This window comes from Natrix helvetica (assembly GCF_964273705.1).
Source record: "Natrix helvetica genome assembly, chromosome: 5".
In the NCBI taxonomy this organism is placed as follows: Eukaryota; Metazoa; Chordata; class Lepidosauria; order Squamata; family Natricidae; genus Natrix; species Natrix helvetica.
In genome coordinates, this window is record NC_138551.1 from 149,024,406 (window position 1) to 149,168,584 (window position 144,179).

At 45.3% G+C, this 144,179-nt stretch overlaps 3 protein-coding genes across 4 annotated transcripts in view; 1 reads left to right on the forward strand and 2 right to left on the reverse strand.

The window, feature by feature from the left end:
- Positions 1 to 34,261: 34,261 nt before the first annotated feature.
- On the reverse strand, positions 34,262 to 75,607 carry C1QTNF12 (C1q and TNF related 12). 2 transcript variants are annotated; one of them, XM_081955046.1, is made up of 8 exons: positions 74,654 to 75,607; positions 62,672 to 62,788; positions 58,167 to 58,278; positions 57,147 to 57,328; positions 49,002 to 49,110; positions 46,667 to 46,757; positions 41,698 to 41,776; positions 34,262 to 39,326 (listed from the first exon to the last, which is right to left on the reverse strand). In XM_081955046.1, the coding sequence occupies exons 1-8, from the start codon at positions 74,855 to 74,857 to the stop codon at positions 39,228 to 39,230; spliced, it is 993 nt and encodes a 330-aa protein (XP_081811172.1). In that variant the 5' UTR covers positions 74,858 to 75,607; the 3' UTR covers positions 34,262 to 39,227. The 2 variants fall into 2 exon arrangements, with proteins under 2 accessions (XP_081811172.1, XP_081811173.1); XM_081955047.1 differs by lacking the exon at positions 62,672 to 62,788.
- Positions 75,608 to 88,337: 12,730 nt separating this feature from the next.
- On the reverse strand, positions 88,338 to 107,070 carry UBE2J2 (ubiquitin conjugating enzyme E2 J2). The gene is made up of 7 exons (XM_081955066.1): positions 106,811 to 107,070; positions 98,037 to 98,167; positions 96,838 to 96,878; positions 95,681 to 95,783; positions 94,321 to 94,459; positions 94,071 to 94,151; positions 88,338 to 91,766 (listed from the first exon to the last, which is right to left on the reverse strand). Exons 2-7 carry the CDS (start codon positions 98,165 to 98,167, stop codon positions 91,479 to 91,481), a joined length of 783 nt encoding a protein of 260 aa, XP_081811192.1. The 5' UTR covers positions 106,811 to 107,070; the 3' UTR covers positions 88,338 to 91,478.
- A 22,932-nt stretch (positions 107,071 to 130,002) lies between these two features.
- SCNN1D (sodium channel epithelial 1 subunit delta) overlaps positions 130,003 to 144,179 on the forward strand; it is a gene marked incomplete at its 5' end in the record, with an annotated part of 23,122 nt that continues 8,945 nt past the window's right edge. Inside the window, 4 exons of the mRNA XM_081956267.1 lie at positions 130,003 to 130,334; positions 132,679 to 132,892; positions 136,010 to 136,203; positions 141,294 to 141,397. Coding sequence (XP_081812393.1) covers positions 130,003 to 130,334; positions 132,679 to 132,892; positions 136,010 to 136,203; positions 141,294 to 141,397 — 844 coding nt within the window. The remainder of the gene's footprint in view (positions 130,335 to 132,678; positions 132,893 to 136,009; positions 136,204 to 141,293; positions 141,398 to 144,179) is intronic.

The window sequence follows — 144,179 nt, forward strand, 5'->3', positions numbered from 1 at the left end:
AGATGGAGAAAAAAAAGCCTATAGACAACATGAACGGAGCATTTAAAATAAGAGTACCCGATAACGAGGGATGCTTCTCTATCCAACTATTTGCATCGGATGTGGGCACTTGACTCGGAGCACCACAACCGTTTGGCAATAATAAATTTGTACTTTTGTGGAAGCTTAATTACAACCTTCCTAATTACGCCCAGAAATGTGAGGGTTTTTATGCAGGGAGCAATAGAAGAGAGATTGTGGTGCTTTGTGACAACATATTTGGTGGAATTTTATGGCTCAACATTGTCTAGACTAAGCTTTAAGGATTCCCAGCCAGCATAGGGACTTCTGGGAGTTAAAATCCACACATCTTGAGGTTGTCTTGCCTGAAAAACACTACACTAACCCTTAAATTTGTTCCAGTTTGAACTGTAGTGCCCAGAATAAGACCTAGGACTCTGAACCAGGGTAGAGAAAATGAGGACAATCTGATTTGGTGTGTCTCCCCCACTTCTTAGCTCAGTGCCTACATTTGCAAAGAAGACAAACCAGCACTCCCTCTTCAAATCTCATCAGGTTCAAGGTTGACTCAGCCTTCTGTCCTTCCGAGGTCAGTAAAATGAGGACCCAGATTGTTGAGGGCAAGAGGCTGCCTCTGTAAACTGCTTAGAGAGGGCTGTAACGCACTGTGAAGTGGTATATAAGTCTTAAGAACTATTGCTACCTTCCTTCCCAGTGGTTAGAATGCAGTATTGCAAGCTAACTCTGCCCACTGCCAGCGGTTCAATCCTGACCGACTGGCTCTAGGTTGACTCAGCCTTCCATCCTCCGGAGGTCGGTAAAATGAGGACCCCCGATGTTGGAGGAAAGAGGCTGGCTTTGTAAACCGCTTAGAGAGGGCTGCAAAAGCACTGTGGAGCGGTATATAAGTCTAAGGGCTATTGCTTTCGCTTATCTCCGTGCAGAAAGAGCCCCTCTCGATTTTTCAACCTTAGCTGGGGCATCAAATCTCCTCCATCGTTGGCTTTTGAAAAGCTTTTTGCAAAAACTCCCACGGATTCCTGAGGGCTGCCATTTGCGTGGGGGGGCGGGGGCGGTGGAAGGCCTGGGATAATTCACCGTGCAAGCCTCCCCTAAGCCGAAAGGCCACTTATGGCCTTATTAGAATAAGATTCCGAGGGAGCTCCCGTAAAGACTTCACCAAAGGCGGTTTTTTTCCCAAGCAGAGGATGAAGTTTATGAGATGTGAAGAGGAGCCGGCCGAAGAGAAGCTTTAACAACATGGATCTCATTTCGTAGAAATAACAGTCTATGTAATGGTTTTTCCTCCGATAAGATCGACTGGGGGGGGGGGGGGGGGGCAAATGCCAAGGCCAATGGCACTGAAAATAAATGCTGAAAAGCTGAGACCAATTAAGGGCAGCAGTTCACCAAAGTTTGGGGGTGGGCTCTGCTCCCCACCACCGAGCAGGGGGGAAAATCTGCCTTGCCAGGTGGAGGCATGGCAGATAATGGAAGCCGGGATGAGGCTCAACGGGGTGAGCCTGGGAAATAAGCAACTTAAGAAGCAGCTTTGGGAGAAGGAAGAAAAAGGCTTTTCTGCGAGACGAATCTTGGAGTCTTAGTGGACAACCATTTAAATAGGAGCCAGCCGTGTGCAGCAGCTGCCAACAGCATCAACAGAGGGATAGAATCAAGATCACGTGAAGTGTTAATACCACTTTATAATGCCTTGGGAAGGCCACACTTGGAATTCAGCATCCAGTTTTGGTCGCCACGATGTAGAAAAGATGTGGAGACTCTAGAAAGAGTGCAGAGAAGAGCAACGAAAAGGATTAGGGAACTGGCTAAAACATATGAAGAACGGTTGCAGGAACTGGGTTTTGTCTAGCTTAACGAAAAAAAGGACTAGGGGAGACATGATAGCAATCTTCCAATATTGACAAATAACAGCGAGCCAACCTATTCTCCAAAGGCAGGACAAGAAGCCATGGGTGGAAACTAACCAAGAAGCAACCTGGAATTAAGGGGGAAACTTCCTAATAGCGAGAACCATTAACCAGTGGAACAGCTTGCCACCAGAAGTTGCAGGCGCTCTACCACTGAAGATCTTTTAAGAAGAGAATGGACAGCCACCTTGTCTGAAGTGAGTGTAGGGTTTCCTGCCTAAGCAGGGGGTTGGACTAGAAGACCTCCAAGGTCCCTTTCCAACTCTCTTAGTCTGTTTTTCTCCAAAGCGCCTGATGGCAGGACAAGAAGCAATGGATGAAAACTAATAAGGGAGAGAAGCAACCTAGAACTAAGGAGAAACTTCCTAACCACGAGGACAATTAACCAGTGGAACAGCTTGCCACCAGAAGTTGCAGGCGCGCCATCGCTGAAGATCTTTTAAAAAGAGAATGAACAGCCACCTTGTCTGAAGTGGTGTAGGGTTTCCTGCCTAAGCAGGGGGTTGGACTAGAAGACCTCCAAGGTCCCTTCCAATTCTGTTATTCTATGGGATCCCAGGACTGAAATAGAGGGAGGTTCAAGTCCATGGGATGTCAGGTCTTCTTCTTCAGTTGATCCATAAATCGTGGGGGGCACAAGCGCTGGCCGAGCCTCTAAGAGGAGGGGGAATCATCTAGGCCCCAGTGGGGCTTTTAGCCTAGAAGGCCTCAGTTGCTGGCGGCCATTTAAAGGCCCTCGGACTAAAGTCCATCAGAAAACCTGGGACTCTATTGGCTCAAGTGACTGGAGGCGGAGCGGCTGGAAATGGCTTCATCTTTCTCTCTTCTGTTAAATCAGGTATTCCTTTCCTAAGGATGTCTCAATGGTTCTTTATAGTAAGTCTGTTGGATATGCCTCAGTCAGCTCATGACTAGGCCTCAAATCCTACATGGTTTCAGGATTGGGAACTAGGCCTCAGTTGCTTCCCTCAGCCCACTAGGTTTCAGGCCTGCAGTCTAGGCCTCAGTCGTGTCCCTCAACCCTCCAGGCTTTAAGCCTTCTGACTAGGCCTCAGTCGTGTTCCTCAGCCCTCCAGGCTTCAGGCCTTCTGACTAGGCCTCAGTCATGTCTCTCAGCCCCACCAGGCTTCAGGCCTTCTGACTAGGCCTCAGCCTCACCAGGCTTCAGGCCTTCTGACTAGGCCTCACTCCAGGGTTCAAGTCTTCTGACTAGGCCTTAGTCGTGTTCCTCAGCCCTCCAGGCTTCAGGCCTTCTGACTAGGCCTCAATCATGTCTCTTAGCCCACCAGGTTTCAGGCCTTCTGACTAGGTCTCAATCATGTCTTTCAGTCCACCAGGCTTCAGGCCTTCTGACTAGCCTCCATATTAATTTTTATTCCTTGCCAAAGATGTCCCACCAAGCACACATTTTTATTTTTTCTTTCCACAGTTCTCAACATTGCCATTGCATGAGTTAGGAAAGCAGCAGAGATGTCCAGGTAAGCCAGGTGCAATTCCAAGAAAGAAGGAAGGGATGTATCTATCTATCTATCTATCTATCTATCTATCTATCTATCTATCTATCTATCTATCTATCTATCTATCTATCTATCTATCTATCATCTATCTATCATCTATCATCAAAATGGCTGTGTATGTGTGTGTATGTTCCAGCATTTTCAACCAAATTTGGTACACAGATGACACTCTGGGAAAAAATATTGTGGAGGCAAGATACCCCTAAAACCCCTCGGGGTGTGTGTTGTTAAGATACAGCCTGTTGTGCCTTAAAGTGGCTTCTAATGTACTGCTGAAAAAATGGCTTCTACTGTACTGCTGTAAAATGGCTTCTACTGTACTGCTGTAAAATGGCTTTTACTGTACAGCACAGTGGAGTTGCCATGGTGACTACTTCACAGTACTCCACAAGGAGGCTCCCTCTGGAAAGGGGGAAAATCCAATATTAGAAATTACATTTGGCCCGGACATTTTTCCCCTATAAATAAATACCTGGGCAACGCCGGGTTATCAGCTATTTTTATATATTTTTCCATTTACTCCCAATATTTGACTTGCATGGGTTTGTACCAGATGTTCCACTGTAAATGGATGCTTGGTGGCTTAGCCTGGTTGGCAAATGCATGTATGATTGGTGAACCATGGTTAGCGGCATTACATGGTACAAACCCAGCCAAACCCTGGTGTAGTGGATACAGACAGTCCTCAACTTACGACCAAAATGTATGTTGCTCACTGAGAAATTTGTTGCGTGACTTTTGCCCCATTTGATGCCTTTTCTTGCCACATTTGTTAAGTGAATCACTGCAGTTGTTAAATTAGAAACTGTTTTGAAATAAATCTGGCTTCCCCATTGATTTTGCTTGCCAGAGGGTCGCAAAATAGGATCACGTGACACCCCCCCCCCCCCAGGATAATGCGGCCGTCATAAATACAAGTCAGTTGCCAAGCTGAATGTGTCCATGGGGATGCTGCAACGGTGTGTGAAAAGTGTGAAAAATGGTTATAAGTCACTTTTTTTCAGTACCATTGTGGCTTCGGTTACAAAATGATACAGATACAGACTAACAGAGTTGGAAGGGATCTTATAGGTCATCTAGTCCAACCCCACCCACCCACCCCGCCCAAGCAGACCCTACACCATTTCTAGATGGACTAAGTCTAGGACTACCCGTATACAGTCTGCTTCGAAAACACTGGATCCGTTAAGATCGCTGTTGCAATCCCACCAAATGTATGCTTGGCGCATGCCCCACTTTGCAGAAAACAAGAACGCCCTCAAAGAACATTGAAACCGGGCACGGTCTCTTTAATGGGAAAGACTCCAGGGTCTTCATTTATCCCAGTCCAAATCTTAATATTTAGTCATTCAGCCTTGGGCGAACTTTTGAGTGGATCAGCTTCGTGGAACTGCTTCTGGATACGCTCATTCCCTGCTGATTGAAGCCAATTTGTGATTCCTTGACCTTTCTCTCTAAGCAAATACATTATCGGTCTCCCACTTCCGTGTAATCAGAGTTTTGTTTATGCCTTCTCTTTCATCTTTGGGCCTCTGGCCTTTTTTTATTTCCTTATAGCCATCAAAGAGCAATTTTCTTGTCTTTTGTCAGCTAAATGGGCTGTAACAGAGACTTGAAAACAAAGGAAATCAGTAACATCCGGGTTGTTTTTTCGGGGCATCCGTGAGATATGTTTTCCCCCGGTCACCTCCACAAAATTTATCAGTGTGGAAATGTGATTTTTCAGATGGGTGGCTTCTTCTGCTCTGCCATTTCGCAGGGAGAGTTGCAATCTGCCCCCTTTGTTTAACCAGACAGTTAACTAACCAAACAGCGAGTTTACAGAGCGATGTATGAAAAACATTACTCCATCCAAATGTTCTGGAAAACCACCACTTGGGAAGAGCAAAACCCAATTTTATCGACGTCCGGACGTGCAGTTTGCAATTCGCTTCAAAAAACTGAATGCAGTAACAGGTATACAGAATAAAAGGTAAATGTAAAGGTTCCCCTCGCACATATGTGCTAGTCGTTCCCGACTCTAGGAGGCGGTGGTCATCTCTGTTCCAAAGCCGAAGAGCCAGTGCTGTCCGAAGACATCTCCGTGGTCATGTGGCCGGCATGACTAAATGCCAAAGGCTCACGGAACGCTGTTACCTTCCCACCAAAGGTGGTCCCTATTTTTCTACTTGCATTTTTACATGCTTTCAAACTGCTGGGTTGGCAGAAGCTGGGACAAGTCACGGGCGCTCACTCTGTTACGCGGCGCTAGGGATTCGAACCACCGAACTGCCGACCTTTCTGATCAACAAGCTCAGTGTCTTAGCCACTGAGCCACACGCTTGCACAAATTTCGGGAATTAGAGAAAAGTGTGCATAAAATATACCTTCCAGGGGAAGATATTTATGCGATTTAGAAATCCTTGGCAAACGAAATTTGAAAGATGGCTTCACCCAAGTAGCTTAATTGCTCCAAAAATACAAACCCTGGAGAGTAAATAAAACATGGATATTGTCTGTTTGCCCAAGATTAATCTCCCAGTTGATTTTACGGCTGCCTTTATTTTGCCTTCCACCAAAGAGATATTGTACTGGAGCATCTATGAATCTTTTGGGGATTCACTGCCTTGCATGGTTAGCAACGGAGACCGTAAAACAAAATGTTCCCCAGACCGCAAACAGTTTATCGTGGAATGTTTCCAGCATTTGAGTTGGCTCTGGTTTTCACCTATGCTGGGATTTTGGGTTACGAATCTATTTACTAAGCTCTGAAAAATCAGGTAGTTCTAACCTCTCCCCTCTTGTTGATCTATTTCTGGGAAAAGAACAACATGGAAACCTTTTTTTAAAAGGGTGAAGGCAGCGAGGCAAGCGAGAACTTTTCCATTTTTAGCAGTTTCCTTGGTGGCAGATTTGAACCTATCTAAGACAGTGTTGGCTTACATTTTGGCCATAGCATGCCAAAAGTGGGGGGAGCGCAGGGGGGGTCGTGCACGGGCATGCCCACACCCATAATTCCTCCCCCCACTTTTGACACACGATGGACCTGTTTTTCGCCTTCCCCAGGCTCCAGAGGCTTTCTAGGAGCCTAGGGAGGGCGAAAACGCCCTCCCTCCCCTCCCGGGAGGCTCTCCGGAGGCTTCAGTCCATTCCTGAAATGGTGCAGGGTCTCCTGCTTGGGCAGGGGGTTGGACTAGATGACCTATAAGGTCCCTTCCAACTCTGTTAATCTGTAAGCCGATAACTTGACAGCTGTTTTTAATTTTTTCCCTCCCCAAATACCTGGATGTTGGGTCATTGAGAGGCTCTGGGGTCGGTGATGGGAGTAGCGATTATCAGTGCTAGCTGCTTTTTTTAATAAAAAAAATGGAAAACAAGTTTTGAGGGGTGACGGTGCAAGGAAGAAAATGAAAAAAAAAAAGAAGAAGAAAATCCGGCAGAGTTTATGTGCCCTAATTTAGCTGACTTTTCAGAATCGTAAGCCTTTCACCCTGCCCCTTCCAACACCAAAATGAAAATTAGGCTATTTGAATTCCAGCTCCGGCTTACAATACAATACAATACAATAGTAGAGTTGGAAGGGACCGTGGAGGTCTTCTAGTCCAACCCCCTCCCTAGGCAGGAAACCTTATATCGTTTCAGACAGATGGCTATCCAACATCTTCTTAAAGACTTCCAGTGTTGGGGCATTCACAACTTCTGGAGGCAAGCTGTTCCACTGATTAATTGTTCTTAACCAGAAGTGATATATTATTCAGAAACAAAAGAGAATAAAAATATTCAAGAGGGAGGAAACGCATAAGGCAACAGTAAGGAAACGGCCCTCAGTATTTTCCTCCATCAAACTGACCTGTCTTTTGGGCAACATGCTTCTTTTCAGGTGTGGGGGAAAAAAAAGGATGCACAATGAGGAGGGAGCACCCTTTTTTAGCCACGCTTGGAAAGAAGCATGTTACACACAGACACACGAACACAATCTATTAGATAAAAGACTATTGATGCTGTACCAAGGGGAATGCCTAATGCCAACTTCTACACTCAAAAATTTAAGGACATTTACAGATAAGCCCCCCCCCATTTCCTCTTTCTGGATTTCACCCTTTGTTTTTCAAGTTTTCTTTCGTTGTCGGTGGCTATCTGGATGTCCCCTACTGTTTTGATTGCAACAGCATTCTCCCTTCCTGCAAGGGAAAAAACACATTCATTATTAGGGTTTAACAGCTTTCTTCAGCTCGATCTATCAGATTCTTCCAGCGTGGCGAGTTTTCCTTTTTTTCATATTTTTTTGCCTAATTACTTGCATAGGGATTATTCTTTATGCTGTTTGCGTTGTTTGTATTTTTTGTCGTGGATTGCACCAGTGAGGCTAAAACCAATTTTGTTGTATACACAATGTTCAATGACAATAAAGGCTAAACTTAAACAGACCTGAGCCTTCACACACAGCTTCTACTGGCCAGATGTAGAGTAGAAAAACGCTTAATGAGTTTTTATCGTTCTCCTTTTGAGGCTGTTTCATCTGTATTTTGTAACATTACGCACGCATATCCATCTATCCTCCCTGTTTATTTTAGAAACAACAGGACAAGAATTTGGCTGTGGGTGAGGTTTCTTGGGCCTTTTTTTTTTTTTAAAGAGGGGGTAATTAGGGCTTCTTCCATGGCTAATTAAGTGTTATCCGGTGAACACAAACAAAATTTCCTGGAATGACTGTCGGCTGATTTAGGGTTTGCGCAAATGCAAAGGCTCCTTTTGTGCGTCTCTCAGTGCTCTTCCCTCAGGGATCTGGCTGCCTTTCACAAGTGTTTTCTTACCCCGATGCTGCCAGAGGAAAGGGGGCAGGGAGGGGAGGGGGTCAATGACAATACACCTCTTAAAAGTTACTGCCAAACACATAGGGGATGAGACATTTCCACAGGGCAAACTCAATAGCATTGGAGAGCAGCAGAGTAGAATAGAATAGAATTGAGAATAGAATAGGATAGAATAGAAAAGAGAAATATGCAGAATAGAGAAGAGAATATAGGAATAGAATAGAATAGAATATAGAAATAGAAAAGAAAATAGGAATAGAATAGAATAGAATAGAATAGAATAGAGAAAAATGCAGAATAGTGGAGAAGAGAATGTAGGAATAGAAGATAATATAGGAATAGAAAAATAGGAATAGAAAAGAAGAGAATAGAGAAGAGAATATAGGAATAGAATAGAATAGAGAAGAGAATATAGGAATAGAATAGAAAATAGTAATAGAATAGAATAGAATAGAGAAGAGAATATAGGAATAGAATAGAAAATAGGAATAGAATAGAATAGAATAGAGAAGAGAATATAGTAATAGAATAGAAAATAGTAATAGAATAGAATAGAATAGAGAAAAGAAGAGAATATAGGAATAGAATAGAAAATAGGAATAGAAAAGAATAGAATAGAGAATATAGGAATAGAATAGAATATAGGAATAGAAAAGAATAGAATAGAGAAGAGAATATAGGAATAGAATAGAAAATAGGAATAGAATAGAATAGAGAAAAGAGAATATAGGAATAGAATAGAATAGAGAAAAATTCAGAATAGAGGAGAATAGAAAGTAGGAATAGAGTGGAATAGAGAAAAGAAGAGACTATAGGAATAGAATAGAAAATAGGAATAGGATAGAATAGAATAGAGAAAAATGCAGAAGAGAGAAGAGAATATAGGAATAGAATAGAAAATAAGGATAGGACAGAATAGGATAGGATAAGCATAGGATAAGAATTGGAAAGGAATGGAATGGCGTAGCGTAGCTTAATGTAGAGTAGCGTAAAATAGAGAAAAATGCAGAATAGAGGAGAAGAGAAGAAAACAAGAGAAGGGAATATAGGAATAGAAGAGAAAATAGGGATAGAATAGGAGAACAGAACAGAATAGAATTCATATGTGTGCATTCCTATCCATATAATTTTACCCCTTCCATTCCATCGGCCTGATTCTCGGAGACTACCTGGGCAAGTCCCTGCAGTTTTCTTGGCAAAGTTTTTCAGAAATGCCTCCTTCCTTGGGCCTAGGTCAAGGTCACCCAGCTGGCTTTGTGCCTAAGGTAGAACAAGAACTCCCACTCTCCTGCGGCCAATTCGCTCTCACAGGGAGGGGCTTCTCCAGGTGCCGTCCACTAGGCAATGCCAGCGGGCGGCGCCAAGGAGTAGGGCCTTCTCTGTGATGGGCCCAACCCTCTGGAATGACCTCCCCCCCGACATCAGAACAACCACCGACTTCCGCTCCTTCCGACAAAAATTGAAGACTCACCTGTTCCGATTAGCTGGCCTGGCATAATTATAACTGTTGCAACTGTTACCTCCTGGAAATATATTCTCAACTGGTATTTTAAGGGTATTGTTTTAAATTTAATTGATTTTAGGGGTTTTAAAGCCATATTTATATTCTTGCTGTACAGTTCTTTTAATTCTTTTACCTCCTCCATATTTATATTTATATTTATTCACTTATTCATCTGTTTATCTATTTAATGAATTTTACTGTGGATGATGTATTTGCTGCGTGGACTGTACACCGCCCCGAGTCCCTTTTGGGAGAGGGGGCGGTCTAGAAGTGCGAAGAAATAAATAAATAAATAAATAAATAATCTCCTGCTTTCTAGCCTGCTGCCTTAACCACAATACCAAACTGCCTCCCTTCCATATCATTTATACTCATCTGAACGAGCGTGTGGATTTCTGCAGAGGTGGAAAGGAAAATGCATTCCATGCTGGAAAGACATAAAGTCCATTCGCAGGGCTGAGTTAAGCCATAACATGGTTTGTTAGCTGTTGGCTCGGTGCAACAAATAAACCCAGTCCTTGTGGATTATACCTTACAGCTATTGCGCTTCAGTGAGAACCCAGGCCATCCAATCTGTGGGCGAGCCCCATTGCGTCGCTGCACCGGCGTTCTATATGGGTCAGTCAGTCCCTCATAAGTGGATGCCGTTTCCTGATCCACTTTCTCCACTGGTCCAAACAGTGCTCTGGATGGCCCTGGGAATCTGGGCTCCAGCTGGCACTTCCATCATTCCCACTCTGAGATCCATATTAGGATCAGCACCAGACTGGAAAATGATATTTCAAGTGGGGCAGGACAAAGCAAACATCCGCAGTGGGAGTTCTCGAAGTGTTGTGGCCAAGGTTCCTGCTGGTATTTGAGCTTGATGGCCTTACGAGTGCCGTTGCCACGGACCGACACGTTCGCCTTCAATGACAGAGCTGCTTTTTCAAAAACTCATAGAGGAGACAGGTTTAAAAAAAGTCTTGGCAGGGCCGTTTCTGGCGGACCAACTAGAAGATGAGTAGGTGTCTGACTGCAAACCCACCACAGTTGAAGACGGGCACAGAACAGAAGGACCGTGAATACCTCACTGGAGGAAGAGGTGATCTCACCCCTAGCAAGGCAGGGCTGCTGAATTTATCCTTGTTTGCTTAGTGTTGTGGCCCGCCGGCGGCCAACGGAGCTGGCAGCAGATTCGAACAGTGAGGAGGTTGGGGAGGAAGATATACCAGTCCTGGAGTCTGGGGAAGGCTCTGATGAGAGCTCTGTGCCGGAGGCAGAGAGGGGGTCAGAGCTGTATGCCAACTATCAGCTGCCTTTGGAGTCAGACATCAGTGAGGCAGAAGAACAGCTGGAGCCTGTTCCCAGTGTGTGCGTGCGCAGAGTTGCCAGATGAAGGGAACAGCTAAAGAACAGGGGTCGACTTGGGAGTAAGGTCACAAGTGGACGATGAATGGCCCCTCCCAGAGGGAATAAAAGAGGAGCGGAAGGGGAGTGGAGTTTGCAGGAGACCATTAGTTCGCTTAGTTCGTGACTCTCCGAAGCTCCTGGCCAAGTTTTGCAGATCTCAGCCTGGCAGCTCTCCAAGCCAGATAAGGTCCGTGACTGTAAATCCTCCCTTGAAAGACTTTGCTGGAGGTGAAGGAGTAGAATTCACAGTCAATCAATAAAAGGGGCTTTTGTCGGGACCAGGAGTTTGCTTTCTTGTTCTTGGGAAGCCTCGGTCAGAACACTTAGTAACTGGTGGGGGGAATAAAAGGACAGAGGAACCGATTTAGCATTTACAGTGCTGAAACCATAGGCAGATTTGCAGAGTAAATCATTGACTTCACACGAGGCCAAAGAGTTCGCTTATGCAGGGAATGAGATAAGACACCGGCTCCATATGACAAAGCGGATTACCTCACCTGATCTTTCTGCGCATTTCTGTTCTCTCCTTCAGCAAATGAGCTTCATTTGGCTCACAACCCAACACTGAGAAACTCTGTTTTTTAATTTCCCAAACATGTCTGCCAAAGGGAACATCAACGACTCCTTTAAATGCTGGGATGTAGCTCGCAATTCAACATGCGTGTACAAGTTTACACGCATGAAGAGAGCACTTGTGCAAAACCCCACAGATTAGAGAAGCCTGCGTATTTTTTTCCCCTTAACTAATCTGCAAACCTAGAAAGAAAGGGGGGGGGGATAAAAAAACAAGACAAGCAGCGAAGCAAAACTGGTTTTCCATCATCCTCGTGAAAGACTAACAATATCACAAAGTGTCCATCCTCTCACCCAGATATTTTTCCTTACTTGAAATCTGGCTCTCTAGCTGGTGGACTCCAGATGTTACAGATAAAGTGTTTTCTGGTGAGCCTTTCCACTAATTAGTCGTCTCGTTTGCCTAAAACAAAGGAGAAACAAAGGAGATCCAAATTGTTTAGACAGCTGAGTTTAGCTTCCTTTTTAATTTCTTGGAATCATCATCATCTTTTAACGACCCCATAATCCCTTGTGGGGTGAAGTCTGGACAACTGAATGGAGCTAGCAGAGTGTTTACTGGCCGGATGCCTTTCGTGTCACCAGAATGGAGTTTTTTTAGCAGATAGATTCTCATTGTGCTGAGAGAGAGAAATATCTGCCTCTACGTAGGATCGAACTCGCAGCCTCTTGATTGTAAGGCGAGAGCTCCACCTCTAGGCCACCGCACCACTCCCCCCTTTTAATTTCTTGGAATGATCATGCAAAATTAAATAGCGTGGCATGAGAGTGATGAGATAATGACAATACCAGATGTTGCTTTGGTCCTGCCAGTGAGTGAGGTGAGAATCAGTGGTCATGGCCTAGGAGGAGGGGGAGGAGGAGGAAGAAGAAGAGGAGGAGGAGGAGGAGGAGGAGGGAGAGGGAGTGGTGGTGGTGGTAGTAACGGTATTGTCACCCAGGAAATCTTTAAGTGGCCTTCACAACCACACAACCAAGAGTGGGCCATGAATCACCTGGGTAGAATCCAAGGCTTAGAACATCTTCCATGTCTACTGAACAACTCAAACCAAGGACTCAGCCGTTCAGGTGACGTTGAATAGTAAACCTATTGGACATGGCCAATGTCAAGGAAGGTAGATTTACAGGTCAACAATATCTAGAGAACCATCTGTACTTTCTTAGCTCTTCCATCTCTTTCGGGCGTCATGGAGTACATCTTTGTACTTCACTTGGAACCCTGATACCATCGGCTTTGTACTGTTGATGTAAACTCTAGTAGAGGGGACCGATTTTGGCAGAAGATCTTCACCATACTGGATGCCCCAAGACACTAAGGCAACTGTCTATATTTGTGTCTTGGTAGAAGCTGATGTTTTGCCCTCACTCATCCCATATTTGAGGCTCGACAGATGACTGAGATGCCCAAACACAGACAAGAAAACAGAAATCAAACTCTTCAGGTTTAAGTTTCCAGCCGATAGTAAGCCTGATCCTCTCCTTCTCCATAACTTGCTCAAATCCCTCCACGCTGGGGTGAAAACGTCAAGAGTGTTGAGTGTTGAGCTTTCTTAGCTGACTGAGACGATTAATGAGGAGGAACATTTGAGCTGCCAAGAATAATTGAATAACAGGAAAGCACAAGCCTGCTTGCAGAGGGGCAGATGTCACTTGTTTTGGTTCAAGAGGGAAGGGGAATAGCTTTACCCTTTGGGGGGTTAGTCAAAGCTGCTCTGTTGAGGAAGACCAACAAGGAGACTTCAGTTGCCTCCTCTGTCCACCTGCGTAGTACTCTGGAGGTGTTATCATCCCAAATAAAGACCTCCCCGGTTACAACCACCAACGTTTGTTGGATCAACATGTGGCCACCAGGTGTGATCCCTCGTAACACACTTCTAGTTGGCCAGAATCCTTCTAATTGGATGTGTGAGCCTTCACACAGGTGCCTCTGGTGTGAATCAATACTGTCCTTGAACTGAACAACACCTCTCTGCTCATCATCAGGTGAGTTCTTGGACAAGACAACCTCTTCTTCCTCCTCCTTCCTCCTTCCTCCTTCCTTCTTCCTTCTTCCTTCCTCCTCTTCCTCCTCCTCCTTCTTCTTCTGCCATATCCGTCATCGGACATTGGCGATCCTGTTGGCCATCCTATTTTTATCAACAGCTGCACAAAAAAGTGCTCTTGAGTTTTGTCCAAACCGGTCCCTGAGATTTTACAGCCATGATGTTCTTCTTCCTGGACTTCATTTGCCTTCACTCTTTCCCTGGAGCATTAAGTGAAGGATGCCGTATTTGTCCAGGTGTCACATCACATGTCCAAAATATTCTAACTTTTGCTTTTAGAATGGTTTTGATGATTTTCCTCGGCTTTCCCAGGCGGCTTATCACCTCCTCATTCCTGATTTTGTCCACCCAGCTAATGCATAACAGCCACCCGTAAATCTACATTTCAAATGCTTCAAAGAGAGACGTGAAGGTCCCAGTTCTGGAAACAAGGAAAATGGGTTAGAAAATGGACATACTGAGCTAGATGGCTACCCATCTATTCACACTCTGTCACAAAGATCTGTGCATGCCTGAAGAAACAATAAAGCATTTTGGGACTGTTCAAGGCCAACTGCATGCTTACTCACACATGGCCAATGCTCTGTTCTTCATATGCTCTTCAACAGTCCTTTTCCAAAGTCCTAATGATTCTGTGATTCTTACCGCAGAGAATTCCCACTGAGCATATTTGGTATGAAATGGCTGGGGAGACCTTTAGCAGCTCTTTAAGGTGCTTGGTTTCCACCAACGGTGGGAAATTGTTCTGACCGAGGCTTCCCAAGAGCAGGAAGCAAACTCCTGATCCTAACAAAAACCCCTTTTATTAATTGGCTGTGAATTCTGCTCCTTCACATCCAGCAAAGTCTTTCGAGGGAGGATTTATGGTCACAGACCTTATCTGGCTTGGAGAGCTGCCAGGCCGATCTCTGCAAAGCTTGGCCAGGAGTCTCGGAGAGTCACCAACCAATGAAGTGAACTAATGGTCTCCTGCAAACTCCACTTCCCTTTCGCTCCTCTTTTATTCCCTCTGGGAGGGGCCCTTCATCGTCCACTTGTGGCCTTACTTCCAAGTCAACCCCTGTTCTTTAGCTGTTCCCTTCCTCTGGCAACTCTGCACATATGCACACTGGGAACAGGCTCCAGCTGTTCATCTGCCTCACTGATGTCCGATTCTGAAGGCAGCTGATAACTGGCATAGGGCTCTGGCCCCCTCTCTGCTTCCAATGCAGAGCCCTCATCAGAGCCTTCCCCAGACTCCAGGACTGGCCCATGTTCCTCCCCAACCCCCTCACTCTCTGAAGCTGCTGCCAGCTCCACTGGCCACTGGCGGGCCACAACAGAAACATTGTCCTAGGTGGAAGGGTAGGAAGCTACTTATCCCGGGTTAGACAATGACTTTACAGAAGCAAGGAGGGATTGCATCCAGACCCATTCGAAAGCTGAGGCAGATCAGATTTCTCGCTTTGCCACAAGTGCTGATTTTAATTCAAAATACCCCCAAAGATTTTATTTGTAAAAGAGAGAGAGAGACAGAGAGAGAAAGAGACAGACAGACACACACTCAAACAGACAGAGCCAGACAAAGAGAGACAGAGAGACAGAAAGAGACAGAAAGAGACATGGGGAAAAACGACATGTCGTTGCATTGGAAATGCATCTTCTGATAGAAGAAATCATACGTAAGCCTTCACTGAGAGCAAGCGAAGAAGCTTTCACTCTTGTCTTCTTTTCACAAACTTTTTGAGAGACCCCCGTTATTCACTGCAGCCTTTTGCATTCCACTCTGCCCTGATGACATCTCCAGAAGCAGCAGGGGATTAAATTAATTTGTGTAAACATTACTCATCCTACACCCCCTCCCTCCCTCTCTCCCCAGCAGACAGAGAGACGGGACACCTTGATGATTGGAGCCGAGCTGGCTGAAAGAGCAATGAAGCAAGATACCTCCTGGCTCAAGCCAAGGATGGATATCTGTTGTGACACCCAATGTCTGTCCCGGAATCATCGTCTCCATCTCGTCCCCCCCAGTTCCCACCCTTGTCTCTCTTCGCCACCTGTCAAAAGAAGAGATGTTAAGCAGAGCAAAGACGTGTCAAGATTGTATCTCCAGGCAGCAGATTCACCGGGACCTCCTCAAGCTGCCATGGTCCCATCAGGCTGCGGTAGAAGGAATGAAAGCATTTAGATTTTCCTTCTCTTCACTCAAATGACAACAAGTACCCTTCTTTTCAAATTCCTGATCCCCCCTCCCCACCTTTCTGATCATAGCTTTAAGAGCCAGTACTTGCTTCAGTTCTTTTTTTAAAAAAATCCCTCTTCCTAGGGATGCTGGGAAGTGTAGTTTAACAATGTCCAGTTTTCTTCCTCTGTTATCACCCATGTGACCAAGGTTGGTGCCCAAGAACGTGTTATTGGAAGGAAGTGGCAAGACTTCAACTCAATCTCCCCCCCCCAAAAAAAGTCCATTTGTTGAAGCCATCTGAATATTGACACCAGTCTTGCTTGACCCGAGTTTTTTATTTATTTATTTATTTCATTTGTCAAACATGTACAAGATAACAGGTCTAAGAATAAACATGGACACGAACAAAGGAAATGAGCGCAAATAAATGGGGACAGTAGGACAGGAACGGTAGGCACGCTGGTGCGCTTATGCACGCCCCCTTTTACGGAATACCCTCTTAGGAATGTGGTGAGATCCAGGGTAGACAGTTGAAGGTTGAAGTTTTGTGGGTTGGAGGATGTAACAACGGAGTCAGGTAGTGCATTCCAGGCATTGACCGCTCTGTTGCAGTTAGGCTGTACACCGTCTGTAAAGAAAACCCTCCATTCTGAAAGGCTGCCTAGCCTTGGTTTAGATGGGCATGAACCACTGCTCTTCTGGCTGTCCTTGACAGGTCTGATTAATGAGCCCTCCGGTTTGCAAGTCACCCATCCAAATTTCCTCTCAAGCATGAACAAATGAGTTATCAACCGAGAAGTTGGTGGGCTCCCAGCAATCTCTCTCTCTCCTTTCGCCCTTCGTCTACAAAGAGCAGCATGGCTCCAGCAAGTCTCTGTGCATTGTTGTGATTGAAAAACGCAACATAAACTCACGGTATTATTATAGACTTTCGAGTGATCTGAATGTAAACGAAGCAAAACGCCCGCCAAGTGTAGCGCAGCCTGGACCGACCGTGCAATCCGAGTTCTCATAAATAAGAAACTGTCGAGAGCCCAAACGTCTGTCTGGAAGACTTCTGTGGAAGCAGAAAGAGATAGAGTTTCAGCCCCAACTTTCCATGCCGGAAGAAAGCACTCATTTCTGAGTAGAGTTGGGGAAAAACTCCACACACACGGAAAGTGATTCCCAAACGGAGCCATTTTCGGATTCTGTACAATGCGTTGAATCCCAACCAAACGATGCTACTTTGGTAAGACCACACTTGGAATTCCGCGTCCAGTTTTGGTCACCACAATACAAAAAAAGAGAGATGAGAACAGGGGTGGGTTTCACATTTTGTTACCCCTGGTTCGCGAGCACACACACACACACCTTCTGCACATGCGCCCAGTCTCAAAAATGTGCCTAATTAGGATGGCATAGAGCCGGGGCAGGTGGGTGGAGGCCACCCTTGATTTCGGCTACCAGTTCAGTATTGTGTACTACTAACACTCCTCGAGAGGGAGTGTTCTGTTAAGAGCTTGTTGTGCCTTAAAACCGCTTCTACCGTACTGCCTTAAAATGGCTTCTACTGTACAGTGCTGTGGAGTGGTCACAGAACTCCACAAGGGGGCTCCTTCTGTTAAGGGGGAAAATCCAACATTAGAAATTGCGGCGACATTTATGGAAGGAGGGTTGGGATAAATAAATACCTGGACAGCGCCAGGTTATCAACTAGTCCCCTATAATATAACCTGATACAGGACATTGGAAGAGAAACTTTGATTATTACTTCCTCTTTCGAATGATGCGTGTGTCCCCTGGTTCCTCACTGCTTTGAAATTGTGTGCAATTGGTGCCACCCAGGATTTCTGCTACCAGTTCGGGTGAACCGGTCCGAACCAGCTGAATACCATCTCTGGTTGAGATTCTGGAAAGTGTGCAGAGAGGAGCAACAAAGACGATTAGAGGGCTGGAGGTTAAAACACACGACAAACAGTTGCAGAAACTGGATTTGTCTAGTCAAATGAAGAGAAGGACTAGAATTATGGAGAACTTTATTCTCAGTGAGGACAATTAACCATCACTGGAGTTTTTTAAGAAGAGGACGGACAAACCTTTGTCTGAAATGGTATAGAGTGGGGATGTCAAACTTAATTTCATTGAGGGCCACATCAGGGTTGTGTTTGACCTCAGGGGGCCAGTAGAGGGAGCCGTGGCCAGCATGACGTCACTTGTGTCAGGGGGCACCTGTGGTGGCCCAAGTGTTCTGCCAGAAAAAAACGGGCTCCTGAGCTCTGTTTTTGGCTGCGACGGCCTTCTGCAACTCTTTGCCATAGAAAACACATCTCATGGGGGCTGCATGCGGCCCTCGTGAGCTCCGTTTTTACTGGCAGAGGCACCACGGGCTGGTCCTTTGCTGTTTCCAGGGCGGCCCCATGGGCCAGATCTAAGCACCCCATGGGCTGGATCCACCCCCCCCAGCCTTCTCCGAACTACTCAAAATTTCCACTACCGGTTCTCCGAACTACTCAAAATTTCCACTACCGGTTCTCCGAACTACTCAAAATTTCCACTACCGGTTCTCCGAACTACTCAAAATTTCCGCTACCGGTTCTCCGAACTACTCAAAATTTCCACTACCGGTTCTCCGAACTACTCAAAATTTCCACTACCGGTTCTCCGAACTACTCAAAATTTCCACTACCGGTTCTCCGAACTACTCAAAATTTCCACTATCGGTTCTCCGAACTACTCAAAATTTCCACTACCGGTTCTCCGAACTACTCAAAATTTCCACTACCGGTTCTCCAGAACCTGCTGGATTTCACACCTGAGAAGGTTGAACTAAAACAGCTCCAAGACCTTTTCCAAACTCTGTTATTCTGGGTTCAGCACAGAACCAGGAGCCACAAAAAGTGCGAACCAGGATGAACCTAGTATGTGGGGACAAATGTAGCCAGTAGATCTTTGCCGGAGTATCTGTGCTAGGGCGGATTTTGTGTGGTTAGAAATGCACAGGGGGGAAAAAATGACGAAGACTTGCCATGCCAGCATTTTGTCCTCTTCTCCTGGTCAAAAATGCTCCCCATTTTGAAATGTGTACCTACTACAGCACTCGGTAAACACCAGCCACGCTTGTGTTCCCGAGGGGGGGGGGGCTTGGCTGCAAGGTTAAGATGCCAAGGCAGGGGGTCTAGTCTACTTTCTTTCTGCCAACATGTCCAAGACAGTTTCTAAACAGCATCCCAACTGGGACCTCATTTGCCAAAGGAGATCACTCCCGGCTTGTCAGTCGCTGCAGCTGTTCTTGGCAACCGAATAGTGAAGGCCTTGATGAGAGGTTGGTCCATCTGTATCTCCTCCTCGTCTTCACACACTCTGTACTGTGTTCCTAATGCCAACTTTCCATGTGGCAAGCTACTGTTTGGGCCGCCGCGGTGGTGGAGAAGGGCCTTCCCGTGGGGCGCATAAAGTTACGTGGAAGGTGTTTCTTCTCAGGTTTCTTCCAGCAAATTTTCATGTCGGCCTCTCTCTTCCCCCGAAGACGACACTCTTAAGAAAAAGGTGCTTTCCCTTTCTGGAACTAAGAGTCTTCTAGAATGGCTCCTTGCAAAAACACCATGGGATGAAAGCAAATTCAGGGGTGGGATCTAGGCCGGGATGCTTAATATTTATCTGTGCACTTCAGATGCCTATAAAAAAAAAAAAATAGAACTCCGTTAATTTAAATCTTCACCTGGATTCAGAAAAGAAACCTGCGCACAGTTGGATTTTGGAATGTTTAGCTGTCCTAGATAGCAATAGCCCTTAGACTTATATACCGCTTTACAGTGCTTTACACCCCTCTCTAAGCCGTTTACAGAGTGAGCCTCTTGCCTCCAACAATCTGGGTCCTCATTTTACCCACCTTGGTAGGATGGAAGACTAAGTCAACCTTGAGCCTGGTGGGATTTGAACTGCCAAATTGCAGGCAGCCAGCAGGCAGCAGAAATAGCTTGCAGTACTGCACTCTAACCACTGCGCCACCAAGGCTCCAATGTCACAATCTTATTTAACAGGGTGGTAATTTCACAAGAAATCATGATGTGTGTCTTTGAATGAGCTTTTCCTTCCAACATGTCATGATGGCTTCAGAATTCAGATTCCTCAAACTTCTAAAAGGCAGCGCAGTGGCTCAGTGGTTAAGGCGCTGTGCTTCTCAACTGAAAAGCTGGCAGCCCAGGTTTAAGATCCGAGGGCTACAGGACATCCTTGCCCCAGCTCCTGCCCACTTAGCAGTTCGAAAGCATGGAAATGCGAGTAGATTAATAGGTACCACTTTGGTGGGAAAGTAATAGCGCTCATATGACTGCAGAAATATCTTTGGACAATGCTGGCACTATGGCCTTGAAATGGAGATGAACACTGCCCCCTACAGTCAGCAATAAACAGCATAGTAAAATTCGCAGGGACTCCTTTACCTCAAACTTCAAAAATCAGTTGAAGTTCCTCAAAACTTTTCTTCTTTTCTGGCATAACACTTGAGGTGGGCCCCCAAACCATCTTGCAGATTCTATCAGCAACTAGAGGCCACGAAGAACAGAGACAACCCTATATCTGAATAGCGGCATTCAGCAATGCCTTTTTCGTGTGTGTGTGTGTGTGTGTACCAAGCTTCTTGACAGCAAGGCAAGGCCCTTGAAAGCAATCTGGAGACATCCAGAAACTGTGTTGCCAAATAGTGAAGGAACCCTTATCTAATCTGGATTGGGTACCACACCAGGTAATCCGTTCCTCACCATCCAATCAGAGCCAGGGATGGGATGCTGCCGGTTTAACAACCAGTTTGGTGAGCACATGCTTTGCACGGGTATGCGCCTAAAGCTCATGTGCAGCGCTAAACATGGAGCATTTAGAAGCTCAGCTGCTTACCTTCCAAATCAGCAACGGTAAGTACAACAGGGATGGGAGGGGGGGAATCAGCTGTGCCGCCTGATTGAGATGAGCTAGAAAGCAGGAAATAAATGATAGGAGAGGGCAGGGGCAGGTGGGTAGGGCCAACTGATCGTTGGCACTACCAGTTCACCCACACCAGTCCAAACAGGCTGAATACCACCTGTGGTCAGAGCTGAAGAAGCTTCTTGGATGAGAAGCAAAGCATCTTCAAAAGAAAAAAAACCAGAAAGTCCAGTTGCTTCTTGAAAAAAGCACCTTTGGGACAACCATGACCTGGATGATGGAGAATCTCCACAGACACACCAGGTAGCAGAGATAAGACATTCATAAGAGCCTCAGGTGCTTCTTGGATACAGGATCCTGACAGTTGGGCAGTTTTTATTTGTAGCTCTAAAGAGCAATCAGGGTTGACTGCTCTTTAGAAGGCCGGATCCCGAAGAAGAAACTCAAATACTTTGTCCACCTAATGAGAAGGAAGAAGGACTCCCTGGAGAAGAGCCTGATGCTGGGAAAGATGGAGGGCAAAAGAAGAAGGGGACGGCAGAGAAGGAGGTGGCCGGATGGAGTCACCGAAGCAGTCGGCGTGAGCTTCAATGGACTCCAGAGAATGGTAGAGGGCAGGAAGGCCTGGAGGAACGTGGTCCATGGGGTCACGATGGGTCGGACACGACTTCGCAACTAACAACAATTTGTAGCTCAGTAGAATCGTCATTTATAACAGCTGTAAGAACAATTTAGGGCTTAGTCAAAGGAAGCCGTTGGTTGGCAGTTTTGAGAAACGGCACGCGGATTTACAGTGGCCTTTGATCTGATCCAAGGCTAGTCCGTAATGCAGCCTCTGTGGAGGTTTGGGTTTTAGAAATTAGGAAGCTCAGGCCAGGCTGCCATTTCTGTAATCCAAGCCCAAGGCTATTCCTCCAGGGTTGTAACTCACTCTCCTCCCCCTCCCCCCCGCAAACGCTTGACGTGATGATCTTGCCCAGACGAAAAGAAGGCCATGCGCACGACGACGTGTTTATTTTACAAAGAAAATATATCAAAATTCCAGGCTATCATTTTTTTTTAAAAAAGGGGGGCAGCTTGACTTCAGGACTCGGGGAGCCGAGATTCTTGGGCGGGAGCCAAGTATGACACTATCTCAACACACTCTTAATCCTGTTTAATGTGGATTTGCTGTTGGCTTTGAGGAGGGGGCTGCTCCTTTTAAAAACTCGGTTCTCCTTTCGCTCGTTGATCTCAGACAAATGGCAGTAAAAGGAGAGGGATGGGGAAAATCAAGGAGGCCTGTAGGAATGCAGACTGAGAAAAATCTGCACTCAAGAGCAAATGGAATATTTGATCTAGAAAGACGGTCTTTGCAAACTTCATTAATGGGAGAAAGGTCTTAGGATCACGCACGCTTCTCCTGCTTTGATCCAGAGCTTCCTTTCCCAGGAGATCTTCCTTTGAAGACCTTCACCAGCTGTCTTTGGCATCCTCCATTCTTCTAAGCTTCATCCCAAACCTGACACTATTCCAGATGTTGCCAGAGTACCTTTCCCAACATCCCTTGCTAGGTATGTCTTAGGGAGTTGCAACTGTTCAAGCAGTGGCGTGTCCCACCTTCAGAGGTGGTATTCAACCAGTTCGGACCAGTTCGCCCAAACTGGTAGTGAAAATCGCGGATTGGTCTTCCTACCATTGTTGAATTATCCAAGGTTGGGAGATGTTACTGAGGCTTGGCAACTCTGCAATTACAACGTCTCTCTCTTTGAGGTTCTCCAAGGTTTATCAGCCTAATCATACCATGGGCAGCTTCTCCTTGGGAGCTGCGAGCTGATGTAATGGGAGCTCACTCTCCCGACCTTTCTGATCGACAAGCTCAGCGTCTTAGCCACTGAGCCACCACATCCCTGAAGTGAGGCACTAATACCACTCTATAAAGCCTTAGTAAGACCACACCTATAATACTGCATCCAGTTTTGGCCACCACACTATAAAAAGGATGTTGGATTAGGGGGACTGGAGGCTAAAACATAGGAAGAACGGTTACAGGAACTGGGCCTGGCTAGTCTAGTGAAGAGAAGGACCAGGGGAGACACAATAGCAATCTTCCAATATTTGAGGGGCTGCCCCACAGAGGAGGGGGTCAAGTTATTCTCCAAAGCACCCGAAGGCCAGACAAGGAATACAGTAATGGATGGAAATTGATCAAGGAGAGATTCAGCCTGGAAATAAGGAGAAATTTCATGAAAGAGAGAGCAATCAATCCATGGAACAGAAGTTGCCTTCGGAAGTTGTGGGAGCTTCATCCCTGGAAGCTTTCAAGAAGAGACTGGACTGCCAGTTGTCAGAAAGGGTGAAGGATCTCCTGCTTGACCAGGGGTTGTTGGACTAGATGACCTACAAGGTCCCTTCCAACTCTTTTAATCTGTACATTTTTGTTAGATGTCAGGAGAAAACGACAGGCGGGAAATCCAACTTGCAAGCTTTCTAAAAGTAACTGGCTGGCTGTTGTGAGAAATAGGAAGCTGGATTCGACAGATCTGTTTCTTTTTCTGTTTTCGCCTTGATTTCAAAATCACATGATCTGAAACTTGGTTTGCCACAAGGGCCCACGGTATTATTTGTAACTGATTCATTGCAGAAAAAAGAAAGAAAGAAAAAAAATTGTGTTTAGCTGGAACGGTCCAGGTAGCCTCGTCCGGCCAGATATTCCCCAAAGCTGGCAAAGAGATATGTGGGTTGCTTTTGCAAAGCCTCCTGTCTCAGTTGGTTTGCTCTGTGGCTTCCGTAGAGCCTCTCGTAAAGCGGTCCAGACTGACCTAAAATGGAGACTGACGTCCAGAAATGGGGAGCTGGCTTGAATGCAGACATTGTGTGTGTGTGTATGGGGTGGGGGGGAAGCTGTATGGAGCTTCACCCCTTCCATGTTGGCAAGTGGATCCCTTCAAAAATTCCAGAAGCAGACAATTCCAAGATAGAATAGAACATAATTCTTTATTGGCCAAGTGTGATTGCACACACAAGGAATTTGTCTTTGGTGAATGGCTCTCAGTGTACATAATAAGACAAGATACATTCGTCAAGAATCATAAGGTACAACACTTAGTGATAGTCATAGGGTACAAATAAGCAATCAGGAAACAGTCAATATCAATAGAATGTAGAATAGAATGTAGAATAGAATGTAGAATAGAATAGAAGTAGAGCAGAATAGAATAGGATAGAATAAGAGTAGAGTAGAGTAGTAGAATAGAATTTGAGTAGAGTAGTGTAGAGTGGAGTAGAGTAGAGTAGAGTAGAATAAGAGTAGAGTGGAGTGGAGTAGAGTAGTGTAGAGTAGAGTAGTAGAATAGAATTAGAGTAGTGTAGTGTAGAGTGGAATAGAATAGAATAGAATTAGAGTAGAATAGAATAGAATAGAATAAGAGTAGAGTAGTAGAATAGAATTAGAGTAGAATAGAAGTAGAATAGAAGTAGAGTAGAGTAGAATAGAATAGAATAGAATAGAATAGAATCCTTTATTGGCCAAATGTGATTGGACACACAAGGAATTTGTCTTTGGTGCATAAGCTCTCAGTGTACATAAAAGACAAGATACATTTGTCAAGAATCATAAGGTACAGCAGTTAATTATAGTCATCGGATACAAATAAGCAATCAGGAAACAATCAATATCAATATAAATCGTAAGGATACAAGCCACAAAGTCGCAGTCCTGCAGTCATAAGCGGGAGGAGATGGGGGATAGGAACGATGAGAAGATGAATAGTAATAGTAATGCAGCCTTAGTGAATGGCTTGACAGTGGTGGGAGAATTATTTGTTTAGCAGAGTGATGGCATTCTGGAAAAAACTGTCCTTGTGTCTAGTTGTTTGTGTCTAGATGTTTGTTATGCGTACACAGCTCAATGTAGAATCCTGCTCAGGAGGTGCTTGCGGTTATGACAGAGTTGATACTCCACAGTGCCTCCCCCAACTTTACAGACTCACCCATCAATTAAAACAGAAGGATGAGCTTGATCCCTTGTGAACAGCTGGGGACAAATGCATGAGTCTTCCCCCTTTTGAACGAGATCTTTCCCCTATCATCCGCATGCCGTATATTGAATAGACTAACAAGAGTTGGAAGGGACCTTGGAGGTCTTCTAGTCCAACCCCCTGCTCAGGCGGGAAACCCTACACCACTTCAGACAAATGATTATCCAACATCTTCTTAAAAACTTTCAGTGTTGGAGCATTCACAACTTCTGGAGGCAAGTTGTTCCACTGGTTAATTATTCTCACTGTTGGGAAATTTCTCCTTAGTTCTAAGTTGCTTCTCTCCTTGATTAGTTTCCACCCATTGCTTCTTCTCCTGCCTTCAGGTGCTTTGGAGAATAGCTTGACTCCCTCTTTTTTGGGGCAGCCCCTGAGCTATTGGAAGACTGCTATCATGTCTCCCCTAGTCAATCCATGCATAACCCTTATTGCTGAGCTATATGCTCTGTTTGGCTTCGCAGGACACCCCAAGCCACAAATTCATGTTTTATTCTACTATCGAATAACAAAGATGTATGGTAGCTATGCTGAATCCCCTTCTTTTAATCAGACTAGACAAAACCCAGTTCCTGCAACCGTTCTTCGTATGTTTTCGCCTCCGGTCCCCTAATCCTCTTTTTTTGCTCTTCTCTGCGCTCTTTCTAGAGCCTCCATATCTTGGTCGCTACATCGTGGCGACCAAAATCGGATGCGGTATTCAAAGCGTAGCTTTTCGTGCAGTGTGCCAAGCCATGCCCTCTGTCCTGCAAATACCGGCGGCTGAGGTGCCACAGCACATGAAACCAAAACCGCATTAAGATGCTCTGGGCAACATGGGAATGGGGCGTCCAAATAAGAAGTCTTCAATTTGCCTGGCGCGGTGCCTTCACACTACATCGTGTCCCGTTTCCCTTCCCCTGATTCCAAGGCAGGCCATGGGCAGCGATCCACTTTGCAGAATATTGTGAGAGATACAACAGGGGGCTGAGAAGGACACTTAGAAAGGGCCCCGAGGCCCTTTTGACACTTGGGGGAAAGCCAGTGAAAGGCATTCTAAACCCTCCTTTCTAGGCAGCCACGCTATCGTGCTGGCCTGGTCCCCATCTTCTAAACCCCCAGTGGCCTGACCTACCGTTTCAGCTTGTTAACAGGGCTATCCATCTGCTTCGCAGAAACCCCATTCTAGGCCCGATCTCCAACCCACCCACCCCCCACCCACCCCCGAATTCACTCCCTGTTTTTCCGCAGCCCTGTTGGATCCGTTGTACGACATCCGCGGGCGAGCACAGCCCGTCTTCAAACATTTTCCAGCCCCGAGAACTGGAATGCAATCGGGGGTGGGCAGACAAACGGCTCGTCTTCGCCAAGTATGGACCAACTTTGGCTCCGGCGAGAAGTTTCCAGCCAGTGTGGAGCCAGACACATTTACATTCTTCTATTTGAAGTTTAAACCCTAATCCTTTGAAAGATTTGCAGTCTGAGCTACGGAGTCGCTCGCCATCCGCGGCATGGAAGGGTCTTGTTGGGTCTGGAAGCCTGAAGTGTACGCGGGCTTGGCAAGGGAGAGAAAGAAATTGGGGAAAGTCGAGGCAGAAGAGATCACGCCTCTTGATTGAGGGGCATTCCTTACGAGGCAAGGATGATCCCAAGGGTTAAAGTCCAAACCCAGTTCTTGTGTTTGAATTATTTAAAGCACAACCTTTTGGGCAAAAGGGACCAGTTCCATAGAGAGGGTTTTTTCCGCAGATCAGTGGACATGGTTTTGTGTGCTGCCTATATCCCCTAGATAATAGAATAGAATATAGAAAATGAACAGAATAGAATAAAATAGAAGAAGGAATAGAAGAATAGAATAGAGTCGAGTAGAATAGAATAGAATAGAATATAGAAAATGAACAGAATAGAATAAAATAGAAGAAGGAATAGAAGAATAGAGTAGAGTAGAATAGAATAGAATATAGAAAATGAACAGAATAAAATAGAAGAAGGAATAGAAGAATAGAATAGAGTCGAGTAGAATAGAATAGAATAGAATATAGAAAATGAACAGAATAGAATAAAATAGAAGAAGGAATAGAAGAACAGAATACAATAGAGTAGAGTAGAATAGAATATAGAAAATGAACATAATAGAATAAAATAGAAGAAGGAATAGAAGAATAGAATAGAGTCGAGTAGAATAGAATAGAATATAGAAAATGAACATAATAGAATAAAATAGAAGAAGGAATAGAAGAACAGAATACAATAGAGTAGAGTAGAGTAGAATAGAATATAGAAAATGAACGTAATATAATAAAATAGAAGGGATAGAAGAATAGAAGAGAGTAGAGTAGAGTAGAATAAAATAGAATAGAATAGAATATAGAAAATGAACATAATAGAATAAAATAGAAGAAGGAATAGAAGAATAGAATAGAGTCGAGTAGAATATAATAGAATATAATATAGAAAATGAACAGAATAGAATAAAATAGAAGAAGGAATAGAAGAACAGAATAGAGTAGAATAGAATAGAATATAGAAAATGAACAGAATAGTATAAAATAGAAGAAGGAATAGAAGAACAGAACAGAATAGAATAGAATATAGAAAATGAACAGAATAGAATAAAATAGAAGAAGGAATAGAAGAACAGAATAGAGTAGAACAGAATAGAATAGAATATAGAAAATGAACAGAATAGAATAAAATAGAAGAAGGAATAGAAGAACAGAACAGAATAGAATAGAATATAGAAAATGAACAGAATAGAATAAAATAGAAGAAGGAATAGAAGAACAGAATAGAGTAGAACAGAATAGAATAGAATATAGAAAATGAACAGAATAGAATAAAATAGAAGAAGGAATAGAAGAACAGAATAGAATAGAATAGAATAGAATAGAATAGAATAACAGAGTTGGAAGGGACCATGGAGGTCTTCTAGTCCAACCCCATGCTTAGGCAGGAAACCCTACAACTGACGGAATACCAGCTCTGCTCAGAGGCCAACCGTTGAAGTCCTCAGCCATGCCCGTTACAAGGCTCTGACCCCGAGTCAACTTGCCCCAGGATGGGCACTTTAGAGACAGTCTTGCCACATTGCCAGGTGTTTTGGCAGCCCCGTGGTTTGGATGCTGCCCTCGGGCTGCGTCACGCTCAGCGGCATGGAAATGACTGTGAAGCCAGACAGTGCCCCGCAAAGGAATGGAGCTTTCAGCCACATTCTCTAACAAAACAAAAACAATATTTTGCCAAGCCAGGAGGACACAGGGGAGCCTCGTGAAATCTAAGACGTTGGCCTCCGTTGTGTGGCTCTGAGCGAAGCAAAATTGGTTAGAGAACGCACTTAGGAGCTGGGCTATTGGGAGCTCATTAACTTCACCCACAAAGCCATAAATCCATCCAGCTTCTGGATTTCCAGCCAAGGGCTTGGACCCAATTATGCTGGCCTTAGTGGGTTTTTCACCCTCCCGCTTCCACGTTGGGAGCCTACGATATGAATTTAGATTGGTTTTCTCCTCTCCTTCCCCTCTCATTTTCCGATTCTCTCTCTTTTAAAAAGCACAAGCCTGCCCCTAAGATGGATTTTCCCGTCACAAAGAATATGTTTTGTTTTTTCTTTGGAAGTAATGACTTTCAGATAATTAGATCCAGCCTCGTAAACAACCATTTGGCACCAGGATATTATGGCTGTTATACCATATATTAAAAATCTGAAAGAGGCTTCCAGTGGTACACAATTCAACAAAAAAATCACCATATTTTTCGGAGTATAAGACGCTCCGGAGTATAAGACACACCTTGGCTTTGGGGAGGAAAATAAGACACTTTCTCCATCCATATTACCAAATTCCTAGAATTTTGAATCATTGGCCACATCGTCTCTAGGAAATAGGACTCCACACAGCTGGGGAGCAACAGCAAAGGGTCAGCGGTGCTAGAGAGAGTTTTGGCCAGAGGTGATATTCAGCCAGTTCAAACCGGTTCGGACAAACTGGTAGCGGAGATCATGGGTGACCCGTCCAGCCTCCGGGTGCTATGCCATCCTATTTAGCCACGTTTTTGAGGCCAGGTGTATGCACGGAAGGTGCACGCGTGAGGCAAACCGGTAGTAAACATAAGTGAAGCCCACCGCTGGTTTTGATCTACCAATAATCCACAGCCTGCTAGCTTACACAAATTAAGGTTGAAGGACTTTGGTTTTGTGTAGCTCCTTCTCTGGAAGAAAATGTTTGGGGATGATATAACTTGGATGCAGTGTTTGGTTTCACATCTTGTTACCACCGATTTGCTGCGGGCACATGCACCCCTTCTGCGCATGCGCCAGCTCTCAAAAATGTGCCTAAATAAGGCGGCATAGAGCCGGGGTGGGCGGGCAGGCGCACCCGCGATTTCCGCTACCGGTTTGGGCAAACCGATCCGATCCGGCTGAATACCACTTCTGCTTGCATGTGTCAACAAGGAAAGGCACGCTGGGCTAACTCCTCTTCCTTTTTTCCTATCTCTTTGTTCCCGCCTGCCTACGAAGCTGCTCATCCTTAACAAAGATCTGAACCGGCCAATTGCGAATAGGCTCTGAGATTTAGGATACACTATATTGCCAAAAGTATTCGCTCACCTGCCTTTACTCGCATATGAACTGACTGTAAGTGACATCCCATTCCTAATCCATAGGGTTCAATATGACCCTATAACAGCTTCAACTTTTCTGGGAAGGCTCTCCACAAGGTTGAGTGTGTTGATGGGAATTTTTGACCATTCTTCCAGAAGCGCATTTGTGAGGTTAGGGTATAAAATAAATAAAAATATGGTTTTCTGCCTGGATGGTCTTCTGTAATGAGCCGAAGGACAGAAAGGGGGAGTAGTGAGCTCCCTCCCATGATGTTGGACGAGTTTACGTGGCCTACCACTTAATGGCTGAGTTGCTGTCGTTCCCAAACACTCCCACGTTCTTATAACACAGCCGACAGTTGACTGTGGAATATTTAGGAGGGAGGGAATTTCACGACTGGGTTTGTTGCCCAGGTGGCATCCTATCACAGTCCCACGCTGGAATTCACTGAGTTCCTGAGAGCGGCCCATTCCTTCACCAATGTTTGTTCAAACAGGCTGCATGCCTAGGGACTTGGTTTTATACCCCTGTGGCCATGGAAGTGATTGGGACGCCCGATTCTGATTATTTGGATGGGGGAGCGAATACGTTTGGCAATATAGTGTACTATGCAAGCCAAAAAGTCACTGGTTGTTCCTATATGCTCCTTGAGAATTTGAGCTATGAAACTGAGTTCATGTAAAGCCATGCTTTAAACTTTGATTTGTTGAATGAGCTACTGCTGGCGGGCTTAGATTTTGAGTTGAGCCCTAATCCTGATTTGCAAGACACCGTGGCTGGATTCACACAACACAGAATGTAGAATCCAAGCAAGCCACATGATGGTCGGGTGCAGCAACTAAGCCCAGCCAACATCTCCCCCAAACTCAGTCAATGAGGGCTAACGGGGAGCTAACCAAGGTTCTGAACCAGATTTTTGCCTTTCTTGACCTACCCTGAAGGGGTTTTTCTCCTAATTGAGCTCTACTTGTACTTTGAGGAGTCTTTGAGTACCATATTTGATTCCTCTTGTGGCTAAATAGAGAACAGCAAAGCGGACAAATGGTGGCAGGTTTTTTGGGTAGGGAACAATTGACTTCTTAAGCCTTTTCCCAATTTGGTGGCCTCCAGATATGACGAGATTATAATCTTCCAAATTTTCAGCCATCGATAGATCGATAGAGATAGATTGATAGATCAATAGATCGATAGATCGATCGATAGATAGATCGATAGATAGAGTGATAGAGAGATAGAGAGAGTGATAGAGAGATAGAGACAGAGATAGACAGAGATAGATAGATAGATAGATAGATAGATAGATAGATAGATAGATAGATACATACATAGATACATACAGATAGATAGATACAGAGAGAGAGAGAGAGAGAGAGAGAGAGAGAGAGATCTAGATAGTTAGAGATAGAGATAGATACATATGCATAAGTGTGTGTGTGTGTGTGTGTGTTGAATTTGTGCTGATAAATAAATAAAGGGAGACTTTATTTATCAGCACAAATACAACACAAACATAGCAAAGGCAACATTAAAAATAAAAATATGGTTTTCTGCCTGGATGGTCTTCTGTAATGAGCCGAAGGACAGAAAGGGGGAGTAGTGAGCTCCCTCCCATATTTGGGCATACCAGGGGTTGTAACACAAATACAGATAGATAAAAAGATAGATAGATAGATAGATAGATAGATAGATAGATAGATAGATAGATAGATGATAGATAGATAGATAGATAGATAGAGATAGATGATCTAGACATAGATATAAATACAGATATAGAAATAGATAGATCTATCTATCATCTATCATCTATCTATCTATCTATCTATCTATCTATCTATCTATCTATCTATCTATCTATCTATCTATCCAGAGAAATAGAGATAGATAGATATCTAGATCTCCCCCCCTCTCTCTATGTATATATATACAGAGAGAGAGAGAGAGAGAGAGAGAGAGAGAGAGAGAGAGAGAGAGAGAGGATAGATGGGAAGACCTGGAGGAACAGATTCTCACTTGGAGAATCTACTGTGGCTAAATCCCAGGCGTCTTGTTTTGGTTGTGAGGATGTCGCCTTCCGCTTAGAATTGAGTCATCCCTGGGGGAGCATGTGTTCTGACATGCCACTGGAAGGAAGGAATGCCTTTTTAAAAAAAACACTTTTGGGAGGAACCAGAAATAAGCTCATGTATGTGTGTGTAAGTCGAATGTAAGCAAGAACCCACCAAATGCCTCAAAGCTACAGCCATGTCATAAACGTTATGGCGGGAGGCAAAGACAGGTCCTTTTAACAACATGTCAACAGTGTTGCTAATTTAGAAGGCAAATAATTCACTCAAGGCCTATTCCTCTGCCCTCCCCCCCTCATCCCCCCAAATATTTTTTCTATCTTTCCTCTCCTCCTCCTTCATCTCCTGGTTCTCCTTCCAGGCAGATTAAAAATTCTTCTTCGGAACTTTGTAAAAAAAAAAATCAGGACAGAAAAATAAATGTACCTGAGTCCCAAATGGAAAATTGCGCCTTAGGTTGGCCTGTGTTCACTTAAGGACAGGTAGTCCTCGACTTACGAACACCACGGAGCCCAAAATTTCTAAATTGCTAAGCGAGACAGTTGTGCAGTGAGTTTCCCCCACCCACCCCATTTTACGATCTTCGTTCCTGCAATGGCTAAGTGAATCATGAAGTTGTTAAGTTAGCAGCAAGTAGTTGTTAAGGGAATCCGGCTTCCCCGTTGATTTGTGTGTCAGAAGGTCGCAAAAAAAGGCGATCCCGGGCCCCAGGCTGCTGCAACCGTCATAAATACGAGTCGGCAACCCCCATCAATGCAAGCATCGGGAATTTCGATTGGGTGATTTATCAGGGTACCTCAATGGTTGTAAGTGTGTGAAAAAAGGCCACGTCGCATTGTTCAGCACCGTTGCAGCTTCGAACAGTTCACTAAATGAACTGCGATAACTCAAGGGCTACCTGTAGTGGGAACTAAGGTGGAACCAAAAGCTTGTGTGGGTGTTGAGTCCAGGTTGATGCTGGATTGCAGGCTAGAGAAAAGGCCTGACAAATTTACGGGGTAATAGGATTATTGGATGCGGTGGCTCAGTGGCTAAGACGCTGAACTGGTCGATCAGAAAGGTTGGCAGTTCGAATCCCTAGCGCCGCGTAATGGAGGGAGCTCCCGTGACTTGTCCCAGCTTCTGCCAACCTAGCAGTTCGAAAGCACGTAAAAAATGCAAGTAGAAAAATAGGCACCACCTTTGGTGGGAAGGGAACAGCGTTCCGTGCGCGTTCGGGCGTTGAGTCATGCCGGCCACATGACCCCGGAGACGTCTTCAGACAGCGCTGGCTCTTTGGCTTTGAAATAGAGATGAGCACCGCCCCCTAGAGTCGGGAACGACTAGCACGTATGTGCGAGGGGAACCTTTACCTTCACCTAATTTCTTTGGGAGGAAACTATCCAGAGATTTGGACTAAAGAAACAGCGGTGAGGAGAGCCCCTGCAAGCATCTGGCTTAAAGGATCCCCAGAATCTGGAGTGTTTCCTTAATCGTAACGATCACAACTCCAGTTTCTGCAACACCCACCACACGCACAAAAAATGTGCGAGTTGTGCGCCCTTAAATCTCGGTTCTTCAAAGGGATACGCCTGGTTTTATCTCTGGATTGTTACTTCTAACTTGCTCCCTCCTTGCAAACTATTAATAAGGCAGGGAAAGGGTTTTGTAGGAAGGGTTAAACTCCCTGCCAGTCAGAAGGAGTTTATATACCCACTGCTTTTCATCTATTTTTTTTTCCTCTCGCAAGGAAAGGCAAAAAGCCGCCCCTAATCCAACATAAATACCCATGGAGTCAGTCTGGAACGTGGCATCGTAATCATTTATGAAAAAAACCTGAAATCTGAAGAGGGCTTTAAAAACTACGTAACCTGTCGGAAACCCTGCCAGGGAAAACACGAGAGCGGAGCCAGGGAGCCATCGGAGTGCTAAACGGGTTGGTGGCATTAGCAACGATGAAGGGGAGAGGGCAGGCAGGCACGTGATGGAAAGGACACGGGGCAATTTTGGGGCAAGGCTTCCTCTTTGTGCCTGAAAACAGAGTGCCTCGATTTTTCCACAGAGCACATTTTTCTACCAACTGCTGGTCTGTGAGAAAATTTCGCTGGTCCGCAGAAAAATTGTTTGCATTTTTTATATGGCACCAAATCAGGGGTCCTCAAACTACGCCCCCCCTGGGGCGGATACGTGCAATGAAGGCTCGTTTTGCTGCAGAGAGTCTCCCCCTTTGGGGTCTTTTTGTGGGGGTCGGAGGGGGGCAGAAATCCCGACTTGGGGGTCTGCTTCAGCCTCCTGGTGCGGGGCTTTAGGCGAAGACTGGAAGGAAGCGCCACTGGTGGCGAAGAGCCGGAGGGCCTCGTTCCAGTGGGACTGCTTCATGGCCTGGAACTGGCTGACCATCTCAGCCCGCTGAGCCTCCAGGGGCCGGTACCTGGCCTTGCACTCCCGCAACCCCTTAGATATTGGAGCACTGCTTCAAATGACGGAAGAGCCATGCACAAGAGACAGCATAGAGTGGACACCATTTGAATTTCAAAACTGATCGCTCGGCTTCAGAGGTGACGTAGAAAGCTAGCCAGGATCTCGTCCTCCTAAGCAGAACGTCCAGCTTCCCTTAAAGCAGCACAATGCTATTCCTTGCCCTTGTTGATCCTTACGTTAAAAGTCAACATGCACCTTGCCAACCCAGCTTGTATCATGCCAGACCCCTTGGCAACCAATCTGGCGTCCTGTGATCTGTTTAAAACTTTCTAAACTCACCCTGGCTGGGGAGAGATGGGAATGGGAGGGGGGAGAAGACTACAGTGTATACAATGCGGCTAAATATACAGATTTATTTATGTATCTTATTAAAACATAAGACAGTAAAAGAAAAGCCAAGACATTTTGCTATAACAGTTGCGCTTGCTTTGAAATGCCCCCCCCCCTCCAATTTTTTGACATCTTCATCAAACTCGAAATAAAAATAAAATAAAAAGTATGACCCAGCCAGCAGGAAAAAGTCAAATTTTTGGTCTTTTAGGGCAGGACTAAACAGGAGAGAATTGGGACTCACATCTCTAATGGCAGTCTTCTGTCACATTTATCCTTACGGCAATTCTTTCTACAATTTTGTCTGTATCCTGACATCCTTGTGTGTTTCTCAAGATGCCCAGCCCAAAAGAAAAGCTCCCTAACTCAGATTTGAGGCTTGAAGGACTTCCCATAGTTACAACCAGTACACCGTGTTTCCCCAAAAATAAAACAGGGTCTTATAAAATGATAAAAGTGGATTTATGATAGGGAAATAAAACGTGGAAGAGGACATTTATTTTCATGTAAATATGAAGCAAGGATCGCTGGAATGCCGCCCCGGAAATCCATCAGAGAAAGAAAATAAATAAGGGCAACAACGGAAGGAGGAAAAAAGAGGAAGGAAAGAAGAAAGGGTAAAGGAGAGGAAGCAAGGGAGGGGAAATGAGAGTAGGAGAGAGGGCAAGAAGGAGAAGAAGAGAGGAGGAGTGGGGGAGAGGGAGGGGAAGAAGAAAAGAGGAAGGAGAGGAGGAAAGAAGAAGGTAGAGAAAGGAGGTTGGGAAGAAAGAAGGAAGGAGTAAGGTTGTTGCAAAATAAGATGGAGTTGCGGGGTGGCAGGAAAGCGAGCCCGGTTGTGTTTTTGATATTCCTAAACAGATTTTGAAAAATGATAGCAGTCAGCAGATAAATGTTAATAATATTTACGAGAAAGTATATTTGGGAATGTATATGGAAAGGAAAAACTAAAATAAAAATGAAACTTTTTTTTAAAAAAAACCCAGGGTCTTATTTTCTATGGACCCCCGAAATAAGCGCTTGGCCTTATTTTCAGGGAGGCCTTATTATTTTAGAGGCACAGGAGGCCCCTTAACCTCAGCCCGCAGATCAGCTGATCCAGAGAGGGTCGGAAGTTCTGTCTCTGTTTCTGGCGCACTCTTGCCAGCCCGCTCTTTTTGCGGTCGCCACTAAGAGAAGGGGCGCAGTAGCTAGAGTTGGTGGGAGCGGCTTCCGCAACGCCGCTCCGCGTGGATGACAGGGGCATGTGGGGCATGCCCCCCCTCATTTCCCCCCAGGAAATGGCAGGGACCGTCTGCACCTGCGCTTAAATATTTTCAGGGAGGGCTTATTATTTTTGAGGTGCAGGAGGCGGTGAGCGTGGTCACGTCGTGGCTGCTGCAATATTTTCGGGAAGGGCTTATTTTCGGGGAAGGGCTTATTTTAGCGCATGCGCTCAAAAACCCGATTGGGCTTCTTATCCGGGGAGGTCTTATTTTCGGGGAAAGGGTATAATTTCTCCTAGAAAGCAGCCATATTATCAAATCGGTTCCAAATGGGGCAATTATTCACATCTACAAAGGAGGCATTCCTCTAGGCCTGGGGCTTTTCTGAAGTTTTAGAAAGAAAGAGAGAAACCGGGCCTGCCCCAGCTCTTCGGCCGCCAGTGCGAATTCACTCACTGCCGAGATTCAGCTTTTCAGAGCGAGCAGTAGTCAATCCTACCATTTCACCCTTAACCTGCTGTTGGTGGTGGTGGGGGGTACAGGTGGGCACAAGGCAAAGTCACATGCTGTGACGGATAAATTGAGGTGTCACGGACGGGGAAGGGGAACATCGCCTTACTTCACACAGCGTTTTGGTTTTGCCCTTGGGAATCCCACGAATGTTCTCAATGGGGTCGCTTCCACCTTCTTCAGCACCGTCCCGAGTCGGATCATTGTCGCTTTCCAACAACCCTTGATTAGATTAAATTGACAGAGTTGGAAAGGACCTTATAGTTCATCAAATCCAACCCCTCCTCCCAAGCAGGAGACCCCCACACCATTTCCCAAAAAATGGCAACCCAGTCTCTTCTTGAAAGCCCCCAGGGATGAAGCTCCCATAACTTCTGATGGCAACTTCTGTTCCATGGGTGGATTGTTCTCCCTGTCAGAAAATTCCTCCTTATATCCAGGTTGAATCTCTCCTTGGTCAGTTTCCATCCGTTATTCCTTGTCTGGCCTTTGGGTGCTTTGAAGAATAGTAGATTAACCCCCTCCTCTCTGTGGCAGCCCCTCAAATATTACAAGTCTCCTATCCTATCTCCCCTGGTCCTTCTCTTCACTAGACTAGCCAGGCCAAGTTCCTGCAACCGTTCTTCATATGTTTTAGCCTCCAGTCCCCTAATCATCTTTGTTGCTCTTCTCTGCACTTTTTCTAGAGTTTCGACATCTTTTTTTATAGTGTGGTGACTAAAACTGGATGCAGTACTCCAGGTGTGGCCTTACTAGGGCTTTATAGAGGTTGTATACTTGATTTCAGACGTCTCCAAAGATGGGAACTGGATAATTCATTCCTGCAGTTCTCGTGTACACGCGTGTCCATTTCTCGATGTATGTGCGAGGCAGAGAATCATGTTAATCCTCCCCCTTCCCTTGCAATGACCTCCACAAAGCCAGCAGTCCCGTCTCAACAGGAATCAATTCAGTTCATGTTGAAGCTTCGCTCCAATCTGGCTTTGCGCCATCTTCCGACAGTAAGGCTGGGATCTTAGGGTCAAGGACGAAGAGCTTAAATGATGTACGTGGATGTGTCCTTTTTCAATTAACACGGTCTTGTCTCCTAGCCCTAACTCAAAATCTAAATTTTCAGATTACATTTAGTCAGTATAATTATTTCAATCCTTATATCCCAGACTTCCTTTAGGGAGGAATATTTCTCTCAGCCACTTCGATTGCTCTCCAGAATTTCAAGTAAGGAAAATTTGGTAGCCCTTCCCAGAGATCTGAGAATTAAAATTGGGTTTTTCTACAACCAAAGTGCACGCATTTCCTTTCCAAGCCTCCTTTCCAAGACGTTTATGGAGGGCCCTGCAAAGTTACCCCTTTAGAAATTAGGTAAAGGTTCCCCTTACACATATGTGCTAGTCGTTCCTGACTCTAGGGAGCGGTGCTCATCTCTGTTTCAAAGCTGAAGAGCCAGCGCTGTCCAAAGATGTCTCTGTGGTCATGTGGCCGGCATGGCTCAATGCAAAAGGCGCACGGAACACTGTTCCTTTCCCACCAAAGGTGGCTCCTATTTTTCTACTTGCATTTTTTACATGCTTTCAAACTGCTAGTTTGGCAGAAGCTGGGACATGTCACGGGAGCTCCCTCCGTTACGACGCGCTAGGGATTCGAACCGCTGAACTGCCGACTTTTCTGATCGACAAGCTCAGCGTCTTAGCCACCGTGTCCCTCTTTAGAAATCACTCAAGGTCAAATTAGCCACTCCTAATAAAATGACTTACCAAGAATTTTTCGCCCAGGCATAAATTGGCTCTAGGTTTGCAAGCAATTTTTTGAATATTAAGGTCAATCTAAAAGGGTCCCAAATCTTCAAACTAACGAGAAGAGGATCTAACAATGTTTCTGCTTTGAATTGGGACAGAGAAGAACTCTGGGGCCATCCTCAGCGTGTTACACAATACTCAGGATCGGAAAAGCGGGCGGGCTTGGCTGCCCTCCTGATGCGTTTCCCACAATCATCTGGTTGGCTTGTTCCGAACAGAAGACGGAGAACATAAGAAATGTTTAGTTATGTGTCAGTCCATCAACGGCAGCAGCTTTCCAAAGAGTAGACAGATCTTTTCTGATTCCATCAATCAGGGAGATACCAATCTATAAAGACCAAATCTATTTTGTGCCCCAAATCATGACTTATGGCCATCAGCATTTCCGAGACCAACACTGGGATAGTTTTCCATGGAGATTCTTTTTTGACAAGCAGGTTCCTAGAGGTCTCCCACACTGGGTCGGCAGGATTTCGCTTTCATGTCCAGAAAGGTTCCAGACTCCAGCCACGTTCTATGGTTTCTCTAATGTACGTTTGTCTTCTTCTGTAGGCAGGGAAATGAATATCATTCCAGATGAACCCTCATTGCAGGTACCTTTAAGTTAGAACCCGAGGCATTCCTCGAGACCAAAATAACACTAAAAGCACGGGGCACTTTTATTTTCTAACGTTTTGACTTCCTGAATATATGGGACACACGGGTTCTACCTATAAGCTCTGAGGCCCAGCATATTCTCAACCCCCTTAGCAGGGGTGAAATTCGGCAGGTTCTGACAGGTTCTGGAGAACTGGTAGCGGAAATTTTGAGTACTTTGGAGAATCGGTAGCGGAAATTTTGAGTAGTTCGGAGAACCGGTAGTGGGAATTTTGAGTAGTTTGGAGAACCGGTAGTGGGGATTTTTAGTAGTTTGAAGAAGCCGTAGCAGAAATTTTGAGTAGTTCGGAGAACTGGTAGTGGAAATTTTGAGTAGTTCGGAGAACCGGCAAATGTCAGAGATTTTGCAGTATCCTACCCCTGGAATGGGGTGGGAATGGAGACTTTGCAGTATCCTTCCCTTGCCATGCCCACCAAGCCACGGCCACCAAGCCACACCGTGCCCACCAAGCCACGTCCACAGAATCGGTAGTAAAAATTTTGAATTTCCTCACTGCCCCTTAGCCTTATTGGAATCCCAGAAGGAAAGATTTCCTTGGATCTCGGAACTAAGATGGAAAAATCTGAATTTGCCAATGGAAGGAAACTATGTCTGGGTTTTGGGTCCCGCGTTGAAAACTATCCTCCTCTCTCTTTTTCTCTTGGATTGTTGCTAGGCCTCCTTGGGGAGGGGGAGGGGGAGGAAGACATTTGCTTCATTCGGCTGCAGAATGCTAATGGTGAGGAGAAGGCAGGTCCTTTGGGTGGGCAGGGTTCAGAGTTCAAGCTTGTCCATCTCCGTTATAGATTGCCTTGGGAGTTAGACACCCACAAACATGCCCATGAAGTCCGATCCGTTCTGAATGGTAAGGGGGGCTCCAGCGCTGTTGTCCACAAAGATGGAGGTGTATTGTCCAACCTGCGCCACGGATGCCAAAGGAAGAGGGGAGAAAGGAAGAGGAAAAATGAATGAGACATACATGTTGGCTTGATCAACAAATCAGAATAACAGAAGAGTTGGGAGGGACCTTGGAGGTCTTCTAGTCCAACCCACTGTTCAAGCAGAAAACCCTCAACTTACACAGTTTGTTTAGTGAATGCTCACAGTTACGAAGTTACTGAAAAAAGTGGCTTTGTGACCATTTTTCACCCTTAAGGACCACGACAGCATTCCCATGGTCATTTTGCTTGGACTTGAAGACTTCCAAGGTCCCTTCTAACTCTGTTCTTCTCTTCTCTTCTCTTCTCTTCTATTCTATTCTATTCTATTCTATTCTATTCTATTCTATTCTATATTCCAATTCTAATTCTATTCTAATTCTATTCTATATTCTATTTCTATATCTATTTCTATTTCTATTTCTATTTCTATTTCTATTTCTATTCTATATTCTAATTCTATTCTATTCTATATTCTATTCTAATTCTAATTCTATTCTAATTCTATTCTATATTCTATTCTAATTCTATTTCTATTTCTATTTCTATTATTTCTATTTCTATTCTATATTCTAATTCTATTCTAATTCTAATTCTATTCTATATTCTATTCTAATTCTAATTCTAATTCTATTCTATATTATATTCTAATCTAATTCTAATTCTATTCTATATTATATTCTAATTCTATTCTATTCTAATTCTATTCTAATCTGTTCTATTCTGATTCTAATTCTAATTCTATTCTGTTCCATATTCTATTCTAATTCTATTCTAATCTGTTCTATTCTGATTCTAATTCTATTCTGTTCCATATTTTATTCTAACTCTATTCTAATCTGTTCTGTTCTATTCTCATCAAAATTTGAACACTTGGCAACTGGTTCATATTTATGACGGTTAATCAGAATAGAGCTGGAAGGGACCTTGGAGGTCTTCTACTCCAACCTCCAGCTCAGGTAGGAGACCCTTATAGGTTGCAGTGTCTTGGGATCATGTAATCATCCTTTGCAACCTTCTGACAAGCAAAGTTAATAGGGAAGCCAGATTCACTTATCCAGTGTGGCAAGGAAAGTCATAAAATGGGGCAAGTCTCACTTAAAAACTGTCTCACTTAGCAATAGAAATATTGGGCTCAGTTGTGTGGCTGTATATCGAGGACTACCTGTACCATTTCAGACAAAGAGTTGTCCAATCAAATCAAACTTTCTAGGGAGCTCAGAGCTTAGGGCTTGATGATGACGAGGCAATAGGCAGGGTTGACTTCTCCAGAAGAGGACAAATCATCTGTTGTGGCCTGCCAGTGTCCAGCGGAGCTGGCAGCTGAGTCAGACAGTGAGGAGATTGGGGAGGAGCATGGGCCAGTCCTGGAGACTAGGGAAGGCTCGGACGAGGGCTCTAAGTCGGAGGCAGAGATGGGGATAAGGCCGTCTGGCAGTGATCAGGTGCCTACAGAGCTAGATAGCAGTGAGGCAGAGGAACAGCTGGAGCCTGTTCCCAAGTGTGTGCATGCGCAGAGCTGCCAGAAGAAAAGAACAGCTCAGAAATCAGGGTCAACTTGGGAGTATAAAGTCACAGGTGGAAGGTGATTGGCCCCTCCCATAGAAAATAAAAGAGGGGCAAAAGGGGAGTGGGCTTTTGCAGGAAACAATTCGTTCGTTCAGTTGTTAGATTCGTTTCAGGAGTGTGAAGATCTGTCCATGAATCTCAGAGACTCTGTGCCCTGTTTTTCCTTTCACAGCACCTCATTTGGGAAAAGATTTACATGGCAGCTTTCCAAGATAGATAAGGTCTGTAGTCGTAACTATTCCTTTGAAAGGCTGTTTGCCAGGCCTTGGCTGAATATGAAGGAGAGGAATTCACATTCGTTTAATAAAAGGGGTTTTATCGGGACCAGGACTCTGCCTCATGATTTTGGGGGAAGACTAGGTCAGAACATCATGCATGGTTTACCAACATGAGTAAAATCTTGAGGGAGATGCAAGCAATTTGAAACTAGGAGTCTGCTGAGCAGAGCTGGGCTATCAAATGGATGAACTCCAGAAGTCCTTCGATCTCAAATGGATTCCCAGAGCAACTAACTGAATCCTGATGACACCTCAATTCAGTTGGTCGCAAAAGATCCCTGACATAACATAACATAACCATCTCCCTGGTGTCCCTTTGGACACCCAGCCTTTAGCTAGTGCAAAATTCCTAGAATTCCCTGGTTGGAACTGGACTCCCTGGACAGGACAACTGGACACACCTGGAGAGCGTATGGCTGGCAGCATTTGGACGCAGGAAAGAGACGGAGGGCAAAATTCTTGGAACTCACAATTCATCTGAGCCATTTGTTGCATAATCCTTACCTGGAGCTGGAGCAATCCGTGAACGTAAACGGTAAAAACTTTACTGTTGCTTTCCAATCCAGCGATCACCTCCAAAGATCTAGGCAGGTGCAAAAAGAAAGAGACAGTCGGGATGTAACCACTAAGATGACATCAAATAGGAAGGAGAGTCTCAGATTGACAAGCTTGACCATATTTTCACAGATTAAAAGAACCTGGTAACCTGCGGTACTTATTGGAGCACTACAAACACTGCCTGAGCCCTTGTTCTCTCCTGCCCTTCACAACACAAATTCTTTAGCCGATTCTGCCCCAGATTGCTATAAACCTAGTTGTTGTGGCCCGCCAGCGGAACTGGTAGCAGACTCAGACAGTGAGGAGGTTGGGGAGGAACATGGGCCAGTCCTGGAGTCTGGGGAAGGCTCTGATGAGGGCTCAGTGTCGGAGGCAGAGATGAGGCCAGCGCCGTTTGACAGTTATCAGCTGCCTTTGAAGTCGGAGATCAGTGGGGCAGAAGAACAGCAGGAGCCTGTTCCCAGTGTGCGTATGCACAGAGTAGCCAGACGATGGGAACGGCTAAAGAAAAGGGATCGACTCAGGAGTAAAGGCACAGGTGGATGGTGAATGGCCCCTCCCATAGGGAATAAAGAGCCAAAGGGGAGTGGAGTTTGCAGGAGACAATTAGTTCATTTAATTAGTGTGAAGACTTGTTCGTGACTTCTTGCCAAGGAATTGCTGCTACAGCATGGCGTTTGGAAGATATCGGCTTGGCAGCTCTCCATAAAGCCCCATAAAGGTCTTTAGTTGTGAAATCTCATGAAAGACTGTTGGCCGGAACTTTGCTGGAGAGGAATTACTCTGCTCTATTCTATTCTATTCTATTCTATTCTATTCTATTCTATCCCATCCCATCCCATCCCATTCTGTATTCTATTCTGTTCTGTTCTGTCTATCCTACATTCTATTCTATTCTATTCTATTCTATTCTATTCTATTCTATTTTATTCTGTCTATACTACATTCTATTCTATTCTAGAAAGTTTTCTGCCTTCCCTTTTAAGCTTAGGATTTCCCAATGGTCTCCAATCCAAATATTAATGAGGCCTGGTATTGTTTGCCTTTGAAATCAATCAAGGTGAATTAGACAGGTGGACCAACGATCAGTAGATTTAAAGATGCTGATAAGTACTATACTGTGCGTGTCACTATTAAACTGTGATTCTTAACTAGGAGGTTTTAGTTTCATTGTAAAGAGCATCTTTAACTGTCTCTGCCTCATTCTCTCATTTTCCTGTCTGTAACTTCCAGACAGTGGGACGCGGTGGCTCAGTGGCTAAGACACTGAGCGTGTCGATCAGAAAGGTCGCAGTTCAGCAGTTCGAATCCCTATCGCTGCGTAACGGAGTGAGCTCCCGTGACTTGTCTCAGCTTCTGCCAATCTAGCAGTTCGAAAGCCATTAAAAAATGCGAGTAGAAAAATAGGAGCCAACCGCTGATGAGATCACTTTAGTTATAAATCAACTTAAATTAGCTAAGGCTCCAGGGACTGTGATGGTTTGACTGCAATGTATTATAAAACTTTACAACTGGAAATGATTGAATATCTTACACAACTATTTTGTAATATACAACAAGGAGGTAAAATACCTCCCTCATGGAAAGCGGCTTTTATCTCATTGATACCTAAAGATAAAGAGGGCCCTAAGAAACCAGAGGATTACAGGCCGATATCTCTTCTGAACACAGATTATAAAATATTTGCTAAGGTACTAGCCAACAGATTGATGCCGGTTATCCAAGAGATTATTCATCATGATCAAGCAGGATTTATTGAAGGCAGACATATGAAGGAGAATGTAAGGCAACTCATAGATTTAATTGACTATCTTGATAAGAATAAGCAGATCTCTGCAGTGCTGGTTTTCTTGGATGCAGAGAAGGCCTTCGATCGAGTGAATTGGAACTTTCTAACCAAGACTTTGGAAAAGATGGATATGGGACCACGATTGCGGCAGGCGATTGGAGCAATTTATCAGCAACAAAATGCACAACTTATTATTAATGGAAATTTGTCAACAACTTTCGAGATACAAAAAGGCACAAGACAAGGTTGCCCATTATCCCTATTGTTATTTATTTTAACTTTGGAAGTCTTGTTGAACGCAATTCGGGACTCAAAATCCTTAGATGGCATAGCTATCAGGCAAAAGGAATACAGAACTAGAGCATTCGCTGATGATCTGGTTGTTACCCTTTCATATCCTTTGAAATCAATAATCCAGATGAAAAATATCATAATAGAATTTGGCATGGTGTCTGGGTTTAGACTAAATCAAAACAAAACGAAAATGATGGTTAAAAACATGACAGAGACTCAAAGAAAGAGACTTGTAAGTTTAGCAGGTTTTGAAATAGTTTCTAAAGTTAAATATTTAGGAATACAAATTTCAGAATCAAACACAAAACTTTTCTCAAATAACTATGAAGTGTTGTGGCAAAAGATACAGAAAGATCTTGAAGCGTGGAAAAAGTTACAATTGTCTTTGCTTGGAAGGATCTCAGCAATTAAAATGAACATTCTACCTAGATTTATCTTTCTATTCCAGATGATTCCGGTGCTTAAGTCAGATAAAACCTTGTTAAATTGGCAAACAACATTAAATAAATTTGTTTGGAAGGAGAAAAAACCGAGAGTAAAGATGAAGATTATGCAAGATACTCGTGAAAGAGGCGGCCTCAGACTCCCAAACCTTCGATTGTATTATGAAGCTGCGGTATTAACGCATGTAGCAGATTGGTTCGGGAAAACAAAAATGGAATTGCTCAATATAGAAGGCCATGATCTTGTTCTGGGATGGCATGCATATCTTTTTTATGAAGACAGGGTGGATAAAGTGTTCAACAACCATGTTCTCCGTAGTGCCTTGATGAGAATATGGAAGAAGCACCGGCCCAATTGGGATTATAAAATACCGCTTTGGTTGGATCTTGCAGACACCATGGGGATTATGAATATTAAGTCACTCGGGGGTTGTTTATATAAAGATGTGCTTATTGCTGATGGGGGCGAATGGAAGTTAAAAACTTTGGAACAGCTGTTGGAAGAAGGAATTACTTTAAATTGGTTACATTACATACAGCTTCAGAAGAGATGGGAAGAAGATCGCAGGGTCAGCTTTATGGATAAAGAAGTGGAACTGATTAAGCAGATAAAAGAGACTGGTCCAAAACAAGTTAAAAGAATATATAATGTACTGTTAGAAAGAGACTCAGAAAGTGAATTGGTTAAGGATTGTATGATTAAATGGGCTCAGAATTTTGGTGAAGTGGTTATGTTGGAAACGTGGGAAAAAATATAGGTTCAGAATGTTAAATTTACACAGTCACAGAATTTAAGGGAGAATTTCTATAAAATGTTTTACAGATGGTATTTAGATCCTAAAAAATTATCATGCATGTACCCAAATGTTCAACCAAAATGTTGGAGATGCGGGTGTCTAGATGCTACCTTTTTTCATGTATGGTGGACTTGTAACAAGGTTAAAGCTTTTTGGATAAAAATATGGTGGGTTATGCAGAATGTATTTAAGAAAAGAATACAATTCACTCCACAAATGTTTTTATTGGGTATAGTTAAGGATTTTACCAAAGGGGAAACAAAATTGGCCTTGTATATGGTTACAGCAGCTAGGTTGTTGATTGCGCAACATTGGAAAAAAGATTTTTTGCCGACAATTGATCAATGGATTCAGAAGGTGGCGGGGTTCGCTGAAATGGCAAAAATTTCAGCTTTCTTAAAAGCTCAGAAACAGGAGGATTACACACAGGAATGGGCAAAATGGATTGATTATATACAGAATAAATACCAGACTAGGAGTTATTATCTAGCCTTTAGGTAAGAATGTTTAGACCGATAGATGATCAGAGTAAATAGTATATGGGATGTTTGGAATTGTTAGAGTGGTATACAGCGGAAGTCAGGGGGGTGGGTTTGTGTGGGAGGTGGGGGAGGGTTAGGGTGGAGGGTGGGGCAATATATATGTATGAATAAATTAGAAGATGGGACTAATGAAACATTGTTAGGCTAGGAGAAATTTATATTAAGAGTTATAGATGTTAAATTAGCTTAGAAAATGATCAATGTGTTATTATTAATTTAAGAGAAATTTATATAGTGTTTGTTGGGAGGAGAGGGGTTATGAGTAATCTATTTTAAGATGGGGGGAGGGGAGGGGGTAAAGTGTTTGGTATAATATTTGAATGTGAATTTTTGCGGGGGGGTTGGGGGGGTATAGCATTTGTATGAGATTTATATTGTGTGGAGGGGGGGTGAAAAGGGGGAAAATTTGTTTGTACAAAACTCTTTTAATTAAAAAAAAAATGCGAGTAGAAAAATAGGAACCACCTTTGGTGGGAAGATAACAGTGTTCCGTGCGCCTTCGGCATTGAGTTATGCCGACCACATGACCACGGAGACGTCTTCAGACAGCGCTGGCTCTTCGGCTTGGAAATGGAGATGAGCACTGCCCCCTAGAGTCAGGAACGACTAGCATATGTGTACGATGGGAACCTTTAACTTTACATTTACCGCCTCCAGATAATGGCTGCTATAGTATTTACTAAAATACAGTTGTCCAAAAGAGGCTAGTGAAAACCCCCAAAATATAAAACTATTTTAAGTTTGTGATGCATTCATGCATGTATGGGCCATGGAGCCAAAAGAGGCCAATGAATTCTGCTAAGAGGCTACCGAGATTGGAAAAAGGATTGGAGGAAAGGAATAAATTGGAATGATGGGACAAGAGGAAGAGGACGCTTATCAAAATAGAAACGTATATAAAGAAACAGCTCACAGCACGTGGGGAAGACAGTTCCTGCAGAAAGACGAGGCAGGAGGGACCGAATTAAGACGCCAAAAAGTCATTTGTGGTAGATCTCCATAGTTCCTGGATTAAACAAACCCACAATTCAAGAAATTTGATGCACTCACGTATATCGGTGGCAGAGGGATTCAATGCAGATCAAGACTCGGACATTGTCTCTTGTTCGAAGCTGCAGTTTACTTTTCAATTCACTGTGGTCTTGGAGAGAAAGAAAGAAAGAAAGAAAGAAAGAAAGAAAGAAAGAAAGAAAGAAAGAAAGAAAGAAAGAAAGAAAGAAAGAAAGAAAGAAAGAAAGAAAGAAAGAAAGAAAGAAATCATTTCTGTTTTAAGCATTCAAAAACGTTCAGTGCAAAAGGAATGGATTTTCCAGCATTGGCCTTCCAATCGGTTTTACATTCTTACCACAATTCCTTGTATTGGAGCAATTTAATAAAAGCAGTAAAACTAAGTTCTGACCCCATAGGTGCAATCAGGAGCAGGCCCTCTCTTAAATTAAGACCTATCCCCCTCACTCAAACCCAAATGTTCCTTTCACTTCCCAGGGCTAATGAGCAATTTCAACCAAACTTGGTACGCAGATGACTTACTCTCTGGAAACAAGTACTGTGGGGGTAAGACACCCCAACACACTTCGGGGGGGGGGGTGTTCTGTTATGACACAGCCTGTTGTGCCTTCAAATGGCTTCTACTGTACTGCCGTAAAATGGCTTCTTCCGTACAGCGCAGTGAAATTGCCATGGTAACAGCTTCACAGTACTCCACAAGGAGGCTCCCTTTGGTGAGGGGGAATATTCAACATTAGAAATTACATTTCGTCTGGAAATGTTCCCCCTATAAATAAATACCTGGGCAATGCCAAGTTATCAGCTACAACAGTGGAGAACTCTCTGGTGGATGAGTGGCAAATGGGTCTTTTTAAGGGGCTTGAAGTGAGAGTGGGAAGTTAAATGTAATATTGAGGAACGATCTTATTTGTCTTTTTTTTTGGGGGGGGGAGATAGCAATAGTAATAGCCGTTAGACTTATATGCCACTTCGCAGTGCTTTTACAGCCCTCTCTAAGCAGTTTACAAATGTCAGCCTTTTGCCCCCAACAGTCTGGCTCCTCATTTTACCCACCTCGGAAGGACCGAAGGATGAGAATGGATGGAAGCCAATCCATAGATTGGCTTTGGAGATTGGACTCATTGTATTCAATTAATCAGAATTGATAAGAGGTTGTATTAAGAAACAAACATGAATCTTTCATCCGGGACCAATTAAGGTTAACATTTGGAATGATTTGGTGAATGTTCTATGAGTTGATTACAATAACAGTTTGCGAACAGGGATTTTTGGAATTTCAATCTTGTTCTTTCTTTTATCCATATATATAAAAATGGCACTCTGTCTCTCTCTCTCTCTGTGTGTGTGTTCCAGCATAACTCTGGAACGCCTCGAGCAATTTCAACCAAACTTGGTACACAGATGACTTACTCTCTGGAAACAAATACTGTGGGGGTAAGACATTCCTTAACACCCCTTGGGGGGGGTGTTCTATTACAATACAGCCTGTTGTGCCTTCAAACGGCTTCTACTGTACAGTGCAGTGGAGTTGCCATGGTAACAGCTTCACAGTACTGCACAAGGGGACTCCATTTGGTGAGGTGGAAAATCCAATCTTAGAAATTACGTTTGTTCCGGACATTTCCCCCTAATAAATAAATAACCCGGGCAACGCCGGGTTATCAGCTAGTTATTAATAATAACTCTTGTTTCTTTTATACTTTTATATAATATGTTTATTATTATTGTTTTTCCTGTTAAATATTTTGTTATGGAATATAGATGGCAGGGAGATGAAAGAGTCGGAGAAAGGGGAAACTGCCCAAAAAGGATCAAAACAGACTTGGCTAAAGCAATTTGGATGCTTGGAGCTGTCCAAGGTCCTGTAGCTTCAGCATCACAGCATTGTGTAACTAAGCTAGTGCGTGAAATCCTGTGTCCTTGGCCATCTCGGGCAACAATTAGGTGCTGTTGCTTTGACTTTCCCACACAAATAGCACATGCTGTGAATCAAATACACTTCCTCACTGTTGTCTCAAGAGGAAAACAGTGGACAAATGTAGCCACTCTTCCTTTTGTTGTCCACAAAACGTTTTTTGTACGACGTGGTAAACTTGGTATAAACCAATAATTATAAGCGTTTGAAAACAATGGATAAACCAACAGAAGAGCTTTGAATGTGTGTTTGAGTGCAAAATCTACACAACAAGCTCTTCCGTTGATTCTATTCTATTCTTTGAACAAAAGACATCTCATGTTTTCTGGCCATTGATCTTTGGCGGGATAGATTTTGGGGTTGCGTGGGTGACATTCATTCTCTTAAACCAGAAAATCGCCCGTGGAAAGAGAAAAAAAAAGCAGCTTTTGAACCATACCTTCAATAAATTCTATCACTCACCTACATGGACGTTGGCTGAAAACTGATAAATGCCAGATACCGAAGCTGTAAACCTCCCAGTTGTTAAGTTTAATCCGGATCCTCGGAGAAAAGCTCCTTTGGCTAAAGGCTGTGTGAGAAAGGAGGGGAAAAAAATAGAATGGAAATGTTATTCACACCTGTTCAACCAATTCTTTATTCTCATTTCTTAATATCCCATTCCATAATATGTAATCAGCTAGGTTTATATACACTATGTCTGTCCTCAGCCTTTCCAATTTTCTTTCCCCCACAAAAAAATTGCCTTTAAACTTCCTGAAAATTGTAAAGGTAAAGGATCCCCTTGCACATATGTGCTTATTCATTCCCGACTCTAGGGGGCGGTGCTCATCTCCATTTCAAAGCCGAAGACCCAGTGCTGTCCGAAGGCATCTCCATGGTCGAAACACTCAAAAAATAGCCCAATAACAGCCCCCAAAACAGCCTGAAAAACAGACCCAAAATGGCCTGAAAACACCCCCCAAAATGCCCCAAAACCAGGCATGTGCGTGTCGACCAGCTGCTCCTTGGGTTTCCGATGCTCTGGCGTACGCATCAGTAGTGGGTTCCTACCGGTTCGGCCTGCTTCGGCTGAACCGGTAGTGTATAACAGCCTGGGTCACTGGAACCTAGGCCTGCTACGACCCGAACCGGTTTTCTCGCCGCCGCCGCTATGCTGTCTTTTAGTTCCGCATTTGGACGCATCCAGCCTGTGAGTGGACCAGCATTAAAGCCGGGCAGAACCCACTCCTGGGGCACATGCAGGCATAATCCAGTTTGGGCACTCGGTACCGAAAAGGTTTGCCATCCCTGTCCTAATGTTCAGAAGTTTGCAGTTTCCATTCTCCAACATTTCAAATTTAAGAAGGATGAAGGGGGGAAAATCCCCAAAACCTTTGCAGGAAAAACAGCAGAGCTAAATGGACAAAAACCTGTTGTTGTTTTTAAGTCCGTAAAACATCTGTGGGATTTCAAAAGGAGCCCAAAAAAAAAATTCTTTTTTTTTTAAAGAAAAGATGACTAGCCCCAAAGTGCTCCAGGCAATTTCACACCTCCCTCAAGCAACCTAAATTGCTTTCTTCTGCAGCGGTTAACACTCTTGGGGTCTTTCTTTTCCTTGTTGTTTTATAAAGAGCGTCGGGGCAATTGAACAAGCCTAAAGCCGCGGCTTTAGCGGCACTCCTACAAGCGACTCGTTCCTAGACAGGCTGCGTGCAGGGAAGATTATCGGACTTAACTTAAAATAAAACAAGCGTGGCATGTTTTATTGTTAGTTTTGGTTCGTGCAATGCGGGTTTGGCTCAAATTCGGAGGGGGTGGGGTGGGAATGAGAAAATGAACTTTACTGAACTTTTTGGGGGGGAGGGGGGAGGGGAAATCTATTAATTAGGCACCTTATTATCGCCATAATAAGATGCCTAATTAATAAGCGATATAAGGCATAAGGGATGCGGGGCGGCTCAGTGGCTAAGACACTGAGCTTTTCGTTCAGAAAGGTCGGCAGTTCAGCGGTTCGAATCCCTAGCGCCGCGTAACGGAGTGAGCTCCCGTGACTTGTCCCAGTTTCTGCCAACCTAGCAGTTCGAAAGCGCATTAAAAAATGTAAGTAGAAAAATAGGAACCACCTTTGGTGGGAAGGGAACAGCGTTCCGTATTAGTCATGCCGCCACATGACCACGGAGACGTCTCCGGTCAGCACTGGCTCTTCGGCTTTGAAATGGAGATAAGCACTGCCTCCTAGAGTCGGGAATGACTAGCACATATGTGCGAGGGGAACCTTTACCACTCCCTCCCCGAGCTTCCATGTTGGCCCTGCACTTATCTTGCTCCAAAACGGGCCTCGCAGGGGTGGGATTTGGAGGTTCTCTGAACCGGCCATAACGTTAGCTACAGGTTCTCCCAAACTCGGGCGAACCTGTTGCAGCCCACCCATGGTTGCAATCCTTAAACCCCCTGTATGAATCAAACAATGTATAATGTCCGTTTGCCAAAAGATTATGACAGATGTGCATTATGGCCATGATGAAAGGCTCCTGTATTTAGCGGTGGGTTCTTACCGGTTCGGACTGGTTCGGCTGAAGCGATAGGGGTTTAACGGCCTGCCGGTTCCAGCAACCCAGGCCTGCCATGCCCCCGAACTTATTCCCTGGGTGGCGCCATAGTTTTTTCGTTTTTCGCTTCTACGCACGCGCAGAATAATTTTAATTACACTGTGTATGCACGCGCGGTGCGCACACAAGCGAATTGGCAGTAGTGCCCGGCCCTGCCTGTGCTGTTATAAATGTATAACCAATTTCACTGTATTTATTTTGTACAATGACAATAAAGACTATACTATAAAGCTCGGTTTATAGCAACTTTACAATGAGTGGACTTCATCTCCCAGAATTTCCCAACCATTATTGGAGAATTCTGGAGGGGAATGTTTGACATCCTCATATCTCAAAACTTACCAAGTTTTTTTGGGGTGTGTGTGTGTGAATACTAGCTTAGACAGTGGACGAGGAAGAAATTAGACCTAAGGTTCTCTCATCTCCATATTCTTTGATCCCTGCTAAGGTTTACTCCCCTCTTCTCTGGAAACGGCAAAGCTTTCTGACAGCTCCAATTTCTTGCCTGTTTCATTAAAACCAATTTAAAAAAAAAAAATCAGAGGCAGTGACTTAATTCCCCTCAAAACCGCTGACTTGAACATAGAAAGCAGTTTTCCGGCACCAGTAAATTGCCGCTTGAAAAAACATTCCTGTTTCTTCACGTCTCTCGCTCCCACTCTCTCAACACACGCACAAAGAGAGAGAATTAATGCGGCGCTCTGGGAAGGAATGGAATTAATCGCGATGCGCTAATAGGTTAAACTGCTCGCCAGTTAGAACAATCTGCCAGTTTCCCTGACACAGCCCTTAAGCCCCCAAGATTGCAAAATTGGCTTAATTATAGCTGGGGAAGGGGGATGCAGCCATAGAGATAGTTATGTGCGCCAGCCCTGAATATACCCACCCCACCCCCCCACTTCCAAGCGCTCATACGGTCACCTTGTGGCATTTGGAGCGCGGAATCCTTTTTGGATTGCAACGCGGAGTCGCCATCCTTTGTTTAATTCTGGGCAACGGACAAGATGAAATTCTTTTTCTTTTAGTTCCGCCTCGTTGCTGATTTCTCTTTAAAAACTCCCACGCGCTAAGGAAGAAAACCTGAGACACAGATCAGAGCCATCCTAGTTAGGCTGATTCCTCTGTCCCAGAATGCTTGGCTATTCTTTCCATGGGGCCGCTCGGCAGTAAAATCCCTGTTTGGCTCTTAATCTGATCCCAGGTTCAAACCCCCAGCATCCTCTGATCCAGTGGGGAGTTCGGACTGGTTCGACCAAACCGGTAGTGGTTTGGGGGGCCTGGGTCGTTGGGACTGGCAGCAACCCATGCCCACAAACCAGTTCTCCCAGCGGCACTATCTTGTTTTTTGCTTCTGCACATGATTAGAGCAATTTTTATTGCAGTGCGTATGCGCGTGCAGCGCAATCAAGCGCATGCATGGCACGCCCACAAGCAAACTAGCAGTAGTCCCTGCCGGAATTCACCCCTGCTCTGATCTCATGTCCGAGCTACAAGATCTGAGAGACAAAGACTTGTTGATGTTTGGAATCAGTGGCCCAGGGGAGAATACAATGATGCTGGAATAAAATATTTATTTTCCTCAATTATAAGACTGGGTGAAAATGTCCCATAAAGGTTGTATTAAAGGTAAAGGTAAAAGTTCCCTTCGCACATATGTGCTAGTCATTCCTTACTCTAGGGGGAGGTGCTCATCCCCGTTTCAAAGCCGAAGAGCCAGCGCTGTCCAAAGACGTCTCCGTGGTCATGTGGCCGGCATGACTCAACTCCCTAAGGCGCACGGAACGCTGTTCCCTTCCCACCAAAAGTGGTCCCTATTTTTCTACTTGCAATATTTTACGTGCTTTCGAACTGCTAGGTTGGCGGAAGGTGGGACAAGTCATGGGAGCTCACTCCGTTACGCGGCGCTAGGAATTCGAACCATTGAACTACCGACCTTTCTGATCGATAAGCCTTAGCCACTAAGCCACCGCATTCCTCCAAGGTTTTATTAAACCTCCCTAATCAAATTCTAATGCATTTCACTTCCAAGCCAGCTAAGATTCCTGCTCCCGTGCTGCTTTGAAGGAATGCAAAGCTGTTCACTGTTCAGAATTCTTCCCAGCTACCTTCTACTTTCTCAAATCTCGTATCTCAATTTTCCCATCCTCCTACACCTGAATATTTCGCAACCGAGCACAATCAGAAAAACACAGAATAACAGTTGGAAGGGACCTTGGAGGTCTTCTAGTCCAACCCCCTGCTCAGGCAGGAAACTTTATATCATTCCAGACAAACGGTTGTCCAATCTGTTCTTAAAAATCTCCATTGATGGAGCACCCACAAGTTCTGGAGGCAAGTTGATCCACTGATTAACTGTTCTCACTGTCAGGAAATTTCTTCTTAGTTCTAGTTCTTAGTTCTAGGTTGCTTCTATCCCACCCATTGTTTCCACCCATTGCTTCTTGTTCTGCCCTCAGGTGCTTTGGAGTATAGGTTGACCTCCTCTTTTTTATGGCAGCCCCTCAAATATTGGAACACTGCTATCACATCATCCTTACTCCTCCTTTTAATTAAACTAGATAAAACCTAATTCCAGCAACCCTCCTATGTTTTAGCCTCCAGTCCCCTAATCATCTTTGCTGCTCTTCTCTGCACTCTTTCTAGAGTCTCAGCATCTTTTTTTTTAAACCAAGGCGACCAAAGCTGCATGCAATACTCCAAATGCGATCTTACCAAGGCATTAACAAGTGGTATTAGCAGTCCATTAACATTCTAAAGTGGTATTAAATCAGTATGGCAGGGTGGCTGCTGTTTACTCTATGCTGGAAGCTGAACTATAGTTTTATTCTCCAATCCTCCTGGCAGTTATTTTAAATTTCTGGGGTAGATTTTAATGTTGTTTTAATTTTATTATTACTGTATAGATTTTTATGTATGTAATTCGTTTTTACGGGGTTTTGATGTTTTTATGTATATGGTATTTTAACTTTTGACTGTACACCGCCCCGAGTCCCTTCGGGGAGAGGGAGCGGTTTATAAATGTAATAAATTGAAATTGAATTGAATTGAAGTGATATGGAAGATTATTGTTTTGACCGAGGCTTCCCAAGAGCCTGAAGCAAACTCCTTGTCCCGACGAAAACTCCTTTTATTCATTGACTGTGAATTCTGCTCATTCCCATCCAGCAAAGCCTTTCGAGGGAGGATTTACACTCACAGACCTTATCTGGCTTGGAGAATTGCCAGGCCGATATCTGCAAAACTTGGCAAGGCGTGTCGGAGAGTCACGAACCAATTAAGCGAACTAATTGCCTCTGGCAAACTCCACTCCCCTTTCGCTCCTCTTTTATTCCCTCTGGGAGGGGACATTCACCGTCCACCTGTGGCCTTACTCCCAAGTCGACCCGTTCTTTAACTGTTCCCTTCATCTGGCAACTCTGTGCATGCACACACTGGGAACAGGCTCCAGCTGTTCTTCTGCCTCACTGATGTCTGACTCCGAAGGCAGCTGATAACTGGCATACAGCCCTGGCCCCCTCTCTGCCTCCGACACAGAGCCCTCCTCAGAGCTTTCCCCAGACTCCAGGACTGGCCCATCTTCCTCCCCAACTTGGGGGGGATTTAATCTTTTTTTAACTTTTGTGATGTGTGTTTTTGATGTTGTACGCTGCCCTGAGTCCCTTTGGAGAAGGGCGACATATAAATCCAAATAAACCTAAACCTAAACCTAAACCAACTTCCTCACTCTCCGAATCTGCTGCCAGTTCTGCTGGCCGCTGGCAGGCCACAACAATTATCTAGTCTAACTCCTTGCTCTGCATCAGGTATAAAACCCCTCCACTTTAATTTTGTTTTTAAATCCTCTTTCGACTCTTGTTGGGCTCCCGATATTCCTCTCCGCATGCTCCAGAATGGCTCTTTTTTGGCACCTTAAAAGATCAACATGCGTGAATTAAGATTGTCATCCCTCTCTTAAATTTGGGCAGCCGTCTGCTCTCCCGGCAGGGACGTTGTCCAAGTGGCTTAGGACAAAACCTACTTTAAAGCAACAATAATTGCACTTCGTAAACGCTGTTCGCTGACGGAGGATCAAATGCCCATTAGGAGACCTGTGGCAGAGATGGCGGCGGCTGTGGCTGGCGAAGAATGTTTTGAAAGCCTCTTGACAACAGGTCTCGTTTTCTTTTCATCGCCACCAGCCAAGGGCTCTGTCATCGGGCCTGGCAGGGCCCACAGACCGCCATGCCTCGGATACATCATTGTAAGGAATGCGCTCAAAACCCATCTGGCGGAGCCTCTCTGAAGATGGCACGAAGAGTGCTGGCTGGCAGGGCAGGCGCCTGAGAATCTGCCAAAGCTCAATTAGAAAAAGCACAGCCTGCCTCAATTCAGCCTTCGCCTGCGCACTGATGGCTATTAAGATGTCTTGTTCCACGTCAATTAGAGTGGCACCAACTCTTATCCTTGGAGGGAACTTTGACCCTGCCTGGACTCAAAGAGACACTTTTAATCTCCTCTCTCCCGTACATTTCTTGGTGGTTTTTTTTTAAAGACTAAGCTGCTACAAGCACAGGAACTGTGCTTTCATAAGAACTCATACAAAGAGGGTGTGTGTGTGGAAATGTAACTCCAGCACAAAAAGAGAACCAATGTTGGAACAAGCCAACACATTCAATACGTTTCCATGACTTTCCAACTAATCCTAATCTGGGCCATCACAACTGCTGATCACCACACAGATATTCAGACCGGGTAGAGGGTTTTTTTGTGTGGCAAGAGTGTGACTATGTGTCAGAATGGTCAAGCGATTGGCAACTCCAAATGTGAACCAACAAACGCTCTGCCCTACACATGGGCAACAAAAATCAGAGCACCAAATACAAGTTGGGTGGATACGACCTCGTAGACGACCCTCGCTCTGTCAAGGACCTAGGAGTACTCATCTCAAACGATCTAAAGCCCCAGAGCTCACTGTAACAGCAAAAGGCATTAAGAGTTGTTAACCTCATTTTGCGAAGCTTCTTCTCCGGTAATATTGTACCACTAACTAGGGAATACAAAACCTTTGCCAGAACAATCTTCAAATACAGCTCGTCTGCCTGGAGTCCGCACTGTATATTGGACATTAATATGATTGAGCGAGTCCAGAGGTATTTCACGAGAAGAGTCCCCCACTCCTCTGCTCACAACAGAATCCCTTATGCCCTCAGGCTTGAAATTTTGGGCTTGGACAATCTAGAACTACGCCGCCTATGGTCTGACCTAAGCGTAGTACACAAAATTGTCTGCTACAACGTCCTACTGTCAATGACTACGTCAGCTTCAACCTCAATAACACATGGGCAAACAATAGATACAAACTCAAGATAAACCGCTCCAAACTCGATTGCAGAAAATACGACTTGGGCAACAGAGTGGTCAACGCCTGGAATGCTCTATTTGACTCCATTGTTACATCCTCAAATCCCCACAGCTTCAACCTTAAACTGTCTACCGTGGACGTCACCCCATTCCTAAGAGGTCCGTAAAGCGGGCGTGCATAAGCGCCCCAGCGTGCCTACCGTCCCTGTCCTACCATCCCCATTTATTCATACCCATTTTCTGCGTTCATGTCCATCTTCATACTTATACCTGCTATCTTGTACATGTTTGACAAACTAAATAACTAAGTAAAAAAGTATAGAAATGGTTGCCACTGGCTTTTCCTTCCCTCCCTCCCTCCCTCCCTCCTTCCCAGTGGTTAGAATGCAGCATTGCAGGCTAACTACCCACTGCCAGATGTTCGATCCTGACTGGCTCAAGTTTGATTCAGCCTTCCGTCCTTCCGTGGTGGGTAAAATGAGGAGCCAGATTGTTGGGAGAAATCGGCTGACTCTGCAAACCGCTTAGAGAGGGCTGTAAAGCACTGTGAAACGGTACATACATCTAAGTGCTCTTGTTATTGCTATTTGCACTGTAATCGCACCTTGTGGTGTGTGTGTGTGTGTGTTTGTAGACATTCCCCAAACACCTAATAAGGGCTCCTGCCTGGCCTCACCATCTGGAAATTCTGGAGTTCCATCAAGGTTTTCTTGTCCACGATGATTTGCCCCTTGAGCTTGCAATGGAAGGCTTCCTCCACTCGCCGGTAGAAGGAGATCTCCTCCAGAGGCGGTAACATCACCGGCCTCTCACTGGGATGGGCTGGGAGAACTGCAGATGCCCGCCGTTCAGTAGCTTCTGGGGGGAAAAGAGGATTGCAAATGCAATTACCCTATACCAGTGATGGTGAACCCTTTTCGCCTTGGGTGCCAAAAGCGATTGCGCACACTTGCGTGCCCAACCTCATAATTTAATGCCTACGCATGCATGCGTGACCCCACCCTGCTGCCCCACGCTTGCGTGCACGGTTTTCTAGAAGCCTGGGGAGGGCGATGAATGGCACAACACGCAAACCGGAAGTTGGGGGATGGACTTCTGGGTTGCCTGTTGGGCCGTTTTTCTCCCTCCAGATGAGAAGTTTCCAAAAGAGACCTAATTAATTTACGAACCTCGAGACAAAGTTCAAAAGAAATCCATTCATTAGGATCAACATTTTGGCATGTTCTTCTGCGGAGCCGAAACTGACTTCCGCTTAATTGCGTTTGAACTTTACTCCTGTATCCCCTCCCTTCTGTCTGTGTCATAAATCACATCCACCAACAAGGTGCTGCGGCGGGCTATGAACATGCGTGTTTCACACGCCAGCTGTAGGAATATGAGACCTGACTCTGGCCAAAGGTATGCATGGAATTCCTCTCCCTTTTCCTATGTCAACGATAGTAGTCATGGAAACGCATTACAAGTTGACACCGGAGACTTCAGGAGGCTTCCCTGAAAAATGGCTGAAAATCAAGCCCAAAAATCAGCTGGCCAGCGCGCACATGCACACTGCAGCCGACAGGATAACGCCTCGCGTGCCTTCAAAAATGGCTCCGCATGCCACCTGTGGGACATATGCCATAGATTCGCCTTTGCTGCCCTCTATCAATCTTTCACTTACTAGTAAAGTCAAAGAGCTGGAAATGAACTGCTTTACCTTTTAACATGTCTTTAAATTCCTGCATTAAGACTTCATGGGTAACTTCAGCTCCAGGAAGGCCAGGGAGCCCTGGAGGACCTGGGGGCCCCGGAGGTCCAGCGAGACCACGCTAGGGGGAGAAAAAGTGGGAGAAATAGAAGAGGTTCAGAAACTTTCTTACGCCGAAGGATCAGTTGCCGTTTCATTAGCCAAGTCCCAAATTCATGGTTTGATTTGGACCCATTTGGAGAAATCAAGGGATGTTGTTCAGCTGGGCCAAAGACTTTGGAGATCACATCCTCACTGCTTCTGAGTAATTCTTCAGGAAATGGTTCAATACTGCTTGATTCCTGCAGTCTTTCCCCAGGGCGTACAGGATATCCAACTGGGGAAATGACAACATGCCAGGGATTGTTTGGGCACAGACTTGGCCAAAAATCAATCAGTCAATCAATCAGCCAGCCAGATCTATCTATCATCTATCTATCTATCTATCTATCTATCTATCTATCTATCTATCTATCTATCTATCTATCTATCTATCTATCTATCTATCAACTAATCTAATCTATCTAATCTATCTATCTATCATCTATCTATCTATCTATCTATCTATCTATCTATCTATCTATCTATCTATCTATCTAATCTATCTATCTATCTATCTATCTATCTATCTATCTATCTATCTATCTATCTATCTATCTATCTATCTATCTATCTATCTATCTATCTATCTATCTATCTATCTATCTATCTATCTACCTACCTACCTACCTACCTACCTACCTACCTACCTACCTACCTACCTACCTACCTATCCAGTGGTGGGATTCAAATAATTTAACAACCGGTTCTCTGCCCTAATGATTGGCTGGATAGCGTGGCCATAGTGGGTGTGGCCAGGGCGTGTGACTGGCAGCACTTGGCCTCCTGCACTACCCTGGGAGCAAAAACAAGCTACGCCGAGTGCATACACACCCCGCGTCCTGTTTTGGGCCTAGTAGGCCTCCCTGCACTTGCCTGGGAGTCAATACGGGGTGCGTGTGGACTTCTGAAAGGGGTGGGGCGGGGCCAGCCAGCAATTTAACAACTGGTTTGGCCGAAGTGGTGCGAACCGGTTGAATCCCATCACTCTATCTATCTATCTATCTATCTATCTATCTATCTATCTATCTATCAGAATATTTGTAGCTTAGGGTTGATCATGTTACCTAGTTAGTTACTCAGGGCACTGATGATATTGCCTAGTTAGGGTAATTAAACGTCTGCAAGAAAACAAGGAAGCTCAGAGAGCACCAAGGATTCCCATTAATATCTATCTATCATCTATCTATCATCTATCTATCTATCTATCTATCTATCTATCTATCTATCATCTATCTATCTATCTATCATCTATCTATCTATCTATCTATCTATCTATCTATCTATCTATCTATCAATCATCTATCTATCATCTATCTATCCTGGGAAAGATGAGGCCAATGGAGGGGAAAAAAAGAAAAGTGTAAACTTGACCAGCTTTGTTTAGACGTTCAGAAGAAAAATAACGGTGCATACAAAAAAAAAAAAAAACCCACCCCTTTTTCCATCAAAAAGCGTCCATTCTGAACATATTTTCCCTCGATCTGAGTAAAATCAAATTGGATCCTTGGTGACCGCATCCATGCTATTTTTGTTGATATCATCTTTAGGATGCCCCCAGTCAGTGTAAAGTGTTTTTTTAAGGAGACTGATACGTATGCAACGGTGAGAATAACACCCGTTTTAGAGAATAACGCCCATTTGGGAGAAAATGGGTTTGTCTTAAGCAAAACGGCATCCCTCGAATTGTATACGTTATTGGGAAGGAAGCACCTCTGAACGTGGGGGATTTTCTCAAAAGGAGACAGATTGAAGTCGTGGCTGAGAAAAAGGAGAGAAAAGGCAGGGAGCAAAGGAACCAACAGCTGTTTGAAGAAAAAGGAGACTTCTCAGATCTGCCACAGACCAGATTCAAACTGGAGATGTCGCTTAGGAATCAGATCAGCGTCTCCTGAGTAATGACCGCAGGAGAGGCCGAAAAACCTTCTCCCCTTGTGTGCATGCATCTCCGTGTGGGTCCGAAAGGGGCAATTCAAGAACCCATGAAAAGCAAGGAAAATTTGAGAAGGAGCACAAGCATGCAATGCAGGGTCCCATTAAGGGCAATCATTCAGCACTGCACCATTTTCTGCAGATACCGTTTCCACCAGTGGTGGGATTCAAAACTTTTTACTACTAGTTCTGTGGGTGTGGCTTGATGGGCATGGCATGGCTTGGTGGGCGTGGCTTGGTGGGCATGGCAGGGGAAGGATACTGCAAAATCCCCATTCCCTCCCCACTCCAGGAGAAGGATACTGTAAAATCCCCATTCTCTCCCTACTCCAGGGGAAGGCTTCTGCAAAATCCCCATTCCCTGCCCACTCCAGGGGAAGGATACTGCAAAATCCCCATTCCCTTCCCACCCCCAGGAGAAGGATACTGTAAAATCCCCATTCCCTTCCCACCCCCAGGGGAAGGATACTGTAAAATCCCCATTCCCTCCACATTCCAGGGGAAGGATACTGCAAAATCCCCATTCCCTGCCCACTCCAGGGGAAGGATACTGCAAAATCCCCATTCCCTTCCCACCCCCAGGGGAAGGATACTGTAAAATCCCCATTCCCTCCACATTCCAGGGGAAGGATACTGTAAAATCCCCATTCCCTCCACATTCCAGGGGAAGGATACTGCAAAATCCCCATTCCCTGCCCACTCCAGGGGAAGGATACTGTAAAATCCCCATTCCCTTCCCACCCCCAGGGGAAGGATACTGTAAAATCCCCATTTCCTCCCCACCCCCAGGGGAAGGATACTGTAAAATCCCCATTCCCTGCCCACTCCAGGGGAAGGATACTGTAAAATCCCCATTCCCTGCCCACTCCAGGGGAAGGATACTGTAAAATCCCCATTCCCTGCCCACTCCAGGGGAAGGATACTGTAAAATCCCCATTCCCTGCCCACTCCAGGGGAAGGATACTGTAAAATCCCCATTCCCTGCCCACTCCAGGGGAAGGATACTGCAAAATCCCCATTCCCTGCCCACTCCAGGGGAAGGATACTGTAAAATCCCCATTCCCTTCCCACCCCCAGGGGAAGGATACTGTAAAATCCCCATTCCCTTCCCACCTCCAGGGGAAGGATACTGTAAAATCCCCATTCCCTGCCCACTCCAGGGGAAGGATACTGTAAAATCCCCATTCCCTGCCCACTCCAGGGGAAGGATACTGTAAAATCCCCATTCCCTTCCCACCCCCAGGGGAAGGATACTGTAAAATCCCCATTTCCTCCCCACCCCCAGGGGAAGGATACTGTAAAATCCTCATTCCCTGCCCACTCCAGGCGAAAAATACTGTAAAATCCCCATTCCCTCCCCACTCCAGGGGAAGGCTTCTGCAAAATCCCCATTCCCTCCCCACTCCAGGGGAAGGCTTCTGCAAAATCCCCATTCCCTCCCCACTCCAGGAGAAGGATACTGTAAAATCCCCATTCCCTCCACATTCCAGGGGAAGGATACTGCAAAATCCCCATTCCCTGCCCACTCCAGGGGAAGGATACTGTAAAATCCCCATTCCCTTCCCACCCCCAGGGGAAGGATACTGTAAAATCCCCATTTCCTCCCCACCCCCAGGGGAAGGATACTGTAAAATCCCCATTTCCTCCTGATCAGCTGGGACTCAGGAGGCAATGGGGGCAGGGCCAGTCAGAGGTGGTATTTACCGGTTTTCTAAACTACTCAAAATTCCCGCTACCGGTTCTCCAGAACTGGTCAGAGCCTGCTGAATACCACCTCTGGTTTCCCCCTCCAAAAATAAGACCAAACCAGAAAGTAAGCCCTAGCATGAGACTGACTCTGTCAACCATTTAGAGAGGGCTGTAAAAGCACTATGAAGCAGTATGTGTAAGTCTAAGTACTATTGCTATTGCTACCCACCCCAAAAGCCCCAGTTAAGATCACCAGCTAGATGGAGGCATTTGAGTACTGTATTTCCCCGAAAATAAGACCTAACTGGAAAATAAGCCCTAATGTGTCCTTTGGAACAAAAATTAATATAAGACCCGGTATTATTTTCAAGGAAAACACGGATAGCTAACAATCGGTCATCTGGCTAATTAAAAAGTCCCAAGACCACCACCCCACCCTGCAACATTTTAACGCATCCTCATCTTTGTCAGCATTAGAGTGACGCAGTGGCCTAGAGGTGGAGCTGTTGCCTCACAATCAGGAGGCTGTGAGTTCAATCCTAGGCAGAGTCAGATATTTCTCTCTCTGGACACAATGAGAATGTATCTGCTGAACAAAACCCCGCTCTGGTGACAGGAAGGGCATCGGGCCAGTAAACACTCTGCTAGCTCCATTCAAGGGTATTATGGGGTCGTTTAAAAGAGAGTGGGGGGAAAAAATCACCTTCGTCAGCATTATCATTACCAGCTAGCAAAAGCTTCCAGAAAGAACCTACTTTTTTATCTTTCCCTTTGCATTTCTTTTTGGAGTTGCTGCCTTCAACTGGACGGTGTACAAATGAAATCCATGTCTTGCGTGGATCTGTGATGCGCGGGTCTGGGGATCCTAGCATCTAAAGGAAGGAAGAGTAAAAAGGTGACACGGAGATCCTTCAGCCCAGGGGTGTCTAGCAGGCAGGCTGGCAGAGAGAGGGTTAGGGTTAGGGTTAGGGTTAGGCTTTCTTGCCTTATGACCCTGCCAGTTCCCAATTCTGGATCTGAAATCCAAGAAACAAAATTTACACAGAGGGAGGAGGGCAGCGGTGGGTTCCGGGTAGTACGGCCCGGTACGGCAGTGCCGGTAGTAGTCAAGAGCAGCGGCCACCGTACCAGTACGGTGGCTCATTTGACCACCCACCCACCCGCGTTCCATACCTGTTTTTTAAGCAACTGGGCCAATTGCGCACAACCTCCAACGAGCAGCTGGGTGTCACAGGGACGGTGGAGTGCGCACACATGCGCAGCGCACGTCAGGCATGTGGACAACGCACAGCCCACATGTGCACGAACGTACAACGAGCAACGTACCAGTAGAAAGGATAGGAGCAATCCATCACTGGAGGAGGGGGGGTCATGAAATTTATAGCCTGCAGATTCCCCCCCCCCCAATCCTTAAAAAAAAAGATTTGCAACTCCATGGGAATTAAAAAGGATCAAAGATGAAAACGTTAAGATGGCAAATCAGGCAAATCAGAAAGAAGAATGGGAGTTAAAAGCCAGCAACGACATACAGAAGTGGCTGCATCCATTTAACAAACAGCAATTTGTACCAGTGCTCTTCAAAAAAATAAAATACCGCTAGGGAACACCAAGACTTGAGCACAATAGACAACTGGCCCACAGACCGGGAAAAGAAAGGAGCAAACGATATATGTGCTTCGTTAGGCAGTAATGCAATTCTGATTAAGCCGTCGAAAGATACAGTGCATTGAAGAATCCAACCAATGAAAAGATAAGATTCAACCATGAGACATTAAACGTAGATGAAAAGGATGCCATCGCCATCTTCATTTAATGACTCCCATAATCCCTTGCGGGGTGGAGTCTGGGTAACTGAATGGAGCTAGCAGAGTATTTTCATGGCCAGATGCCCTTCCTGTCAGCAGAGCAGAGTTTTTCTTCAGCAGATATATTCTCATGGTGCCCAGAGAGAGAAATATCTGCCTCTACCTAGGATTGAACTCACAGCTTTCTGATTGGGGAGGTGAGAGCTCCAAGACTAGGCCATCGCATCACTCCATGAAAAGGATGCTACCTGCACAGCTAAATATATTAGCCGGCCACAGCCAAACATTTTTCTCAACGTCTACCATATTTGGCTCCCAATCAATTTGCTGGAGCTCTGAAAACGCACATAATGTCTCTTGCATTTGCTAAGGTCTCTGGGTCTTTCATTGGCCCTGCTAGACAGGATTCCCCAAGATCCAGGAAATTGGTACCCATCCATCTTAAAAGATCATTATCCAGGCCGGTCGGCTGGCTTTCTATCCAAGGGGAGGGAAGGATAACTCATCTCGTGAAGAACTGTGCCGCTGTAGTCCAACAATTGATTTATTGCTACTTCATTTACTAATGGACAGGATGGGGGAGATGATATCCTTTAAGCTAACCCCAGGCTAGGCCAGGGTTCTGCTTTAAAGAAGGCTTCTCTTGTGGCCAGCCGGCAGCGAGTGGAGCTGGCAGCAGATTCGGAGAGTAAGGAGGTTGGGGAAGAACCAGGGCCAGTCCTGGAGTCTGGGGAAGGGTCTGATGAGGGCTCTATATCGGAGGCAGAGAGAGGGCCAGGGCTGTCTGACAGTTATCAGCTGCCTTCAGAGTCAGACATCAGTGAGGCAGAAGAACAGCTGGAGTCTGTTCCCAGTGTGTGCGTGCGCAAAGTGGCCAGAGGAAGGAACAGCTAAAGGACAGGGGTCAACTTGGGAGTAAGGCCACAAGTGGAAGATGAATGGCCCCTCCCAGAGGGAATAAAAGAGGAGCGACAGGGGAGTGGAGTTTGCAGGAGGCAATTAGTTCGCTTAATTGATTCATGACTCTCCGAGACTCCTTGCCAAGTTTTGCAGATATCGGCCTGGCAGCTCTCCAAATATCTCACCAAGGCTGAAGGTTGACTCAGCCTTCCATCCTTCTTAGGTGGGTAAAATGAGGACCCAAATTGTTGGGGGCCAAAGGCGACTCTGTAAACTGCTTAGAGAGGGCTGTAAAACATTGTGAAGCGGTATATAAGTCTAAGTGCTATTGCTACTCCTTCCTTCCCTCCTTCCTTCCTTCCTTCCTTCCTTCCTTCCTTCCTTCCTTCCTTCCTTCCTTCCTTCCCTCCCTCCCTCCCTCCCTCCCTCCCTCCCTCCTTCCTTTCTCATTCTCTTTCCTGGTGGCCCCAGTGCGTATTGCAGGCTGTCTCTGACCACAGCCAAGAGTTCGATCCTGACCAGCTTCCGGTTGACTCAGCCTTCCGTCCTTCTGAGGTGGGTAAAACGAGGACCCAGATTGTTGAGGGTAAGGCTGACTCTGTAAACCACTTAGAGAGGGCTGTAAAGCACTATGAAGTGGTATATAAGTCTAAGGGCTATTGCTGTTGCTATCTTGGGTGCAAATGTCATCTTAAAACCTACATTTGATTAGCCAGGAAGTTTCGTGTCCGCTACAGGAGATTGGAAAAAATCCCTGTCCCTCCTTCGCATTTTCAGGAGAGTTCCCGCCATCTTTCTCACTTGAGACATTGCTAAACATACAGTCCAGGTAACTCCTGGATTCTGATAGTCCCATGATGGCGAACCTATGGGTTGTGCGCGCATGCATGGGGGAGCAGGGGGAGAATGCAGGGGAGCAGCATCCGCCCCCCCCCTCACCGCAGCTTGTTTTTGGTCCCAGGAGGCTGTAGGGAGACCTACTAGGCCCAAAATGGGGCGTTGGGGGGGTTGCACGCGCGGCGGGAGGGGGAGTACGGTGTGTGTGCGTCACATGTGCATGCACAGGGGAGTCGGATACACAGGGCGGGGGGTCGTGCCGTGCGCTCATTGCATTTCGGCACGCGGCAACAAAAAGGTTAGCCATCACTCTTGATAGCCCCTTCAGACACCATCCCCCCCTCCCCTTTTATAAACGAAAAGGCCACCGGGGGGGGGGGGCAATTGCAAGAGATCCCCAGAAGTTCCTCTGCCTCTGTTGCCCCAGGCAGATGTTGGCGGAACCACAGCTGTCTGCGCAGTGAGCCAAGAGGGGGGGACCCGAGTCACTCCTAGCGGAGGGCTAAGCACATTCCACGGTAATTGAATAATTAGTGTCAATGTTCAGATCCATCAGGCACGCCCTGCAGCCAAGCAGATTTCGCTGGCACCGGTTCAAGACTCTACTGTTCCCCCCCCCCCCCCCGGGACCCCAAATTGCTATCCGTGAAATGAGAATTTCACGAGCGATTCTCGAGCGTCATTTGTCTGGTTCACCCACAATATGCAAATAACTAACGCCAGGGCCCCCCCTTGAATAAGACCTACTCCAGTTTCTCCTGGAGAGGGAGAGAGAGAGAGGAGAGAGAGAGAGAGAGAGAGACAGACAGACAGACAGACAGACAGAGACAGAGAGATGAGAGACAGACAGACAGACAGATATGAGAGAGAGAGAGAGAGGGAGATATGAGAAAGACAGAGAAAGAGAGAGAGAGAGAGAGGAGAGAGACAGACAGACAGACACAGAGAGAGATGAGAGACAGACAGACAGACAGAGATGAGAGAGAGAGACAGAGACAGACAAAGAGAGAGAAATATGAGAAAGACATAGAGAAAGACACAGAGAGAGAGAGAGAGGGAGAGAGAGAGGAGAGAGAGAGAAACAGACAGACAGACAGAGACAGACAGACAGACAGAGATGAGAGACAGACAGACAGAAATGAGAGAGAGACAGAGACAGAGAGAGAGAAATATGAGAAAGACAGAGAGAAAGACAGAGACAGAGAGAGAGAGAGAGAGAGAGAGAGAGGGAGAGAGAGAGAGAGAGAGATTACAAAGTTGCCTTCCCAGAAAGCTTTCAGAGACTGGAACATAAATGCCAAGAGGGCATTGAAAAGTTAAAACAATGAGGTCGAATTTGGGGTGAGTGAAGGGGTGGCTTAATAAAAGAGCCAATTTCCACCCACATAGTCCATCCCGATCTTTGGACTCTCTTTTGCCATTTTTTTTCTCCGGCAAAGCTTCCTGGAATCACCCGGAAACGTTTGGGGCCCATTCCCCCACCGGGATGTCAGTAGCAGCTAAAGTAAGGCAGGGGTGGGGGGGCCTTCAAAAATTTTAGCAAAGGATTCGCTGCCTGGTTGCTGGGTGGGCCTGGGCATGATGGGCGTGGCTGACTTGGCCTCCTGCACCACGGCGGGAGAGGCATTTTTGCAAGTTGTTCTTGTGGCAAGTTGTTCCACTGTCAGGAAATTTCTCCTTAGTTCTAGGTTGCTTCTCTCCTTGATTAGTTTCCACCCGTTGCTTCTTGTCCTGCCTTCAGGTGCTTTGGGGAATAGCTTGACTCCCTCTTCTTTGGGGCAGCCCCTGAGATATTGGAAGACTGCTGTAATGTCTCCCCTAGTCCTTCTTTTCATTAAACTAGACAGACCCAGTTCCAGCAACAAAATTTCAGACAAAAGGAGGAATTGGAAGAAGGAAGAAGTGGCAGGCAGCTCCCCCAAGTCTTTTTTTTTTTTTTCATAAAATTGTTAGAAGAACCGAACAGACAAACTTCCCCCTTAAAACGAGGAACGGGTTACGGCCTGGGAAAACAAGCAAAAAGGAGCAAATCAGCCGCTCTTCTGCTTAAAGAAAGCTGGGCTCCTGAGGCACCCCTCCCTCCCCCCGAATTGGGTCTGCCTGCCATGGGCTGGCAGTGCCCTCGGGAACTCTGGATGGCTGGCAACTGCCTGCCCCTCTTGGTGTTCCTAGCTTCCTTTGCTTGCAGCCAGCCTGCTGCCAAATGGCCCACCAGCGACATGATTGATGGTTAAAATGATCACTCTGCCCTTGTGGTAGTATTATTTAATCCTCTTGGCCCGGCATGAACAATCCGGGGGATAAATGTGCCAGACTCTCTTTATCTTGGCAATCGTTGGCTTGAGCAGCCAGAACAAGAGAGAGAGAGAGACCAGAGAGAGAGAGAGAGAGAGAGAGAGAGAGAGAGAGAGAGAGAGAAAGACACACACAGAGAGACAGAGATGAGAGAGAGAGACGGAGAGAGACAGACAGAGAGAGAGATATATGAGAAAGACAGAGAGAGAGAGAGATGAGAGAGAGAGACAGAGAAAGATGTGTGAGAGAGACAGAGAGATATGAGAAAGACAGAGAGAGAAACACACACACAGAGAGACAGAGAGATGTGAGAGAGAGACAGAGAGAGAGATATGAGAAAGACAGAGAGAGAGAGACAGAGAGAGACACACACACAGATATGAGAAGGACAGAGAGAGAGACAGAGAGATGGAGAGAGCCAGAGAGAGACACACAGAGAGAGACAGACAGACACACACACAGAGAGACAGACACACACAGAGAGAGACACAGAGAGTGAGAGACAGAGAGATATGAGAGAGCCAGAGAGAGACACACACACAGAGTGAGACACACACACACACACACAGATACAGAGAGATGAGAAACAGAGAGAGATGACAGACAGAGACAAAGAGGAGAGGAAGAGAGGGGGGAGGAAGAGAGAGAGACACACAGAGAGAGACACAGAGAGAGAGATACAGAGAGAGAGAGATACAGAGAGACGAGAAACAGAGAGAGATGACAGACAGAGAGACAGACAGGAGAGGAGAGGAAGAGAGAGGGAGGGAGGAGGAAGAGAGAGAGAGAGAAGGGAAAAATCCCACACTCTGTCAATTTAGATAAGCCCAAGAGGGATGCTCTTTTGGCCAATCGTTATAGTCTGCCAGTGTGTTTTTCTTCTTTGGATTGAGGGAAGTAGGGAAGTAAACTTTTATTTTTGATACTCGTGCCTCTCAATAACTCGTCTCCACTTAGACTAGCCTCCCAAGAACTATTCTTCCTGGACTCCAATCCCATCATCATCCTTCAATGTTGACACGCTGGCTAAAGCTTGTGGAAACTGGAATTCACCCTCATGTGGAAGGCCACAAGCCAAAACCTTGCTTTCTCCTTGCAACTGAGGATACCATACCCAAGTGCAAAGTAAATAAAATTGGGCCCTTTTCTATCGCTAAGCTTTCCTCTCCAGTCATTGGCTCACGGCGTCTTTTAAGCTGCTTCCTGAAAAGCAACCTCTTAGGTCAGGGGTCTCCAAACTTGGCAACTTTAAGACTTGTGGACTTCAACTCCCAGAATTCCCCAGCCAGGGGAATTCTGGGAGTTGAAATCCACAAGTCTTAAAGTTGCCAAGTTTGGACACCCCTGTCTTAGGTAAAATTCTGATCTAGGAAAAAATCACGCTGTTGTCATAAAACTACACTCTTCCCAATCCGTTGACCCACAACTCTTTTAAGTACAGTAGACACAATTGCCTTTCATGGCTGTCTAAAGGGGAACCTGTCCCGCCTTTCCCTCCGGGAGGTTAATTACTTCCCAATCCTATCCCAGTTAGTTAATAAACCAACCGGGGGATAATTACCCAGTTCTGTGCGCAGACAACCGCAGCTTAGCAATAAATGGCATTTTCAAGTATTTTGAAACGCTTGTCAGAACAAAGTACCTATTTTGGGGGGGGGGGGTTGAAAGACTGCTGCTATTGTAATCGCACCCCTTGGAGCTGGGGGGGATTATCTGTTTCGGTTCCATGCCGGCCAAGAGACACAGCACCTGCGAGTTGCGTGGGACGCCACATCCTTTGCAATTTTGCAATCGTCGAGTTGCAATCGTTCAACAAAACGGAGGTGGCGATTCGAACGGAGGACGGGAAATTTCTCCTTATCATTCTGGCTTTCTGACAAGAGGAAGCATCCGGTGGACAGAGCTTCTCCCCACATCTCCAGTTAAGAAGTTCAGATTGCAAACTCCCCAAAAAACAAACAGAGTGTGTGTGTGTGTGTGTGTGTGTGTGATCTTTTGTGGGCTGGGAATCTGGAACTGGGTGTGGTTTTTTTTAGCAATAGCACTTAGACGTATATGCTGCTTTACAGTTCTTCACAGCCCTCTCTAAGCAGTTTATAGTCAGCCTTTTGCCCCCCCCCCCAACAATCTGGGTCCTCACTTGACCCACCTTGGAAGGATGGAAGGCTGAGTCAACCTTGAGCCTGGTGAGATTTGAACTGCTGAACTGCAGCTAGCAGTCAGCTGAAGTAGCCTGCGGTCGTCCACTGTGCCACCTCAGCTCTTTTTTGTTTTTGAGTTGGCTCCCCCCCTCCCCATGTCATAGCCAGGATAGATTAAGGTCACAAGTGCGAGTCACAAGTGAGGTACAGGTTGTTGTGGTCTGTCAGCCACCAGCCCCTCCAACAGCCGAATCAGAGGAGGCGTGGGAGTGAGGGCCAGCATCAAGGCAACCTGAGAGCTCCGAGGGGGAAGAGGGAATGGAGCTGTCAGACAGAAGCGGAGCCTGGGCTGTCCGTCAGCACTCAGACGGAGAGTTCACAGCCCCCAGGTCTGGAGGTGGCTGATGAGGAAGAGGAGGAACAGCTGGGTCCAGTGCCTGACACGTGGATGCGCAGAAGGCAGAGGAGAGGAGAGCAGTGGAAATCAATGGGCCGGTCCTTGGGATGGAAGAAGTCTCACCCTAGCTCTGGGGATAAAAGGCAAGGAGTGGAGATGAATAGATGTGGCAGACAATTATTGATCCTCCTGCCGGTCAGCCCCTGCTGTGTGTGTGAGAGAGTGTCAGGATTCCAAATAGCATCCAAAAGTAAATCAGAGTCCGAGGCGAAGGATCCCTCAAAGTTCCAATTTATTAAAAGAGCCACATTGGCCCATCTGGGAAAACCCGAATCTGAAAGCTTCCCGGTTTTCTCCACCCAGCTGAAAGTTCAAGATCTTGCCCCCACACCCACAAGTCCATCCCATGGTCCAATCTCCCACTGCCATGCTGGCAGCTTCCACCCATCCACTTCCGGTCAGGTGCAGAGCTGCTGAGACAAAGGATGACCTTGGCTTTCTAGAAAGAATGTTGTTATGGCTACATATCATCTAACTCCATTTTTCTCTGGGGCTGCTGGCCCTTCTAATAAAGGGAACGCTTAGTTAATTACAGAGGGTTTGTCGTGTTTGGGAGCCGGGTCAAAACACAGGTGCTTCTTGTCTCAGCAATCATTTTGGCCACTCTAAATGACAGCGGCGGTGGAAAAGTGACTTCTGACCATTTTTTTCACACTTACGGCCATTGCAGCCTCCCCGGGGTCACGTGATCAAAATTTGGATGCTCGACAACTGGCTGATGACGGTTGCAAGCATCCCAGCCAGGGTTGCGTGATCCCCACTTCCAACAAGCAAAGTTGAAGGGGAAGCCTAAGCATCCGTGTTACTCACTAAACCACTGTTAGTGTTAGTACCACTGCCGAAAGCCAGGCTCAAAATCAATGAAAGACTTCTTTGGTGGAATATGAACGTGGATGGGGTTTGCAGTGGGTTCTTCCAGAGCTCCAGCAGGATAAATGGAGCACCCGTGTGGGGTGATAAACTTTTTTTAAAAAGCCTCGATGATTTATGCAAATCGTCCAGAAATCCATTTGCCTTTTATGGTCTTAACTGCAGGATTAGCGTTTGCAATTGAAGGCCAGTTCATCATTTTTCGCAATGGCAACCAAAGTCTAGAGATCCCAAACGGGGTGGGATAAACTTTCCCTCCTTGTTAGATCCTCTTTGATATTAAAAAAAAATGCTTTCATAAAACGCTCATTACTACTACCAACTTCAGGAACGGAAAACTATCTTTAGGCAAGAAAAACGTTTAGGCAAGAAAAACAAAATGCACTAGGTACAGTATAGGTGGTACCTTGCTCAATAGCAGTAACTGTGAGAAGGGATCTTGGAGTCCTAGTGGACAACCGTTTAAATATGAGCCAGCCGTGTGCAGCAGCTGCCAAAAAAGCCAACCCAGTTCTAGGCTGCATCAACAGAGGGATAGAATCAAGATCATGTGAAGTGTTGATACCACTTTATAAGGCCTTAAGAAGGCCACACTTGGAATACGGCATCCAGTTTTGGTTGCCATGACGTAAAAAAAGATGTGGAGACTCTAGAAAGAGTGCAGAGAAGAGCAACAAGGATGATTAGGGGACTGGAGGCTAAAACATACAAAAAACGGTTGCAGGAACTCTGTCTAGTTTGATGAAAAGAAGGACTAGGGGAGACATGATAGCAGTCTTCCAATATCTCAGGGGCTGCCCCAAAGAAGAGGGAGTCAAACTATTCTCCAAGGCACCTGAAGGCAGGACAAGAAGCAAAATGGGTGGAAACTAATCAAGGAGAGAAGCGACTTAGAACTGAGGAGAAATTTCCTGACAGTGAGAACAATTAATCAGTGGAACAACTTGCCTCCAGAAGTTGTAAATGCTGCAACACTGAATGTTTTTAAGAAGAGATTGGATAACAATTTGTCTGAAGTGGTGTAGGGTTTGCTGCCTGAGAAGGGGGTTGGACTGGAAGACCCCCCAAGGTCTCTTCCAACTCTGTTATTCTATTCTATTCTATTCTATTCTATTCTATTCTATTCTATTCTATTCTATTCTATTCTATTCTATTCTATGCTGCTCTACTCTACTCTACTCTACTCTACTCTACTCTACTCTACCCTACCTACCCTACTCTATTCTATTCTTCATTCTATTCTATTCTACTCTATTCTATTCCTCATTCTGTTCTGTTCTATTCTACTCTATTCTATTCAACGGGGGCAGGGGGAGAAATCCTCTCGAATCTTACCGCCTTCTCCCAAGGAGGGCGGTTTTGTCCTCACCACTTGGCGTTCAGAGATAGACTGCCTCTGACCATGGATGCCCGTCGCATTTAGCAACCCCTCACCAGACAGATCCAATTCTAAGGCTCTATTTAAACTTTGTCTACATTTCATGTAAATTTCGTTCTTAGTTAAACCCATAAGTCGCCTTGGAAAGTTGGAATAAAGGTACGGAAATAAAATAATAAGGAGTCTTCCTTTGAGGGCCTCCAGCTGCTCCGTGAAAACTTTCCTTTTTAGGAAGGATTGGAACTTTTAGAGGCACGGTTGAATCCCGCGAGTTCTTTTTGATTGATTGATTTTTTCCCCCCTCCTGCTTCCATCTCCCCCTCCACTTCATTATGGACTTATCCATGGTTCCTTTTCTGCAATTATGAAGGGGATAATTTCCCTCCTGGATGAGTATATTGGGGAAGACTCTCTTCCCAGCCAGGTTTAGACCCTGACATGCTGGCTAATTACTTCTCTATGCTTGACTGCACCCAGTTTGTCTTAGCTTCCTTTCTCTGTGGCTTCCATAGAATTGGGGGGCGGGGGGGGCGGGTAACGGACGACTGGATTACGCGAGCAAGTTGCAAGTCAAGGAAACAAGGGGTGGGCTAAAGGAAAAATAGTTCACGTAAAACTGAAGGGAGCCCCTAAACATTGGATGCAAAAAAAGCCCTTCTGTCTGCTCTGAGTGTTGTTGGGTTTTTGTTTTTTGTTTTTTTGGCCAGCTTAGTTTTTGGGAGGGGCTGCCAGAAAGAGGTGGCAAAGTTACTTCTGCCCTTTGCGCTCTTACACAAACCTTGAGGGCTTGTAATGTTATAAACTTCCCTCCCACCCCTTCACCTCTCCCACCCTGAGTTAGTCCCACTTCTTCTAAACCTCCATCCCCTTCCATTCTCAACCTGCCTTTTCGGATGGTTGAATTCCCTCTCCCATCAAACCCAAGAAGTATGGAGTTTGCAGTCCAGAGGACTGGCATTACAGCCTGGTCTGTGTGGGCTGGGACCAGTGGAATTCCCCCCCCCCCTTACACAGAGAGTTGCCCCCATGGATGTGCCAATAGAATAGGGATAGGGATAAGGATAAGGATAAGGATAGAATAGGGATAAGAATAGAGTAGAGTAGAGTAGAGCAGAGCAGAGCAGAGTAGAGCAGAGCAGAGCAGAGCAGAATAGAATAGAATAGAATAGAATAGAATAGAACAGAACAGAATAGAATGTAGTATGGACAGAATAGAATAGAGGATAGAAGAGAATAGAGAATAAAATAGAAAATAGAAGAGAGAAGAGAAAATAGAAAATAGAAGAGAAAATAGAATAGAGAAGAGATGAGAAGAGAATAAAATAGAAAATAGAATAGAAAATAGAATAGAGAATAAAAGAAAATTGAGAATAGGATAGGATAGGATAGGATAGGATAGGATAGGATAGGATAAGAATAGGAGAAGGGTAGAATTAGAATAGAATGGAGTGGAGTGGAGTGGAATGGGATGGAATAGAATAGATTGAATAGAATAGAATAGCTTTATTGGCCATCTTCCCCAACAACGCTGGCAAAAGGAGAGAGTCATAGACATTATAATTTCCCCCCTTCCTTCCTTCTTCTTTAGTTTCTGGATCATGACGAGATCTCTCCAAAGGTTATGACGAGATTGTTTGGATTGATTAGAGTCATTTCCCTTGTTCCCCATTTCCAACCCAACAGATTATCAGCGGGCGGGGGGGGGGGAGCCTACAAGCAAAGTATGATGGGCGGTCTTGCCAATGTCAGATAAGTCACCTTTGATAACAGAAGCTCGCTTTCCCATCCTCAGGGCTAACTGTTCACCCTACAATCCCAACTTAAACCAGAGGAATCCTCCGCCTATTGCCAGAGTGAATGTCATCAAACCAGCCGTCCCAATGTCATCCAAAAAACCATGACTCCATTTGGCTGGCGTGGCTATCTTTTTAGGAGGATTAGAAAAGTCTTGGGAATCCCAACTCCTTGTCTCATTAAATTAGGAGGGAGGTGGGTCGTGCAATTTGGGAAAAGCGAGCCCACCCCAATTTGCTTGGATTCCCAAACTCCCTTACCTTGGCGTGTCCATTCAATTCTTCGCTGTTGGACAGAGTGGTGTTGGGAAGGGCCTCTGTGTATTGGTTAGGCTCCTTGGGTCTCTTCCTTGGCTCTCTCTTGGCCGCCGTCACCCGTGGGAAATTTGGGGATTCCTGGCAGATCAGCATCACCACAACCAACCAGCCCCAGTAACGTCGCCTCTCTTTGGGGCATATCATCATCTTCAAGCCAGAGGAGAAGCGACCTTCTTTCAAGACGGAAATCAGAAATGGGTCAGACTTGGGATGGCTGCGTTGGTCTCTTCTTCCGTAAACTGGCTCGGCTTCTAATCACCCCGAGAGAATCCCATTCGCAAGCAACACGGAACCATCGCCAGCCGTCGTGCCGTTTTTCTGTCTTCAGGTGGCCTGCTTAAACCACCGGCCCACGTTGAGAAGGCACTCCCCCTCTGCCGGCAGCCTTCTCAAAACAAAAAAATTGAGCTCTTCCCTGCCAAACTCATCCTCGTCTTCTTCCCCTTTTGGGCCAAAAATAAAATGTCCAAAGCTTCAAAAGTTGCAAGAATCTCTTCGAAACAAGGGCAGACCCAAAGCTGAAGAGTCAGAGTTGCTTGCTTTACCGATGATTTAAAAAAAGAAAAATTGCATTTCTGCATGGGCCAGGACCCTGATCTTAAAACTCCACAATTTCCCGCTTATCAAAGAAAAGAAAAAAAGCAAAAAAAAACCCACAAACCCCTCAAATCCTTCCTGAATTTTTCTGCCCCCTAAGAAACAACCTGACAACCATTGCTTTCTCCCTCCACCAACTTTTCTCCTGAATCTTCTCTCTCTCCCTGTCCCCCCACCACCAAGAGGAATGTCCCACTGCCCCTGTCTATTAAGCGGAGCCTTTGGCAGGGCAGGTTCTCCAAATCGCCAGCTCCTTGCGTCCTTGCCTGCCAACTGCAGGCTGGCATAAACCTCCCTGGAGTAATACTGCTCCGTGAATAAATACAATTTTTTTTTGCGGGAGAGTTTTGCATCAACTTGAAAGGAAGGGGAGTGAAAAAGAGGAGAAGGAGAGGAGGGGGGAGGAAGGGAGGGTAATTCGTATGGAGAGGGAGGGACCACATTCTAAAGAGCTGTCCAGGCTGGTCTCTTCGCATTCCTATTAAGGGGAGACTGTCGGGAGAAGCAGACTCTTCCCCTCCTGTGCCAAAGCCGTTTAAATCAGAAATAAACTTCTTTCCCCTGACTGTGTCTTGTTTAGCCTTTTGCAAATCCTCTTTCTTTTCCATCTCGCAAAATCGTCTCTATTTAGCCGAGGAAGATATAGATTACGTGACTGTTGGGCTTGCAAACCATGGCTTCTTGTTTTTACAGGTGTTCCTGTTGGATCTACAGGATCATAAAATGCAAGGCAGCCTCCGGTTTTCATCCTCGGAAAGGTAGGTGGGAAACCCCGCAGTGGGTTTCCTAGCCAAGGAAGCTCTTGAACCTGGAAGTCTGCAATCTTAGCCTTTTGCCCTAAGCCCTGATTCACGCCAGCAATCCAGTGCTGTTGTCCTTCATCTTACAGCAGGTAGGTAATAATAATGAAGGCTTCCAGCAATGTATTTCTTGGGGAGGTTAGTCAATGACTGGAAAGCCCCACAATCAAGGTAAACTAGACTGGCAAAAAGCCCCACAGTGGGTTTCCCAGCCAAGGAAGCGTTTGAACCTGGATGACTGCAATCTTAGCCTTTTGCCCTAAGCCCTGATTCACGCCAGCAATCCAGTGCTGTTGTCCTTCATCTCACAGTAGGTAGGTAATAATAATGAAGGCTTCCAGCAATGTATTTCTTGGGGAGGTTAGTCAATGATTGGAAAGCCCCACTATCAAGGTAAACTAGACTGGCAAAAAGCCCCACAGTGGGTTTCCCAGCCAAGGAAGTGCTTAAACTTCTGCAATCTTAGTGTCACGTTCCGGCGTTCACGTTGAATACAAACAGAGAGTCAGTTTGTTTGGTGAAAAACTTTATCTCTATCTAATATTATGTGATAATCAGCACTAAACTTCATCAATGATTTGGATGAGGGAATAAATGGGGAACTCATCAAATTTGCAGATGACACCAAGCTGGCAGGAATAGCCAACACTCCAGAAGATAGGCTTAAGATACAGAAGGATCTTCACAAACTTGAACATTGGGCACAATCTAATAAAAAGAGTAAGGTTCTACATTTAGGCAAGAAAAACGGAATGCACAGGTACAGTTTAGGTGGTACCGTGCTCAATAGTAGTAACTGTGAGAGGGATCTTGGAGTTCTAGTGGACAATTGTTTAAATAGGAGCCAGCAGTGTGCAGCAGCTGCCAAAAAAGCCAACACAGTTCTAGGCTGCATCAACAGAGGGATAGAATCAAGATCACGTGAAGTATTGATGCTGCTTTATAATGCCTTGGTAAGGCCACACTTGGAATACTGCATTCAGTTCTGGTCGCCACGATGTAAAAAAGATGTGGAGACTCTAGAAAGAGTGCAGAGAAGAGCAACAAAGATGATTAGGGGACTGGAGACTAAAACATATGAAGAACGGTTGCAGGAACTAGGTATGTCTAGCTTAAGAGAAAGAAGGACTAGGGGAGACATGATAGCAGTGTTCCAATATCTCAGGGGTTGCCACAAAGAAGAGGGAGTCAAGCTATTCTCCAAGGCACCTGAGGACAGAACAAGAAGCAATGGGTGGAAACTAATCAAGGAGAGAAGCAACTTAGAACTGAGGAGAAACTTCCTGACAGTTAGAACAATTAATCAGTGGAACAGCTTGCCTCCAGAAGTTGTGAATGCCCCAACACTGGAAGTCTTTAAGAAGATGTTGGATAGCCATTTGTCTGGAATGGTATAGGGTTTCCTGCCTAGGCAGGGGGTTGGACTAGAAGACCTCCAAGGTCCCTTCCAACTCTACTATTGTATTGTATTGTATTGTATAAATGACAATGATACAAAGGTAAGTAAATCCAAGTCAGTTCTAACCAAGTTAACACCATCACTCATGTATATATACCATTACCCCACCCAGCTCCATCCACAACTCCACCCAGATGACACCCAACCACCATCACCAATCACCATGACCCACACCCTCAGCCACACCCCCACTCAGTGTCATCATAGCCTCCTTCCTGGTTAGCCGCATCCGAGCAGAAAAGTTACGTCAGAGTAGGCAGTTGCACCTGAGTAGAAGAGTTACGTCAGAATAGGCAGTTGCACCCAAGTAAAAGTTACTCTGCAGAGTAGGCAGTTGCACCCGAGTAGAAGAGTTACATCAGAGTAGGCATTTGCACCCGAGTAGAAGAGTTACTCTGCAGAGTAGGCAGTTGCACCCGAGTAGAAGAGTTACATCAGAGTAGGCAGTTGCACCCGAGTAGAAGAGTTACTCTGCAGAGTAGGCAGTTGCACCCGAGTAGAAGAGTTACTCTGCAGAGTAGTGAGGGAAGCCTTGCAGAGCCACATGCAGCTACAGGCTCTGCCAACATCAGAGAGTCAACATCAACGTGGCAGCGTTGGTGGTGTGTAAGCATGGCTGAGCAGGCGTGACGATGGACGGGATCCCCCCTGAATGGCAGCCTGAGGCTGACATGCCGCCCCCCTACCACTGGAGACGACTCTGGAAGAAAAAAAGCGCTATTAGCGGTATCCTCTATAGCAGTGATGGCAAACCCATGGCACGCGTGCCACAGGTGGCACGTGGAGCCATTTCTCAGGGCACGCGAGGCGCTGCCCTGTCAGCTGGCCAGCGCGTATGCGCGCGATGGCCAGCTGAGTTCACCCTTTTTTAAAGCCATATTTCACCCTCCCCAGGCTCCAGGGCCTTTATAGGAGCCTGGGGAGAGCGAAAACAGTCTCCCCCGCCCCAGCGGAAGCCCTCCGGAGGCGTCAGGGAAGCCTCCAGACAGTCCCTGAAGCCTTCGGAGCGCTCAAAATGACCCTCCGATCAAACTGAAGTGACTTCCTGTTTACTTGTAGGGTCGTTTTGAGCGCTCTGAAGGCATCAGGGAAGCCTCCGGATGGTCCCTGAAGCCTCCGGAGGGCATTCGGGGGGGGGCGGGGGAGGCTGTTTTTGCCCTCACCAGGCTCCTATAAAGCCTCTGGAGCCTGGGAAGGGCGAAAAAAGCATGTAAAAATGGGAGGGGTCACGCCTGTAGTGCGCGCATGCGCACTAGGGGTCACGCATTGCATTATGGGTGTGGCAGGACCTCCCTGCACTCTCCCCACTTATGGCACATGAGCCAAAAAAGGTTCACCATCGCTGCTCTATAGGTTTATCAGGGTATCGACGATGGAACCGGGCAATCAGGCGTGGTGTGCGCACCTCAGATGACCTCACCCACGATGCGTCTGTAAACGGGTATCCCTTCCAAACTACTAAATACTGCAAAGTACCATGACGACGACGGAAAACTACTATCTGTTCAATTTCATAATGGCGTTCACCATCAACCTGCACCGGAGACGGTGATGTTGGAAGATTACGTAGCCCAGTGGTGGTCACCGGTTTGAGTAAACTGCTGTGAAACACCGGGTGGGTTTTCCCCAACGGGGGAGGCAGCTTTAGTTCCGGATGAATTACTCTGACAATTGGGAATGGATTTGGGACCCAGCTTACGGCAGGGCACTTTAAGGCTTATATACTTGGTAGATAAAAATACCTTATCCCCGACCCGAAACGTTGGTTGTGGACTACGTTTCTTGTCAGTGTGTCTCTTGTACGTTTCTGCTGCTACCCGTAATGCTTTTTGGACATTTTCCCACACTGGATACATGTAGTCTATCCATTCCTTTATGGTTCCATGATCATCAGTGGCTTGGGGACATTCAGGTGTAGGCATGAAATCAAACCCATTCACAATAAGGTATGGGGTAAACCCAATACTACTATATACTGCATTGTTATGTGCAACTTCAGCAAATGGCAGTAGATCCGCCCAGTCAGTTTGCTGATATTGCACATAACAACGGAGATACCATTCCACTGCAGCATTAGCCCTCTCTGCTGTGCCATTGGTAGCCGGACGGAACACATAACTCAAACCCTGAGAGGACCCCCACCCTCCTCAGGAAGCTGCTCCAAAATTAAGCAGTAAACTGTACCCCTATGCAGGTACTCCTTGACTTACAACCATTCGTTCAAAGTTACGACGGTGCTAAAAAAAAGTGACTTAGGACCAGTTTCCACACTTAGGACCCCTCCAGCATCCCCATGGTCGTGTGATCAAAATCTGGGCACTTGGAAACTGGAATGTATTTGCAACGGTTGCAAGAGAGGTCATACAACGAGGCGCTGAACAACTGCCTCACTTAGCAACTGACATTTTGGGCTCAATTGTGGTAAGTCAAGGACTTACCTGTACTTTAAAACAGAGACATTACCCTGCCAACAAAAGTGTGTGTAGTCAAGGCTATGGTTTTCCCAGTTGCCATGGATGGCCGTGAAAGTTGGACCGTAAGGAAGGCTGAGCGCCAAAGAATGGAGGCCTTTGAACTCTGGTGCTGGAGAAGAAGACTCCTGCATTGAGTCCCTTGGACTGCAAGGCCATCCAACCGGTCAGTCCTAGAGGAGATCAACCCTGACTGCTCTTTAGGCGGCCAGATTCTGAAGATGAAACTCAAATCCTTTGGTCACCTAATGAGAAGGAAGAAGGACTCCCTGGAGAAGAGCCTCATGCTGGGAACGATGGAGGGTAAGAGAAGAAGTAGGGGACGGCAGAGAAGGAGGTGGCTGGATGGAGTCATCGAAGCAGTAGGCGTGAGCTTAAATGGACTCCAGAGGATGGGACAGGACCGGAAGGCCTGGAGGAACATGGTCCATGGGGTCGCGATGGGTCAGACACGACTTTGCAACTAACAACAGCCTGTACTTTAAGCTAGTATTTTTTCCCCCCAATGTGGGCAGCCCAAAAACTCTTAGTATCTTGATACTAGTAAGTTGATACTCCAAATATATCTTGAAATCCAGTGGCTTCACCATCGCTGCAGGCTGTGGTCTCCCTCTGTTTTTTTCCTCACCTTGCAGAAAACCATTCCAGCAAATGCTGTCGGATAAAAAACGAAGCTGGCCCTCGACTTACAACAATTCATTGACCATTCAGAGTTACAACGGCACTGAAAACCATGTTTCATACTTACGACCATTGCAGTAGCCCCATAATCATGTGGTCAAAATTTGGCCGTTTGGCAACCGTCTCATATGGATCACAGTTGCAATGTCAGTCACCGTTTGACTAACTTAACTGAAGCGACTCACTTAACAACGGTGCCAAGAAAGGCTCGTAAAATGAGGCAACAACTGTTTTGCTTAGCAACAGAATTTTGGGGTTCAGTTGTGATCCTAAGTCAAGGACTACCTACCATGTTTCCCCGAAAATAAGACCGGGCCTTGTATTATTTTTTTGCTCCCAAAGTTGCATTAGGGCTTATTTTCGGGTTAGGTCTCATTTGTGGGGGGGAATGTGGTACTAAATGTGTCCGTCTGGCTGATGATCTTGACTGGGTCTTATTTTTGGGGGTAGGGCTTACATTACAACACCTTGAAAAATCATGCTAGGGTTTATTTTCTGCTTGGATCTTATTTTCGGGGAAATGGGGTATATTTATCACCCATCTCTCTCTCTCCCGCAATACTCAGATTGAGTTCCCCGTTCTGCTTAAGGTTGAGGATTCCATTCATCTGACATCCAAAATAAGGGACCTGCCCTAATTTATTCTCCCCAAATTGAAACAAACTTTGGAAGTTTGTGCTGCACTTACATAGAAGGTAAAGGTTCCCCACGGACATATGTGCTAGCCATTCCCGACTCTAGGGGGCGCTGCTCATCTCTGTTTCAAAGCCAAAGAACCAGCGCTGTCCAAAGACGTCTCTGTGGTCATGTGGCCGGCATGACTCAACTCCCGAAGGCGCACGGAACGCTGTTCCCTTCCCACTAAAGGTGGTTCCTATTTTCCTACTTGCATTTTTTAATGTGCTTTCGAACTGCTAGGTTGGAAGAAGCTGGGACAAGGAATGGGAGCTCACTCCATTAGGTGGCGCTAGGGATTCGAACTGCCGAACTGCCGACTTTTTTGATCAACAAGCTCAGTGTTTTAGCTACTGAGCCACCGCGTCCCTCTTACTTAGAAAGCCAGGCCTAAATCATGATAGCTCCTTCACTGCAATTCAAGAGCAAAATCAGAGATTCGTAGACTTACATTTATTTAAGGGGCTGAGGAAAGGGAATATTAGTGTAAAAAATGTACCGAAAAATCCTCTTTTTCTTCATCTGGCAGTTTATCACCTAGGCAACGCTGAAAACTTTCATCCTTAGCCAGAGTGGTAGCATGCTGGCTTGTACGTTTTAATTGTTTATCAAGTCTTTAGTTAATTGGCTGCTTTTATCAACACGTTTTTTTTTTAAGCCTCAGGATTACAGCTAATTGCGTTTTGCTGTTAAGTGGGCTGGTTTTAATTGGCATGTTGCATTTTTAAAATAAAAATAATTGTAAAGATTTTTGTTTACTGTTGGCCTCCGATGTTATTTCCTTGCCTTTTGCATCGGTTGCTTGCAACAGCCGAGTCGAAAGTGATTCGATCTGTTTCTTCCATGCTTAGATTAACAGAGTTGGAAGGGACCTTGTAGGTCATCTAGTCCAACCCCCCGCTCAAGTAGGAGACCCTACACCATTTCTGACAAATGGCAGTCCAATCTCTTCTTGAAAGCCTCCAGTGATGAAGCTCCCACAACTTCTGAAGGCAACTTCTGTTCCACGGGTTGATTGTTCTCCCTGTCAGGAAATTCCTCCTTATTTCTAGGCTGAATCTCTCCTTGTTTAGTTTTCATCCATTATTCCTTGTCGGGCCTTCAGGTGCTTTGGAAAATAGCTTGATCTCCCTTCCCTCTATGGCAGCCCCTCAAATATTGGAAGACTGCTATCCTGTCTCCCCTGGTCTTTCCCTTCACTAGACTAGCCATGCCCGGTTCCTGCAACCGTTCATCGTATGTTTTAGCCTCCAGTCCCCTAATCCTCCTGGTTGCTCTTCTCTGCACTTTTTCTAGAGTCTCCACATCTTTTTTATAGTGCGGTTCTTACTTTTAGGTTGCCCCTCTCCTTGATTAGTTTCCATCCATTATTCCTCGTCTGGCCTTGGGTGCTTTGGAAAATAGTTTGAGCCCCTCCCCTTTGTGGCAGCCCCTCAAATATCGGAAGACTGCTATCCTGTCACCCCTAGTCCTTCTTTTCATTAAACTAGACATGCCCAGTTCCTGCAACCGTTCTTCCTGTTTTAGCCTCCCGTCCCTAAATCCTCTTTGTTGCTCTTCTCTGCACTCTTCCTAGAGTCTCTGCATCTTTTATAGTGTGATGACCAAAATTTGAGGCAGTACTCTAGGTGTGGCCTTACTAAGGCTTTATAGAGGTTGTATACTTGATTTCAGACATCTCCAAAGATTGGATTATTCACTCATGCAGTTCTCGTGTACATGTATGTTCATTTCTCGGTCTTTTCATGCATCTCCCCCATAAGTGTCCAGATTCATAGGATTTGCGCTTAGTGCACAGGACAATCTACCATAACGCCCTATGTGTTAATGACTACTTTTACTTCAACTGCAATAACACAAGGGCGATCAATAGACACAAACTAAACGTAACCCGCTCTAATCTTGATTGCAGGAAAAGCGATTTCAGCAAGAGTAGTAAATGTGTAGAACACCCTACCTGATCCTGTTGTTAGTTCCTCTAACCCCCATTACCTTTGACCTTAAGCTGTCTACCGTGGACCTTACACGTTTCTTAAGAGGTCCCTAAGGGGGCTTGCATAAGCGCACCAGCGTACCTACCGTCCCTGTCCTACTGTCCCCATTGGTGTGCACTCTTTTTATGTGTCGATGGCTACGTTTAGCTTATTTATAGCCATTTATTTGTGCCATTTTTTTTTCATGCGTTGTCATACTCGTTGACTAAAATAAATACAATCAATACATAAATAAGATTTCATCTTCCATTCTATCAAGGCCCTTCAGAAGATGGTTTGCTGCTGCTGCTTCTGCTTCTTCTTCTTCTTTTCTTCTTCTTCTTCTTCCTCCTCCTCCTCCTTCGAGGTTTTCATTTTGTGGGTTTTGTGCGCAGAATAGAGCTATCCAAAGCTGGGGGAGGAAGGGGGGGGGGTGAAATGGCAAAATACAGACATCTTTATTTTAAAAATAAAAAGTATTTTCCGATTGAAGAGGAGGGGCCTGTTTGGCACCGTCTCCCGTGTTTCGCGATGTTGTGCGCTCAATCTGAAGGGGGGGGGGAGGCGGGGAGAAGAGGATAAGTAAGGAAGGCAGGAAAAAGCAAGTGAGAAAACAAGAACGGGAGTAGAACACAACGACAAGAAAAGATTCGCCTTCCCCACGGTCTGCAAAACTGTCTGGGTTGCTGAGCTGCCATATGAGAGATTGCCCTATTAACATGTCATCAAGTCATCGTTCCTCCCCCTCCTCTATTCGCAGCCTGTCTGCAGCTCACCCCCCAAATGGGGGCTCGAGACGCCAAAGCAAGTTAAATATTATTAACAAAGAATGGTTGCCAGCATAGTTTGCGAGGAATGCAAGATAGTTTTTGTTTTTTGGGGAGGAGGAGTAAGAGAAGGGAAAAGATACAGCGTGAAGAGAGATGGGCTATTTTAACTTATTCCGTCATTCTAGGAAGATTCCGTCTCTTTTAAGTGGTTTCCCTGGAATTTTGGGTCAATGCAATCAACGTGGTTTTTAAACCGACAGCTTGATTTTAGCCCAGCAGTTTGGATCGAATGGATAACCCTGTTTCCCCAAAAATAAGACCTCCCCGGATAATAAGAGCAATCCGGCTCATTTGAAGATTTGAACGAGACGCCTGTAACAACAATGGTGGTGTTCTCAATGGTGAAAAAAAGGTTCTACATTTAGGCAAGAAAAACGAAATGCCCAAGTATAGTATATGTGGTGCTTCACTCAATAGTAGTAACTGTGAGAAGGGATCTTGGAGTCCTAGTGGACAATCCTTTAAATAGGAGCCAGCCGTGTGCAGCAGCTGCCAAAAAAGCCAACCCAGTTCTAGGCTGCATCAACAGAGGGAGAGAATCAAGATCACGGGAAGTGTTGATACCACTTTATAAGGCCTTGGTAAGGCCACACTTGGAATATTTGCATTCAGTTTTGGTCTCCACGATGTAGAAAAGATGTGGAGACTCTAGAAAGAGTGCAGAGAAGAGCAACAAAGAGGATTAGGGGACTGGAGGCTAAAACATATGAAGAACGGTTGCAGGAACTGGGTATGTTTAGTTTAATGAAAAGAAGGACGAGGGGAGACATGATAGCTGTGTTCCAATATCTCAGGGGCTGCCCCAGAGAAGAGGGAGTCAAGCTATTCTCCAAGGCCCCTGAGGGCAGGACAAGAAGCAATGGGTGGAAACTAATCAAGGAGAGAAGCGACTTAGAACTGTAAGGAGAAATTTTCTGACAGTTACAACAATTAACCAGTGGAACAACTTGCCTGAAGAAGTTGTGAAGTTCCAACACTGGAAGTTTTTAAGATATTGGATAACCATTTGTCTGAAATGGTATAGGGTTTCTTGTCTAGGCAGGGGGTTGGACTAGAAGACCTCCAAGGTCCCTTCCAACTCTGTTATTCTATTCTATTCTAACAGAAAAAGAAAGGGAGGGAGGAGAGGACGAGAAGGGAAGGAAGAAAGAGGGAAGGAGAGGAAGGTGGAAGGGAGAGAAAGAGGAGAGAGAATAGGAAGGGGAAGAGGAAGAGTAGGAGAGAAGAAAGGGAAGAAGGAAGCAGAAGAAAGGAAGTAGAGGAGGGAGGGAAAAAAGAAAGGGGAAAGAAGGTGTTGTTAAAACAGGTGGATGGGATGGTAAATAAAGCAACTCAAACTGTATATAATAACCTTTTAAAAGGAATAACAAATGTATAAGGATGACAAATGTAAAGAATAACTATGTGAATGTATACCTATAATTGTATGTAAGAGAATAAATAATTTTTCCCAAAAAAAAGCCCACCCCTGAAAATAATGCAACACAGCAGCAGCCACGAGGTGACCACGCTCGCCGCCTCCTGCACCTCAAAAATAAGGCCTCCCCGAAAATAAGGCCAAGCGCTTATTTCGGGGGTCAAAAGAAAATAAGACCCTGTCTTATTTTGGGGAAAACACTCTAGTCGGAGATGTCCTCGACTGTCTTCTCTCAGAATTATTTCTTTAAATTGATGTCTTAGTCTCGGGGCCAGAAATAGAGCAAGCATCTGGCTAGCAATTGGACAGACCACCAGGAAATTCCCCAGGTTGCATCCACACAGTCACCAATGGAGTTGGTGTATTAACTTTTCCCGAAAAAGTTTTTACTTTTCCTGAAAACGTGATTTTTAAAGACTGGTTTCCCCTCGCATTTGTCCTGTTTTTTTTTGGGGGGGGGGGGGAGTGGCAGCTTTCAAATTCTGGACCTGCAGGATTAGGGTTTCTCAAGGTGGGTCCCCCCCCCCACCCTTATTTTACAGGCCAGAAACAAGAGAGGATGTGTGACCAAGATTCGACTCAATTCATCCCCAATAAAACAACTTAAGACGAGAACCTGGTTTATCTATTTGTCTTAGCGTTGGTGACGTAGCGACACCTGCTGGTCAAACGATGACATTACAGAAGAAATTACCTGTATCCAAGGTGTATTAGCCAGGTGAAGGGTGGCACAAGTAGGGAAAGAATGAAGGGTGAAATCCTGCCGTTTTGGCAGAACTGGTAGGGACGTTTGTGCTTGGTTTGGCGAACTGGTAGGTGCTGAGCGATTGTCGGAAAATAGATTTCACCACTGCAAAGAAGTCACTAGCTTCTCTATATCTCAGGGTCATTTGTTTTATCTTTTTCTCCCCCTCTTATTTTAATCAAGTTGCAACCAGGCCTAAGAATCTAAGCTTTTTTTTTTTAATCTAAAGCAGAAGCATGTTTTTGCATCCATGAGCAGGTGCTCCAATGCAGCTCCATTTGAAAACACCTTCCGAGTCAGAGGTCCTTCGTGAAAAAGGTCCTTCGTCCCGTGTAACTTCTTAGCTTCGTTTCCTTTATTGTCATGGCACCTTGTGCAACAAAATTAAATGCGATCTTCGGTGTACGACGACAGGTTGCGGTCGTTAAGGAATCATGTGCGGTCCTTCAGCGCAACATCAGGGGGCGGCTGCATTTCCTCCTTAGCTTGACTGACCGGAAGCTGGCCGTGAAGATCGCAAGGGGTGAGGATGCGACGATGGTAAGCGGTGACCATTGGAAAGGCGTGCCGGCTGCCAAGCACCCCAATCAACATCCTGTGACTGTAGGGACAATTGCGACAGCGACAACTTCAAGGACTGGCCATCTTGTTGAGCCCTGTTGTAACTTCGAATGGTTGCTGAGCAAGAAGTCACTGAGTGAGGACTACTTCTTGGCAGCAAGAGAGAGTGAGTTGCCCCTGCCTTCTCCTGGCACCTGTTTCAACTTCCCAGTTTGGTACACTAGACTTCTAAGAGTCTACACAGATTCTTTTTCCAAGCACTGAGTTGCTTCAAGCATACTTTGTCTCAGGCCAGCAGAGATTCAAACCTGCCCTAAAGTAGTGGACCTCTGCTATTACTTGTCCCCAGAATCCAATACTTGGAAGCTTCTGGACATCAACTTTCCATATCTATATCTATCATGTCCCTGCAAAATAATACCCATCCCACCTAAATGAATCCCCCTTCTTTGGCTTGCAACGTCTTGCAAAGAGTCAGAAGTTCTGTTCGGTCCCAATTCCCCCTCTGCAATCTCTTGTCGCCTAAATAAATATTTATTCCACCCCCAATAAGCCCAACTGGTTCTCTGACTGCTGGCTGAGATCCTAAGACACTAGAGAGCAGGTATCTCCAATTTAGAGCAGAGGTATGTCCGATTTTAAGACCTGCCTGACTTCAACTCCCAGAATTCTCCAGCCAGCAGCGGTAAGCATGGCTGGCTAGGGAATTCTGGGAGTTGAAGTCAGGCAGGTCTTAAAATTTTGCCAAGGTTGGACACTCCTGCAACTAGAAGGTTCTTCTGCAATTGACCAACCAAATATTGTTGGATAAAAAAAATAATGTTTTTTACCTGGTTTAGAACCCATACAACATTCTCTTCCCCTTCACACAGACAAACACACATACCCTGAAAATTTCTGCTCTTTTGAAGCTGCTATCAAAAGGTAGAGGTTCCCCTCGCACATCTGTGCTAGCCGTTCCCAACTCTAGGGGGCGGTGCTCATCTCCGCTTCAAAGCCGAAGAGCCAGTGCTGTCTGAAGATGTCTCCGTGGTCATGTGGCCGGCATGACTCGATGCTGAAGGCGCATGGAACGCTGTTCCCTTCCCACCAAAGGTGGTCCCTATTTTTCTACTTGCATTTTTACGTGCTTTTGAACTGCTAGGTTGGCAGAAGCTGGGACAAGTCACGGGAGCTCCCTCCATTACGTAGCGCTAGGGATTCGAACCGCCGAACGTTCTGATCGACAAGTTCACCATCTTAGCCACTGAGCCACCCTTGCTACAGAAAACATCTCTCTAAAAAGTCCACTCTTGGACAGCAGGCCAATTAATTCATTAAGCCGATTTAAGCTAGCGCCTTAATATGTAAGTCAAACCCGCGTGTGAAGTCCCATGGATGCCGCTTGCAAGCCACCCCACGCAATCGAGCACAAAGTGTGAACTCAAGACAGTGATTTATTCAACAAACTATGGTTAAACAAACCCCAAGCTTCGCTCCATTGGTGAACTGAACAGGCCTCTTTTCTCTACCCCTTTTTTTAAAGGTACTAAAGAACGCAATCTATGCTTGTTTGTTTGTTTTTTCAAGTAGAAAGAAATGCCTTTGCATGAATATGTACATTTAAGATCTCGTGACAACCGCGGGCTGCAAAATATGGACAGAAGGCCAAGCTTTTGAAGAGGAAGAGGAGGAAGATGTTGATCACAGAGTTTCATCAAAAGACAGGCAGATGGGACACCATCACACAATCCCTGAAGTATTTCTAAAAATGGAAATACATATTTTAAATCGGCCTCCCCCACCGAGTACCCTTCTCCAGTTTGTCCTGGATCCCGGTGGCCCAGGGACGATGGGCCATGTAGTCCCACAACAGCGGCCTGGCACATTGAGAAGGCTTTCTTAAAATGGTTTTCCATCGTAGTCATCTCTCCCTCTCTCCCACATTCATACGCCGACGCTAAGGTTTATTTTAACAAATGTCTTCGTTTCGCGGACAGAGCTACTGGGGGAATGACAATTAAACCACACCTACTGGCAGAAGAATTGGTCAAAAGCAGATGAATTCACTCGTCGCCGAAGTTTAAACAGCTTATGGATTTAATTCATCCTTTTTCTCTGGCCTTTCCCCGGGTCAATACTCCCAGTATCATTCCGTAAAAGTCACACTTTTCCAATTTGTTTCGGGAAAAGAAGAAAAAAAAAAAAGCTAGACAAAAATTGGAATAAAACCAACAACTCAAAACTTCACGGAAAGCAGAAATCTCATCTTTAAAAATACCTCTGAACGCTTTAAAAGACGTATTTCGCAAGACCTCGGTAATACCAACGGAGTGGGGCGGATAAAACCACGCTTAATGGGTTGGGCTTATATTTTCTCTTTTTCTTGTTTTTTTTTTTTTAATCTATCGATCTTCCCATAGCCTATATATTTGACCCCAAGCCGGGCAATAAGCTGGGATGGATGGGGACCATCCTACCAATTCCAGAAACGTAACTGTGGAGTTTCTTTCCCTGTCCCAGAATGAGGAATGCTAAAGCTCCGGATATTCTGGTTGAAAATAAGTAGGGTGCCAGTCCGCGAATATTATCTGTTTAACTTCTCCCACGTAAAGCATGTTAAATCCTAGCGTTTGAGTGACCCCTGCTTTAGAGAGAGAGAGAGAGAGAGATGCTTTCAACTGGAGCAAGAGAAACCAACGCAGAGAACAGTCCCAAAGCATGCCGGTGTCAACTCTTTTTGTCGTTTCCCTTCTCTTTATAGCAGCAAAACCTGGAGATGAATGACAAAACGTAACATGATTGCAAACCCACCCCTCCCCCCAGTCATCAAACGGGGGTCCTTTTGGAAGGGGGAAAAAAAATAAGAGGAACACAGAACACCAAACTTGTAAACTTTTTGTTTTTTAAAGAAATGCTCATCAAAAGGCCAGAGAGAGCTGGTTAGACCTTGCTATTCAGTGTCACGTCTCTCTCCCTCATTCTCTTTCTCTTCCTCATTCTCTCCCTCTCTCTTTCTCCCTCCTTTCTCTCTCTCATTCTCTTTCTCTCTTTCTCCCTCATTCTCTCCTTTCTCTCCCCCTCATTTTTTCTCTCTCTCATTCTCTCTTTCCTTGTCTCTTCCTCTCCCTCATTCTTTCTTTCTCCCTTTCTCTCTCTCTATCCTTTCTCCCTCATTCTCTCCTTTCTCTCTCCCACATTCTCTCTCCCTCCTCATTCTTTCTCTCTCTCTCCCTTCTCATTCTTTCTCTCCCTCATTCTCTCTCCTTTCTCTCTCTCCTTCTCTTTCTCTCTCCTTTCTCCCTCATTCTCTCCTTTCTCTCTCCCCCATTCTCTCTCCCTCATTTTCTCTCTCTCTCTCATTCTCTCTCCTTGTCTCTTCCTCTCCCTCATTCTTTCTCTCCCTCTTTCTTTCTCCCTTTCTCTCTCCCTCATTCTTTCTCCCTCATTCTCTCTCCTTTCTCTCTCTCTCATTCTCTCCTCCTCTCCCTCATTCTCTCTCTCTCTCTCAAAGAGCATTAGGGCAAGTTACTTTTTACAGGGCCAGCATTTTTTTTAAAAGGAGAAAAAAAACCTGTACTTTTGTTGTGAGGAGTTTGGGCCAAGAAGGTGCCTGCTTTAAAACACACACCGCGTCAACTCAGAAAAGGGCCGCCGACCACTGGGGTTGGCCTGGCGCGCACGGTTAACGGTTTCTCTTTTGCGAAAACGGTCTCTGGTCTGTGAGCACCAAAACTCCTAATTTTTGTGGGATGGCTCAACGCCGATTCCAAAGAGCAAACGCTTTACGCTCGACTCCATGCTCGGCTCTGAAAAAGAACTTTTTGAACTTCGCTCTCCCACACCGCCGACTTAGGACGCGAAAGGCTTCCTCGAGGATCTAAGTGTTCACACAAACAATCTGCTGGGTTTGGGAACCTGTTTCAGCAGCAGACACCAAACATGTCAAGCGAGGCGATCTAAAAGTGCGTCTTAAGGAAACGAAGAGCGCTCCCCTTATTCTACTCCCCCCTGCCCCTTCTTCAGCTATCCACCAGTATTAAAACGGGCAAGGGCTGCCCCATCCTCTCCCAAACCCATCTATCGCCCAGACATTGCCTTAAAGAAGGGACGCTTCCGCCCAAGTTCCACAAAGCTCTGAGATGTTAGAATGGATTCAAGAGCGCACTGGGAAAAAAAAGGAAGAAAAAGAAACATGGGGGGATTTTGTAGGCCGGTAAATTTAGATCCTACAAGTTTCAGAAAGCGGTCCCGTCCCCCCTTCCCCTTTCTTCTTTTCATGGGAGACAATGTGTGTGAATCCTCTTCCTTGCTCCATCCCATCCCATCCTTTTCCAACCCAAATGGGAGGTTTCCCTCCCCTCCGACGAAACTTAATTCCATGGGCCAAAACCAGTAATTAAAACAAAACGGGGGAAGGGGAAAAAAAAACAACAACCCCTGTACACATCACAGCAGTTAGCCCAGTCGGGAGTGCGAGACCCACAGAGTCTCAAATGTTTGGTTCGGTTTCCTTCCTGCCGCTACTGTTATTTTGGTCTCAGAACCCAGACTTGGAAGGAGGAGAACTCCAGCGTCGCTCACTCCTGCGCGATGCTCCTCAGGACGTACTTCACTGTGTAGGCGAAGGCCGCAAAGCCCACAATCACGAACAAGTTCGCCAAAGCTCCACCCAGGAGTCCGTGGTGGCGGTTAGCTTGCTGGAGGCCGAGGGGGTTGTTGGCCGCCACCAAAGGTGGGTGCCCGTTGAGGATCGGCAGGCCGTTCTGACCGTGGTGGGCTTCCCCGTCGGGGATGACATCCGGAAGCGGGAGAGTCGTGGGCCGGCTGTGGAGGTCATCCCGCGCCTTCTGTTTTTGCTTGATTTCCTGGACAGCCAAGAAGGACGGGAGAGAGAGTTAGCAGGAAGAGATCAAACGTCAAAAACGGGCCAGGTTGAAAACTCTTTCAAAGAAGCAAACCGAAGTTCGGTTCGAGATGGAACTTACTGTATTTTTCAGAGTATAAGGCACACCTTTTCTTCCCCTAAAAGAGGGTGGACATTTGGTGCGTCTTATACACCAAATGTAGCCCTGCTCACCCACCGCCCCCGCCCACCCACCCCCCACCCTTTGGCCTCTGCCTTCCAGCAATTTGCCTCCTTGCAGCAAACGGAGAAAATGGGGCTTGCAGAGGCAGCGATAGGCGGTGCTGAAATTGAAAGTGAAACTTTCTGTTTGCTGCAAGGAGGCAAAATTGCTGGGAGGCAGAGGCAGATTTTTTCCCCCTTCCAATCAGGCTAAACTGAAATAGGCTGTTTGCTGTCAGTAACTATAAATGCCTATAGAATGTTCAAATTATTAGACTTATTCTTTAAAGACTGCTTTAATAGTTCTAGACAACTTAACAAAAAGAAGCAGCTTTTAAAATAAATGCTTGATCTGAAGAGGCCCAGTGCTATTGTATCTTCATTTAAATAGCAGAGAATAACGTATACTTCCAGGACCAGCATCTGCACGAGTATAGTCTGAAATGTAACACCACAAACAGTGTACTGTTTGCTGTTTGCTGCAAGGAGGAAAATTGCTGGGAGGCAGAGGCAGATTTTTTTCCTCCTCATTTTCCTCCCCAAAAGCTAGGTGTGTCTTATACTTCGGAGCGTCTTATACTCTGAAAAATACAGCACTTTCACTATTCTGGGTTTGAACTAAAACCTTTCCAGAGCTTTCAGATGGCAAAACCCCCTAGTTTTTCCCTAGTTCCGTGATGGCAAACCTAAGGCACCCTTGCCACAGGTGGCACAAGGAGCCCTCTCTACGGGCATGCGAGCCGTTGCCCAGCTCAGCTCCACCGCGCATGCGCCTCCCACCGGCCAACTGATTTTCGGGTTTCTGCCGCGCATGTGGAAGACGCATGTCCAAGTATGGGGGGTGTGCCCCATTTTTTGTCCCAGGAGGCTTCAGGGAAGCCTGCTAGGCCCAAAATGGGGCGCGGGGTGGGGTCGCACCTGCACAGGGGGACACATTGCATTATGGGTGTGGCCACGCATGCATACACTGTCGCACATGTGCACACTTCGGCATGTGAGGAGAAAAAGGTCACTGCCCTTTTTTCGTGCAGATGGAAGGATCCAACGAGCCTCCCGTTATAGTATAAATACCCAGATTGTCAGAACAATGCGTATGTGTTAATAGAAACTTTCTGGTCTGGTGTTCAGATGTCCATGGTCATCCTCTAATGCAAGGGAGTCGAACTCAAGGCCCATGGACCAGATCCGGCCTGCAGGGTGCTTAGATCTAGCCCATAGAGCCGCTCTTGGAAACAGCGAAGGACCAGTTGGTGGCGCCTTTTCCAGCAAAAATGAAGTGCTGGAGGACTGCGCGCAGACCTCCCTGGCTCCGTTTTCAGCTGTGATGGCTTCCTGAAGCCCTCTGCCCAGCGAAAACATTGTCCGGGGAGGCCGCGCACATCCTGCCCGGGCTCCCTTTTGGCCGCGGCTGCCTCCTGCAGCCCTCTGCCAGTGAAGAAAGGGCCTCGACAAGTAACATTGAGTTCGCCACGCCCCCCACAAACAGAACCTTGATGTGGCCCTCAATGGAATTGAGTTTGACACCCCTGCTCTATTGCTCACGAGCAAGCCAGAGAGATGAAGATGAGGCTGGAGTGGGCTCAGGGTGACACAATCAAGAGCCTTGCAAGCCTCTTCCCAAGGATGGTTGAATTTCTAGGTCAGGGATGGCTAACCTTTTTGTCCCCGCGTGCCGAAAGCTTGCGTGCTTGACTACTCTTGTGCGCGTGGCCCCACTCATAATTCAATCCTCGTGTAACACCCCATGTGCCCCCCCCATGCATGCGTGCACCCCCGCCACCCGTTTTGGGCCTAGCAGGGCTCCCTGAAGCCTCCGGGGACCAAAATCAGCGCCACACATATGCGGCAGAGGCCCGGAAATCTGCTGGCTGGCAGGAGGAATGCGCGCATGTGCGGTGGAGCTGAGCTGGGCAACGGCTCACATGCCCACAGAGAGGGCTCCCTGTGCCACCTGTAGCACCCGTGCCACAGTTTCGCCATCACAGTTTTAGGTGAAGTAAAAGTTGCCCTGCATTGTGGATGTCTCCAATTTTTTTAAAAAAAAATGACCGGGTGTAATTGCACAAATATCGCCCAAGGAAAAGGACTAGCCTCTGTCACTCACCTCCACCATGTCGGGAAACAATTCGCAAAAGACTTTGTCTTTTACGTTAAATTCTAAACTCTGCGAAGCCAGTTGCCTCTTCTGAGGGAGGAAGAAGAGAAAGAGGAAGAGAAAGAGAAAGAGAAAAGTCAGCCTTGGAGCCTTCCGTTTGAATGGAAAAGAGATCAAGAGTCCCATCCCTGCCTCTGGATTCCTCTGCGGCCGATGTTTAAATCGGCAGCGAGCAAATAAGCAACAGAGCCCGACTCACCGTAAATTCTGTTGTTTCTATACTGCCCAGAGTGGGCCCTTTTTCAACCATAAAACTAAGGAGGCCTGTCAAGATTGTGGAGACGGACCAAGCTGGGTTCCATGTGTCGGGGTGGAAATCAGTAATGGAAAGACACAACCTACAGGGGGGGTGGGGGGGAGGACGCAGAAACACCGAAGCTCCGTCAAAGCAGAGATACAGAAAATGTTCACCAGGACAAGATTCTGTTTTTTTTAATATAACTATTTTTTTTAATAATGTTAAACATAAAAATTCAATGTCTATATAAACAGTGTGTTGTCTGAGTACGGTTGTTTTTAAGAGATGGTAATAATAATAATAACAATCATATTCATAAAATTAATAATAATCACATAATGATAACATTTGCTTATCCATTTTAGTAAATCTTCAGTGTTATTAATCATTTCCTTATGCTTTTAAGTTTCTAACTTCTGTCTCTGCTAGGTAAAAGTAAAGACTCCCCTTGCATATATGTGCTAGTCGTTCCCGACTCTAGGGGGCGGTGCTCATCTCCGTTTCAAAGCCGAAGAGCCAGTGCATTTGGGATTTGTTTTATCAATGACTAACCAGCAGAGAAGGGAAGCAATGGTTCAGTGGTGGAGACGCTGAGCTTGTCGATCAGAAAGGTCGGCAGTTTGAATCCCTAGCGCCGCGTAATGGAGGGAGCTCCCGTGACTTCTCCCAGCTTCTGCCAACCTAGCAGTTTGAAAGCACGTAAAAAATGCAAGTAGGAAAATAGGGGCCACCTTTGGTGGGAAGGGAACAGCGTTCCGTGCGCCTTCGGCGTTGAGTCATGCCGGCCACATGACCACGGAGATGTCTTCGGACAGCGCTGGCTCTTCGGCTTTGAAACGGAGATGAGCATCGCCCCCTAGAGTCGGGAACGACTAGCACACCTGTGCGAGGGGAAACTTTACCTTTAGCCACTTCTTGGCAAGCAGAGTCAATAGGGAAGCCACACTTGCTTAACAACCGTACGATTAACAGCAGCGATTTGCTTAAGAACAGAAAAAAGGCCATAAAATGGAGCAAAACTCAACTTAGCAGCTGCCTTAGCATAGCAACGGAAGTTTGGGGGAATCAATTGTGGTCGTACGTCGAGGACTACCTTGACATCCAAGGCAACAACTGAGAATGCACAGGGTGGAAGCAATCGCGTTCAAAGTGAAGATATTTGATTTACTTCCAAACATGGTGGTACCACGAGATCAAGTCGCCTCTAGTGAGATATTTCCCAATATTAATTACAAGAGGTGAAAAGAGACGCTTTTAAATCACCGGCCAAGGGGGAAAAAAAAAAAACCCACCAGGAAATAAATTAAGCAAACTCTCTTACCTTGTATTGCATTTAAATCTTCCATTTGGTGTGATCATATAAATACTAGGAGGTTTAAAAGGGAATTCTCTGGGGAAAATTAACTTCCCATGGTAGTAGCCACCTGAAAAGAGGGATAGCGGGAAAAGGAAACCGATTCTTAAATTTCACAGCAAAGCACGTTGTCCGAAGAAATTGACGAGCAGGGTTTGAGAAAGGAAACTTCTAGAAGATTTAAGCCTGGGGCCCTTTTGGTTACAAGCGACTCGAAGAGAAGGGGAGAGTTCTCTGAAATATGCAGATGAGATTAAAAACGAGTCCTGCCTGATGAGTTACTCTGGCCATCTCCTTTATCCTCTTACGATGCTAGCGCTTCCAGATACGTTATTATTTTCTCAACAATAGCAAAAGGACTTACCGTACTTTACGGAGTGTAAGACGCACTTCCCCTCCCCTAAAAGAGGATGGAAATGTTCGTGCGTCTTATACAGCCATTTTTGGCCTGCGGACACCCTGCCTTGCGCATTCAGACACCCCGCCTTGCGCATTCCGTTTTCACAGAAAACAGACTTGTTTTTTGCAAAAACGGGGGGGGGGGGCGCAGAGGGTTTGGGAGGCCTGTAGAATGCTCCCGGGAGCCGGGGAGGGCAAAAACTTTTTTTTTTCTTGTTTACCTCTTTGAAATTTTGGTGCGTCTTATACACCGAAAAATATGGCCTATACTGCTTCGCAGTGCTTTTACAGCCCTCTCTAAGCCGTTTACAGAGTCAGCCTCTTGCCCCCAATAACCTGGGTCCTCATTTTACCCACCTCGGAAAGATGGAAGGCTGAGTCAACCTTGAGCCTGGTGAGATTTGAACTGCCAAATTGCAGGCAGCCGGCAATCAGTGAAAGTAGCCTGCAGTACTGCACTCTAACCACTGCGCCACCGAGGCTCTGACACATCTGAATCTCACCTGGCAACTCCAAACATTCCTGGCAATCAATTTTTGGAAGTTGATGCTTCTTGATATACACACATACACACGTGATTATAAAAATATTAAACGAAGAGAACAGGGTGGAAAACAAACCCTGGAACTTTGTTCTCAAGCAAGACTAAAACACACATTCTCAACTTCTCCATGAGGAGGCTTGTGTTTAGGGTGAGTTTACTCTGATGCCATGCTGCGATTTACCTTCATACGGTGTCATTTCAGGTCCTCGTACAACATAATGCCTGCAGAAAAATAAAAAGCACAATTACACAAGTCGTATTTCGAATCAGAAGTGAGGAACGAGGGGGATCCTGTCCTTTCAAAATATTCCAGATGGAAATCTGCTCTGTTGTGCCCAGGGCCCACTAATAAGATTGTTTTATAAAAGGTAAAGGCTCCCCTCGCACATACGCGCTAGTCGTTCCTGACTCTAGGGGGCGATGCTCATCTCCGTTTCCAAGCCGAAGAGCCAGCGCTGTCCGAAGACGTCTCCGTGGTCATGTGGCCGGCATGACTCAACTCCCAAAGGCGCACAGAACGCTGTTCCCTTCCCACCAAAGGTGGTCCCTATTTTTTCTACTTGCATTTTTTATGTGCTTTCAAACTGCTAGGTTGGCAGAAGCTGGGACAAGTGATGGGAGCTCACTCCGTTACGTGGTGCTGGGGATTCAAACCGCTGAACTGCCAACCTCCTGATCAACAAGCTCAGCGACTTAGCCACTGAGCCACCCCGTCCCTTTTTGTGTTATACCATAGCCTTATTTCTAAATTCCGATATCATTTCTGACTGCTGTTTTCTCTTGTCTGCCGCTACTTGGTTTCTTCTTGGTAGACCTGCACATTTCCCTGTTCGCGGACGTGGGAGTTTTATTACAGAAATTGAAGAGATGTCTTTTAAAAGGCCCAGGGAAATAATATTCCAACTTCCATTAGTGTGAAAAATACTACTACGTAGTTGGTGAGACTTGGAGAAAAACGAGCCTGATTGGGAATTTTAGCCTCTAGAGCAGGTGTGTCAAACTCAATTTCATTGAGAGCCGCATCAGGGCTCTGGTTGACCTCAGGTTGGGCGTGGCCAACTGGATGGGCGTGGCCAGCTTGACACCACTCCCCCAAGCTGCTGGCATATTATTTCTTGGATACCCTCTTGGGTACACTGGGCTGAAGCAGCACTGGCCTCATCTTTCCTCTTCGCATTGGGTGGACCAGGACAGTCCTGCGGGCCGGATGACACCACATTGTGGGCCATATTCGGCCCGCGGGCCTTGAGTTTGACACCCTTGCTCTACAGAACTTCCTACCACTGTTTTCTTCCCCCATTCTTGCTTAAAGGAGGCTCAATCTCTCGATGCCTTTTCAGGTTCAGCAGCACACACACACGCACACTTCCAAATTCTTACCACTCAAGGATATTGGATGGCAAAGGCTCAGCACAGATATAAGGCACTGGATCTTTTTTGATGCGCAGGTAGTCCTGTTTGAGTCGCTGGGTGGCCGTGGTGGGGGCACGCTTGTTGCTGGAGTTGCTCATCTGAAGGCAGGGAGGGGGGAAATACATAAGGAACAACCAAGCTGAAGGATTTATCTAATAAAATGAAATTCAATGGTGAAAAGAGTAAGGTTCTACATTTAGGCAAGAAAAATGAAATGCACAGGTATAATATATGTGGTACAACACTCAATAGTAGTAACTATGAAAGGGATTTTCATTGGGGGAAAGCCAAACATATGAGAGGGATCTTGGAGTCCTAGTGGACAATCGTTTAAATAGGAGCCAGCCGTGTGCAGCAGCTGCCACAAAAGCCAACACAGTTCTTGGCATCAACAGAGGGATAGAATCAAGATCACGTGGAGGGTTAATGCCACTTTATAAGGCCTTGGTAAGGCCACACTTGGAATACGGCATTCAGTTTTGGTCCCCACAATGTAGAAAAGATGCGGAGACTCTAGAAAGCTCTGCATCCTTTTTCCTCTACCTGTCCTAACCAAAAGCCCTCTCAATTGTGGAGCTGACTGGCGACAGGGAGCCGCAGCAGAGGGATGAAAGAGCCACATGCGGCTCCAAAGCCACACGGGTTGCTGACCTCTGGTTTAGAAGATGAACTTCCCTCTCTCCCTTTGCATTAATTTAAATCCTGAGATGGCTTCAATTGGACTTTGGACCCTTAGTTGTATGGTCTTTCAGCGGAACATAAGAAGTCTGTTCCTTGTCCCTCTTGCAAAAGTTAAAAGAAATGGATTTGATTTGGCTTGGAAACAATTTCCCGGCTGGCTTGTTTGTCTTCTTCGTCCCCGTTACAGGATTCATCTCTCCATCACTTGTTTTATTCTTTCTAGTACAGGGGTCAGCAACCCGTGTGGCTCTGGAGCCGCATGTGGCTCTTTCATCCCTCTGCTGCGGCTCCCTGTCGCTCAAAATATGCGTCACAACGGCCAATGTGTGACACCCGAACAGCACGTGATTTATTGAGCTTTTCGACCCCCCCATCGGCCAACCATGGTTAAATCCAAGACAAGAAATGTTTCGGAACAGAAACTTTAATTCAAACACATATGCTAGTTTTGCGGGTGCTCAGGAAATAGTCATGGATGGGCTTTGTAGCTCCCAATGTTTTCTTTTCTGTGAGAAACGGGTCCAAATGGCTCTTTGAGTGTTTAAGGCTACTGACCGCTGTTCTAGGAGAAAGAACCACCATAGCACAAGAGAAGCGAGCACTCCGCAAAGCCAGAGCTACAAACGCTGCAGCAATGGTGCCCACACACATCTGTCCGACATGTGGCAGAACATTTCATGCCCGTACAGGCCTCGCCAGCCACCTGCGGACACATCGTGGGCAGCCCACGGCCTGTTAGATATCAAGGTCCTCTTCGAACACGATGGACGGACATTGCATGCTTGCAAACTGGATCCAAGTATCATTTCAACTTGGCCCCAAATTGATTTTGACTGCCACTTTTGCCTTGATCGATTCCTCTGCCCAAGGAGCATCCAAATAGCGAAGCCTGCCTATATCCTCCAGGTACCTTCCAGATTTACCAGGCGAGGAAACGTCACAACCTGGTTGGCTAAGGATTGATGGAAGGGCAAAATCCGTTTCATCTCACCAGGTATCGCTGAATCATAAATACAAACAGTGAATCTGAGGAGGTCACCAGGGAGCTGGGCTAGACTCTAGGAAGCAGAGGCACGAATCCAACAATCCCAAAGGGGGGGAAAAAAGAAACACTCTATTGTCCTTAGATGCAAACACACCCTAAAGTTTTTTTTAAAAAACGTATTCATTCTCTTCCCTAGCACAAAAAGCCTACCAGTTTTATTTCCAATAACAAGATTTTTGGATTGTTAGTGTGGGGAAGCTTTCGTCAAAAAAAAAAGGCGTCCTTGTTACTTCATTCCACAAGATCCTTTTCCTTGGGAGAAATGGAGAATTCCTTATAGAAGAGGGCCTCTTGTCATTTGCAAGGAAAGACCACCCACCTCGCGCAGGGGCGTTTTTGCTCCCCTGGGCTCCGGTGGTTTCCTGAAGCCTGGAGAGGTCGGAAACAGCCTCCCCCGCACAGCCCTCCAGAGGGCCGAAAATCAGCTGGCATGCGCGTCAGAACTGCCAGCTCGTGTGCCAGCAAAGATGGCCCCACGTGCCACCTGTGGCAGGTGTGCCATGGGTTCACCATCACGGCTCTATACCACTTCAGACAAATGGCTGTCCAATTTCTTCTTTAAAAAGCACCAGTGTTGGAGCCCCTGCAACTTCTGGAGGCAATTAATTGCTCTAACTGTCAGGAAATTTCTCCTGAATTCTAAGCTTTGCTTTCCCAGAAACAGAACCGGTCTGTTCCAGCGAGCAAAGGCTCAAAAGGACAGAGGGCTGGGGACAAACAAGACGGTGCCATGCCCTACGTGCCAGTCAGGCTGGAATGGTGACCCAGATGGAGGAGGAAAGCATTTCCTTTGTTGATCATAGGTTGAACAAGGTCAGACCAGACAAAAATTTATGCGCACCTATTAACTGGGACAATCCATACATCTCAGAATCGGCCTTAAGACTCGGTTGAAGCTTTATACCAAGTCAATGTTGCCTGAAAATTGGGTATATTTTACTACATCCTAAGCCAGGGGTCAGCAAACGTAAACACTCAAAGAGCCACTTAGACCCGTTTCCCACAGAAAAGAAAACACCGGGAGCCACAAAGGTCCTAACCGGAAGCTCCCTGTTCAATTCTGGACGTTCAGTTTCCCCACTGGAAGTTCAGTTCCCCCACCATAGAGTCTTCTCCTAGCGCGGTGTACTTTTTCCTCTACTTGTCATAACCGAAAGCCCTATCAATTGTGGAGACAACTGGAAAACCCTCCCCTTGCCATAGAGTCTTCTTATGGCGCACTGTGCTTCCGCCCCCCCCCCCCAGAAGCTCATCTCAAAATTGTGGTGCCGACCAGTGACGGAGCCACAGCAGAGGGAGGAAAGAGCCACATGCAGCCCCAGAGCCGCAGTTTGCTGACCCCTGTCATAAGCAAACTAAGATTCTTTCCCGGTGGCCAAAGGCCTCTGGGGATCTGGATAGTGAGAAATAAGCTTTGGCTCAATCCAAACAATTTGCAGGTTTTTGAGTATGCTCCATTTGGGGAGTTCTCTTGTTTTCTTTCTGGATGGGGCAGAATTCCCACGATCGGAAACCGAGATGCAATTTAGGAGCTCTTCCATTTTGGGCTTCTGCTGAAGGGCTAGAGCTGTGATGGCAAACCTATGGCACACATGCCAGAAGCAGCACACAGAGCCCTCTTGTTGGGCATGTGCGCCATCGTCAGCTGCTCTTCTGGTTTCTGGCATGCCGACCACCTGGTCTTCGCGGGCACTGGAGCACCAGAAAACAGTCTGAAAAATAGTTTAAAAACAGGCCGTTTTCCAAGCCATTTTGAGGGCACTTTTGGGCTGGTTTTGTTTTTTTTGCCAAAAGTGGCCTGAAAACCTGCCAAAAAACAGACATGTGCGCACCGGCCAGCTGGTCTTTGGGTTTTCGGCACTCCAGTGTACGCTCGTTCCGGTTTGGACACTTGATGCCAAAAAGGTTTACCATCACTGGGATAAAGCAGTGGTCAACAACTGGTGGCCCGTGAGAAAAAGTTGGAGAAAATACAATTCCAGTGGAACAAATTTATACAGATGACGATGGAAGAATCTTAATGGTGGAAATTATGGACAATAATAAGAAAACACTTTTAATAGCAATTTATGCTCCTAATGACAATCAAGATGAATTCTATAGGAAATTACACATGAAAATAATTGGACTATGCTAATATTTGTATGATGGGAGATTTTAATGGAATTGTAGATCAGAACATAAGCCTATAAAACACAAAAAAACCCAAAGCTAAATAGAAAGACTCTTCCAAAATCCTTTTTTAAAATGACGATGAAATAGACTTAAAAGATGTCTGGGGAGAAAGAAATCCCACAAATAGATAATATACCTTTTGCTCAAATAGACATTTATCATGGTCCAGATTAGATATGATATGGATTTCAACGGATTTGATCTGTAACGTACAGGAAATTGACATAGAAACAAGTACTTGGGACCACAACCCAATGACAATTAAATGGAAAGGACAAAGGAGAAGATCTAGATCAGTGGTTCTCAACATTCCCAATGCTGCGACCCTTTAATACAGTTCCTCATGTTGTGGTGACCCCCAACCATAAAATTGGTGTCTCGGTTCCTAAGACCATTGAAAATATTTGTTTTCCAATGGTCTTAGGCGACCCCCAAAGGGGTCCTGACCCACAGGTTGAGGACCACTGATCTAGATGGATGCATTTTTTTAATATTGCACTACATACTATTTATCTTTTTAAAAAATGCGTATTAGTGGGTCCCCGCGGGATTTAAAATTATGAATTTAGTGGTCCCTGAGGTCCGAAAGGTTGGTGACCCCTGGGCTAGAGGACCGTTGCCCTAGTCTATTGTGTGTTGTCAGTTGGGCCTGATCCTAAGGCCTGCTTTTAAGATCACTCACGCCCCGGTCGCTTGTCATTTGAACTGCAATGTGCGTTTGCGCGGGAAGGCCCTCGAAATCCAGGAGCCAGAAGCTGCTGCAACCGCTCCAGAATGCAGCAACGCAACTAATTAGAGGTGCACCTTAGTGCGCTCGCATAACACCTGCGCACCGTGAGCTCCACAGGACTCCCCTAACAATTTCCAAGTTGAATTCAAGATTTGAGACTTAATAAAGCCTCATCATGGCACAACGCCCGTCTCCATCGTTCTCAGCTCGTCCTGGGAGCTCCAGCTTTGGGTTGAGACAAGGTCTCACCTGCCAGGACCCCAAAAAAGGATCACCTGGATCCCTCTATAACCTCTCCAGAATGAAAAGGCTATTTGTGAATGGAGTGTACAATAGGTGACCTCAGCCGTTTGGGGTTCCCCCCCCCCCTTTATGTTGTTCCTCTGCTATTCTCTTCTTTCGGTTCCAGATGCTTACTGTGCTTTGCTTTGAATTTTTGGGGGCTTTGTGGATTTCCACCACCACAGGAGTATCCTGTGCGAGTCGGGAAGTCGAATCAATCAATTAAAAAGATTGTTCAGCGAATAAGCCACAATACATTACAATAGCAGAGTTGGAAGGGACCTTGGAGGTCTTCTAGTCCAACCCCCTGCCTAGGCAGGAAACCCTATACCATTTCAGACAAATGGCTATCCAACATCTTCTTAAAGACTTCCAGTGTTGGGGCATTCACAACTTCTGGAGGCAACTTCTGTTCCACTGGTTAATTGTACTCACTGTCAGGAAATTTCCCCTCAGTTCTAAGTTGCTTCTCTCCTTGATTAATAATAATAATAATAATAATAATAATAATAATAATAATAATAATAATAATAATAATAATAATAATAATAATAATAATTTTAATTTTAATTTGTTAGCCGCTCCCTCTCCACAAAGGACTCGGGGCGGCGTACAATAAAACATATAAAAACATAAAAACATATGTGCAAACACATAAACATCCAAATACACACATATACAGAGACATACATGCACGGAGGAGGTAACAATTACATCACATTAAGAATATTAAAAAATCAACCATTAAAATACCCCTTAATAATAACACAATTTAAAATTTAAAAGGACTGTCAGGAGGAATAAGAAAAACTACGGTTGAGCCAGGCCAGATAATTGAAAAAGGTGGGTCTTAAGCTTTACAAGGAAGGAGCGGAGATCGGAAGTAATCCTGATGTCACGGGGAGGTCATTCCACAGGGCTGGGCCCATCACAGAGAAGGCTCTGCTCCTGGGTGTCGCCCCCCGACACTGTTTAGTGGTCGGCACCCGGAGAAGTCCCTCTCTGTGTGAGCGGATTAGTTTCCACCCATTGCTTCTTGTTCTGTCCTCAGGTGCCTTGGAGAATAGTTTGACTCCCTCTTCTTTGTGGCAACCCCTGAGATATTGGAAGACTGCTATCATGTCTCCCCTAGTCCTTCTTTCTATTAAACTAGACATCCCCAGTTCCTGCAACCGTTCTTCATATGTTTTAGTCTCCGGTCCCCTAATCCTCTTTGTTGCTCTTCTCTGCACTCTTTCTAGAGTCTCCACATCTTTTCTACATCGTGGAGACCAAAACTGAATGCCGTATTCCAAGTGTGGCCTTACCAAGGCCTTATAAAGTGGTATTAATGCTTCACGTGATCTTGATTCTCTCCCTCTGTTGATGCAGCCTAGAACTGGGTTGGCTTTTTTGGCAGCTGCTGCACACGGCTGGCTCCTATTTAAACGGTTGTCCACTAGGACCCCAAGATCCTTCTCATATGTTTGGCTTTCCCCCAATGAAGGGGAATAGTAACAAGGATATACTAAATAATACTATACTAGATGATGCCCTTGTATACTCGCATGTTGTGAATATTTGTTTCCTGTAACACATATGTGTCATGCCCCTTGTTATGTCCTTTTGTAATTGTAACACAAATATGCCACATTAGGCCCTTATGTTTTGTACTTCCTGCAACTAAGGGGGAAAAAAGCTGTCCTTGGGGTCTGTAAAATGCCTGGCATTTATCAAAAGATATGCCTCACTTTTGATCAGAGCCTCCCCCTTCTGCCTAAGACCCCATCTCACCTTTGATCTGTTCCCTTCACAACAGGGGCCCAAATGGCCAATCCTGAGAACAAAGGAAAGAGATAAGGCTGAAGGAGGTCATCTAGTCCAACCCTGTAGGGCTAATGAGGAATATTGTATCCTTTTCGCAGGCATACACAAATCTAATTAGGAAGCCAGGATGTTATTTTACAAGAAGTTTCTGGCTGGATAAAAAGGAGTTACACCTTCTCTGAAGTGTGGTTCCTCCTTGTATATCCTTGGGGTATGTTTGGAAAACTGACCATCACGTCTTTAAACTTTGATCAAGGATTAAATGCTGATTGTTGATTCAAGCCTCGTCTAAAGTCTCATTTTTGGACCTTGGGATGTGTTCTCAAACTTCTATGGGTCTCAATGTATTCTCACACCTCCCCCCCCCCAGCTGCATTCACAAGACCCGTTTCCTGGATTCACCCCCTTTCTATCTGACCTCTGGCCACCCACGCTCACCTTCCCTGTCCAGAGGGTAAAGATGCCCTCAGCTAAGATGCTGAACTTGTCTATCAGAAAGGTCAGCGGTTCGAATCCCTAGTATGGGTCCCTTGCTGTGAGCAGGGGGTTGGACTAGATGACCTCCAAGGTGCCTTCTGACTCTGTTACTGTTAACTGAACTCCGGGCAACCAATGAACCAACCATCCTTCCTCGCCCGGAGGGGGAAGACATCCCCTTGCCAGGGCGCCCAGGCTGTGCCCGATGGGAGTCTTTGGAGTCTAACCAACCCATCATCTTTTTTCTGTCTGCTTTTGCTAAGTCCCCCCCCCCCCCCATCAACTCTGCCACCCCAGCAAATGGCTTCATCACAGCCAGAGCCCGGTTCATTAATTAACCCTACAATACAGCTCCCAGGAGCCCCAGCTGCTCACTGCCGGGAATGATGGGCAGGGGAGTTTCTCATCAGCCTACCTCAAGCTTAAATATATATGCAGGGTGGGGTGGGCCGATTAGCATCCTGAAAGCCCATGCTACGGTTCCCATAGCAACCAGCCCAATTTGGGGGGGAGGGGGGTGTTCCTTGGCCAACTACCCAGGAGTAGTTTGGAGGACACGTGTTGGGCTTCCCTCCCCTCCTCTCCAAGGCTGCATTCATACGACCTGCTTCCTGGATTCACCCCCTTTTTCTGACTAGTGGCTAGGACGCTGAGCTTGTCGATCAGAAAGGTCAGCAGTTCGAGTCCTTAGTTCAGGGTCCCCTGCCATAAGCAGGGGGGTTGGACTAGATGACCTCCAAGGTCCCTTCCAACTCTGTTACTGTTAACCAATCTCCTGCCAACCAACCAACCAATTAACCACTCCTCCCCACCTGGAGGGTGAAGATGCCCCCTTGCCAGAGCGCCCAGGCTGTGCCCGATGGGAGTCTTTGGAGTCTAACCACCCATCATCATAATCTATCTGTCTGCTTCTCCTAAGTTGTCCCGCTCTCCCCACACCATCCCTGCCACCCTCAATTATAGCATATAGCCTTAGAGGGCTCATGGATTAACCCTAAAACACAACTCCCAGAAGTCCCACCTGCTCGCTGCCGGGAACGATGGGGAGGGGAGTTTCTCCTCCGCCTATCTCAAGCATAGATGTATCCATCCTGAAAGCCCAAGCTGCTGTTCCCATAGCAACCAACCCGGGTTTTTTTTTGGGGGGGGGGGCTGTTCCTTGGCCAACTAACCACCCAAGAGTACACGTGTTGCCCCCCCCCCCGGCTGCATTCACACGACCCACTTCCTGAATTCAGCCCCTTTTCTGACTAGCGGCTAAGACGCTGAGCTTGTCGATCAGAAAGGTCGGGGGTTCGGATCCCTAGAAGAGGGTCCCCTGCCGTGAGCAGGGGGGTTGGACTAGATGACCTCCAAGGTGCCTTCCGACTCTGTTACTCTTAACCGATCTCCGGCCAACTAACCAACCAAGTAATCACTTTTCCCCGCCCGGAGGGTGAAAATACCCCCCCCTGCCAGGGGGACCAGGCTGTGCCCGATGGGAGTCAGCCCCCTGGGGGGGCCCTCCCCATAACAAAGGGCCTCCGGCTCCCGGCTCCTCCTTACCGCTCTTCGCTGGGCTCCGATCCTCTCGCTCGGGGCGGGAGGGGGGAAAGGGGAAGGAGGGCAGCTGGGCGCCGGCTTCTCAACCTGCCGGCGGCGCCTGGTCGTCTCCCTTTCAGACGCGGCTGCCCAGCTCCGGCCACCGCGACCCTCCAAGATGGCCGCCCAGGGCAGGCCCAACTAAAGGCCGGCTTCCCTGCTTTCCTTTCGCCACTTCCGCTTCCGGCGAGAGAGGAGAACTTCCGGTTGGGATGGTGGGGGGGGAAGGGGAAAGAAGGGCGGGTTGCCATAGAGCGACACGCAGGGCGGGCTACAGCGACGCCCGAGCGCGTGACGTATTCGTCCTCGTTGTCGTCATCGGCTTTTTTCTAGGGTGGAGCGTTCTATCCTCGCCCCCCTCCCCACATCTCATTAGTTGGAAATGCTTAGTGTGTGCGCGTGCGCGGGGGGTGAGGGCCACTCGAGGCGCTTTGGTCCTTTTTTTCCCGCTCTTGGCTGGGCCGTTGCCGTGGAAACCGCCCGGGATGAAGCGAGCGCGGTCCAGACAGCGCCATGTTATGAAGCGGGGGGTGGGGGGGGGAGTTTGTCCCCAAACTTGTCAACTTTTAAGACTGGCGGACTTCAACTCCCAGGATTCTCCAGGCAGCATTGCTGGCTGGAGAATTCTGGGAGTTGAAGTCCACCAGTCTTAAAGTTGCCAGGTTTGAAGACCTCCGCTATGGAGGAGGACACAAAAGCTTCCCTCAGCTACCGTAAGGGTCTCCCACCTCAGAAGTCGAGAACAAACTATATTTAATACCTAGCATTTGTTCCAATAAGTAGCAAAGGGATCTTTTCGGCTGCCCACACCTGGAAAATATTGCAAAGTGACCCAACACCAATTTTACTTGAAGGTGCCTGTGGCGCCTCAGAGCATCTTTTTCAAACTTTTTTTAAAAAATTGTTAACAAGTAACTGAATGACGGAACTCCACAGAAAGAAGAAAAGTTTTCAATAGAAAACAGAAAACATAAGTCAGGAGTATTACCCTGAGGGGGCTCTGTTATAGTTTAAGCAAAGTAACTGAATAATGTAACTCCAAACTATATTTAATATTTGTTCCAATAAGTAGCAATGCATCTTTTCAACACCCACACCCAGAAAATATGCTGCTTTACTTGAATGTGCCTGTGCTGCCTCAGAGCTTCTTTTTCAAACTTTTTTTAAATTAATTGTTAACAAGTAACTGAATAATGTAACTCCATGATGCATAGAAAAAAGGACAGTTTTCAATAGAGAAAGATATCGGGAGTATTACATTGAGGGGGTCTTGTTATAATTTAAAATATAAAGAACGGCTGCAGGAACTGGGTATGTCTAGTTTGATTAAAAGAAGGACTAGGGGAGACAGGATAGCAATGGATACATAATCCACATATTTGTTATTACACTTGTCACAATAATGTTAATATAACTATATATTAATATAATTAACAATAATACATAACATCTTCATCGTCAAATTCTCTCCAAGTTGACATTTCCTCTTTTTATATCTCTTCCTGTCTAACCATTGATAAAATACATTCCATATCAAAAAAATATTCCGTTTCTTCTTTATCAATAATAATAATAATAATAATAATAATAATAATAATAATAATAATAATAAATAATAATAAAAAAACTCCGCCGTTGCTGGTCCCAAGCCCGGATGAGAAAGGAGGAGGGTTGGGGTCAGGTTGGCAACCTGGCCCCATAAAAAAAACTCGCCAACCCATACAACATGGTGAAAGAAACGAATAAAAATTCTATACCGCATCGGTCGTCGCGTGGGTTAACAAGGGCCACGGCGGATGTTGAGGTCCCTGGGCATCCGTCGACAAGTGGGCTACAAGTGGACCAGCCAACAAAACGACAGAAATATAGTGCAGATGAAAATCGTGCCATAATGGCCTGTTACTACAACTCAGAGCCAAAAAAAAGAGGCTATTTAAAGCGAATGTATGATTTATGGAAACAACAATATCCAGATTCAAATGTTAGTGAACAACGACTAGCAGATCAAAGGCGATTTATTATACGGAATAAAGTGTTTAGCGAAGTTGAACTTGAGGAAATTCAGGCAAATTGCAAAACAACAACAACATCACAAGAGGAAATAACTGATACTCATGACACAACTAAAGAAATCATAGGAGAACTCCCAGAGGAAGCTGCTGGAGAGGAAATAACAACACTACCACCAGAACTAGTTACCATTGAACCAACTGATGAACCAACTCAAAAACAAAATGAACTGAAGGACAAGATCATGGAGCATTTTCTGGCTAGGGAGGAAAGGCAACGTTTACCATCATTAAAAACTGTCCCTAAGAAAATTTTGGGTCCTATCATGAAAATGGTTAATGCAGTGCTTTCAACAATTGAACCGGGATCCATCTTGGAAACGAATCAGTTAATGTACAGTGCAGCTGTAATAGTCACTAATGAACTAGGCATTAAAATCAAAGTACCTAATCACACAATGGAAAAAGCATCAAAGCCAAAGTGGAAAATCCGATTAGAACAAAAAGTCAAAAAATTAAGGGCAGATGCTAGCAACTTGAAGAACATGCGTGAGCAACGGCTTAAAAACAACAAAATTATAGATCAGTTAATCAGAAGGTATAGATTGGATACAAGAAACATCAATGAAGCTGTAGAGATTGTAAAACAGCAGATAACAGCAACAGCTAGGAAGATTGAAAGATATGAGGCACGAATCATCCAGTATAAACAAAATCAGCAATTTCGATCAGACCAATGGCGTTTTTATCAAAGTCTTAATGTGAATGGTGACAACCAAAGTGAAAAACCAGAAAAGCAGGCCACAGCTGAATTCTGGAAAGAATTGTGGGAAAATGCAAAGGACTACAATAAGGAAGCAAAGTGGATACATGACTTTGAGGAAAGCATTGGTAATAAACAAATGCAAGTATTAGAAATAACAACTGAGATGGTCAAAAATCGAGTAAAAAAAGTAAAGAATTGGACATCACCTGGAAATGACCAATTACATGGTTTCTGGCTCAAATATCTGACCAGTTTACATGCAATGTTGGCCAGGCAACTGAATGAAATTTTACAAAATGGTCAAATTGATGAATGGTTGACAACTGGAAAAACATACTTGATTCAGAAAGATGCAACTAAAGGAACAATACCTGAAAACTACAGACCAATAACATGCTTGCCAACAACCTTTAAATTACTCACAGGCATTATTGCAGATAACATTATGGATTATTTGGAAACAAACAACATCTTGCCAGTAGAGCAAAAAGGCAACAAAAGAAGGAGTAGGGGCACAAAAGATCAGCTCCTAATTGATAAAATGATATTAGAAAATTGTAAGAAAAGAAAAACGAACTTGAATATGGTCTGGATTGATTATAAAAAAACATTCGACTCATTGCCACATAGTTGGATCATAAAATGCTTAGAAACAACTGGTATTAGTAAAAATATTACATCCTTCACTGAAAAGGCGATGAAACAATGGAGAACTGAGTTGGCAGTAGGGAATGAGAACTACGGAATGGTTAATATCAAGCGAGGAATTTTCCAGGGTGATTCACTTTCACCTCTTCATCATCGCGATGATCCCACTATCAGTAATCTTAAAAAAAATGAAATTAGGCTACCAAACAGCCAAAAAAGCTGAAAAAATTTCACATTTATTATATATGGATGATTTGAAACTCTATGGAAAGTCAGAAATAGAAATCCAATCACTGACAAACACAGTCTGAATATTCAGCACCGATATTTCAATGCAGTTTGGCATGGAAAAATGCGCCACTGTATCCATAAAAAGGGGCAAAATCACTACATGTGAGGGAATTGAAATGCCCAATGGCCAACTAATTAAATGCAACGAAAATGAAGCCTACAAATACTTAGGCATTTTGCAGTTGGATAACATCAAACATGGAGAAGTAAAAATGCACTACAGTTTACATCCACGTGGTGACACTGATAGACTATACCTGCCCCGAAAATCAGGTGGCAGAGGATTATTACAAGTGAAGCAAATAGTTGAAGAAGAAAAACATGCACTGGCAGATTATTTAAAAGAAAGTCAAGAACATCTATTAATCGAAGTAAAGAACAAAAATCTATTGAAGGCCCAACAGACAAAACAAGAATACAGAAAAGATGTGATAAAATCAAGAATGGAGAGTTGGCAGAACAAAGCATTACATGGTCAATTTCTGGAAAAAATAAAAGATAAAGTGGACAGTAAAAAAACTTGGTTATGGTTAACAACAGGTACATTAAAGAAAGAAACAGAGTCACTAATCCTGGCTGCGCAAGAACAAGCTATCCGCACAAATGCGATTAAGGTCAAAATTGAAAAATCCTCTGATGATGCCAAATGCAGACTCTGCAAAGAAGTTGATGAAACTGTTGACCACATACTCAGCTGCTGTAAAAAAATTGCGCAGACTGAGTATAAAATGCGGCACAATTCAGTGGCACAAATGATCCACTGGAATTTGTGCAAAAATTATAATATTAAAACAGCAACAAACTGGTGGGAACATAAGCCTGAAAAAGTCGTCGAGGGTCAGATGGTCAAGATCTTGTGGGATTTTCGCATACAAACAGATAAAATACTGGCGCATAATACACCAGACATCACACTGGTTGAGAAAAATAAGGTTACAATCATAGACATCGCAATACCAGGTGATAGCAGGGTTGCCGAGAAGGAATATGAAAAAATCGCGAAATACCAGGACTTAAAAATCGAAATCCAACGATTATGGCACAAACCAGCAGTGGTAATTCCAGTGGTAATTGGCACACTGGGTGCTATCCCAAAAGCACTGGAATTACATTTATAACAGTTAAAAATTGACAAAATCACCATCAGTCAAATGCAAAAGGCCGCACTGCTTGGATCCGCACACATATTACGAAAATATGTTACGACGTCCTAGGCCCCTGGGTGGGGCCCAACTAGTAATTAATGCCAAATCCGGCAAAACAACTGGCCGCTGTGATACAATTCTGTTGATGCAATAATAATAATAATAATAATAATAATAATAATAATAATAATAATAATAATAATAATAATAATAATAATAATAATAATAATAATAATAGTTAATCTGTCCATTTCTGTGCATTCTGGTATTTTCTTGATTACAATTCTCATCTGACGGAATCTCATCATTTTTCCATTGCTGTGCAAATACAATTCTGGCTACAGTTAAAGTATATGTAAAACTAGATATATCGTCTTTTTATCATATTCTCCGGTAGAACGCCCAACAGAAAAATCTCTGGTTTCAAGTCTATATGCTGCTTTATCATTTTTTCCAAACAAGTGTGTATTTTCGTCCAATATTTTTTTAAGCTTTTGGGCAAGTCCACCACATATGTATGTAGAACCCAATGTTAATTACACTTCCAACATTTAGCAGATCTATCTATATACATTTTGGCCAATCTTGCCGGTGCAAAATGCCATCTGTAGAACATTTTTGTACAAATTTTCTTTGGATGCAGTTCAACATTTCTATCCTATAGTTTCTGCCATTTATCTAATTCTATTGCATATCCAAAGTTTCCAGCTCCAGCATTTCTAAATTAGTTCTACATTTCTATACAGACCGTGAATGTAAGTAAATACTCGAGTCTTCTACCCTGTGGGTAGCAATTAGCTTGGGCATTCAGCTCCTCCCTCCCTCCCCACTTTTCTGCCAACCTACCTACCTACCTATCTACTTTCCTTTCTACTACAAAAGGCCCATTTAGTTGCATTGGCCTAATATGACAATCACCTGTCAGGATAAAGAGGCACACATCAAACTCAAGGTAACTTACCGAAAACGCCTTATTTCTCACCACTATCCAGCTCACCCCTTGGGATAACTAATGCTGCTTGACAAGTTACAGTCATTTCTCTGGTATTTTAATACTGCTATTAAGTGATCCACGTACATTGCTAGAGCAGCCAGGGCTCATTTTAAAAAAAGATTTCAACACATCTTGTTTTCTCCCGCATGCAGATTAATCAAACTATAGGATCAGGGATCACTCCTCTTCCCGAAGGGAGGCCGAAACTCTCCACATCTGCTGAGCTGTTTTGACGATGGATGCACTTCGCCTAGGCAGAAAAGAACCTAGGAATTTGTCCTTTCCTTCTTCAGGGATTCATTCCAGCTGCAGAGTTTTGTCCCCTCGACTGGCATGGAGTCAAAGCTGAAGGTAAGCAAAATATTGCTATAATTAAACTAAATTCTCCTTCAGTTTGAGCTCAACTCCTGAGGAATTCATGGATTACAATGGTGACTCTTATTTAAGCGCTGGTCTACTGGTTCTTTCTGCTGAAAAGAATCCTCCCGCAGCAAAAACGGCCTTTCAGATTTTGACCCAAATAAAATTTCAATCAAAACATTTCAATAAATTAAATATAAACTAAATATTTATCGACTGGGTGACACCCTCACAGATATTTCCAGTCGCCACATCCCAACTCTTTTCCAGTCAAACGAGTGCACTAAGAGGTCATTAGCTTTTGTTCCACTGAAAGAAATGGGGAGCAAAAATCAAGAGGACCGATGTGAGGTGGCACATCTTGGGTTGCTGATGGATGTCGGGCCGTTCTGTTGTTTTGTTTTCTGCTTGCCGTTTCAACATTAGTGTATTCCTAGGCATGACGGACGCCGAGCTTGTCGATCAGAAAGGTCGGCAGTTCGGATCCCTAGAGTCATGTAATGGAGTTGAGCTCCCATGACTTGTCCCAGCTTCTGCCAACCTAGCAGTTCAAAAGCATGTAAAAAATGCAAGGAGAAAAATAGGGACCACCTTTGGTGGGAAGGGAACAGCGTTCCGTGCGCCTTCGGCGTTGAGTCATGCCGGCCGCATGACCACGGAGCCTCCCCAAACAAGGGGAATAATCACAGTGGAACATTGGAGCTACAGGCTTTTATGTCCTGTTGCACAAAGTGGGAATTGCAATTGTTCTGTGAAATCATCCCTCACTGAGCGAGCTGGAGAGCTTTCCCTTCTTGATTTTCTGGTCGTTGCCTCAACAGGCCCTTTCCAAGGTAATTTTTGGGTAGGGCCCTTAGTATAAATCCTGAAACTGCCAATCCTGAATTTAAGTTGTTTAATTGCTGGAAGAAAGAGGAAAGGTGGTTAGCTCTATAGCAAGCACACAAGTCATGCTGTGCAGATTAGCTCCCAGGTATCAAACAATATACCATATTTTTCGGAGTATAAAATGCATCTCCCCCATCCCCCTAAAAGCGTGTGGAAATATTGGTGCGTCTTATACACCGAGAACAGCCATTTTTGGCCTCCCAAAACCCTGTCCCCATATCCCATTTTTGCAAAAGAAATGAGCCTATTTTTGCAAAAACGGAGGCGTTTTTGCTTTCCCCCAGCCCTCAGCAGTACTCTGCAGGCTTCCGGTCATTAAATTTGGCGGGAGTATCTTCACCTGCTTCGGTTTTCTTTTTCGTTTCGTTTTGAGCACCAAGCTAACGTAACACAGATAGGCCCAGGGCCAGGAGATAAAAGCGACAGTCAACCCAAACTTCAGGATATTTAAATAAGGGAAACGTCCCAAATGTAAACAAATTAATCAGAACGGCGTTTCATAATTTCGTCAAAATATTTCGTAATTCTTCAACACTCTAGTTGCTATGCTTTTTTTAACTTGCCTCCCAAATTCCTCTCAGCCAAGAGCCCTTACTTTTGTCCATGACATAGGAAGATACAATACAATACAATAGCAGAGTTGGAAGGAACCTTGGAGGTCTTCTAGTCCAACCCCCTGCCTGGGCAGGAAACCCTATACCATTTCAGACAAATGGCTATCCAACATCTTCTTAAAGACCTCCAGTGTTGGGGCATTCACAACTTCTGGAAGCAACTTCTGTTCCACTGATTAATTGTTCTAACGGTCAGCAAATTTCTCCTCAGTTCTAGGTTGCTTCTCTCCTTGATTAGTTTCTACCCATTGCTTTGGAGAACAGCTTGACTCCCTCTTCTTTGTGGCAACCCCTGAGATATTGGAAGACTGCTATCATGTCTCCCCTAAGTCCTTCTTTTCCTTAAACTAGACATACCCAGTTCCTGCAACCGTTCTTCATAGGTTTTAGCCTCCAGTCCCCTAATCTTCTTTGTTGCTCTTCTCTGCACTCTTTCTAGAGTCTCACATCTTTTTTACATCGTGGTGACCAAAACTGAATGCAAATATTCCAAGTGTGGCCTTACCAAGGCCTTATAAAGTGGTATCAACACTTCACGTGATCTTGATTCTCTCCCTCTGTTGATGCAGCCTAGAACTGTGTTGGCTTTTTTGGCAGCTGCTGCACACGGCTGGCTCCTATTTAAATGGTTGTCCACTAGAACTCCAAGATCCCTCTCACAGTTACTACTATTGAGCCAGGTACCACCTATACTGTACCTGTGCATTTTGTTAGCTAATCCTACCTATTCTGAAAGACGATTAACATCTCCAGTAGGGGGTTGGACTAGAAGACCTCCAAGGTCCCTTCCAGCTCTATTCTCCATCTCACCAAACAAAGTGTAGCGAACAGAGTATGGCATGTAAAACTCTGTGATGGAAGAAGCAATGAAAAAGGTACACTGGTGCCAGGATGTGCAATATACATTTGGCTAAACCCGGCTGTCCTTCCTGGTTTAAATCATCTATGTGGAACACAAAGGATTAACCCTCTCTCCAATCCTTAGTCGATTCCTCTGAAAGACACAAGGAATCGGGGGGTTTTTTTGCAGCCTCTCCCTCACCTGCACTTGGCTGAGGTGTAATTCAGCACTGAAGGTTCTCTTGGAGGCAACCTGGAAACAAAGGGGGAGATATATCTATCTATATATATATCTGATAAGGAGGCGAGCCTGTGGCTTAGCGGCTAAGACTCCTGCCTAAGATATAATACAGCCCAGGTTCAAATCCCAGTAAGGGTATGGCTAGCTGGTGAGAGCTAAATAGCTCGAAATAGATCTATACTAGTCTCCCTTTATTTATTTATCAGTACAATTACAACATATATATATATATATATATATATATATATATATATATATATATATATGTGTGTGTGTGTGTGTGTGTGTGTGTGTGTGTGTGTGTGTGTGTGTTGTATTTGTACTGATAAATAAATAAAGGGAGACTATATAGAGAGAGAGCAAGATTCTTCCTGGACCTGCAGGGAGAGAAAGAAAAGGCTGAAACCCAGTGCCACCGGAGGACCCCATAACCTTGTTCCTGTTCTGACGTAGGCTTCCCGAGAGCAGGAAGCAAAGTCCTGGTCCCGACAAAAAACCCTTTTATTAATTTACTGTGCATTCTGCTCCTTCACATCCAGCAAAGTCTTTCGAGGGAGGATTTACAGTCACAGACCTTATCAGGCTTGGAGAGCTGCCAGGCTGATATCTGCAAAACTTGGCCAGGAGTCTCAAAGAGTCACGAACCAATGAAGCGAACTAATTGCCTCCTGCAAGCTCCACTCCCCTTTCCCCCCTCTTTTATTTCCTCTGGGAGGGGGCCGTTCATCGTCCACCTGTGGCCTTCCTCCCAAGTCGACCCCTGTTCTTTAGCTGTTCCCTTCCTCTGGCAACTCTGCGCATGCTCACACTGGGAACAGGCCCCAGCTCTTCATCTGCCTCACTGATGTCCGACTCCGAAGGCAGCTGATAACTGGCATACGGCCCTGGCCCCTTCTCTGCCTCCAACACAGAGCCCTCATCTGAGCCTTCCCCAGACTCCAGGACTGCTCTGTGTTATTTCCCAATCTCCCCACTGTCCGAATCTGCTGCCGGCTTCGCTGTGGCCACTGGCAGGACACAACAGTTCCATGCACTGAAGCTCTCAACCAGTCAATGCATTTTCAACACCGGCAGTGGGATAGAATTCCTCTAACCCTCCAGGAGCTACAGGTGAGCTGAGCCAGTTATACAGACTGTACACCTTTTGACCTGCAGTAAATCGCTTATCATCGTCAGCTCGAGGCAAATAATTTGTGCTGCAACATCATGGAGTTGGGTTGAGCCCAAACCATCTTCCCTGGAGGAAAGTCTGAGGTGGTCGTGGTGGTGTTGTCTCTGCCCTGAAACCTAACCTGCTTCCACCCCACCCACCCCAGCTAAAGAGGCTCATGTTTTGCTGCCTCATTCCTAGGATGCTTTCATTCCTCCAGATAAAAGCTCTTCAGGGGTATCATGAGCCTTAACATGACGCATCAATGTGTCTGCCATGGCAGTCTGGTCGGAGAACAATTCACATGGTCGCTTGCTTGCATTTTCCTGCCACCTGAGATGCAGGTGTGATGTGTCACTTCCAGTCTCGTGGTGCTTGCTTGTTTGGGAATGACTGCTTCATCCAAGCCACAAGGAGCTCATTGTCGTCTCGGCTGTGGAAAATGTGTGTTCTTCAACCCTCTCCTTCCACCCTCTTGTCCCCAGCATATTAATTCTTCAGGGCTTCTTGGTGCTAGGTAGGGAAAGGGGTTTGCTCTCATTTGGCATGCTACTAGCACTGATGACGTTACCTGGTTTGGTAATGAAATGTCTGCAAGGAAACAGGCGAGCACCAGGAACTCTGCAATTCAACCCTGAACTACAAAGTATTCTCTTTTATCAATATTCATTCTTGCAAGCAGTTTTCAGTAAAGAAATTCCCAACCCCTTCTCCAGTATTTGACATTTTCACTTATTGATATGTCAATGCCTGGAACTTTGGGATTGGCGGTTATAATAATAAGCTTTATTGATTAGCCTATATGTCAAAGCACAAAAATCAAACACATACCCCCAATAAAATCCTATACAAACAATTTAAAATAAGAGTAGGTTAAAATACAAACGTTATAGGACAAGATACAATATAATTTAATGCATAAATATGTAAAATAGAATGAAATGACATAAAATTATATTTCGCTGTCACCCCTACAATCTACCCACAATCAGTCCCACGTATGCAGACCTCAACCGAACCATTTTGTTTAGGTATTCTGCTGTGTTAAATGTTATTTTTGGGTTCTGGCCGCACATACAATAATACAATACAATAGTAGAGTTGGAAGGGACCTTGGAGGTCTTCTAGTCCAACCCCCTGCCTAGGCAGGAAACCCTATACCGTTTCAGACAAATAGCTATCCAACATCTTCTTAAAGACTTCCAGTGTTGGGGCATTCACAACTTCTGGAGGCAACTTCTGTTCCACTGATTAATTGTTCTCACTGTCAGGAAATTTCTCCTCAGTTCTAAGTTGCTTCTCTCCTTGATTAGTTTCCACCCATTGCTTCTTGTTCTACCCTCAGGTGCCTTGGAGAATAGGGAAGTTGTTTTGATATGGAGATCCTAACGGGGCCTTCATTTGGTACATGGACCAAGGTACCTGTCTCCCACCCCTTTATACAAGCAACAATCAATCAGGATGTGAGCTAAGTCTTCTACCTCTGCCGCTCCACAAATGCAGAGATGCTCATTGTAGGGTTGTGATGGCAAACCTATGGCACACATGCTGCAGGTGGCGCACAGAGCCATATTTGCTTGCACGCCAGCCATCAGTTTGGGCGCACATTTGCAAGCCCGCCAGCTGATTTTCGCCCTTCCGGAGAGCCGGCGGGAGACTGTTTTCGCCCTTCCCAGGCTTCAGGAAAGCCTCCGGAGCCTGGGGAGGGGGCGTGTGCGCGTGTGCAGGTGGGCAGGGAGGATTGAACTGATGTGGGCCCGTGTGCAATAGCACACACAATTGTGGCACGCCATAAGAAAAAAGTTCCCCATCACTGTTGTAGGGGATAGAATGGAATCTCCCATATGGGCAGTGGAAAATAAATTCTCCGCCTTTCCCTGAGCGCCGGTTTCTGCATGTAAGGTCAAAGCTAGCATCCAACAGACCAGAACTTATGAATCATTTCGGATGTCTTCCTCTTTCCTCAAAAGTTTAGCCCTTTTCCCCCCCTCTTCTTAAGCACAGGAGATTGTCTCTTGGCCAATAAACAAGAATCCCTTTGACTGTGATCACGTTTTAAGGGGCAATTTGTTTGCTTCATCGCTTAATGAATCCACAGACAAGCACACGTATACACTATCCCCAAGCCATCTGAAATACGTCTTTGACCACAGAAAGGGAGTGTCTTCTCAACTAAGGCATTCCCCTCTAAGCACAAGGCATCTTAAAAGGATTTAAAAGGGGGGGAAAAAAAGGAAAGAAAGATTGCTTTCTTCATTGGCTGCCACGAATGGCTGTGCTGAATTATCTGCGTCAGAAAGCCAATAACTGTATGTTTCTGCCCAACCATTGATATTCTAGGAGCAGACTACTCCAGATTAACAGATGAACAGAGTTCTAAGGGACCTCATAGGTCATCTAGTCCATCCCTCCCACCCAATCAGGAGACCCTACACCATTTCTGACAAATGGCAGTCCAATCTCTTCTTGAAAGCTTCCAGTGATGAAGCTCCCACAACTTCTGAAGGCAACTTCTGTTCCACGGGTTGATTGTTCTCACTGTAATAATTCCCCCCCCCCCTTATTTCCAGGTTGAATCTCTCTTTGGTCAGTTTCCATTCATTATTCCTTGTCTGGCCTTTGGGTGCCTTGGAAAATAGCTTGACTCCCCTCCTCTCTGTGGCAGCAGCCCCTCAAATATTGGAAGATGATATCCTGTCCCCCCTGGTTCTTCTCTTCACTAGACTAGCCAGGCCCAGTTCCTGTAACCAGTCCCCAGTCCCCTAATCATCCTGGTTGCTCTTCTCTGCACTTTTTCTAGAGTCTCGACATCTTTTTTATAGTGTGGTAACCAAAGCTGGATGCAGTACTCTAGGTGTGGCCTTACTAGGGCTTTACAGAGTGGTATTAGTACCTCACTTGATCTTGATTGCATCCCTCTGTTAATGCAACAAAAATTTTCGGCCGCTGAACTGGAAGCAATGCCAGCAGGAACCCACCCTTGATGAAATGCCCTCTTTTTCTTGTTGTGGCCCGCCAGCGGCCAGCGGAACTGACGACAAACTCAGACACTGAGGATGTTGGGGAGGAAGATGGGCCACTCCTGGAGTCTGGGGAAGGCTCTGAGGAGGGCTCTGTGTCGGAGGCAGAGAAGGGGCCAGGGCCGTATGCCAGTTATCAGCTGCCTTCAGAGTCAGACGTCAGTGAGGCAGAAGAACAGCTGGAGCCTGTTCCCAGTGTGCGCCTGCGCAGAGCTGCCAGACGAAGGGAACAGCTCAGGAACGGGGGTCGACTTGGGAGTAAAGGCAAAGGCGGATGGTGAATGGCCCCTCCCAGAGGAAATAAAAGGGGAGCCAAAGGGGAGTGGAATTTGTAGGAGAGAATTACTTCAATTCTTTAGAGTGAGGATCTGATCCTGACTTCTTGCCAAGTATTGTCTGCTACAGAGTGGCATTTGGAAGCTATCAGCCTGGCCGCTCTCCAAGCCCGATAAAGTTCTGTAGTTGTGAAATCTCATGAAAGACTGTTGGCCGGGACTTGGCTGGAGAGGAATTCCCTTTAACCTAAATAAAAGAGGTTTTATCAGGACGAGGAGTCAGCTTCATGATCTTAGGGGGCTTAGGTCAAAACAGTTCTACCTGGAAGAAAGCAGGAGATAATTTCAAACCAAAAGTTAAACAATTCCCAAGGGGAAAGTCAATTTCCTTCCTGTAAGTTTGTGGGTGCTAAAATAATGAATGGCGTTCGTTTTAGGCCAAAAGGAAAGGGCTGATCTTTATGCGAAGATGGGTGGCTAGCTGCCTAGACCCCAAAAGGATTCTTCTCCCAGAACAATTCTTTAGCAATTCTCTTTAGCAAGAAAGAGATGAAAACAAGAATTTCAGCAGTGGAACTATTTCACATTTGGAATTAATTTAGATAAAGGTAAAGGTTCCCCTCACACATACGTGCTAGTCGTTCCCGACTCAGAGGGCGGTGCTCATCTCCATTTCAAAGCCGAAGAGCCAGCGCTGTCCGAAGACGTCTCCGTGGTCATGTGGCCGGCATGACTCAATGCCCGAAGGCCCACGGAACGCTGTTCCCTTCCCACCAAAGGTGGCCCCTATTTTTCTACTTTCATTTTTTGCATGCTTTCGAACTGCTAGGTTGGCAGAAGCTGGGAGAAGTCACGGGAGCTCACTCCGTTACGCGGCACTAGGGATTTGAACCACCGAACTGTCGAGCTCTCTAATCGGCAAACTCAGTGTCTTAGCCACTAAGCCACCATGTCCCAAGAAGTATCAGTAAGAAACATCACCCGACTGAGGATAAGCATAAACCTGTGAATTTAGCTTTTTAAATACCCATGTAAAACTTGCATTCAAGGACGTGTCCAAATGAGCTATGTTTGAACCATAGACTCGTGCATTTCTTTAAAATAATTAAACAATCTTGAACACTTTTGTAGTCAGTACCAATGGATAGTTGACATCCAATCCAACAGGATTTGATTCAAAGTGTCCAAATCAGTTCGTTTTTAAATATTCACACCCCCCCCCCCCAAAATTCGAATGATTTCCCCTGGCTTTCAGGTCTCTATAAGGAAAAAATAAATAAATCTGGCCCTCCAAACATTACCCTGGGAATTTTCTTTTCTCTGGAGCTACCATGTGTGAATTCAGAGTAACTTCCCCAACTTCTTTGCTAAGTTTTCTGCAATTATGTTTTAGGCATTTTGTTTGTCCTGTAGATGATCGGAACAGAGATACCAACAGGTTAGAGAAGGTTGTTTATTTATTTATTTATTTATTTATTTTCAAAAAAGTAGAATTACTTAGCCTTGCACAAGGGATGAGTAGCAATAAGAGGTTACCGTATACAAAGGGGAAAATCAGTATTGCTCAAGGGGGTAAACAGCACTTGCTACATCAAAGGAAAAATTAGTCAGGGTAGAAGTGGGAGATAAAGTGCTTGAAGCAACTGATCCAGCGCTTGCCCGATTGGTATAACCCGCTCTGTACCATAGGATGACATACAAGCTGGATCGTCCCATGACGCAAAGGAGAGAGAGGCAGTGAGCGCACAGAATTCATGTTACAAGGCCACTTCCTGTGCCTGGAAGAAATCCCAGGGCACCGTGGTCTAAATAGTGTTGTTGTCAGAGTCACAAGATTTAGGGACAAATGGCAGCTTTAAGACCCTCGTTCTTTCTATTTCCGGTGGCCAGGCAGTGGGTGTGTGTGCTGTTCCTTTTCTAGACAAAACAACTCCTGCGCGCAAGAGGGAAGTGTATCCCCAAATGTAGCAAAAGCACCAAAACCTTTGTAGGGATGGGAATAGAATAGAGTAGAGTAGCATAGAATAGAATAGAGTGGAGTGGAGTAGAGTAGAATAGAACAGAATGAGGAATAGAATAGAATAGAGTAGAGTAGAATAGAATGAGGAATAGAATAGAGGAGAGGAGAATAGAGGAGAGGAGAATACAATAGAATAGAATAGAATAGTTGGAAGGGACCTTGGAGGTCTTCTAGTCCAACCCCCTGTCCAGGCAGGACACCCTATACCGTTTCAGACAAAGGGTTATCCAACATCTTCTTAAAGACTTCCAGTGTTGGGGCATTCACAACTTCTGGAGGAAACTTCTGTTCCACTGGTTAATTGTTCTCACTGCCAAGAAGTTTCTCCTCAGTTCTAAGTTGCTTCTCTCCTTGATTAGTTTCCACCCATTGCTTCTTCTCCTGCCCTCAGGTGCTTTGGAGAATAGTTTGACTCCCTCTTCTTTGGGGCAACCCCTGAGATATCGGAAGACTGCTATCATGTCTCCCCTGGTCCTTAGTTTTCACTAAACTAGACATACCCAGTTCCTGCAATCGTTCCTCATATTCTAGTACAGTGATGGTGAATCTTTTTCTTACAGCATGCCAAAATGGCGCCCACGCGCACTATTGCGAGCACCCACGTGTCCACTCAATCCTCCCTGCCCACCTGCGCATGCGTGCCCATCCCCTCCTGCGCATGCATGCGCGACTCCCCCCTTGAGCATGCACATGCAACCCCCTCCCTAGGCTCCAGAGGCTTTCCTGAAGCCTGGTGAGGGCAAAAACGGCCTCCCCTTCTCTCCCGGAGCCCCTCCGGAAACCGGAAACGGATCAACCTTCCAGCTGATTTTTCGTTCCCAAACTTTCGGTTGGGCCATTAGGGCTGTTTTTTGCACTCCCCAGCCTCCGGAGGCTTTCTTGAAGCTTGGGGTGGGTAAAACAGCCTCCCCTAGTCCTCCGGAAGGGCAAAAAAATCAGCTGACCGGCGTGTGCATGCATACTGGAGCTGACAGCTCGGGTGCCACCAAATATGGTTACACGTGCCACCTGTGGCACATGGGCCATAGGTTTGCCATCACGGTCATATAGTAAAGGCTTTGCATTGCACCTTCACTCCACATAGTTGTAGTCTGTCTCACTCTGTTTCAAAATGTGACACCTGCACCCTTTTGCTTAACCTACCATTTCCTTACACCCCTTAAATCAGATCAACGGGTATAAGATTTTACAAGGAAGACCTTTCTGACGCATTCCAAAACTTGCTGTAACTTCGCTTGATGAGGAATGGCTTAGTACTGGTTTAGTCACGTTTCAGGTTAAGATTATCGTGCCCTCCAAAATGGAACTTAGTTTGAAATAGGTTCAGGCATTGCAACAGGTTCAACAGAACGTTGCCACACCTTCTCAATGGCAGCAAGGCTAGACTCCTGTTTCCCAATATTTGTTTTCAGGAAACTCTCTTCAGTTGGACTGTTTAGTAAATCTATCTTGCTACGCACACAGCCATCCAGTCTGGCTTTCCTAACTCCCTCATCTGAGAATTCAATGAAATAGAAAGTGTGTAACGATTAAGATGCTTCCTTATCTACAAAAACAGTTTATAACAAAAAGGCAGAAGAGGTTGGGCAGATAGCCCAGGGCAGGGGTCAGCAACCTGCAGCTCTGGAGCAGCATGTGGCTCTTTCGTCCCTCTGCTGTGGCTCCCTGTCGCCGGTCGGCTCCACGGTTGATAGGGCTTTTGGTTAGGACAGGTAGAAGAAAAAGGACGCCATGCTAGGAGGAGACTCTATGGTGGGGGAACCGGACTTCAGATCGACTTCTGAATTAAACGGGGGGCTTCCAGTTAGGACCTTTGTGGCTCTTTGAGTGTTGGTTGCCAACCCCTGGCCCAGAGGAACAATGATTGTTAATGAGCAGAGGGTTACTTCTAAGATAGGTGTTGTAAAATATTTAAGATCACATCATTGGGTCCAGTTCTGTTCCCTGGCCAGCAATGTTCACATCCAGAGGCATTTTAAGTGTTGTGATTAGAACGTTAGGTTTTATCTGTTAACAAATACGCTCCTGGCTCTCCTGATCTCAATCTGTGCATAATTGTGCATAAGAATCTCCCGTGTACTTTTGAAAGACTCATTGCAGGGTTTTACTCATTGCTTTAAGACTAAGAAACCAAGAGACAGTGAGTTCTAGTCCCACCTTAGGCATGAAAGCTGGCCGGGTGACTTTGGGCCAGTCACCGTCACAGGATGATTGTTGTTATGGAAGAAAATAGGAGGAAGGGAGGTTTATTTATAAAAATAATATTTTTTAACCAGGTTTCTCGTAAGGTTATTACGTCAAATCTCGGGAGAAAGCTCAATAGTCCGCTATAAAAATAATAAAGGCAAGATGAAAAACTAAGAAATGAAAACATTCCCGGTGTGTTGATTAGCTTCTCAGAAAAGAAATACATTTGGTAGAATATGGATATGGGTTTTTTGCCGTGTGCTTTTATTACGCCCTTAGACATTGGTATATACACAAGGTGGGGGGGGAGTGAGGGTGGGAGGAAATAAGACAAAGGATTAAAAGTTGCTTAAATTGGAAATACGTAATACATTCAGGTTTTGTTAACAGTGCGCATACCCTTTATTTCTGACTATATTCTCTCTCATCCTAGAGTAGCTCTTCCATGAAGCCACTTGAGGATCTCAAGGAAATACAGGAAGTGAAGTCTTAAAGCTTCTATTAAAAACCCAAAGAAACATCTGAATTATTTTAGAGTGATGAAAAGAGATGGGAACCTGGACTTTCAAAGACCACCTGTGAACTTGGAACCCAGGAGCAAGCCGTTCTGAAAAGGAACCCAAGACGGCCCCAAAACTACCCTCCTAAGATCCCTTCCATTCCATCAGCATTCCAGCGAAGTGAATTTTTTAACCAGGTTTCTCATAAGAACCCCCCCCCCCACACACACACACCATCCTAACTGGCTTTTCTGGTCCAATCACTTTCTGATACCCTTTGAAAAGGCAAGGGAGCCCAGCGGATGGACCGGAGGCTGCGAAGCTCCAGCCCCTTGGCAAGATGACTCAACGGTCCCCATTTGCATACTGAGGCTGGACAGCTCCTAGGCCTTATCTTCTGCGGTTATAAAGGAACGCTTTCGGAATCCCTTTCTGATACTTTTGTCAGGCCAACCCCGGAGAAGCCTTCCCACAGCTCTGCCAATCTCCAACGGGCACAAGATACAGCGGGCAAAAAGACTAGAGGTATTTTGTTCTCTTTCCTGGGCATTTATTGTGTGGCCCTGCCTTGGTGCCCGAAACAAGTTTATAATTGCTATATACCTGGAGTGAAACGTCTCTTAATTGTAGTGTACGAGTGTGTGGCTTCAGGATACAGGAGATAGATAGATAGAAAGATAGATAGATAGATAGATAGATAGATAGATAGATAGATAGATAGATAGATAGATAGATGATAGATAGATAGATGATAGATAGATGATAGATAGATAGATAGATAGATAGATGGATGGATGGATGGATGGATGGATGGATGGAGAGAGAGAGAGAGAGAGAGAGAGAGAGAGAGATGTTTGTTTGTGTGTGTGTGTGTGTGTGTGTAATATACCAGGGGTTGTAACACAAATACACACACACACACACACACATATATATGTGTGTGTGTGTGTGTGTGTGTGTATTTGTGTTACAACCCCTGGTATATTACACACACACACACATATATATATATATCTCCTTAATTGTAGTCAACAGTGATAGATAGATACATATATATCACTGTTGACTACAATTAAGGATAGATCCGGCAGAAGCTGAATGAGTGAAATGAATCAAGAGGCTTGGAATGAGTAAATATGAGAGGGATCTTGGAATCTAGTGGACAACCATTTAAATAGGAGCCAGCCGTGTGCAGCAGCTGCCAAAAAAGCCAACCCAGTTCTAGGCTGCATCAACAGAGGGAGAGAATCAAGATCACGTGACGTGCGCATCACGTCATAAGTTAGCAATGCTTTGATTTCACCTCACTGAGTAGGTGGGACTTTTACGATCTCCCCACGAAGGGCTTTTCCTATTAGCTAGTGAATTTTGGTGGGTGGATCAGACGGTGGCATGCATACCCTGACAGGATTTCATTACATCAGAAGTCATTGTGTTGGATAATGAGTGAAGAATCTGCCTTTGAATCACTGTGTTTTCTGTTGGAAATGCAAAGATGATTCAGTAGCTACTTGTCCTGGGCCCCATGATATCCTCAGTGCAAATAATAAGTGTGTGGCTTTTATACCTAGTGATGACATTGGTATAACTCAATTGCTTGCATCATATAACGGTTACGTAACTCTTTTTTTGCCTGGCTTAACTTTCCTACTGAGGAAAAACAGAAATGTAAATGGCTTCTGAAGTCAAATTATTAATGGGAAGAGGCACTGTGTTTCCCTGAAAATAAGACAGGGTTATTTTCTTTTGACACCCCCCCCCCAAAAAAAAATAAGCACTTGGCCTTATTTTGGGGGAGGTCTTATTATTTTTGAGGTGCAGGAGGCAGCGAGCGAGGTCACCTCATGGCTGCTGCTGTGTTTCAATATTTTCAGGGAGGGCTTATTTTAGCACATGCACTCAAAAGGCCAACTGGGTTTATTATCTGGGGAGATCTTATTTTCAGGGAAACAGGGTAGAACTCAAACTGAGTGTTTCCACACAGACAGGAGCAGAAGTCTGAACTTTTTATAACACCGAAAAGGTGAACATTTCTGAGAGGGGAAGCCCAAAAGCAGGGGTGAAATTCAGCAGGTTCTGACAGGTTCTGGAGAACCGGTAGCGGAAATTCTGAGTAGTTGGGAGAACGGAGAACCAGCAAATACCACCTCTGTCTGGCCCTAGAGTGGGATGGAATGGGTATTTTGCAGGATCCTTCCCCTGGAGTGGGGAGGGAATGGGTATTTTGCAGGATCCATCCCCTGGAGTGGGGAGGGAATTGGGATTTTGCACTATCCTTCCTCTGAAGTGGGGTGGAATGGGGATTTTGCAGTATCCTTCCCCTGGAATGGGGAGGGAATGGGGATTTTCCGGTATCCTTCCCCTGGAGTGGGGAGGGAATGGGGATTTTGCAGTATCCTTCCCCTGGAGTGGGGAGGGAATGGGGATTTTCCGGTATCCTTCCCCTGGAGTGGGGAGGGAATGGGGATTTTGCACTATCCTTCCTCTGAAGTGGGGTGGAATGGGGATTTTGCAGTATCCTTCCCCTGGAATGGGGAGGGAATGGGGATTTTCCGGTATCCTTCCCCTGGAGTGGGGAGGGAATGGGGATTTTGCAGTATCCTTCCCCTGGAATGGGGAGGGAATGGGGATTTTCCGGTATCCTTCCCCTGGAGTGGGGAGGGAATGGGGATTTTGCAGTATCCTTCCCCTGGAGTGGGGAGGGAATGGGGATTTTGCAGTATCCTTCCCCTGGAGTGGGGAGGGAATTGGGATTTTGCACTATCCTTCCTCTGAAGTGGGGAGGGAATTGGGATTTTGCACTATCCTTCCTCTGAAGTGGGGTGGAATGGGGATTTTGCAGTATCCTTCCCCTGGAATGGGGAGGGAATGGGGATTTTCCGGTATCCTTCCCCTGGAGTGGGGAGGGAATGGGGATTTTGCACTATCCTTCCCCTGCCGCGCCCACCAAGCCACGCCCAGAGAATCGGTAGTACTTTTTTTTTTTTTAATTTTACCACTGCCCGAAAGGAGAACCATAGTGAAATCCGAGTTTGGAATTAGGATGCCAACTTGGTGCGAATTCAAGTAACTTCTCTGCTGTTCAAAATTACGTTCCAGGACTCTTACAAACACACACACACAATTCTTGGGTATATTGCTCACACACACACCCAAGACAAATATAGTGACTGATTATTTTATTGCAGTGATTTTCTCTGCAAGGAATTGTATTTCTGCTCACTCACGAAACCAAGAAAAAAAAGCTTCTTTTTTTCCCTTCAGTTTTGCTTTGCTGGCTGTCAGCATAGAAAGAATGATAACTGCAAATGGAAACGGGATGAATTTAGTAACTGCCATCCAGATATAGACGTTTCTGCAAAACCACATCCAAAAATGCATTTCCTTACAGACACATCTGTAAAAGGCAGATGCTTCTCCTGTTCTTGTCCTCATAGCAATAATGGCAAACCTTTTAGAGACCGAGGGCCCAAACGGCAACCCAAAACCCACTTACTTATTGCAAAGTGTCAACATGGCAATTTAACCTGAATAATGAGGTTTTACTACCTAAAATAATGATAAACAAGGCAGAGTTCAGCTGACTGTTCTAAGAAAAGCGTGATAAATGCACCTTTGTGCCCCTTCATTTTCCCCCTGCTTTTGAAATATTACGTTTAGCAACAATAAAAAGGAAAAACTTTTGTAATATCATTTCTCTCTTTCCCTCCCTCTCTCTTTCTTCTCCCTCTCTTATTCTCTCTCTCTTTCCCTTCCTCTCTCTTTCATTCTCTCTTTATCTCTCTTTCCCTCCATCTCTTTCTTTCTCCCTCTCTCTTTCTCTCTCTCTTTCCCTCCCTCTTTCTTTCTCTTTCTCTCTCTCTTTCTCCCTCGCTCTTTCTCTCTCTCTCTCTTTCCTTCCATCTTTCTTTCTCCCTCCCTCTTTCCCTCCCTCTCTTTCTTTCTCCCTCTCTCCTTCCCCCTCTCTTTCCCTGCATCTCTTTCTTTCTCCCTCTCTCTTTCTCTCTTTCTTTCTTTCCCTCCCTCCCTCTCTCTTTCTCTTTCTCCCTCTCTCTTTCTCTCTCTCTTTCCCTCCCTCCCTCCCTCTTTCTTTCTCTCTTTCTCTCTCTCTTTCTCCCTCTCTCTTTCTCCCTTTCTTTCCCTCCATCTCTTTCTTTCTCCCACTCTCTCTTTCTCCCTCTCTTTCTCCCTCTCTTTCCCTCCACCTCTTTCTTTCTCCCTCTCTCTTTTTCTCTCTCTTTCCCTCCCTCCCTCCCTCTCTCTTTCTCTCTCTCTCTCTCTTCCCCTCCCTCTCTCTCTCTCCCTCCTCTGGAAGAAATACAATGGAACTGGGCTGGGCAACAGCATACATGCCCACAGAGAGGGAGGATTTTTAGAACAATCCCTTGAAAATCTTTTGTCCTACAAGTCTGAAACTTCAAAATTTGTCCTGACGTGAAACATTTTTTGTGGAAAGCCTTGAAAATATGTACATGAATATTGTTCCTCATTCTGCCCATTCTAGCATCTGGTACGTATTCGGCTTTCTTTGATTGCAACCAGCAGAGAGCAGTATCTTATAAAGACTTTGTTCTGTTTTTTTTTTAGTTGTTGTAAGGACTCCTCCGAAATAGATGTCTCATCTTTGTAGTTCAGCTGTTACTGCCTAAAAAAAAAAAAGCTGTATTAAAATGATAATTAAAAAAAAAACCAATGTTGCCTCATCAGATTTTAGCATTGGATCCCAGAGTGAAGAAACAGCTGTTCTCTCCAGACTGCCTGCTATATTCCCTTTGTAGACTAGACAAGTCTTTCAAAATAAAAATAAAATAAAAATCTACCCAGCCCACCCACTCATGGAACGCTGCCATTCATTCGTAACTGGGACTGACACATGTAACCAGCCCGTGTTGAAATCTGGGAAATAGAACGATACTTCTGAAAGTTGTATCCTGTGATTTAAATTCCTCCCTCCTTTTCTTGGACAATTATTGGATCTGGAGACCTATTTAAGGTTTGTAAGAACGAGGAATTATGACAGGCATCAAAGTAGAATGGATTAATCACGCTGCTCGGGAATTCTCAAACTTGGAGAGGAAAGCGGGAGGGGGGGGGAGAAAAAGAGGAGGAGTGATGGATTATAAAGCCCTGAAAAGGGCCTGACTCTGGTATTTTATCCTCTGGGTTGCCCTAATTCCTAATCCCAAACGTCTGTTCCAGATGGACAGAATGGGGGAGGTTTTGCCGAAAGAAACGGAGGACGCAACCAAGGAGGAGGACGCTGCCCTGATTGAATTCTACAGCTCTTTCAGGGACCTCTTCGAATTCTTCTGCTTAAACACCACAATCCATGGCACCATTCGCTTGGTGTGCTCGGACAGTAATAGGATGAAAACAGCATTCTGGGCGCTGCTCTTCCTATCCAGCTTTGCTATGCTCTACTGGCAGTTTGCACTCATCTTCAACCAGTACTGGGCCTACCCAGTCGTCATGTCAATGTCGGTTCATTCAGAACCGAAGATGTTCCCCGCCATCACTCTTTGCAGTTTGAACCCTTATAGGTAAGTTTCCCCCCCCTTCTGACTTTTGTTTCCCTTACTCCGCAAAAGCTCCTTATACCATCTTAATGGTTATAATTGTTCCAAGGATATTATTCTTTCAAGGTAAAAGTAAAGGTTCCCCCCTCGCACATATGTGCTAGTCGTTCCCCACTCTAGAGGGCAGTGCCAGGGGTGGCTCGCTACCGGCATTATTGCCGATTTGGTGCACGGAAAAATTTGCAGCATGCGCAGAATGTTAGAAAAGTGGGGGGGGGGGGATTTACATTTTTGCAATGAAGATTGTTCTGCTCAGAAGCAAAAATCAAGATGGCGCCGCCACCGATTGAACCAGTTTGGGGGCATGACAGGCTGACACAGGGTCTTATTTTCAGAGAAACATGGTATTGTTCGCTTCTTATCATCCCTGGGAGAACTAACCCTAACCCTAATATAAGATAGGGTCTTATTTTTGGGAAAACACAGTATTGTTCACCTCTTATCGTCCTTGGGAGAACTAACCCTAACCCTAATATAAGACAGGGTCTTATTTTTGGGAAAACACAGTATTGTTCACCTCTTATCATCCCTGGGAGAACTAACCCTAACCCTAATATAAGATAGGGTCTTATTTTTGGGAAAACACAGTATTGTTCACCTCTTATCGTCCTTGGGAGAACTAACCCTAACCCTAATATAAGACAGGGTCTTATTTTCAGGGAAACATAGTATTGTTCACTTCTTATCATCCCTGGGAAAACTAACCCTAACCCTAATATAAGACAGGGTCTTATTTTTGGGAAAACACAGTATTGTTCACCTCTTATCGTCCCTGGGAGAACTAACCCTAACCCTAATATAAGACAGGGTCTTATTTTCAGGGAAACATAGTATTGTTCACTTCTTATCATCCCTGGGAAAACTAACCCTAACCCTAATATAAGATAGGGTCTTATTTTTGGGAAAACACAGTATTGTTCACCTCTTATCGTCCTTGGGAGAACTAACCCTAACCCTAATATAAGACAGGGTCTTATTTTTGGGAAAACACAATATTGTTCACCTCTTATCGTCCCTGGGAGAACTAACCCTAACCCTAATATAAGACAGGGTCTTATTTTTGGGAAAACACAGTATTGTTCACCTCTTATCGTCCCTGGGAGAACTAACCCTAACCCTAATATAAGACAGGGTCTTATTTTCAGGGAAACATAGTATTGTTCACTTCTTATCATCCCTGGGAAAACTAACCCTAACCCTAATATAAGACAGGGTCTTATTTTTGGGAAAACACAGTATTGTTCACCTCTTATCGTCCCTGGGAGAACTAACCCTAACCCTAATATAAGACAGGGTCTTATTTTCAGGGAAACATAGTATTGTTCACTTCTTATCATCCCTGGGAAAACTAACCCTAGCCCTAATATAAGATAGGGTCTTATTTTTGGGAAAACACAGTATTGTTCACCTCTTATCGTCCTTGGGAGAACTAACCCTAACCCTAATATAAGACAGGGTCTTATTTTTGGGAAAACACAGTATTGTTCACCTCTTATCGTCCCTGGGAGAACTAACCCTAACCCTAATATAAGACAGGGTCTTATTTTTGGGAAAACACAGTATTGTTCACCTCTTATCGTCCCTGGGAGAACTAACCCTAACCCTAATATAAGACAGGGTCTTATTTTCAGGGAAACATAGTATTGTTCACTTCTTATCATCCCTGGGAAAACTAACCCTAACCCTAATATAAGACAGGGTCTTATTTTTGGGAAAACACAGTATTGTTCACCTCTTATCGTCCTTGGGAGAACTAACCCTAACCCTAATATAAGACAGGGTCTTATTTTCGGGGGAACATAGTATTGTTCACTTCTTATCATCCCTGGGAGAACTAACCCTAACTCTAACCCTAACGCTAACCCTAATATAAGAGAGGGTCTTATTTTTGGGGAAACATGATATTGTTTGCCTCTTATCGTCCTTGGGAGAACTAACCCTAACCCTAATATAAGACAGGGTCTTATTTTTGGGGAAACACGATATTGTTTGCCTCTTATCGTCCCTGGGAGAACAGAAACAGCTTACAAATTGGATGAATAAAGAATCAAATGATTTATATGGGTGTCGTAGCCAATGAGGGATCAGAGAGTAATTAGGCCAACGTCATGGCTATAGACAGCCGAACTGTTGACTGTTGAGTGCAAAGGTTCCTGGAGATTAATCAAACGTAATTAATGGGATAATTAGCATAACCCAGCATACTCTAGTGTTTAGGGAATAGGATCCTATTTCCTCCCAAACAAGATCTCGGAAAATTTTCCCCTGGCTTTTATAATCCTTTTGTCACGTCTGCCCATCTTCCCAGGATCAGCCCAGTCAATCAAGATATCGCTAAACTGGATAATCTGGCGAGGGAAACCTTATTCAATTTATATGGCTTCCACATTCCTAAGAACACTAAGGAAGACATCAGCATCGACTTTTCGGAAGAGAATCCCGGCCAGGTCAATGGCTCCACCTTCCATCTGGATCGTAACATCGCCCTAGTGAAGATGGACGGCAAAGTTGGGTTCCGGCTGGTAAGTGGAACAGCTCCTCTCCCCTCCCCGCCCTCCATTGTAACACCTTCCTTTATGGACCACTGGCATCAAATTTAGAATTTGAAGGATTCTCCATGTAGACATTTTTTTTTTTAAAAAAAACCATCCTCTGAATAAAAGATAAATGAGAACCAGAGGTGGGTTCCTCCCGGATCAGACAGGTTCAGCCGAGTAGGTACTAACTCGGCCACCCACGCACTCGAACCGGTTCTATTCTCGGCGGTGCCATCTTGATTTTTGGTTCTACGAATGCGCAGAACAATCTCCATTGCAGAAGTGTAATTTCCCACCCCCCTTTTCTAACGTTCTGCCCTCTTTAGGTGTAAATGCACACACATTGTTTTGCCTGCCGTAATGCCGGTCGCAACCCACCCCTGATGAGAACGTACAGGCAGTCCTTGGCTTACGACCACAATTGAGCCCAAAGTTTCTTTCATTGAGGGAGACATTTGTGAACTGGGTTTTGCCCCCTTTTACGACCGTTCTTGCCACCGTTGTCAACTGAATCACGGCAGTCGATAAGCCTAGGCAGGGGGTTGGACTAGAAGACCTCCAAGGTCCCTTCCAACTCTACTATTGTATTGTATTATTGTATTATTGTATTATTGTATTATTGTATTATTGTATTGTATTGTATTGTATTGTATTGTATTGTATTGTATTGTATTGTATTGTAAGTTAGCAACCCGGTTGTTAAATGAATCCGGCTTCCCCGTTGGCTTTGCTTGTTCAGAAGGTCGCCAAAGAGGAATCTTGTGACCTTGGGGGCACTGCGACCGTTGTAAAAATGAGGCAGCTGCGTCTTAATTTTGATCATGTCATCGTGGAGATGCTGCAAAGGTCGAAAAAAATGGCCATAGGTTGCATTTTTTTGAACGCCGTTGTAACTTTGAATGGTCATTAAATGAACGGTCGTTAAGTCAGGGTTCCCGGTGCATTGATCTGGAAAAGAGAAAGAACTTTTGCCTAGTAACCTTGCTATCTTCCTTAACTTTCTTAATTCCCTGATTAGATAACTTTTAGTCACAAATTGATAACTCCCAGTTGGGTAAGAGCTTCTACTGGGAGCAGTGGTGAAGTGTATTTTTTTTTTTTGGCACTGGTTCTGTAGGCGTGGCTTGGTGGCGGGGGTCATGTGACTGGGTGGACGTGGCCAACTCTTTTTTCGCTTTTTAAAGCGGAAAAAAAATGTTTTAAAAAGGGGAGGGGGGAAAGGTTCCCACGATCGCGCCACTCGCAGCTGATCCTGTGTGATTGTCGGAAGCTTCCCCTCCCCCCCCCCACTTTTTAAAGCATTTTATTTCCTACCTATTTCCCCAAACCGGCAGGGAAAAAGTGCTTTAAAAAGTGAAAGGAAAAAAAAGCTTCCGATGATCAGCTGTGAGCCGCGCAATCGTCAGAAGTCCCCCCCCCCCCCGGCTTTATAAAGCATATTTTTCCTGAATATTCGCCTGAACCGGCAAGGGAAAAAAATGCTTTAAAAAGTGAAAAACGGCTGATCCGCGCGATCCTCGGAAGCCTTTTTTTTAAAAACTATCAATTCGCAGAAACGACGACAATCGTCTCTATTGGTTCAGCCGAACTGGGAGGATTTTACTCCCTGGGTTGGGAGTGATAGAAAGCCCAGACCATCCAATCTGCAGGAAGTGAGGCAAGCTTTTACTAGTGTGGAATTATCATGATGATGGGAGCTTTTTTTTTTAAAAAAAAAACACCTTGACTCAGTCCAGCGCTAGGCACTTCTTCCCCCAGCACAGTTTTTGCCTCTCCCACAACCGCCTCCCTTCTTTTGTACCTGTAAAATAAATAATAATCAAGGGCTTAAGGCATGTGTTATTGTTAAACCCCAGCAACAAACCCAGCAATTAAGGATAGCTTAAGGAAGGCAAGAAGCGTATTGCTCAGAACTTCCATGGAATAACTCATGAGATACCAGCTCAGTGAGAAGATCCCGTAGTCTCTTGACGTCCGGATTCAAGATTTATGGGTGGCTTTGTGGTCCATAACAGAGACGCGGTGACTCAGTGGCTTAAGACGCCGAGCTTGTCGATCAGAAAAGTCGGCCGTTCGGCCGTTCAAATCCCTAGCGCCGCATAATGGAGTGAGCACCCGTGACTTGTCCCAGCTTCTGCCAACCTAGCAGTTCGAAAGCAGGTAAAAAATGCAAGTAGAAAAATAGGGACCACCTTTGGTGGGAAGGGAACAGCGTTCCGTGCCCCTTTGGGAGTTGAGTCATGCCGGCCACATGACCACGGAGGCATCTTTGGACAGCGCTGGCTCTTCGGCTTTGAAACAAGAGATGAGCACCGCCCCCTAGAGTCAGGAACGACTAGCATGTATGTGCGAGGGGAACCTTTACTTTTACCATGTACGTCTAATTTTAACATCGCATTAGTGGCAGCAGTGTTAACATCGCTGCCTTGTACTTGCACCAAGAGAAGTCATTTAAAAAGAGGAAAATTATAGTATAATAATAATAAAACAATACTAATATTTACTATAGGAGAAAAGCTAGACCAGAGAGATAGAAGTTCAGAGGGTCAAATAATCCACTAATCACAGGGCAAATGCCCCTTGTGTCCCATTTGTGGCTCTCTAGTGTAGGAAGCAGTGTCCAAGAAAGCAGTAGCATCTATCAAAACCTTCTACTGGTAGTCCTCAACTTATGGCAGTTTGTTTAGTGACCGTTTCAAAGTTACAACAACGCTGAACGAAGTGACTCACGACTGCTGACCTTGCAGCATCCCCGTGGCCATGTGATCAAAATTCAGCCCCTTGGCAACTGACTCATATTTACGACAGCTGCAGTGTCCCAGGGTCACGACATCCCCTTTTACAACCTTCTGACAGACAAAATCCAGGAAGGGGGGGGGAAGCCGGATTCACTTAACAACCGTGTTACTAACTTAACGGCGGCAGTCTTTCACTGAACAACTATGTCCAGAAAGGTCGTAAAATGGGGCAAAACCCACTTAGCAACAGAAAGGCGGAGTTCAGTTGCGGCCGTAAGTCAAAGATTATCCCGTATTACAGTTTCTTAGAATCTCGGCCTATTTATCCTCCCCCTTTTTTTCCCCTTTTTTTTCTGCTCCGAAGTGCAACACAACAGGTGGAAATTGTTACAACAAGGTGTACATTTCTGGAGTGGACGCTGTCCAAGAGTGGTACCGTTTCCACTACATGAATATCATGTCACAGATCCCGTCCATCATCAAAATGTCCCAAAATGAAGATCACATCAAAAACTTGATCTATTCTTGCCAATATGATGGGGAGCCATGCCGGACAAGGTAATTGACATCTTCGTCTGCGATGGAGGATGGTGGGGAGGGGAGGATTCCCACCTCCCCAATATGGAATTGCTTTCCCTATTCAACTGTTTGTTTTTTTGTAAAATATAATTGTTGAAAGAAATGTCCTTCAAGTGGGGAAAAAAGACACTGGAAACATGGAGGCTGCTTGGAAAGAGGGTTTAATGGTGGACAGGACCACATGGCTTGAGCTCCTGAATAGAAAATAGATCACACGCTTCAATGTTGGGTGGAGAAGAAGAGAAGGAAAAAAGGGCTGAGATGCTGAAAGACCCTGATTTTATGCCCTCTCTGGCCTTTGATCTTGAGCTCGTCTTCTGATTGGTTTTCAGACTCCCATGGAGCCATGCAGGGGCAACTCTCTAGGCCGTGTTCTGAATCCAGGTTTGGTTGAGTTCTCAGATGCCACGTGGGGAGTTGGGTAAAGGCTAATCATGCCTTAATCCCATCCCCCTGGAGCTGAAGGGGAGAACTCTTTATTATGTAAAGGGAATGCCTTGGGCATCTTAATGGCCCATTGACAAAGGGGGTGGGGGCAGGAAGCTGCAGGGAGCTACTCTGTCTTTAAAACATGTTTCTCCCTTTTCACATCCAGGGAAATATAATATTCTGCCTTTTCAATATTTCCTAGCATATTTCATTTTTCTGGGAGAGGGCTGAGCGATAACTTCCTACAGTATTTATTATCTTTTCCAACATTTAAAACCCAAAGCCCAAATTTTGGTCCCCTCTCTGCCTCCGACGTAGAGCCCTCATCCGAGCCTTCCCTAGACTCCAGGACTGGCCCATCTTCCTCCCCAACCTCCTCACTGTCCGAATCTGCTGCCGGCTCCACTGGCCGCTGTCAGGCCACAACACAGGGTCTCTTTATGTCTTCCTTTCTAACCCCATCTGTCAAGCGCCACCCCACTTATTTAAACCCCCAATTTCACAGGGACCAAGTCATTTCTGATGACTTGTGCGTTGATCGCTTTCTCCTTGGGGTGTGTATGTGTGGTGGGAGAAATCCAGGGCACTGAAGGGGAGACGTCTTTGCTCCAAAACTCCCTCCGTTTCCTATATCTCTCGAGAGGCTGAAGCTATTCCGAGCGCCGCCCAACGCTCACCTTAGCTTTTCCATTCCAACGCAATGGCTTGTTGGGTTGAGAACAATCTGATAAAAACCATTGCACACCTGCCCACGGCTGGTTAAATAACCTCTCCTGACACTTGCCCCGAACATTCTCCTGGGGACATTGCAGAGAGGCTTTGCAACTCACCTGGAGAAGAAAGAAAGGCAAAAGGTACAATTTTGCACCTTTGCTAACCCTTTTTGTTTTGTTTTGTTTTGCCGTATTGCGAAGCCTACCCAGCCCAAAGCGAGTCGGATTGTACAAATAGATGATAGGTTTCTCTATTTATTTGAGATATCTATAGGTACCCATATCTATAGATGTTTAATCCGTCAGAAAGGGGAGATTTTAATGTTTAACCTGTCAGAAAGGGGAAATGCTCAGCCGCATGCTTGGATAACAATCAGGTGAACAGCATGTCCATTGTAATTCAGAAGTAGGCATTGATGCAATCCAAGTTTTTATCTTTCTCCTCACTCCACCCGGTTTCTCCTTGCAATGTAGCCCAACACCATCATGTCCCTCAGAGCCAGTGGTAGGTTTCAAAAAAAATTTAAATCTCTTCTGTAGGTGTGGCCTGCTTTGTGGAAGTGGCTTGCTGCCATGTGACCGAGTGGGAGTGGCTTGCCAGCCATGTGACTGGGTGGGCGTGGCCAACTTGTAAAATGTGGTGAAAGTCCCTTAACAACGCTCTTGCTTAACAACCAAAATGTTGGCTCAGAAACTCTGGCATTTGAATCACACAAGTCTTAAAGCTGTCAAGTTACAAGACCCTTGCACCCTTAACCCTTTAGAAAAAAAAAAACCCAGGGATGTTCAAACTTGACAGTTTTAAGACTTGTGGACTTCAACTCCCAGAATGCCTCCTCTCTCTCTTCATCTTGATGTGCGGATGGGTGGGGGGAGGGAGCTGGAACCGGTTCTAAATGGCACTGTAGATTTGTGGAACCTCTTCTATAGAAGAGGTTAGAACTGGCAGGAACCCACCCCTGCTCAGAGCCCACCTGCGGCCTACTTCAACCCAGAAAACTGCAGCCAATTCTGATCTAGCCCATTCCTCAGAGGGCCGCCCGGAGGATTCTGGGAGTTGAAGTCCATGTGTCTTAAAGTTGCCAAGATTGGGGGGGGGGGTGTCTCGATTTAGATAAATTTGCACATGAAGTGTGGCAAATAAAAAAAAAAGTTTGCTAATCGTTTGTTTCGTTTAAAGTTTCCCCTGGGATTGCACCCAAGACTTTTCCATTCCGTCCACAAATCTTGAAATATATGCGATATCTGCAAGATTTTGACCAAACCTCTAGCTAGCTCTAAGTCTTCCAGATTTTTTATTTTATTTTATTTAGTTTGTCAAACATGTACAAGATAACAGGTATAAGTATAAACATGGACATGAACAAGGGAAATCAGTACAAATAAATGGGGACAGTAGGAATGCTGGTGCGCTTATGCATGCCCCTTTACGGACCTCTTAGGAATGGGTCCACGGTAGACACTTTAAGGCTGAAGCTGTGGGGTTTTGAGGATGTAACAACGGAGTCAGGTAGGGCATTCCAGGCGTTGACCACTCTGTTGCTGAAGTCGTATTTTCTGCAATCAAGTTTGGAGCGGCTTACCTTGAGTTTGTATCCATTGTTCGCCCGAGTATTATTGCAGTGAAACCTAAGTCGTCGTTGACAGGTAGGGCGTTGTAGCAGACAATTTTGTGTACTACACTTAGATCAGACCGTAGGCGGCGTAGTTCCCAGCCCAAAATTTCAAACCTGGTGGCATAAGGGATTTTATTGTGAGCAGAGGAGCGGAGGACTCTTCTCGTGAAATACCTTTGGACCTGCTCAATCGTATTAATGTCCGATAAACAGTGTGGATTCCAGGCAGACGAGCTGTATTCGAGGATTGGTCTGGCAAAGGTTTTGTATGCCCTAGTTAGCGGTACAATATCAACAGAGAAGAAGCTTCGCAAAATTAGGTTCACAACTCTTAATGCCCTTTTGGTAATGTAGTTACAGTGAGCTCTTTGAGATGAGTACTCCTAGTTTAGATTAAGGGCATCTAATCCCTCTCAACTTCAGAAGGCACGATTGGATGACGCAAACGATCCTAACTGGCCTATTATCAACCTAAGACTTTTTTGCCTATCAACATTTGAATTTTCAGAAAACCCCTTCACTTTCTGCCAGCTCTCTGATTACACTTGGCTTAAATAGCCTGCAGGGGGTGGCTTCTTTTTACCTCGGTACTGACATGTGGCCCTTCACCATTTTTTTTTATCCTGCCTCATCATCATGTCTGTATGTATATAGCATCACCTTTCCTAGGTTTTCTTTTTTCCTTTTCTCCTTTTGGTGGAGCCCAAGTACGAAAGGTCAACCTCTGCCCAGTCGGTTTTGAAATGAGATACAAGGGAACAGACTGCGAGACGCAAAATCATCACGCTTATCACCGTATCCACGCCATTGCCATATCTCCTAAGCAAACATTTGTTTTAGGCTTATCCAGACAAAAGAAATTCACAAACTCTTGGATATGCTAACGAATTGCCAGATCTGAACTTTACTCAATCCACCGAGCGGGTGTAATTATAACGGATAACACAATGTCTCCACAAGATGTAGATTAAATTGGATTATACTGCTGTAAAGATATATATTTTTTAATCTCTCAAAAGCCATCCTAGAGAAAACACTGCAGTGTATTAGTTGAAGTGCTGGATGGGGACATGTTGGCTCAATTTAGCTGACCATTTGATTTTGGAGCTGCTTCTTCTTCTTCTTCTTCTTCTTCTTCTTCTTCTTCTTCTTCTTCTTCTTCTTCTTCTTCTTCTTCTTCTTCTTCTTCTTCTTCTTCTTCTGGTTTGTCAAACATGTACAAGATAGCAGAATATAAGTATGAACATGGTTTTGAACAAGGGAAATGGGTACGAATAAATGGGGACAATAGGACAGGGATATTAGGCACGCTGGTGCGCTTATGTATGCCCCCTTTACGGACCTCTTAGGAATGGGTTGAGGTCCACGGTAGACAGTTAAAGGTTGAATTTGGGGGGGGGGGGTTGAGTATGTAACAACGGAGTCAGGTAGAGCATTCCAGGCATTGACCCCTCTGTTGCCCAAGTCGTATTTTCTGCAACCGAGTTTGCAGCGGTTTACCTTGAGTGTATATCTATTGTTTGCCCTTCTATTATTGTGGTTGAAGCTGAAGACGTCGTTGACAGGTAGGGCGTTGTAGCAGACAATTTTGAGTACTACGCTTAGGTCAGATCGTAGGCGGCGTAGTTCCAGGTTGCCCAAGCCCAAAATTTCAAACCTGGTGGCAGAAGGGATTCTGTTGTGAGCAGAGGAGCGGAGGACTCTTCTCATGAAATACCTCTGGACCCACTCAATCGTACTAATGTCTGATATACAGTGTGGATTCCAGGCAGACAAGCTGTATTCGACGATTGGTCTGGCAAAGGTTTTGTATGCCCTAGTTAGCGGTACAATGAGGCCAGTGGCTTTCCTAGCCCATCTTATGAATTGCTGCAGGGCATATATGGGGTAAGACCATCTTCTATGAAAAAAGACTGTTTATATCAGGGGTACCTAAACCCCCAGGCCGTGACCCAGTACCTGGTTGTGGCCCATTCAGAACTGGACCGCAGAAGCGCCCAGCATGCCCGCATAGCTCCATATTCATGAGTGGCGGGTACTTGTGCCAATGGAGGTGGGCATGTGTGAACTTGTCTGCCACTCATGTGGGACCATCTCCTCCTATCCCGCCATGCTGCAAAAGTCGAGGAACTCTAGTTTATCCCATTTACTACAACTGGAGCAAATGAAACATAAAACCCTTCCCAATTGGGAGAAAACTGGTCTACTGTTATCAGTCACCATGCCCAAAAAGTGTCTATATATCAATTCAGATTTATTCTTGGCTCCTATTTTCATTCTCCTTTCCTTCTGTGATGTCTTTTCACAACAGCGATCACGAACATTTTCACCACCCCGTCTACGGGAGCTGCTTCACCCTGAACAAGAATGGAACGGATAAGTTCTGGAAAGCTTTCAAGCCAGGAATTGTTTATGGTATGTACAGATCCCCCCAAAATAAGCAGATTAATCCGAATCATGCAAAATTAGATTGAAATACCAGTGGCTGGGAGTTGCTGTGCTTCCTTTTTTACAGGATGTGATTGGTCATTGGGGGAAAACAAGGTACCGCGTTTCCCCGAAAGTAAGACAGCGTCTTATTTTCTTTAGAACCCCCCCCCCCCGAAATAAGCGCTTGGCCTTATTTTCAGGGAGGGTCTTATTATTTTTGAGGTGCAGGAGGCGGCTTAACCTCAGCCTGCAGATCAGCTGATCCAGAGAGGTCCAGAAGTTCTGTCTCTGGCGCACTCTTGCCAGCCCTAGCATTGCTGGGCCTGCTGCTCTTTTTGAGGCCGCCACTAAGAGAAGAGGCGCGGGAGCTAGGATTTGCGGGAGCAGCTTCTGTGAGGCCGTTCCGCGTGGATGGCAGGTGCATGTGGGGCATCTTCTCATTCCCCCCCCCCGGAAGTGGCGGGGACCAGCTTTGCATGTGTTTAAATATTTTAGGGAAGGGCTGATTTTCAGGAGAGGGCTTATTTTAGCGCATGCGCTCAAAAGCCCAATTATTACCCGGGGAGGTCTTATTTTCTGGGAAATAGAGTAATATCTTTAGGTCTTTTCTTTTTAATCCAAGTATAATGCACAACTTACTGGCAGAAAGTAATTTCCAGTTGGGTCTTATTTTGGAGGAAACTGTGTGTGTGTGTGTGTGTGTTTGTGTGTGTGTGTTTGTGTGTGTGTGTGTGTGCGCGCGCCTTTCTGAGAAATACACACAGACACATTATGAGCATCCTGAAAAATCATGCTTGGGCTTATTTTCCAGTTGGGTCTTATTTCTGGGAAACAGGTGTGTGTTTTTTTGTGTGTGTGTTTTCTGGGAAACACACACACACACACACACACACACACAGACCTGTTTCCCGGAAAATAAGACCCAACTGGAAAACGAGTCCTAGCATGATTTTTCAGGATGCTCATAATATAAGCCAAAAGGAAGCCCCAGTTGTCAACCAAATGGACGCATTTAGTACCGTCTTTCCATGGAAAAAAAGACCTCATAGGAATATGAGCCCTAATGCGTCCATTTGGAGCAAAAAATATTATGACCCAGTCTTATTTTTGAGGAAACGTGTGTCTGTATAACTGAAGACTGGTTTTAATCAAGGCAAGAGCAACTGGAGAAGCAGAATCCCATGACCTCATGTCACCTTAATGATAAAGAACGGAGAAAGTGTTAGGCAACGAGAGAAAAAAAAATCTGGAGGGGAAGACGGATAGAATGAAAGCAGCGCTTACAGACCTGGGCAGCCATTTGGGGAATCATAATTCCAGGTACAGGTTGCTCCAAGCATAGCAGCCATAAGGATGTGTTTAAACAGGCAGACAGCAAGTTTGTGAGACGCCGCTAACACTGTTTTTAAGAACTAACAAGTTACTCTAGGGAGAGCCGAAGAAAGAGGATAGGGTAAGTCACAGAGATTTTTCCATCTCGGTGCAGATCGCGCATGAAATCTCCCCTGAGCCTTTCAGAGCTTTTGTTTTTACAAGCCCTAGAGAAAAAAAAAAACACACCATCGCTGTATTATTTTTGCCGATTGACAAAAAATGCCCGGTAGAACTGGTAAGAATATTGTTTTTTTTTTAAAAAAGGCAGTAAAACAATAAAGTAGAGCAAACCATACTAAGTGAGCTTAAAACAATATAAGATGTACCTGTTATCCTGTTTCCCCCAAAATAAGACCTCCCCGGATAATAAGCCCAATCGGGCTTTTGAGCGCATGCGCTAAGATAAGCCCTTTCCTGAAAATATTGCAACACAGCAGCTGCCATGAAGTGACCACACTCGCCGCCTCCTGCACCTCAAAAATAATATGACCTCCCCAAAAATAAGGCCAAGCGCTTATTTCAGGGGTCAAAAGCAAATTTCTGGGGAAAGAAACACAGTATATATAGCACCAGCGATATTAATAAGAGAGGCAGTTTCAGGGAAACTACAATGGAAACATTAAGAGCAAAAGGGGGAACACGATTCTTTTGCACAATCTAATGTTCACCACCAAAGAGCCAAAAATAAAAAAAACCTCACAATTTAGGGAGGCCAAAACATCAAGGTTTTTTTTTTAAATAGAAAGTTTTATTTTTCTTTCTCATATATACATTCACGAATATACATTCTCATAAGTGCTATTGATATTTATATGTTATCCTTTAACATTTATCACAATTCACTTATATAAATTAAAAATATAATCGGGGTCGCTTTCCTGCCACTCCGTACATCCACCTTATTTTACAACAACCCTACTACTTCTTCCAACCTCCCTTCTCTACCTTCTTCCTTCCTTCTCTCCTTTCTCTTTTCTCCCCCCCCCCCACACTTCAAGTTAAGAGATCTGCCCTTTTGATATAGAAGTGATCAGAAAAAAAAAAATATTGCAGAATAATAACTTTTCAGTCCAGGTCAACGTGTGGATGGTACAAATGATGTTAAAGTTACACTCAATGTGAACAGACATTTCCTCACATCCCTAACCTATTTGAAATCTGTGAACTTCCTTGATGTGTACAGGAGAACATCGAAGCACATGCCGCTTCCACCACCGCATCCTCCTCGAGGCAGATTACACCCTCCTCTATTCGCACGGGAGGCTGCAGAGTCACCGTGAATAATTCACCAGCGAAACACAACCCACACACAGCCAGTGTTGCTCCCACACTTGCTAATCACAACATCCGAGGCAAGCCATGTGCAGGGAAGGTTCGGTTTCTACCAGCCTCC

Coding starts and splice junctions, on each gene's coding strand:
- C1QTNF12 (XM_081955046.1), bottom strand. CDS start 74,857: ATGATGATATGCCCCAAAGAGAGGCGACGTTACTGGGGCTGGTTGGTT. Junction 41,777..46,666: donor TCCCTCTGCCACCGATATAC/GTGAGTGCATCA, acceptor GCACCTGCCTAG/ATCTTTGGAGGTGATCGCTG. Junction 39,327..41,697: donor ACGGATTGCTCCAGCTCCAG/GTAAGGATTATG, acceptor TCCGTGGCGCAG/GTTGGACAATACACCTCCAT.
- UBE2J2 (XM_081955066.1), bottom strand. CDS start 98,167: ATGAGCAACTCCAGCAACAAGCGTGCCCCCACCACGGCCACCCAGCGA. Junction 96,879..98,036: donor CCATCCAATATCCTTGAGTG/GTAAGAATTTGG, acceptor ATTTTTCTGCAG/GCATTATGTTGTACGAGGAC. Junction 91,767..94,070: donor TGTTTCCCGACATGGTGGAG/GTGAGTGACAGA, acceptor TTGGCTGTCCAG/GAAATCAAGCAAAAACAGAA.